We start from the raw sequence: 144,179 nt of genomic DNA, 5'->3' as shown, positions 1-144,179 counted from the left end.
TTCGAAAGTAAAGTTCTATGTACTGACTTGGCAGAAAATCCTAAGAAATTTTGGTCTTTCGTCAAAGCGGTAGGTGGATCAAAACAAAATGTCCAGACACTCTGTGACCAAAATGGTACTGAAACAGAGGATGACAGACTAAAGGCCGAAATACTAAATGTCTTTTTCCAAAGTTGTTTCACAGAGGAAGATTGCACTGTAGTTCCTTCTCTAGATTGTCGCACAGATGACAAAATGGTAGATATCGAAATAGACGACAGAGGGATAGAGAAACACTTAAAATCGCTCAAAAGAGGAAAGGCCTCTGGACCTGATGGGATACCAGTTCAATTTTACACAGAGTACGCGAAGGAACTTGCCCCCCTTCTTGCAGCGGTGTACCGTAGGTCTCTAGAAGAGCGTAGCGTTCCAAAGGATTGGAAAAGGGCACAGGTCACCCCCGTTTTCAAGAAGGGACGTCGAGCAGATGTGCAGAACTATAGACCTATATCTCTAACGTCGATCAGTTGTAGAATTTTGGAACACGTATTGTGTTCGAGTATAATGACTTTTCTGGAGACTAGAAATCTACTCTGTAGGAATCAGCTTGGGTTTCGAAAAAGACGGTCATGTGAAACCCAGCTCGCGCTATTCGTCCACGGGACTCAGAGGGCCATAGACACGGGTTCACAGGTAGATGCCGTGTTTCTTGACCTCCGCAAGGCGTTCGATACAGTTCCCCACAGTCGTTTAATGAACAAAGTAAGAGCATATGGACTATCAGACCAATTGTGTGATTGGGTTAAGGAGTTCCTAGATAACAGGACGCAGCATGTCATTCTCAATGGAGAGAAGTCTTCCGAAGTAAGAGTGATTTCAGGTGTGCCGCAGGGGAGTGTCATAGGACCGTTGCTATTCGCAATATACATAAATGACCTTGTGGATGACATCGGAAGTTCACTGAGGCTTTTTGCAGATAATGCTGTGGTGTATCGAGAGGTTGTAACAATGGAAAATTGTACTGAAATGCAGGAGGATCTGCAGCGAATTGACGCATGGTGCAGGGAATGGCAATTGAATCTCAATGTAGACAAGTGTAATGTGCTGCGAATACATAGAAAGAAAGATCCGTTATCATTTAGCTACAAAATAGCAGGTCAGCAACTGGAAGCAGTTAATACCATAAATTATCTGGGAGTACGCATTAGGAGTGATTTAAAATGGAATGATCATATAATGTCGATCGTCGGTAAAGCAGATGCCAGACTGAGATTCATTGGAAGAATCCTAAGGAAATGCAATCCGAAAACAAAGGAAGTAGGTTACAGTACGCTTGTTCGCCCACTGCTTGAATACTGCTCAGCAGTGTGGGATCCGTACCAGATATGGTTGATAGAAGATACAGAGAAGATCCAACGGAGAGCAGCGCGCTTCGTTACAGGATCATTTAGTAATCGCGAAAGCGTTACGGAGATGATAGATAAACTCCAGTGGAAGACTCTGCAGGACAGACGCTCAGTAGCTCGGTACGGGCTTTTGTCAAAGTTTCGAAAACATACCTTCACCGAAGAGTCAAGCAGTATATTGCTCCCTCCTACGAATATCTCGCGAAGAGACCATGAGGATAAAATCAGAGAGATTAGAGCCCACACAGAGGCATACCGACAATCCTTCTTTCCACGAACAATACGAGACTGGAATAGAAGGGAGAACCGATAGAGGTACTCAAGGTACCCTCCGCCACACACCGTCAGGTGGCTTGCGGAGTATGGATGTAGATGTAGATGTAGAAACAAGGCCCCGGGAGTAGACAACATTCTATTAGAACTACTGACAGCCTTGGGAGAGCCAGTCCTGATAAAACTCTACCATCTGGTGAGCAAGATGTATGAGACAGGCGAAATACGCTCAGATTTCAAGAAGAATATAATAATTAAAATCCCACAGAAAGCAGGTATTGACAGATGTGAAAATTACCGAACTATCAGTTTAATAAGGCACGGCTGCAGACTACTAACACGAATTCTTTACAGACGAATGGAATAACTGGTAGAAGCCGGTCTCGGGGAAGATCAGTTTGGAATCCGTAGAAATATTGGAACACGTGAGGCAATACTGAACCTACGACTTATCAGAAAATAGATTAAGGGAAGGTAAACCTACGTTTCTAGCATTTGTAGACTTAGAGAAAGCTTTTGACAAGGTTGACTGTAATACTCTCTTTCAGATTCTGAAAGTGGTAGGGGTAAAATACAGGGAGCGAAAGGCTATTTACAATTTGTACAGAAAACAGACGGCAGTTATAAGAGTCGAAGGACATGAAAGGGAGCAGTGGTTGGGAAGGGAGTGAGACAGGGTTGTAGCCTCTCCCTGATGTTATTCAATCTGTATATTGAGCAAGCAGTAAAGGAAATAAAAGAAAAATTTGGAGTAGGAATTAAAATCCATGGAGAAGAAATGAAAACTTTGAGGTTCACCGATGACATTGTAATTCTATCAGAGACAGCAAAGGACTTGGAAGAGCAGTTGAACGGAATGGACAGTGTCTTGAAAGGAGGATATAAGATGAACATCAACAAAAGCAAAATGAGGATAATGGAATGTGGTCGAATTAAATCGGGTGATGCTGAGGGAATTAGATTAGAAAATGAGACACTTAAAGTAGTAAAGAAATTTTGCTATTTGGGGAGCAAAATAACTGATGATGGTCGAAGTAGAGAGGATGTAAATTGTAGACTGGCAATGGCAAGGAAAGCGTTTCAGAAGAAGAGCAATTTGTTAATATCGATTATAAATTTAAGTGTTATGAAGTCGTTTCTGAAAGTATTTGTATGGAGTGTAGCCATGTATGGAAGTGAAACATGGACGATAAATAGATAGACAGGAAGAGAATAGAAGCTTTCGAAATGTGGTGCTACAGAAGAACGCTGAAGGATAGATGGGTAGATCACATAACTAATGTGGAGGTATTGGATAGAATTGGAGAGAAATTTGTGGCACAACTTGACTGGAAGAAGGGATCGGGTGGTAGGGCATATTCTGAGGCATCAATGGATCACCAATTTAGTATTGGAGGGCAGCGTTGAGGGTAAAAATCGCAGAGGGAGACCAAGATATGAATACATTAAACAGATTCAGAAGGATGTCGGTTGCAGTAGGTACATGGAGATGAAAAAAATTGCACAGGATAGAGTAGCATGGAGAGCTGCATCAAACCAGTCTCTGGACTGAAGACCACAACAACAACAACAAGTAGTGTGTAAGCTTAGGGACTGATGACCTTAGCAGTTGATTTCCATAGGATTTCACACACATTTGAACTTTTTTGCAGCACTTGTCTGGTCGCCCACTACAGTGCCGATCGTCCAAACCATCTGTGGCTTCGAGCTTCGTGATTATTTTCTTCACGGCGACACTTGTCACAGGTCCCTTACCCTTCAGAATACCCTTCAGAATACCCTTCTTAATGCGACTGCTGGCACATCTGCCTCCATCTCTCACTACACCTGATTTTATACACGATTCTCATGCAGCGTCACTGACATGTTGCTTTCATGCTCCATCTGTTGACCAGTTTTGCACTCGTTTTTGGTTTTTAATAAAACCCCACTTCAGGCATGTGTGATAATTTTTACCTCTCTACGGACTTTATTCCGTGATTTAGTGCATTTTCAATTGTTAACGAACTTTTGGGTCACCATGTACCTTCAGTAAGCCACCATAGGAATTATATTTCTCTGCTTTTATTGTTGTCGTAATTTCATCATAAGTCTGTTGGAGAAAGAAAAATTGTCCCTTGACTCTTCTTAGAACGTATTCTCTCAGAATTATAATTATAAATATCTCCTTGCTACACAACGGTTCAGTTGTAATGTCGTCTAATGGAAACTATGTCGATGAGGATCTCGAACTGACTAAAAGAACAAGTGGCCGAAAGCAGCGCATTTACCTGAATATTATCTGCTGTGTTTATTCTACCGGTAAGTGTCTCGGAGATGATAGAACTGTGATTTTCTAGTGAATTTTTGCCCTGGGGGAATTAGGTTTCCTTAAGTTTCTTTCAGCTTATGTCAGTCTGACATCTTTCTTTTCCAACAATTGGTGTTATTTATTTACTTATTAGCCTGTAGACAGATTTAAGTTTCCATAGGTCGCAGTCCACTGTTACACACATGTAATACGCTTACCTGTTTAAATATGGTTCCTATTGGTCTATATATTGTGCATGGTTAACAATATCGATACAGGGAAAACGCATTCCAATGAACCATATGGCACAGCGCATAGGCTAAATTTAATTATGTTATAGAAAGTTACTACGGACACATTTTTAGAATAATAGCGACAGAAGCTCTTTGTTTACAATTAATTTAACAATCACTTTTATCGTTATTTACAGACTTATTAATCTACAACTGCCCCATCCCAACTGGTAACTTCTTATTAAATATTTTCCTCTATTCATAAAGTTTTGTGAGTTTTGTTACCATACCGAAGGAATATTCAGAGTTCCTGCTCCTGTAAGTGGAAATACGTGACCTTGTTTCATGTTTATCCCAACTGATCTGTCATAAGAGTGTGAAATATCTATAAGCTCATAACAGTTAATAACTCACCATAAATTAAAGGTATTTTGCAAAAAGTCTTAAAACACAGACCAATACACGTATTGGAATACAGTTTCATAAAATGAAAAAATTATTTTGGTTCCAGTCGTGCTAGTCATTCAGTTTCTCCATAAGATTTGTGTCGTTATAGGACGTGATAAATGAAATATCATCAGTATACATTATTGCTTTGAAAGTGTAAGGCTAGGCACATTACTCACACATGCAATTAACAAAAATGGCCTGGACACATATACATGAGAAACTTAATAGAAGTGGTCATACCACTTTACCACAGTATATTCATTAACTGATGGTGAATAGTGTATTCATACAATAATACGTTCTTACTTCTATTTATGCGTAACCGAATGGCGCCGGTACGGTAGCTCAGCGTGTTCAGCCAGGGGACTGGTCTCCCCCTGTGCTTAAAAAACTGAATAAAGTTTCTCCGATGGTACCTGAGAGGTGTCATGCGAAATTCACATAAAACTAATGACGGCAATTAACGAAGAAAGAGAAAGATAAAACGAAAAGGGGTAGTAAAGAAAAGCTCTTAGTACCACTACTTTCTTTGTGGAAGAACCCAGCTTCGATCAGAGAACCTACTCAGTTTTGTTTATAATGAAGGTCTGCAATGGGATCCACAAAGCCTCTGACGCAAAAGGAGGAGCTGCTTAATAAAGAGGCCGCGGTGCCACCAAGATTGTTCTCCTGGCAATGACGACTGGAGAGATTGGCGACACGCTGATCGAATGTCCTACGATCATAGATCGCTCCTCTTACTGCCTTGTAGGCAGTAGCTGGCAAATGGTAGCAGGCCAAAGGCCTAATCCATGAGTGGTGTTTGTGTTCACCATACATTTGTTAAAGTTTAGAGTTTTCTGACGGATATTGCACCAAGCGACGATGCTGTACAGGTCTTCCTTCATTTCATTGTTGTAATCTGCCAGGCATAGTTAATTCCAAGTAATGACACGGAATGAAATTCTACTACCCTTGCCAGGAACGCAGTGAGATTGCACTGCAGCGTCAGACGTTCATCCATCAGCCGATACATGTATGAATATTTGTGACCAATTTGCGTAGGTCCTTCGTGGTGAATCGTCTGTCTGTCTTAGAGTGTAGTTTGGTTTATGTTCAACATTAGTGAAAGCCTAGAAAGCCTTTACCCCGACTACAACAAGGAGACCTCATGACATACATGTAGAAACCACAAAGAAAGATGGTAATATAACATTCAGTCATCTGTATGATCGCAAACTTCTGAATATTCTATCACTATCTCAGAAAATCGGTGTGTTGTTTCTCATTTTTGAAGTGGGTGATAGATCGGCTTGTGTGGCAACAACCAAGAAATATAGATATTGTTGACTGGGTACATACACACTTAAATCACATAGGAAGAGGCACAGTATGGATTCAAGACAAATAGAGAATTACGAGGAGAACAGTTCCCTGTATGTGGCCTTTGGATTTCTAATATAGGCAATTTGACTGTGTTTCTTCCTGTACCTGATGTAACCATCTTGCTCTTGGACTTTATGACTGTAGAGAGAGAGAGAGTGAGTAGAGTGTATGTGTGTATGTCTGGGATCTCCTCCCACAAAGCTATAGATCTATTTCAGCCAACTTCACACAGAAGCAGCATTCCTCATGAGCAACAGCACGTGGGGTTTACAACTTCCTAGCACTAATAGTAGCAGAGATGTGGGTGAAAATGTGTTTTCCCAGTCCTGCATGACTGGCATGTTATGTTGGGAACAGTAATGACGTGCCATATCAACCCGAATTGCAGGGTGACCTATATGTCAGGGGAAGATACATAATTTTCAAGCCCCTGCTACATAGCCTGCCCTGCATGTCGTGAGAATAGTATTGAACTGCTCTACTGAAATGTATCACCAGAGCTACAAGCGCCGAAGAGTATTGCTGGGGAGAGGTTAAGATGGCTAGAGGAAGGTATGAATAGGAGAACAGGGAGGAGGAAATGGACAGAGAGAGGGGAGGAGGGGGATACATATGGGAGGTGGAAGGTATAGAGAAGTAGTGTGCAAGTGAGAAGAGGGTCAGGGGGAGGTGGAGATGACAAGAGTGAGAAGGAGGGGGATATAGTCAGAGGGAGGGGAAAGGGAGAAGTGGTTAGAGAGAGAGGGTGGAGGAAATTGACGGGGAGGTGAGCAGGAGGATACGAAGAGAGAGAGAGAGAGAGAGAGAGAGAGAGAGAGAGAGAGAGGGGAGTAGGAGACAGACGGAGTTCGGAAGATGAGATAGACAAACAGAAGAAGGAAGATGTGCACAGAGAGAGGGGAGGAGGAGAAGGTGTGTGCAATATATGTGCCGAATGCATATGTGGGCGAAGCAATAGGGAAAAGGCTAATACACAACAATTTAAAAATTAATTAATGATGACATGACAGCTTTACTAATGATTACATTTTACTGGCGTGAAATGGGATTGTGTGATAATTCTCTTTTCTCCATCTGGATCCCAACTGTTCTACTGCTGAGGTGAAAATTAAATTTTGACTATACTAAAAATTGCATTGTCAACCTTTAAACGCCTTCTTACGAAAATCAATATCCTATGAAGTTCCAGTATGTTGTGAATTATATTGCCATCTCTAAATCATATAGTATGCGGCGGAGGGTACTAGTGTACCACTATCACGTCCTTTCTTGTTCCAGTCGCGAGTGGTGCGCGACAACTACTATTGCTGGTATGCCTCGTGGAGAACTCTAATCTCTCTAATATAGCCTTCGCGGTGTTTGCGCCAGATATACACGGGTGAAAGGAATATTCTGGTTGACTCCTCTAGGAAACTTAACAGTAAATCATGTAGTGATGCACAACGGGTCTCTAGTAACGTCCCCCTGTGGAACTGGGTAAGCACTTCGTGACGCTTTCGCACTCACTAAACGAATCTGAGATGAAAAGCGCTGATCCGCTTATAATCTTCTCTGTATCATCTATCGATTCTATTTGGTAAGGATCTCAGACTGACGATCAATACTGAAGTATCGATCGAAACAGGAATTTTTAAGCTACCCCCTTAGCTGATGGAGTGCGCTTCATAAGGATTCTTCCAAGCAATCTCAGTGTGGCCTCTGCTCTTCCTACGATCTGTTTTATGTGGTAGTTCCATTATAAATCGCTCACTTTTCAAACTCCTAGATGTTTATCGAAATGAATGCTTCCAGAGAATGTTTGGCAATCGCATAATAGCGCAATAAAGGGGTCTAATCGCCTATTTATGTGCAATGGGATTACATGTGTGTATGTTTAGGGCCAACTGTCAAGCGTCGACCATTTGCAGTTGTTCCTGGATTTCGCTGCAATTTTCTATCGCTTCGGCTTGTCTGCACGCAACAGCATCATTCGCGAAAAGCCTCGAAGACCTTCCGACGTTATTCGTTATATCTATTGTCAACGGTAATGGTCCTATAACGCCTCCTTGTGGTGCAGCTGGTGTTATTTTTATTCCTGAAGGTCCCCCTAGCTTAAGAATAAAACACTGTGTTAAATTAGTAAGGAACACTTGAGTTCACTCACACAGCTGGTCTCACATATCGTACGTAAGCTCATTAGGTGGCACTGCGGAACTGCATCGAACGCTTTCCCCAAATCAAGGAACAGGCATCAACCTAGGCGCCTGTGTCTACTGTATTCTGGCTCTCGTGAGCAAACAGAGCGAACTGAGCACCGCCCGACTGTTGTTGGCTGAATTCATGCCGATTCCTACAGAGGATATTTTTGGTCTCCTTATAGGCCACAATACGTGACCATAAGACATGCTCCTCCCGCCGGAGGTTGTTCTTAGCAAAAGTTAAAGTAGTGTGTAAGTCTAGGGACCGATGACTTCAGCAGTTTGGACCCTTAGGAGTTCACACACATTTGAACAACAAAACATGCTCCAGAACACAACAGACTAGTGTCAACGGCATAGATGTGTGTGATTGTCCTGTCACCCCTAATGGAAACGGGAATGACCTGCATATTTTGCTAATGACTTAGAAGCGAATTTCGGCAGATGACTGCTAGAGGAGATGTAATTTCTTTCGTATACTTTTTGTAGAATCGTATAGGTATCCCATCATGCTTAGCTGACTTAACTCTATTAGGGATTTTAGTTGAATGTCTAAATTTTAGTTGACTTCTTAAAGCATCAACACTTTCTTCGTTATCTTCTATTTTGGCCTCTATTCGACAACGTAAAGAAGGAACAACAGTACGATTTTCCTCAGTGAAATAGTTTTGGAATAACTAGCTTAATATTTCGGCCTTCGCGCTCTTATTCTCCGTTTCGATTCCTCTATGGATGCTGAATATCTAGACAGATGGCTTTGATTCGTATGCTGGTTTAACGTAAGACCAAAACGTCTTAGTATTTTCTGTCACATCGGCAGAGAGAATTTTACTTTCGAATACGATGAATGCTTGATCATGCTTCTACTTAAGCTAATCTTTATTCGTTCAGTTTTTTGCACCGACGATGCTTCATCTGCATTTAAATCACATTTGTTAAGCAGCAATATCATCCTGTCTCCCTTTGCATTTCTATTGACATCCATAGTCAGTGACGCTAAACGACACATGATGTCATCGTGCCCCTCTGTTCTCTTATGCCATCCCATCTTCATAAGTCACGTTTTATTTTTGAAAAAAAAAAAATAGTTCTTGTCAGAAAGCATCTAAACCAACATTGTGATTTATAACTCCCAGTCACAGCTCAGTATTTAACTGATTACTCAGCCTTTCCAATCAAATTGCTCAACTCCTCGTCAACCCATGCCCCTTCTAGGCCTAAGCCGGCATATAGATTTAGCTCAGTCACAGATCAATATTTTATTGTCCAGTTACATTTCTGAAATAATTCTCAACTCACGCCCCCCCCCCCTTTTTTTTTCTTTGGGAAATAGGCCAACAATGGGCGGGACAATGCAACATTTGCATATCCAGTGGTGCTGGCAATTGTATAGTGTATCTATGCCGTCGGACATACGAGTATTTGTGCCATTGGCAATGTTAGTTTGTTTTTTGTGACATAGGCCCTAAAACGGTGAACACTTTGATGTCTTTTTTTGTCAGCATATTTCCTGTGATATGGAGTTCTTTTAAGTTCTTATGATTCCTTAAAGAAATATGGTTTGACATTTTATTATAGCAGTAGACACAATTGTTTTCGATCAGTCTTTATGGGTTCATCCTGAGGATGTGACCATAAAAATAAATATTTCTTTTCTTCGATGTGTCTGAGGTTTTTTGGGTTCTTTGGTAAAGGGTTTGATTTCTGATGTCGATTAGTTTGTTGTTATGGAACTTGTGACCTATATTTTTCCTTATTATCGTCCTTTGTTTTATCTCCAGCCTTTCAGCTGGCCCATGGTTGGGGATGGACAGCTTATTTTTGCAGTCCTTTGTGTGTGTGTGTGGGGGGGGGGGGGGGCGGGGGGTACTCTTTGTTATGTGTTTTTGGTGAGCTGGAAAGCCAGTTCATATTTCCTCTAGACTCCATTGCCTTTCCCTTGATGGAATTACAGCTGATACAGTCTCCAGGATATTCGAATTCATTAACGCTTTACATTTTTTGTTTTCTGATTTTGAAATTTTTCAGTGTGGCTTCTTATGTTTGGGTTATTTTGGTCTTTTCGAAGGAGATTTTGAGACCAACATTTATTGTTTGATTTTGTAGTCTGAGGGTCTGTTATTTGACTTTAACCAGGTCTCAGTTAGTAGCGCAGTATCATTTGGAAAGACTAGGCAATTAATTTCATGCATTAGCGTTTTGTTACCAGTCGTAGTCCAGTGTTCCAATCTGACTACTTTTTCCAGGGCGGAGCTTAACAGCAGTGAGGAGTGTCCATTTCCTTGTCGTACTTCAGCTTTTATGTCAAAGAGTCGGAAAGTTCTTCCATGAATTTAACTTGGTACGGGTTTTTCCGATTACGTTTGTGGTTTTCTGTGTAGGTTTCGTTCTTTCCCAAATCTATCGTGTTGTGTGATTCTTGAATCAATGAAAATGATATTGCTCTTGATTTTTGTAGACCACTGGGTTTTTGAAGTTTAGGGTTAGTTCTGGGCGGAATCTGCCTTTCCTAAACCGCACTTGATATTCTCGCAACTGATGGTCTACTTGGGGTTCCCGCTTCGATCAGTAAGATTTCAGAGAATATCTCCTGCTAGTGAAGCCAGCCAATGCTTCGTGATTGCTAAATACGCATGGGAATTGAATACGCATCGTAGTCTCCTTCTCTCCCCTCTCTCTGTCGATTTTCCCTTCCCCCTCTCTCTCTGTCCATCACCTTCTACTCCCTCTCTCTGCCCATCTACTCCCCGCTCCTGTCGCTCCTTCTCCTCCTGCCCCCTCTCTCTAACCATCCTCTCCTTTCCCGTCCCAATGTTGTCCATTTCCTCCTCCCGTGTTCATCTCCCCTCGTCCCCCTTTCCTTATCTAGTAGATACATCATGGCCACCTTCCATTTCCCTGAGAGTTTTCTGTTTTCCAAGTTTTCTCAAAGATTAATTTTAGATTCCTCTCTGATGGAGTCTTCTTCACTAGTCGTATGAAGTTTTAATAACTTCTTGAATTTCTTTGATATTTGGCAGTAAATCATCTTCTAGATTTTCATGTGTGCTTGCATATTAGAGCTTATGGATATTGTCTGGAAGATTAAGAAGCTGATCAAAATATTTTGCAAGTATTTCGTAATTTTCAGTGTTGTGTAAGCCAAATCGGAGGACCTCGCTGCCCATCTGTTGTTAAATTTGTGTTTGAAGTGCATCTACCTACCCCTTTAAAAATCACTTTCGTCCGCCAAAGATCTACTGGAAATATTTCTCTTTAGTGAATCCTCTACGGATCATCAAGTGAAAACACTTTCATTCTAAATTTCCTCATATACTCCCTTTTTTTACAACTAGCTAGTATGAAGCCTTTTAACTTGCAGGGGTAGTAATCGCAGCAAAATTGAATATTTTAATTTTATGTTGCATGGGGGCTTAATTATATATAATGCAAATATTTTTAGTAGCTGTCTGTTCGGTTACGCTGTCTCGTAACCGGTTGGCCCTGTCTGGTATAGTACGCAAACTGACTGCATAGAATAACAACAAGGAACGAAAGAAAACTTCCGTTAACTCAATTAATTAATTAAGTCCCCAGCAACTATGAAAGCTACGAAACAACAAGGCACAAGTGTCGCTGTTCTGTGTGTGGAAGTGTGATTCAACGTACACATCTGGCACGGTCCTTCCTCAATACGACAAGATATTTTAAATACCATTTATACTGAAGTAATTAAAAAAATAAACAGAAATACTATAATTGCACATAGAAACCAGAAATACAGTCTAATACAAGAACACGAGCCAGATGCTTTGTTGACTGAACCTGTGACCAAGAGGCATTATTGTTTAAGACATTGAAATAATGAAAAAAAAGGGAACTTTTTTTTTACCTTCATATATACTGACGAAAGGCACACTCTGATCATTACAGCATCCCCAATCCAACAACATCTGATGTCTAGCCCATCAAAACAATACTACAAGTTCTGAACAAGCACTCTCCATGGGAACTTCTCAACAACGACTCACCACTGCTACATCTCAACAAGCACTCTCCACGACGACTTCTCGACAAGAACTTTCCACTACCACATCTCAACCAACACTGCCTACTGCTACTTCTCAATAAGCGCTGCCAGTGGAGGCGGCTGAATAATACTCTTTGGCGCAATCTCTGGCGCTGTGGCTCAGTGTAGCCACCTTTCAATGTATATAAACTGAACTGTTTGACTAGATTTAAATTTTATGAATAATAGTATAACATTGCGAGGGTACAACAAAGGAAGTTGATACCAGCAGGAATCGAACCCAAGCCCATTAATTGCCACTCTGTGCATTAGACTATTCAGCTGATGTGCCGTTATGATAGCAGATCCTCAAAAATTCCTCATATTCTATGTTTGCACAATACATTACAAGCAGATTCAAAGAAAAATACAGATCCGTTGCTGTGAGCAACATAGCAGTCGTAGTGCCGGCAGGGATGACATTGCATCAGAGCATGTGCAGTTCAAAATGTATGGTTGCGTCCCCTCTCTGATTTGATCGTAGAGTGGCTGTCCATCAATTCAGCACTCGACACTCGTTTCTTGCTATCATGGAGAGAGCGTTACAAAATGTGTTTTCGTCCATTTTATTTGCATGACAACATATATTCGAAGAGAAATGGTGTCATTTTAGTGCGATATTTACAGAATACTGTAACTCATTAGTACATCATAATCGTTATGTCTTCTTTTACATGATGTGTGGTTGCTTAATGGATACAGGAGCGAGGAAAAGGTGCCGTTCATGAATGGAGAATTCAGATATTAATTTATTCCATATCTATGTCAAATATAAAAATAATGCATAGCTTTGTGTTGAAATTGCAGCGTCAGCTGCTATAGTAGCTATGAATATAGAAATATAAATAGATACAAAAGATTTATATATAAATCTGTCACTCTTCAATACAATATCTATTCAGATGTCAATGTTTATTCAGATGTCGAGTCCTGGCCACTATGAAAGTCTAGATGTTATTCAGGTAGGGTGAGTGCATGTGTTCGAACTTCAAGGCACCCGCCGCTGAAGCTACGGAGACGGGATGCTTGCATCATATTGGCAGCAGCGTAATCGTTCGTGGCAGCACCCTCTTGCAGCGGCGGCGGCTATAGGAAACGCGGCGGCGTAACTGGCGGTGCACGTATTTCAAAGTGCGGACGACCGAGCGGCGGCCGATACCGCAATAACCAGCCGCCACTCCATCTGTTTAAAAAATATAGTCTAATTCTGCCCAAATCTTTAGTAATTCTGCCCAAAACTTCCTTGGAGTATCGTGTAAAAATTGCTAGTAAGTCGATGAAGTACATTTCGAGAAAAAACTACTTGGCTTTATACAATAGTGTGTTATTACGGCAAGGAGTAAGATCCCTCTGTAGCAGTGTATTTTGAACCCTTCCATTGGAGTTGGTGGAGACTGCCGTTTACCATTCATGTAGAATTTCCATTCATGTAGAATTCTTTAATTTTTCCAAATTTCTTCAGAGCTATTTTAGAGGGATTCTGTGGCATATTTCTTGATGTTTTTCCAAAGTTCAGCTATGATCTGGTTTCCTCTCGAGGTGTTTCTGTTTTTGAGATTCATTACGATTGTTTGAAGTTCCTCCAGGGTGGATGATACTGAGTTGGGTTTGGTTGTTGTCGAGGTACCAAGCCCGATTTTTACTATGGATTTTTCACAGCTGAGGAGGTTCCTGACATATTGTGCCAATATTTTGCATTTTCCCATTTTGTGGGCAGCATTTTTGGTTTTGTCTTGGAGTTGTAGTGTCAGCGGACTGTAATTTTTTTTTTAAATTCTTTCGAAAGTTCCTTGTGTTTGGTTTCGATGAGATATTCGTTGTTCAGAAAGAGGAGTTGGTCTTATTCTTTCTAGATTTTTTCTCACTAATTTTTTAAAGCTAAGTCCGTTATGTTCGTTTTTATTTGAATACCTCTATCGAAATGCTGTTCTTCTTAGTTCAAGGAGTCTATTTAATTGTTCCATTCCAAGGCTGTCTTTTTTATTTGGTTATGGAACCTAGTTATTTGGCTTTAGTTGTTAGGCTTTATTTGATCTCGGTTTTGGTATCCCATGTCTTCAGTCACGATGGGAAATTATTTATCTTTTATTATCTTTCCCATGACGTCCCACTCTTCTTTGTGCAATGCTGCAAACTACTCATAACCCGACTGTCTGCTTGCGCACTTTGGTGCGGTGGCTGTCCTTCTGGGGTAATTTGTTTCACAGCAGACGCTTCGATAATTATTAATATTACGTTTGGGGTTACTGTTAGAGCCACTAGTTCACAACCGTATTGTTAGGCCTAGAGTAACTTCCCAGCCACCCGTATGCTTGGACGCCGACCAAAGGCCGCCCGACTGGGGACCTCCACCTTTGGATTTTGATTTCTGTGTTGGTCAAATGGTTCAAATGTCTCTGAGCACTATGGGACTTAACATCTAAGGTCGTCAGTCCCCTAGAACTTAGAACTACTTAAACCTAACTAACCTAAGAACATCACACACATCCATGCCCGAGGCAGGATTCGAACCTACGACCGTAGCGGTCGGGCAGTTCCAGACTGAAGCGCCTAGAACCGCTCAGCCACAGCGGCCGCCTCTGTATTGGTGCTCGGGTGGTATTTCATTCCTCACTTAACTGGTAGATTTGCAGAGACTTTCCCTATACGCCACCTGGGAACGCGCCCAGTTGAGGAACAGGAACCCCACGGAGAATCGTTGTTTTATTCTGTAAATATGTATCTATTTTGATTTTTAATCTATGGCTGAAGAGCACTAGCGAGTCTAGAACAGACATGTTAGCAAAATTTTCATTTGCAGGTACAGTCTTTGTTCAATTGTTTCCTGTTATTAACAATTCTTACTCTGGGAATGGTGTTGCTTAGGAGAGGCATCAATTCGGTGATGTATTAATCGAGACATGTCAAAGGGTCCATAATTGACATAATTCAATACGGCAGTGCCGTGCAGAAGGCTCGTAGTGGGAGCGACTTGACATTAACTTGATTTTTGCCGGACACCGGTGTAATTCGTAACCGCATTTGCTTCTGTCACTCAGTAATAGGCAGGCCGGCGCCGCTTCACTGCGCTGCGTTCGATGGCGACTCCCCAGCTATTTTGGCATCATTCACGGCCTACTCAATGTCAAACAGCAAGTTTCAAACAACCCAGATCGTCGCCGATAGCCTCAGGCACGCACGCAGGGGCAGTAACTTCTGCTGGTAGGCTAATTAATTAGGACCGTCGTCAGCAAGTGACTAGCAGCCTCTGAGTGTGCCTTCAGAGTCTACCGAAGCCTACCTGCGGCCTTATTGGCAATTCCACAGCTGCTTTCGTAGCGCAGCTGTTCCTCGCCACTGATGCTCAACGCACAGCCTGTGTCACAGTCGATATTGGCATTTTACTCTACATTAATATCTCATGCTTCGTGAAGTGAAGCAGTGCGGAAACTCGTCTTTGCGGGCGAAGGGGAAATTCTCGTTTAATAAAGATCTCGGTTCCGAGGGTGTCAGACAACCGTAGACTCAGAAAACAGAAAGAGAAACAACAGACAGTACATAATATGTGAAGAAATATTTAAGACGTACTCTCTGTAGACATAAGCGAGTGAGGTGCCGCAATGTTAAGTCAGTGGAATCATATTCGGAAGAACAGCTGTTGAAATATCCTTACCGACATCCTTATTTAACCTGTCTGTGGTTTTCCTAAACCATATCAGGTAAACGACGGAGAGGTTCCATTCAGAAGGATCCCCGTCGTTCCCCAGTTCGTCTCTAGTGACCTTGTTGTGACGAGACATTATATTCTGATCTTTTTTCTCCGTAGGCATGAATTCCATTTTTTGGCTTTTTACCTTACCCGGAAGAAATGGAACCCTTGTAGGATTACTTTTTGTTTGTCCCTCTGTCTGTCCGTCTCTTAGGAGCCCCTTTCCTCAGGGACAGGTAGAGATATCACAATGAAATTTGTCAAATACTAACTTTACGGTCTGCTGGCGGTATGAAAAACTTAAGCTTATGAAGCTTTGTAATCGAAAGATACGACCATTTATGTCACATATTTCGATACTTGCAAACTGACTCACCGAAACCTATGGGGTACTTCCCGGTGACCTAGAATCACGCAATTTAACAAGAAGCAAGGCTACATAGTCAAAGTAAAGGAAAAACCTGAAAACAGTTAATTTGTAATTGTATCAGATAAATTTTTTTTGCCATTTGTTGTCTGTCTGTTTGTCCGACTGTTAAGGCGAAGTTTTCTGCGGAACGGATAGAGGCATCAAGTTGAAATTTGTGAATTACTAAGGTCCCTTGGCGGTCTAAATAATTTAAGATTCTAAGTGAATGCAATCAAAGGATATAGCCAAATACGTCACATATTTTGGCAGTCGCAAGTCACTCAGTAAAACGATGCGTGAACTATATTCTGTAAATAAATGTCACTTCTGGTTGTCCTACGGTAAAATTTGGTGCATGGGAACCGAGAAGTCGCGGGATCATATCTCGGGCGCACAACGGATTATTCAGTCTTTGTTTGAAACTAGACTTCAACTCTCAACGATGTGAGAAGTCGCCAAGAGCACATTCTCCAGATTCCACGCTAAGCTGCAGGTCCTCCTTCCCAAGGTTGATAACAGGCTTAGATTAGGGACACACAACTCGCTGAAATTGCGTCCAGTAGAAAGACTTGCTCCAGACCACTAAGCCACACGAAATATAATCTATAGACATAATTACGTTTGTACGGAACCCTCGGAGCGCGTATGCTACTTGCATGTGTCCGGTTTTTGATATATTACCTCGATTTTCTAGGTTAATAAACTAAGATATACAGCTGCTATATATTTCTACTTTTTATAATGAATTATTCCAGGAAAGCTGCACATAGTTTAATTAGTACTGCTTTTTCCGTACTACCGCTTGTTTCGGTCATAGAGCCATTCCCAAGTGGATTTTACATTAGGTGAGTCTACTTATGTTTATAAAACTTCTACATAAATGTCAGTTTACATATAAACTTACGTCTATTTGGAATAGAATTGCATTATTGTGGAAAATGTCAACTGTCCATTTATTGCTAGACTTATAAGCCACGTAATTTCTGTTTATGTAGAATTTCTTCGTGAAATACTTCTGACAGCCAAATGCTTCATGTTTACAGTGTAATCTTTGCCAGTCAATGATGTTAGTTATGTTTCATTGGTTGTTGTGGTCTTCAGTCCTGAGACCGGTTTGATGCAGCTCTCCATGCTGGTATTACAGTTATATTATGACTTGTATCTATTGTTATCGTTTCTTTCCCTTTACTATGTGTGATTTTATCCGTTCTCGGTTTCCAAAAGTCAATAAAATTTATTTTATTCGACATTTATTGCAATTATAGTGTCAGTACGTATGTTGTTTTTGTTTCGTTTTATTTGCTTTTATTAATTTTATGTCACTGTGTATGGTTTGGTTTCTAGATTTCGTGTGCTTTTCATACAGTTTGTGCACTATATTTGGGTAAAAATTATTTTCTTGCGCAATTTATTGGAGTATTGTAAGCTCCCTTAGTGTTCTTTGGTCTTCGAGTGGTAAATAGATTTTTATGTTGATCATTGAGTTGAAATAGGCATGATTTTACGATTTTGCGGGACAATAACTTCCATTAATTATGTTGTCTGTAGTAGCTGGTTTTCTGTAGATTTTAAACATGAGATTTTTGCTAATGCTGCTGATTTTAGGGTCGAGAAAGTTTATGGATTTGTTTTTTGCTGTTCCCACTGTGGATTTAATTCCTGGATTCAAGAGATTGAGTTCTTGATGAACTGATATGATATCATCGTTTCCATCTATTATTACCAAACTGTCATTTAAATAACTATGGTAATATGTAATTTTGTGAAATAATTACCATTTGGAGTGGAAAAATTATTCTTCTAGTGTACTGAAAAATTTTTCTGGAACTGTGCTCATAATGCTGTTTCCTATTGCTTATGTGTAAATTTTATGGTTAAATTCAAAATAGTTTAGTTTCAGATTTATGATTTCATAGGTTCCTGTGAAGGAGGTTTTTCTATAGCTTGGAAGGCAGTTTTTTATTATTTCTATTGTTTGCTGTACTGACATGTTGTATATAGGTTTGTAGCATCAAACGAAACAAATATATCATTTTGTGGTATTTGTATATCTTTTGAGTCATGTGCTAAGGTTGTCGAGTTTTTTATGGTGTCCTCTACATCTACATCTATACTCCACAAGTAACCTTACAGTATGTCGTGGAGGGTACTTTGTGCACCACTGTCATGAATGATTTTTGGAAAGAATAATTGTTGGTAAGCCTCAGTATAAGCTGAAATCTCTCCAGTTTTACCTTCATAGTCTTTTCTCACGAGATACATAGGATGGGGCAATATATAGGTTGATTCTTTTAGGAAGATAGGCACTTGTAACTTCAACAGTACTCCACAATGTGATGTAGAACAGTTCTCTCGCAACGTCTGCCACTGGAGTTGGCTGAGGGGCCCCATGATGCTTTCGAACTTTCTAAATGAAACTGTAACAAAACAAATCATTCTTCTTTGGATCGTCTCCATTTCCACTATCAATCCTAGTAGTAGGTAATGTGTGAAGCTTTTTACTTATGAGATAAGTTGCGTTGTTAATACAATTAGTAATAGGGCAGATCAGAATTAATTGTTTGTTTGTCTTAAGATGCTTGTGTAGTGCTGGTGTTCGTGGGTCCACAATGATGGATGCTTTCTTTTCTTGGTCTGTTAGAGCTATGTTACAATTTTTAATGCATTTCTTTGTTTGTGAGGCACAATTGTTGGTTGAGTTGTTTGAAAATTCTGTACTGTTGTTGTCTTTGATAAAAGTCATTACTTTGTGTGCATGTTCATTGTGATTTATAATAACTACATTGCTTCCTTTTTAAGATTTTACTGTTATTGCATTTTCTGTTAGTAGTTTCTGATTTATGCTCTTGAGAGTATTGCGTTCAGTTTGCGTTTGTTGTATATTTTTCTGTTCTGTAATTCCCAGTCAATAATTTTTGTAGTTTTTACTGTCAATTCATTTTGTCTTCTTATTGGGAGTTTTGCAGTATCAAAGGTAACTTTTGTAGCTATAAACTGTTTAATGGTTGTATTGTGAAGTTTTGGTTCCATATTGTACTTACGACTTTTGTCAAGAAGATTTATTTCTTCATCTGTAAACTCAATATTTGTTAGATTTTTATAGAAAGGCAAAGATGATAGAATTTTTTGATGTGGTTCCTGTATGTGGTGTTGGGGGTGCAATAAATTATTAACTTTCGTTTATGTGTTATATGAATATGTTCATTGGACTACCATATGTATCTGTCTATAAATTTAAGGACATAAACGTATACCAGCTGCGTGCTACATAAAGTTCTTTCTTCAACTGTTCTTTATGATGTAGTTTGTTCTTGATTTCTCGTTTTATCCACATCATAGCTCCAGTATTCTTCGTGTGTCACTAAATTCGATTTTGCTGTTACCTTGATGCATACGTATGATGGAATAATATTGTGTTTTAGACAGTGTTTGCTGCAGCGGATGCTTTCAATAAGTTTTTTTTTCAATTTGATTTTCAAATGTATCGTAGAGGGTTCCCTGTGGCTTCATACAAGGTTAAAGCCAGGATTTTGTTTCCAGCTGGGCCTGCAGCATAGAATACATCATAAAATGACATTTTAAAATGAATTATTCCAGGCAAGCTGCAAACTGTTTAATTAGAATGCTTCTTCCTTACTACAAGCTTCCTTTGGTAATAGCACCATTCTTTATTCTATGCACCTGTAAAAATATCGAACAGATATAACAACATTACAGAATCGCCAAGCGACCCAAACAACAAATATGCTGCACAAACAAAGAAATGCAGTAAAATTTGTTATATAGTTCTAACAGACTAAGAAAAGGGCTTCCATCCTTGTGGACCCACGCACACCAACTCTATACGCGCAACCTAATACAAACGAACAATTAACTTATATCACTTATGTGATAAGTAAAAAGCTTAAAACATTACTAACCAAGCTGTATACCTACTACAGAAAGTATACCATAAAAACTCGAGAACCTTAGCACATGCCACAAAAGATATACAAATACCACAGAATGGTATATTTGTTTCCTTTGATGTTACAAACCTATATACAACATACAAGTACAGCAAACAATAGAAATTATAGAAAAAGCTGCCTTCTAAGCTATAGGAAAACCTCTATCACAGAAATCTATGAAATCACAGATCTGCTGAAACTAATTGTAAACCAAAATTGTTTCGAATTTAACCACAAAACACACACACACACACACGCTGGCGGAGTGGCAACGGGAAACAGCATTATGGGCACAATTGCAGACTTATTTATTAATATACTGAAAGAAAAACTTTTCAACTCCAAATGGCCATTACTTAACAAAATTATATATTGCTATAGATGTGTAGAAGACACTTTGGTACTAATAGATGGATACGATGAAGACATCCTATCACTTCACGAAGAGTCAACAACTTGCAACCAAAAAGTAAATTCACAATGGAAATAGAAACAAAGAAATCCATAAAAATTCTCGACCTTATCAGCAACATTAACAAACAGCACGTGTTCGAAAACTACAGACAACGAACTACTATAGACAACATAAGTAGTGGACGTATCTGTCACCAAAAATCGCATGGGATAATCGGTTTACGACTCGAACACCAATTAATACAAAACGAGCTACCTACTCCAATATATTGCCCAACAAAATTGTTTCACCGAAATATAGTGCACAAACTGTATGAAAAACGTACGTATCTAGAAATCAACGCATGCACAACGGCATAAAATTAATAAAAGGAATTAAAATTAGACAGCGACACTATACTTGGGACAAATATCGAATGAAGTAAACCAAATCTTAATCAAAACAAACATAAAACTAGCATTCCGAACAAACAACAATCTAAATATGGAAAAGCCATCTGGCAAAACCAAAATTCCTGATTTTGCTTTCCCTGGCATATAAAAAATGTTACGTAATGACTGCGCTGATTCTGAATAGGTCAAGAGGCACGAAACTTCAGCATTAGATTTAAAGAATACACGAGAAAATGCGACAGCAATCAATCAAGCTACGAAACATAATAATCATTAAATAACATACGCACACGCGATTACACCTTTATTTTTCTTTCTCGTAAAAAATAAAAGCAAATAATTAACAACGGAACATTCTAACCCCATAGAACTAAGTCAAACAATAAACAGTACTCAAATAATTGACGTCTTTGCCTCCGACTGCTGCACTGCGCGTAGGTGTTTATTTATTTTGTCTATCTTCCCGCTCTCACAAGCTTATTATCTACGTCTAAAAGACGAAAATCACAAAGCAAAAAACATCGAAAATGCGTTACAATGTGTAGACACAAAATACAAAATGGACATGCTTTGAACATTCTGAAAGAAATGGAAATATATGCGCTCACGAAAAATCATCCAAACGATATTCTCGATGAACAAATCAATCTTAGACTTAAAATTGTCTAGAAAATTTTATTGACATTTTGGAAATCGAGAACGGATAAAAATACTCACTAAATGAAAACAAAAGATAAGAAGAGATAGAAACTGTATCAAAATTATAATGTCAATGGAACACAACCAACATCACTGACTAGCAAGGATTACACTGTAAACAGAAGAGTCAACGATAATAAATTGTGAATCTAGCTGTCAAAAGCATTTCACGAAGAAATATTACAAACGTAGAAAATACGGGACTTATTACAGTCCACCAATAAACAGTCGACAGTCTACACACTAATGCAATATGGGCGTCAATTCCAACTAGACATAATTGTTTACGTAAACTGACCTTTAAGCACAAATTTTATAAACATAAGTAGACTCAACAACTATCACTTCCACTTGGGAATGGCGATATAGCCGAAACAAGCTTGTAGTAAGTAAGGAGCACTACTAATTTAACTATCTGCTGCTTGCTTGAAATAATTCGTTAAAAATGCCATATTATGACGCATGCTATGCTACAGGCCCGGCTGAAAATAAAATACATTTCTACTTGTTATCTCATAAATCAAGGTCCACGAATTTCAAATTTTAATATAACTTAACTCCAGGTGAGACGAATTTTCATCAGTCACTATGTTCTAGGGCGTCCCTGCTATCTGATACTATAGCGTTCTAACTGAGCTAAACTAAAATAAAGTATCCTGTATAAATAGCACAGTTATATCGGTCCATATCACTACTGGTAGAGAGCAGTTATCTGAATTACTTTCTTATATTGTGGCAAAAAAATTTATTCAACAGTTAGCAATGTCTTGAAGTATACTCGATGTATTTAGGGCATTAGAATCGGAGCACATCCTCAGTTTAGCGAAGGATTGGGGAAGGAAATCGGCCGTGCCCTTTAAAAGAACCATCCCGGCATTTTCCTTAATCTATTTGCGGAAATCAGAAAACCGAAATATTGTTGGCTTGACGGGAATTTCAACCTGCATCCTCCCAATTGCGAGCGCAGTTGTGTTTAACCACTGCGTCACCTCGCTCGATACAAATTATTAGGACTACAGAACCGTCTCTTCGGCAGTTCCAACCATTAGTGCACTGCATAGCATCTGATCTGCGATACGAAGTTCACGGTCTGAGTTACAGTGAGCTTCCGTTGATTGGACGATTAAGACGGGAGCATTCCGCCTACCTTCCTCTTCCTCAGTGGCCATCAAACTGCGACCCGAGCGAGTAATCATGTGGCCCGCGGTTCACAGCCGTATGTATAATAATTTGCATCTAGCAACTAACGGGATCCAAAGACGTCAACTAACGTTTAGTACCTCCTAAAAGCGTAGTTTTCCTGCTCATTGTCAGTAAGAAGCAAAAATAATTACAGAGACAATAGCAATTTGGGCAGGAATTCATTTAAATTTACGTAGATGAATTGGACCATGAGCTAAGTGTAGTTGGTTGTTTGCCTCGGGGGTAAAGAGGCAAGTAGTGGGGCCACTGCAGGGTTAGAGGATGTAAGAGGAGGAATGTTTTATTGTTTGTCTTTCAGTACTGGTAAATCACGGGTGTGCGCGACTTGTACCGATTAGCTGCTTTGGTATAAATTTTGACACGCAGTAATGTAGATTAGTGGATGCGCATTACCAGCGCGGCAATCATAAAATGTGGTACATATTTGTGGAAAGCCCCTTACCGTTTGTTCTTGTAATTTTTTTTACTCATATTCCATTCCCTCCCGGAAAGGAGAATGCAGGACCTTGTAGAACATAGTTCTTTTGAGCCACCCTATTCTAGCTGGACCTGGGTCAGGATGATCCCAATTCGCAATAATGACTTGTCTCATGGCACATTATTTTTTAGCTTGTGCAACAACGCAGTTACGGCAACAAGAGTTGCCCATAGGTCTGCAGAGAACGACATTGTTTAGTTGTCAGTGGTTCGCGTATTGTACAGTACATACCTTGAGTCAACGAGCTTCATAATCCTACTCGAGTTCACTGAAGCTTTTGCGACGAAGGTAAGCAACAATTCTATGTACTTCTGTGAACCTGTTAGCATTTACTTCACTATCTTCGGTGATAAATAATATAATAATCGAACACAATTTAAATAAAATGAAAATGTTAAACAAATGGCGTGAATTCTTACTTTCTTTGCCTTTGTCGCTGTGGCTCTTATGTAGTCACAGTGAGAACTTTGTGACCTGCAGTACTAACAACTTTGTACACCCCTGATCTGGATGATTCTGAGCACAGCAACATCTAAAATAATCATGCAAGTTAAACTGCAGTCCTACTTTGTTTACATAGATCTCCCATAATCACAAATACTCTTTATAGATAATGAAATACTAAACACAATTTAATCAGTTTGTGCCCTAATATTGAGTTTCGTGGCATGGCTATATTCCTGGTCGTTCCGCTCGTGCCGGCCGCTGTGGCCGAGCGGTTCTAGGCGCTTCAACCTGGAACCGCGCGATCGCTACGGTCGCAGGTTCGAATCCTGCCTCGGATGTGTGTGGTGTCCTTAGGTTAGTTAGGTTTAAGTAGTTCTTAGTCTAGGGGACTGATGACCCTAGATGTTAAGTCCCATAGTGCTCAGAGTATAATATAATAAAATAATGGAATAGATGATACTAAAATGTTGAAATGCGTGGCTTTTTAAAAATATATTGAATTAATGAGATTAATTTTTCGGTATGAATGACAAGCACAATAAGCTGAGCTATGCCTGGAAATAAGTTCGTATTAGTTCATATTATTTTGCATGGCGAAGTAGTTTCTTTCTCCGCTGTAGATTTGTGCTTACCATTCTTTATAATGCTACGTTTGGTCGCCTTGTTCACCTTTGAAGTCTTGACCGTGTTCCCATTAAGCTTATCGGATCTTCGTAATTTTCCAAAGTACACAGGTGGGCTTCAGTTTTTGTAATTATCGTACTATTTGAAATAACAACTCACACGACCTTTCTTCTCATAAAACAATACTGTATTTTTCTAAACGATGCACATATGAAATACATACTCCTCACTTATTCATAGCGACCCCAAAATGGCGGTCTATAATTACTCGCTAAAAATGGCGTGCTTCTCACTCGTTCACTAGCTGAGCACGAATCCTTCCTTCCTCCTACTGGTACCAGAAAAAAATCCGCTGTTTTCTAACAACTGAAAGTCAAAAAATACATGACGGTAGGCTAGGCTCTATAATGGGCTACCGCTTCATCTTCCCTCTTTGCCTTTAAAGAAGACGAAAACATAAAGGAAATGCAAAAGGTTTATCACAAGAGCCATTTGAACATTTTGTCCTGCTCGTCGGCCCAGTGCGGGTCAGGCGTGCAAATGTCGTTAGACGGCGCGCGTGGCAGCACAGACTTAGTAAAAGTAGCTAGATCGTTCATTAGTGGGACTGTAGCATTCCCACAATGAAGCTGCCGTTTGCAGGGCAACACTGCGTGTTACACTTAGTAAATGATGTCAAATATCCGTTAGTTGCATACACAGTAACTTAACGGATACGAACAACAAAAGATTATGTATCCGTGTCAGAAACAATTTATGTTTGTATGCAGAGGAAGCGACGAACGAAAATTTGTATCGAGGCTAGGATTCGAACCCAGGTGCCTGCCTCATTAGGCAGATGCACTAACCACTACGCCACCGTGGCACAGTGGTTTTGTACGACTGTATGGACTACGCTACCATGCCTCCCTCCTCAATGCAAGTTCCCATTCACACCTCAGACCACTGGGAAATCCCCTTTAAACTCGAACAGCACTACAGAGGCTCTCCAACTGGATTGGAATAGCACCTCACAATCGCACGAAACCGAGGCATAGGTGCTTGAATCAAATGAAACTATGTGACTCATGAGACCTTTTCAAGTCTCAGACAAATGCAGACTGAAGTGACGAATGAAAATTTGTACCAAGGTCAAGCGTGCTACGGTAGTCCATGCTGTTGTGGAGAGCCACTGTAACAGGAAACAAATTTTCATTCGTCGCTTCAGTGTGCATGTATACATCGTATATGTTTGACATGGAAAGGCTTCTGGAATCATATTGGTATCAAAATGACATGGCTAGGTCAAGTTACAATAATTCAAGTCCAAGCTTGTTGAAAGAAAATATGATAAAGACTGAAAAATAAGCGCAAAAGACAGACGCAGAAGATGTGTCAATAAATAGTAAGAACAGATTATGAAAAACTTAGTGAATAATAAAATAATTTCACTATCTGCCACATCATTAGTTTTATGCAACGATCTGGAATCGATAACTTGAATTATTTTCTGTCCTACTTGTAAGAAACGTACCCTACGGTCTTGAATTGCTAATTTCCCGTCTTTTGATGTAGCCCTAATACAAATGTTCTAATGTGTGTAAACTCCTAAGGGACCAAACTGCTGAGGTCATCGGTCCCTAAATTTACACACTACTTAAACTAAATTGTGCTAAGAACAACACGGATGCCCATGCCCGAGGGAGGACTCGAACCTCCGGCGGGAGTGGCCGGCAATCCGTGACATAGCGCCTAAAATCGCGCGGCTACCCCGCGCGGCTCCCTAATACAGAAAACTGGGAAAATACATTCATTCAAGACAGACTTGTGAAGTAAACATCCTTTTATTTTGTTCTTCGGTTTACTTCTGGTGTCTCTCATGTCCTTCAAATCACTAGGCCAGTATTCATATTCGCCCATACAAATAGCAGCTTCTGTTCGGGCACTGGTGCGTCACTTCCCCGCTACGCTGTAATAGGGGCTTGGTTCGCAGAGGCAGCGTACAGCTAGGCTCGCTCTGGCGACGCGACACAGTGGCTGGCACGGAGTACAGAACAGAAGGAGAAGCAGTATGCTCATGGACGACTCTCACGATAAGAAAATTTTACAGGGAGCTTAGCTGCGGCATCCACGAATAGTTGACGCATCAAGGAGCAGTCTTCTTCTTCTTCTTTTCTACTTCTCCAGTTGCCTTGTTCTCGAAGAATATTGGCGATCAGTAAAATGATCCGTTGTTTGTCCATGGCTTTTCTGAATTATGGTTCTATGCTCGATCCAAACAACTAGCTGTGTCACACTATGGAGGGCGGTTCCTTTCATGGATACCGTTTTACTTTTTAGTCTTTTAGATTTTTTTGCTGCATTTTACAAAGTAAACCGCAAAGTCTACAGTGCTGGATTTAACTTATTTCTGTTTCCAACGTCAGGTTGAAACGGTAAGTAGGTCGGACTTCGCAAAATGGAAAGTAACTTGTTTTCAGCTTTTTGAATAGTTTAATGTTGTCTGCCCTCTTTTCCCAAGTTGTGCAAAAAGCTCTTTTTAGAAAATGAAGGACGTTCTGATTAGCCGTGACGTAATATTACACTTCGGACTCGACTACATCGGTGCTACATGTTTCATATTCCACACCGTATGGAGCTGAGTCATCGATACTAACAGCAGTATTAGGTAATAAACTGGAGGCATTTCAAAATCTGAGCGTATCGAATGATGTTAAGGATATCACGAACATACGATCACAAATGTGGCATTACTGCGGAGTATGAACAACTATTCTGAAATTCTTAATGGCATCAAGAGTATAAAGCGCAAATACTTTGGCCGTATAATGCGCAACAATAAATACAAACTGTTGCAATTAATAATTCAAGGACAAATTGATGCCGGCCGGAGTGGCTGAGGGGTTCTAGGCGCTACAGTCTGGAACCGCGCGACCGCTACGGTCGCAGATTCGAATCCTGCCTCGGGCATGGATGTGTGTGATGTCCTTCGGTTAGTTAGGTGTAAGTAGTTCTAAGTTCTAGGGGACTGATGACCACAGCAGTTAAGTCCCATAGTGCTCGGAGCCATTTTTGACAAATTAATGGGAAATGTCATTTAGGACGTAGATTACCCTGGCTAATGAACTTCTAGCTAGTTGTTTTCATTGAGCATAGAATCGCTCTTTAGAAAAGCCCCAGACAAACAACTGATCACTCTACTGATCGCCACTGTTGTTGGAAGATGAGACAAATGAAGAAGAAGACTGCTGTTGCTGCGTGAACTATTCGTGGATGCCGCAGCTGACGTCACAAAAGCGACGTCTCACGATGAGAGTCTATGATAAACGTCTTTCTCCATGTAATGTTCTTAAAAATTTTTTCACTATGTACTTTAGCTGTCCAAAACATTTTTAATGTTGTTCGCTAGCACCATATTAAAAATACTTCTAGTTTCATACTCCCAGAATCAATGGTCCACATATCACTGCCATACATTGCTAGGTTCCAGATGTACACTTACTGCAGTTTCTTCGTAACCAACGTAACTAGCCAATATCTGGCACTGAGGAATGCTTTCTTCGCCTCTACCAACCTTCAGTTGTTAATCTCCTGAAATAACACAAATCGTGTGTCGAAGATGTTTATTATTCTGGTAGTACAGCCGAATAGGGGTTCATTCAGTCTCTTCCTACTCAGTGAAAGTACTGTGACTCACAGTGCAAAATCTTTCAGTACATCGTCACTCCACTGGATTGTGTGACAACTTCGGTGCTTATTCACTCACGGTCTCACGAGGGGATTCGGTTCGCGAAGATCCCACCACAGACAACACCTAACATGAACGAAGCCGGGACCCCAGGGTGAGCATGATGCTTGTTACCACGTAGGCTTTCAACACGGTAGCACGTTCACATTTTTATTAGACTAAACCTACAAGCAACACAGGTTACTGATTTCAAACAATGTTACTTATTACGAATATATATATATATATAATGAAACAGTTTATACTCAGCGACCGGTATTGTTTTGAGATCTTAGCATCCTCATAATATGAACAAACAGAACCACATTCCGGGGAACACTGAAAGTAATGATCAAAGAGCTGTTCTGTAAAGAGTGTGTTTATGTATAATGTTATCGATGGTGAGGAGTGTAAATTTTTTAAGTATTTTAATTTCTTACCTAATATTTTTTACAGATGTGATACGAGACATAGTAACTTCCTATCACGTATCGTAAATAGTCTACGTAAGAACGTAGCATCGAAAATGGCTGAAAACGCGTGGATTAATGAGTCTGTCGGGGATTTAGCCGAGTGGCATTGGTAAAATGTCTTGACGGTTCGGCGAGTGTCATATCCATCACTTCCTGACGAATTAATTTTTTCTGCGTTACCTTCTATACAATGGGGACACGGCGGACTGTTGAGGAACTCGACACTTTTCAAATAAATCACAGCGAGAGAATTTTCCATAGTAAGCTGTTTTTTTGGCGCAACAAAGGTAGGACGGCTACGCAAGCTGCTTGCATGGTTACGCTTGGTAGCGCCTCTTTCGATGTAGAATGTAACCTTTTCCTCATTATTCCATTCCTTGAATTTCATGGTGGAAAATTTACAGGAATTTTTCAGTGTGGTACACGTTGTCAGTAAAACACAAAGAATTGTGACACAACACTTTATGTACTATAATAGACGAAAAACAGGGTTTGATATCGCCTAAATTACAATTGCCAAGTGTAATAATTAGCATATGAAGTAATAACATTTTTTCAGAAATTTTTATTTTTTCCGTCCTCATTCATACAACATGACAGAAAAATATATGTCCGTTGCTAATAGCAATAGCGAAAACGCAATCAGCCAAGATGGTGTAGAATTGCGCGATCGAACAATTGAAGTTGCCATGCAAGCCTACTGCAGAAAACTTAAGTAGGTCAGAGATGAGGGTCGCAGGTGTGACAAATGATAGCGACGCTCCACAGCAGAATTACCTTGACGGCACAATGTTTACAATTGACGAGACAATAGTAGTAAAGAAGGCTATTCAGAAGAAAGAAAATGAAATAGTGAACAAGGTAAACATTAATCTACAAGCCGCAGAAGAAAATATTACCGGATCTCGAAATATGTATGTAAATAATACATAGGCTACATTGATATATGTAAATAATAAATAGGCTACATTGAACAAACCACAACCTGTCGGTATTTATCCACAAAATGTTACGAGTCCTACAGCAGGTACCAGTGATAGTTGTAGAGTGCAAAATGTAAATTTACCCAAAATTCCAACACCTGAGCAATTACCATCCAGAATTACAGGTACCTACAATAACAACATAAATACGACCGGAAATGCCACGTGTCTATCAACTATTTTTGCAGACGAGGGTCTGCTGAGTCAACGACAGTTTCCTACATTCGCTACCGAAGGTAAAAGAATGAACCCAATAGTATTTATCAGTGCTTTTCGTCGTGTATTCCCACGCAACTGGACAGAAGCATAGAAAATCAGATTTATCGTGGGATATACGCAAGGTGACGCCCTTTTATTGACAACTGAAATGGCCGAACTTAGCAGCACTGAGATCCAATTTGAACGAGCTTTCCTCGAAGCAGTACAGGAAAGACTCAGACGCGAAGTTTTCAACCCCGCACCATTCAATGGCAACTATTGTACGAACCCAATATCATAGGTAGACTTTCTAAAAATTTTGAAAACTCGTTTACCATCGCACATTAGAGAAAAATTAGTCACAATGCCAGTGCACGACACTGAATATTTTCTCTAAGTGCTTGATTAGATCGGCTTAACCTATGAGGATAGACCTGTACCGAACAGAGCAGCAGAAAATCAGGCACAACAATAACACAGCCATGTAAATCAGTCAGTGAAACAATACCAGAGAAGGAAAGTTGCTACTCACCATATAGAGGAGATGCTGAGTCGCAATAGGCATAACAAAAAGACTCACACAATTATAGCTTTCTGCCATTAAGGCCTTTGTCAGCAGTAGACACACACACACACACACACACACACACACACACACACACACACACTCACGCAAACGCAACTTGCAGAGTTAGCGAAACGTGATCTAAACACACATCAAAGTTACATACCCACACGTAACGAGTACGGTAACGGGAACGGAAAAAGCAAACGATTTACAAGAAATTTTCAAAACAACAGGAGTAATTTCAATAGACGGTCGAATTACAGTCCACCATCACAAGGTCCTATGCCGAATATAAACAGAAATAGCCAGCCGCAGCAGTGGCCGACGCGCGACAACAATGCCATTTCTTACGCTGTACCGAAATCGACGTTTGGGCACAAAATGGCGGCACAGCAGCCAACAACATAAATTGGCGAAGTACTCACATTGTGCAACTAACTGAAATTACTTTAAGTAATGAATTAAGTCACACTACGCCGTCGGAAAACACCAACCGGTCGCAGTTAACCCACAGGCTATTGACCTCTCTGGGAGTACGGGCAAAGAAAAACTACAAACATGTTTCATAAGATTTGACGAATAAAGTGACATCAAGGATGATCTGTATCAGCATGAGTTAGATACAACGAATAATATCCAGGGAGAACAAGTACAAGCAATCATTAAGGTGTGAATATTTAATATTGAGACACAGTTAATTTTAGATACAGGTTCAGCTACCAACATAATGTCAAATGCATTTTTCTGTGAATTGAAGAAGAGAGGCCAATTTCCAACATTTCCTGTCCAAAAATGCGAGGTGCAAACTGCTACAGGCAGTAAGACTGAATTGGTTTGACATCAGGCACTTATTCCATTACAAATTGAACATTTTACAGTGAAGAGCAATTTTCTTATAATTGAGAAACTCATAGGTAATTGTCTTATTGGCAAGGACACGTTTCGAATATTCAAAACACAGATTGACATAGGTAATGGTAAATGCCACTTTTATGTAAAGAATCAGATTTTTTCTATTGATTTAATCAAAACTCCTGATGAAAGTAACAAAAACAAACCAGAGTCAAATGTAATAGTACAATATTCCTTTCCAACTGTATATTTCACAAACAAATTTGATACTGAACAAGAGGCAAACACTGAGGTTAATTACAAAATGGTAGAGCAGAAACTAAGTGAATCACAGATACTAAATAATATGCAACGACAAGAACTTCTAACTTGTTATTTAAGTACGTATGTAAATGTTTTCAGTAAGGAGCCAGGAGTAATCAAAGACTCTGAATATAAATCTGAAGTCTTGTAAATTATAGATCGCAGCGATCAGTCGTCCTTTTCAAATTTTGTTGTGCAGATCTAGATTTCGACTAGAAGCTAGCCATTCTCAATGCACTATTATTTTCGCTCAATGCATGTAATGCCTTGTGGTAAGGCTTCATCCACAGTTCTGAAGCGCAGAAACAGGCAGCGAGGCCGAAGCCAACAACATTATTGTCAGCGCGCTAAATTCAAATATGTAATGAAGTATCATATTATGTATGAAATCTTTCAATGGGGCAGTTGTGTAGGTACATGGTGAAAGATCCCCCACCCTGGATATCGTAAAGTTAAAATTTATTAAAAGAAAAGAAACAGCGATTGACCATAAGCGTCGACAAAGACATTAATTATGAATGCGTGGTAAGGCGCAGACAAAAAACATCATTCACTTTTGTTTGCACATGATTTTGTTTCACTCTCTCGTATGTAGAAGGATGGTTAAGATGTATTGCTCGAAGTATTATATTTGATTCATAATAAGAGAAGACTTAACAACAGTATTAAGTATTTTTATTGAAGTGAATTCGGGCAAGGTTGACAGGATTTTCTTCATTTTTTGACACGCACGTGTGCCCTTGGTGTCGGCTGCCTATATCTACAATTTAAATGTAAGAGAGGAAGTCCGCCGGCCGGGGTGGCCGAGCGGTTGTAGGCGCTACAGTCTGGAACCGCGCGACCGCTACGGTCGCAGGTTCGAATCCTGCCTCGGGCATGGATGTGTGTGATGTCCTTAGGTTTGTTAGGTTTAAGTAGTTATAAGTTCTAGGGGACTGATGACCTCAGAAATTAAGTCCCATAGTGCTCAGAGCCATTTGAACCATTTTTTTAGAGGAAGTCCGAATAGCACAATTTCGCACACCTAGCACATTTATTAATAATGCAATTGTCCTATAATTTAATTTTTTACATTTTAATTATAGATCATAATTTTTTATTATTATAATACACTCCACTGTCTGACGCCAACTTCCATATACCACACATCTATCTATTTTATCTCCAAGGTTATTAATCATTTACACTCACTCGCACATGTCGTTATATTCGTGCAGGTTTTAGGATTAATACCACCAAAAGTCATAGACAATCGTTGTCACTATCGACACCGGCCCATCTGCACCTTCCATACAGGGTGTTCCGGCTGCCACTGACGCTGTCGTCCTATACAACCAGCAATGCTATATCTGGCCTTCAAAAACCACGGGCGAGGATTTCATATTTTCTCGCTTGCTATGCGCAAACTATTAGTCCTACAGGAAAATGAGTACGATTTTTTTTGTCGGAAGTTTAAAGTACTGGGATACGTTTTAACTCAAGGACACGGTTTTCGCGTTACTCAAGAGAACCTTAAAAAAGTGACTTTCAAACTCTCCTCCACCCCCACACTCCTTCCTCACCATCTAGTACCATATTTCTAGTATGTTGTTCATTGCACTCCCTCTTGCCAATGTATAAAAATTTCCAATTACATGAACTTTTCCTACACTCGACCGTATTTGGTCTCCATTGATTGGGCTGTTACGGTATAAGCGTAGTCGACTATTTCGTTAACATTATTAATTTAAACGGGCCCATCAGGTTGAAGAAAGGAAAACGATTTTTAGACGTTATGTTAAAACTAACTATGTTGACAGTGCGATCCAGACCTCACCGTTGGAAGTACAATAGTTTCGTAGTCAGAAGTTTGATGTAACTATTTATTTTATGCCATTAAAATTCATAAAATCGTTAGGTACAATTTACACAAACGTCAATTTTGCAATTTTTAAATGCTCGACTAAGCCGGCGGAGTAATAAGGCCGGTCAATGAAGACCGAAAGAGGTCGAATGTGGGAAATAATTCGTGGAGTCTCAAATTTTTGTACAGTGTCGTGAACAACGTAGTCTACTAGAAACCCTGATCGGCGGGGGTATATTTTTAAGATCACTCTTGTACGTTTTTTTAATAACTCTGAAACTACGGCCTTTAGCGAAAACGTATGCGGATACAAAGTTTAACAATCTTCAATTTGCTGCAAAGAAGGTGCTGTGCATTTTTTTTCTGTGGGGATAATAATTTGCGCGTAGCTAGAGAAAGAATATGGAAATGTTGCTTGTGGTTTTTGAAGGCCAGATCTAATATTATGGGCTGCATAAAACGACAGTTGTAGAGGCAGCTTAACCACCCGGTGTATTTATATTTGATGAATAAAACTACAGTTTCAAATATTGAAATTTATTCCTGAAATTCAACTTAACTATAATAGGTCTAGATTTACTACCTAGAGCGACGTATGAAAACAACTGTTACAATTAACCTGTAATTCAGGAATAAATATCGATATTTGAAACTTAGTTCGTCGACAAATATAAACTCTTTATGTTGCAGTTTACAAATGCAGTGTAAATGAATGAAATGAATATGTTATTAAGGAAGAGGAGGAGATTTGTGTTTAATGTCCCGTCGAGAAATAAGTCATTGGAGACGGAGCACAAGCTCGGATTAGGTAAGGATGGGGAAGGAAACGTGCCGTGCGCTTTCAAAGGAACCATCCCAGCATTTACCGAAGCGATTTAGGAAATCACGGAAAACCTAAATCAGGATGGCCGGAGACGGATTTGAAGCATCGTCCTCCCAAATGCGAGTCCAGTGTGCTAACCACTGCGCCACCTCGCTCGGTATATTAAAGAAGAAGCGTGGCGCCATTTACTGAATGACCTCGCTTCTGTGCGTTATTTTGTCTGGATTGTAAAGCTGACACTGTTAATGTGAAAACATTTGCAGGAGCTGCTCTATTTTTCAGTAGGACGGCACTGGTTGTCGTGTTATACAGCAGTTCGCGCTCGTATATTAAGCGGGCGCAATGGGGTGGAGCAAGTGACCAAGTGGTGCGCGTGTGTGTTAAAAGTTGTACATTCAGAAGGTCGTAACTACGTTCTGTCAGAATAATGGCCCAAATTTTCGCGTAGGATCGATTGCTGGAACCGATATCTTGCACGTGTGCTTTTTTCTGCTTTATTCTTATTAAAATGGAAGTCGATTTGTCGTTTCCCTGTAAGGGATCCTTGATTTATGGGTGTTTTGCTTCACAGTTACGATATTTTAACAGTCTCTTTAACCTCCTTAGACAGTTTGCTGTGAAATTTTATTCTTAGTTAGAAAATTATGTTCGTGGACACAGCAGCTTGTGCAGTAGTTCTACCAGAGGAATAGGTCTGAGGAAATGCTGAGCGGAAGTTTGGAAAGAAGCTGGATGCGGCGAGAGTGGCACGTGAGAGCAGGGGAGCTGTGCGTGGCGTGCAGCAGGTGGCAGCGGAAGGCGAGAGCACTGGCGGACCATTAGCGGGCTTCCGCCGCAGCGCTGCTGCGTGTCTTGAGCTGCGTCTGAGTTGCGTCCCAGCCGCCTCTGCGTGGAGCAGTCGTTTACCGAGAACGGCAGCCGCCACATTGTACTGGCACGATCCCCAACGGTGGCCAGTTAATATCGCCCCACCAGGATTAGGCTAATTATTCAGCTCCCTGCCCGTACGCCATACGGGCGCGCTAGTGTTGGCCGTCCGAACGGCACCCGTATCCCGTACGGACGCAGCTTTTCCATTGATGAAACGTGTTTTCCCGCAGGCTAAACGACTGCCGGCTGTGGGATGGCCGTAGTAGATCATATTTTGTCCACTACATATAGCAGAAGTCGATTTACAAGTTTTCGTTTGCTGAACATGTTGTAGGGACATTAGACACTAGCAGTCGGAACTGCCGTGATCAACAAACAGAAGCGGCCTACCAACAAGCTTCAAAACAAGAAGTTGAAGCGAAACAAAATGTTAGTTTTTTAGTAAGAGTCCTAAGCGAGCGCTGAAATGGAGAAATATACCTGATGTATATTGGCTCTCCACAAATCCTCAGGCCGTCGCCAAAGAGGTTTCTATAAGTTCAAAATGAGGTTTTATAATTTCAGTAAAGCCAAACATTGTCATAGATAACAACAACAACAAGACTGGTGCAGACTGTATCAGTCAGCTTTTCACTAGTCCCATTTATAAGCAAATCAATATCGTGGTCTACTGTGAATTGCTTTATTTTGCACAAGTGTGTTACCAAGGAAAATATATGTTTAGTGGAATTCACGAAAAAAAGTCAGTGTGGACTTCATAGCTGCAGGAGGAGACAGGGAACCAACAGTAACCACTAGCCTAGACAGAAAGTTTGGTCGCCATTTTCCATAAAAGGTACCATCCACTCCCAACTAAGTAAACGCTGTGTGCTATCATTAAGTTTGCTCCGACAAAGGAAACCAAGAGATTGGCTAGGAAAGACTGCAAATGGCGGTGCAAAGACTGCAGTGCTGGAATTCGTGTATCACAATATTTTCAAAACTACCATTTGGGAGTCAGTTATGTATAAATTACCTGAATCATTTTTTGTAAATTTCTTTCTGGGGACAGTTCTTTCATATTTTTGGCAATGCTAATGCACCAATACGCTTGCGAACGTATATATAATCAAGCATATTTCGTAATCTATAAAGTGTGGGTATAAAATGATGCTAGATATGTGCCTGACTATTGTGTAATTATTGTTTAAATTTTCTGTCAATATTACTTAAATTCTCAGTTCACCTATGCAGTCGAACAGGAGAGACATCAGTGTGGAATGTGTTAACAAACCTTTGAGACTCACAAAAACAGTCGCATATGACATGACTAATTTCGAATTTTATGTATGTTGCGAGGGCGGATGAAAAATACAAAACAGGCAATAATGATAGCCCCGTATATGGTATCCATAATTTTTGCTGGTCGTAACTGCAATTAATTCACAAATTAGTAATTTTTGCCAACATGGCGTTTCCGTTGCTAGGGAGTGTTTTGTACTATGGCTGAACGACCTGTTGCGGATGGACACACCACAGGCGCCAGAGGAGGGATTCCGGTCGTTATACAGAGTCAGTGTCTGGCAACATAACAGAACTAATCAGCCTGGCCAAAACCTTGAAAATGAGCGCAATCACGTTGGTTACGATAAGTAGAGACCTCTGCGCAGTCGATCGTTTTTCTTCGAAACCTGGGTTATTAAATAATCCCGACAGCAAGAGCGCCGTCTCACTAAGATCAATGATCTTTTGCCGTCAAGACCCGTCTCCGAGGCTGGTTTAATCTGTCTCCAAATCACAGGATCCTATCGTTCAGAAGCTATGTGAAGACAGGCACCAGAAGGATTGATAAAACATTGTCGGTTAGTCAGAGAAACAATTAATGATAATTTTTCTCGTTAATTGCTACAATCACATTATCTAGAATTATGATGAAAACTCAGTATTACGACGGAATCCCGACCATCAGCGCCTCCATGCCACCGCTGGGGCTTTGTTCCACTTTTACTGCTACACGCCGTCATTAGGAACTATCACTCTTGCTGCCCGTCAGCTACATATTTTATTTCCTCATTTTCTGATTGTCCTCTGTTTGCTTATGAGTGTGGCTGCTTGTGAGTGCGGCTTTTCTTCACTAATGCTCATTATCCAGTGCGAACTATCTTTTATCCAGGCACTTAGCCCACGAATTTCATTGCCTTTGTACCTTTTTCACACCTGCATTTACATCTACATCTGCATGATATCCAGATCAAGCTGAAGCCATAAAACTGTCCAAATTCAGTCTCCCGATCTCTTTCGGTTATTTCCACATGACCGGTTTCTGGTCGGCTTTTCATCTTCAGGTCTATTACAAAAATTAAATTATAGTTGATTGAAACTACGGTTTAAGATTTATGTTTAGAAATATTTAAAATTATTAAGAAAGTAGTTACAACACCACAGGTGTGCATCATACCATTTGTTACGGTTACAGAGTAATCCGTCGAATACGGAACTGAAAATTCACTATCATAGCTAATCATACATGAGACTGCTGCGGTTTTATAAATTTCTATTAGAAAACGTGACTGGTGCAACATCTATAGCGCCGACGTGCCGTGTGTCTGTATGAAAATATTTTTAAAAATAACTTCATGATCATTTACAAGAAATTTTAAAAAGTCTTGTATAGGAATCATAACTACGTAGTACAGTCCGCCCCCGGTAACTGAGTGGTCAGCGTGAAAGAATATCAATCCTAAGGGCCCGGTTTCGATTCCCGACTGGGTCGGAGATTTTCTCCGCTCAGGGACTGGGTGTTGTGTTGTCCTAATCATTGTCATTTCATCCCCATCGACGCGCAAGTCGCCGAAGTGGCGTCAAATCGAAAGACTTGCACCAGGCGAACGGTCTACCCGAAGGGAGGCCCTGGTCACACGACATTATTATTTATAACTAGTATAAAGCCTTCAGCACTCAAAAGAGACAGCCATGGACTGATATACTTATGAGACGTTTATAAAACCAAAATTTGTAATAATATAGTGTCTGTCTCCTTAAATTCACTAATCTTTTTTGTGGGGTTTCCAAGGTAACCTTCGCATAGCTGTTGGCACCTTATAGGTTCTGTTTCATCAACATCGCATCATGGAGAGAAAGCGTTATTCATACTAATATTATAACGCGAAAGCAATTCTGTCTGTTACATTTTCATGACTAATCCGTTGAACCGATTTCGGTGAAATTTGGTATGAAGGTAGCTTGAACCCTGAGGAAGAATATAGACTGATTTAGAAAGTGCGTTGTGCCAGATACTTATTGATCTGAAAAATATTACGCGAATTAGGGAAAATATACTTCCTCTATGTTTGGCTTTTAATCTTTATGTGATTTGTGAAAATGCTATTATTGGTTGATAAGTGGTAAGTGACACGTTTCAATGAAATGAATACAATGAAACTTCCTGGCAGATTAAAACTGTGTGCCGGACCGAACCCGACACACAGTTTTAATCTGCCAGGAAGTTTCATATCAGCGCACAGTCCGCTGCAGAGTGAAAATTTCATTCTGGAAATGAATATATTGCTCATACATTCTTCACTGTGTTTAGTGCGTACTACCACACTATTTGTTGCACAATGTATACGTTGTAGAATGCATAGCTGCTTCAATACCACAACCCACAGATTCTTGCTCCTGTTGTACTCATTGCTCAGGAGCGATGCTACCGATGCCGACACATTGTGCATTGAGACAGCTTGACAGGGGGAAGAGCAGGGTGCACATCATGAGGTTATACCACGTACAGTATCTTAGTTACTCAGCATCACTCATCATAACAAAATGATGATATACGAGCACAGCTGGGGTTAACAGCTATATGAAACGAAAATAACGAGTTTATCAAAAACTCTAAATAAGCTTTGAAATATGGCAAAAATATCTTCCTCTCCTTCTGTTTGGCGATCATAGAGCCACTAGCATTCAAAAGTGCCTTCTGTGGACTGAAATAATTTATACGTAAAGTATACCTAAGTATGACATATAAAACATAAATGAGGGATTTCATATAATTAAAAACCCTAAGAAAAACTTAAGAACATTCCGAGAAATCTGTTATTCCTCTTTTTTAGCGATCGTAGAGGGAGTTTCTACAGCGTCTGGCTGAACACTGCGCCGCACTGAAATTATCGCTGCATGTCCAGTTCGCCTCCACCACTGTGCTGTGGGCCACCGCAGCTAATATTTGGTAGAGCGTCCTACTCCATCCCTAACAGGGCTATAACCTGTCTTGAAGAATTTCGTACTCATTACTATGCATGATAGTTATTTTACTCGTTAAGTAGTTTGTTTGGTTGTGGTGGGTGTAAATTTCCAGTTCCTTCAGCACATTCAAATTCCCAAATATAAATTTTAAATCCTAGTAGTTCGAATCCACTGCAATTTAATTTTCTATAAACGAAGTGAAGATGGGTTACTGGCTCGAAACCGGTCATACAACATTAAAGGAAACCGGTCTAAAACTGAATTTGGACAGTTCTATTTAATTATTTTACACGTCTAGTTCAGTAGGACCAAATTGAGGAGCAAATCTACATCTACATGGACACTCTGCAACTCACATTTAAGTGCGTGGCAGAGCGTTCATCGAACCACCTTCACAATTCTCTATTATTACAATCTCGTACAGCGCGCGGGAAGAACGAGCATCTACATCTTTCCGTGCGAGCTCTCATTTCCCTTATTTCATCATGGTGATCGTTTCGCCCTATGCAGGTCGGCGACAAAAAAATATTTTCACATTCGGCGGAGGAAGTTAGTGATTGGAATTTCGTGACAAGATTATTTCGCCACGAAAAACGCCTTTGTTTTAATTATGTCTATTCTAAATCCTTTTCATGAAACGTGTCAATACATGAAATTACAACATAAATGTAATAACAGGTAAAATAAAATTTTTATGAACTCCAAAGAGACAATCCAGTTCATGTAAACGCAATCAACGATATAAGACAGCAAGCAGCTTAATTTTTCAAGGAAACTCCTTGACAGAATAGATGGAATGACCAATGTGGAAACTCTTCAGTGCAATTCAAATGCAGATTGGATTTCTGCCTAGCATTAACTGAGTGAAAGCTCCTAATTCTTGGGAATAAGCCAATACTGTTAAAAGAAACGACAGTACAGAATATATTTATGCAATATCATCAGCCAGTTCTATTTCTTAATGATGAGGCCTCTTTGTGTCGGCGTGTAACAAAGCATCCGAGTAAGACCTTCCCTTCTTCCAATCCTGAGCTTCCCGTTGCCAATTGCGTCCCACTGTCTTCCTAATATCTCTGTCCCATCTGTCTGGTGATCTTCCACTAGGTCATTTTTAGTAAATTGGGCTCCAGCCGAGGACTTGTTTAGACCATCTACCATCTTTTGTTGGAGCAAAATGTATTCACTCTTTCCATTATGTCGGTGACCTTTGTTGTTCGTCTTATTTCAACTGCTCTCTTCTTGTCTTTTTTCGTGTAACCCAACATTGATCTTTCCATTCTTCTTTGGGCTACTAGATTAGATTAGATTAGATTAGTTTTTCGTTCCATAGATCTGTGTTGAGGAGATTCTCGTGGATGTGGAACATGTCACTTTTTTTTTAAAAAAAACTGAAATAACAATACTAACAGTATGAATATATACACTACATCATTTGTTTCTACTCAAAAATTCGTCAATGGAGTAGAAGGAGTTGGCCACTTTTAAGTCTTTCAGGCTCCTTTTAAACTGATCTTTATTTGTAACTAAATTTTTTATGTTTGCTGGCCAATTATTGAAGATGAGTGTTCCTGAGTAGTGGACCCCTTTTTTAACTAAAGTAAGTGCTTTTAAGTCCTTGTGCAGATCATTTTTGTTCCTGGTATTGTATGTATGAACTGAGCTGTTTGTTGGAAAAAGATATATATTATTTAGGACAAATTTCATTAAGGAGTAAATATACTGAGAGGCAGTACTTAGTATACCCAGTTCTTTGAAGAGGTTTCTACAGGACGTCTGTGAATTTACTCCACAAATAATACATATTACACGCTTTTGGACTCTGAAAACGTTTGTTTGACTTGAAGAGTTACCCCAAAATATTATACCATATGACATTATAGAATGAAAGTAGGCAAAGTATGCAAGCTTTTTCATTTTTATGTCGCCAATGTCTGCTAACACTCGAATTGCAAATACAGATTTGTTAAGGCATTTCTGCAGTTCTGTGGTGTGCTCCTTCCAACTGAATTTATTATCAAGTTGCAATCCCAGGAATTTAAGACTGTCAACCTCTTCTATCTGCTCTTCTTCATACTTTATGCATATGCTGGGTGGAAACCTCTTACAGGTTCTAAATTGCATATAGTGAGTCTTTTCGAAGTTTAATGTCAGTGAGTTGGCTTTAAACCATTTATTAATATCCATGAAAAATCATTAGCAGATCTTTCTAGAACTACACTCGACATACTATGTATTGCAATACTTGTGTAATCTGCAAACAAAACGAACTCTGCTTCTGGCAGTGTAACTGATGAGAGATCATTAATGTACACAAGAATAAGCAATGGCCCTAGGATGGATCCTTGTAGGACACCACATGTAATTTCTTCCCATTCTGATGATGACTGATGACGTAATTCAGTAGTCCCTTGCACTGACACCCTTTGTTTCCTGTTAGCGAGGTATGACTTGAACCATTTTGCAGCACTGCCTGTGACACCACAGAATTCTAATTTATTTAAAAGAATGGTTTACACAATCGAATGCCTTTGACGAATCACAGAAAATACCTGCTGCTTGTAACTTGTTATTTAATGAATTAAGTACACTTTCACTATAGGTGTAAGTAACCTTTTCGATATCAGAACCCTTCAGGAATCCAAACTGTGTTCTTGATAATATGTTATTTGTGGTCAGATGGTTGAGAAGCTGCCTATACATTACTTTTTCTAAAATTTTTGAGAATGCTGGCAAAAGGGAAATCGGTCTGTTACCTTCCTAACAATGAACTTATTTAATGTCTGTGTTTTGCAGCCATAAGTTATTACTGGCAATACACATTGGTCAAAAATAGATTTCGTCAGCTCAACCGACATCTTAGATTTCAGAATTGAAGAGTGCCTCCCATAAGCTTGCAGCCCAATTTAATTTGTCGTAATATTTTTGGTTTTAAATCTCCTTTCATGTTTATCAGTTGAGCCAGATAGATATATTCTATGACTCTTTGGAGTTGTGTACTTCTAACTGATATACTTCCCTCAGGTGTCCATTCATTTATCAATGTTCATTTTTAGTCCAGCTTCAGAGCATACTAATGCAAGTTCGTTAACTAGTACTTGAAGTTCTTCTACCTCATTTGGAAATCGGACAATATCATCTGCAAACATCAAGTTGTTCAGTCTTTTTCTGAGAACTTGAATTCCTTTTTCTACCCAATTCAGTCTAGACATGGCTTTTTGTAAGACTGGTGAAAATATTTTGGGAGATATAGAATCACCTTGCTTTACAGCCTTTTCAGTGGGAATTTCATCAATATCTTTGGCAACGCTCACAAAGGATGTGTAGGTTTTGTAAATGTTATGTAGGATTTTGATATAGCCCTGTTACACTCCTTGTTCTTTTAGAGCCGCAATCATAGCAGGGTGACTGATTGAATCAAAGGTCTTTTCAAAGTCTATAAAAGCAAGGCAAAGGGGTAGATGGCAGTCATTTGTTCTAGTAATTATTTTCCGTTGCGAGAAGATATGGTCAACTGTTCTAAATCCTGGTTGGAAAGCGGCTTGCTCAATGCGTTGAGCCTCATCAAGTGTAGTGCTCAATCTGGTAGTCAAGATCCTAGTGAAAACTTTGTACACTATGGAGAGTAAGCTGATAGGGCGATAGTTCTTTATATCTTTGGTACTGCGTTTCCTATGTATTAGAACAACCTCAAAATGTCTTAGCTAAATGGCTTATAGATTCCTCATCCATCAGCTTTAGAACATCGACTGGGAGGTCATCACTACCTGGAGCAGTCCCTTTTCTCTTATTGTCTATTGCATGTTTGACTTCTGGGGGGGGGGGGGGGGGAGTATTTCTGGAATTTGAGAGACAGAAGCATCCAATTCGTCTAGGCTCAAGGTATCATCAAATCAAATGGCTCTGAGTACTAGGGGACTCAACATTTGAGGTCATCAATCCCCTAGAACTTAGAAGTACTTAAACCTAACTAACCTAAGGACATCACATACATCCATGCCTGAGGCAGGATTCGAATCTGCGATCGTAGCGGTTGTGCAGTTCCAGACTGAACTACCTAGAACCGCTCGGTCACATGGGCTGGGCAGGGTATGATCTTTGATTTTACTGTGTAGGTTAGTATAGAAATTTCCAATATATTCAAGAATTGTTTTCTTGTCTGTAACTCGGCCTTGATCTGTGTCTAATGCTATTAGCTGATTCCTTCCATTCATAAGCATACGCTTAGCTTTCTTTAAAGTGGATTTATTTTCAAGACTGGCTTTTAGCATGTCTTCTTCATACTTCTTGATGTCGTCTTTCATGCTCTTTCTCAGTGCTATGTATGGCTCTGCATGTTCTATCTTATCTTTGTCTGTATCAACTTTCATTCTTCTTCTCTTATCGATCAAACCAGTTGTTTTATTTGTCAGTTTGTAGGGTTGGTTTTAAGATTTACATAAACAATCCACTTCTTCAGCTATCGTGATTAGTACCTTTGATACTTCTTCTGCTTCACATTCTTTTAATTTTCTCTGAATCCTTTCTTGAAATTCCTGTTTCTGTTCTTCAAGGTTTTTGACATTACAAAATTTTACTCTTTCGTTTAATTAGTTTTAATCTTTCAAATTTTGTATTAAATTCAAATCTTGTTCTTACTAATTGCTGATCGCTGCTTGTCTTGAATTTGTTTATCAAATTGACATTTAATGTTTTGAGGCCTATTGGTGAGAATGAGGTCTACCTCGTTTTTCACTTCAAAGTTAGGACTCATCTAAGTCCATTTGTGACTCGGGTGCTCGTATTCGTAATAGGTGTTTTCATGCATTCTGCAAACTGTATCAGACCTCTATCATTTCTTTCGTCTGTTCCATATTTGCCAACAACTGGATCACCTTCTTTGTATGTTCCAGCTTCGTCACTGAAGTCGCCAGTTATGAATTTATAAAAACAATTTCTGCCTTTCTCATAGGTTTACTTAATATATTCGTAGAAAGATTCTATCTCTTCATCTAATCGAGTAGACGTAGGTGCATAAGCTTAAACTATTGGGATCTTACACCTGTCTGATATTTTTAGGCCCAAGAGTGAAATTCTGCTTGAAATTCTTTCTAATATGGTTAACTTGCCAACAATGGTTTTGTTTACTAAAAGTCCAACTCCATTTAATTTTCCATTTGGTTCTCCACAGTAATATCACAGATTCCCTGAATTCAAACGAAGGCATTTTTCGCCTTTACGGCACACTTCACTTAGACCAATGATGTCACAGTTAATTTTCTCTAGTTCCTATTCTATTTCCCTTAATCTGTCATCTCTCACTATCGTACAACAATTGTATGTACATATTTGAAGACACTGCTTCTCTCGTATTATAGACATAGGATTTACTGATACTTTAATTTTCCATTAGGTTCTGCACAGTATTATAAGAGATTCCCTGAAGTCAAGTGAAGGTAAGTAGTTAGATTTTGTAGGTTCTGGATCACTAGACCAATCTTATAAAAAATAAAAAATTACTCGTTAACACTCGCCATTTTTTATTTTCCATAAGATTGATCTAATGATCCAGAACCTACAAAATGTAACTACTATCCCTTTTTACCTAATTATAATATAATATAATATAATATAATATAATGATAACTATAATAAAAAAAATCATTTATCTTGCGTACATTTCCCATAGGTGAATAAATTAGGTAATTAACTATTATTTTTTAAAAAAGCATATTTATAATATTTTATTTGCCCCAAAAAATGTCCTATTTTCGACTTTTGTGAAAAACGTGTTTTTTAAAAATTATATTAAAGAATAAGTATATATAATTATTTACTTTCCGCTTTAGCCACCATAAGATTATTGTGAAGTGTTGTTTGTAAATGTTTTTTGAAGGAAGATTTATTTACAATTCTACCACATTTACAAGTAACTTTAATTTTATTACGTTCCTTACCGCATTCTTTACACACATATTTATATCCACTTGTTCGATATTTATCTTTATAAAATTCGTCAATACTTTTTTTAATCATACATTCACTACACTGTCTTAATTGTGGCTTGGCACATCCTAAAGTCTGCTCTAGTTGTTGCTTTGTGTTGTCCATTTAAAGAATATACATTTTTTTTCACTATCAGAAAACTGCAAAACATCCAACACATTGTCCTACACATGTTTTCTGTGTTTTTAACTTCTCTAACCTTATGTACACAACACTACACGAAGACTAAGTTAACAGAACCGCTTCTTTTATTTGGGCTGTTAATAAGTACGTAAGTGAGAGTGTTGGATATTTTAGCCAAATCGCTAGCACTCTTCACACAAATATGTTATAATGACCTTTGATATGTGCACTCTGATTGGTCAACGATTGTGTGAAGTTTGGCTGAAGTAAAGGAGCTTGAAGAATGTATATATAGTTTGAGTTCTACTAACAAAGTATCTTCTAAAAATCAACTTCTTTTTCAGTTTATTTCAGGATCAAATTCATTATTTTCTTAACATTATTCCATTTTAAAATTGGAGAACAAGCGTGAACAATTGATGAATGCGATTTCAAACGACAAAATTAAAAATAAAAGTAGTGAAAATGACATCTAAAGTAAAGTATGTTCCCATATTAAAGTAATTGGAACTTACTTCAGTGCCATCTGTTGACAGGAGTTAGAATCCAGTTAGTTCAGACTAATGCTCGCAGATGTCTCTCTAAGTACAGTTAGATACATAAAATGAAGTAGAGTTTCATACATGCAAAATGTATCTACCATGACTCAGCACTTTTGGACTTGTGATTTTCTGTTTAATCTCAAGACTATGAAAATTCGTTTTTAATATAAATTTTTTTATTTTTAGAGATATTGGATTCTGCAATTTCGTTAGGCCCTTTTCCCCTAAAAGTCTGCTACCCGCAATACACTGAAGGAAGTCTGGTTGCATAAATAACAGGGGCAAGGGGCCAAATACTTTTTGTTAATTTCTCAGTCAAATATTAACTGATTTTAAAAATTCAAACTGCTAACATAATCTACATAAAAAGAGCTATCTAGAAAAAACACAATAATATAAATCGGAAATCGTTTAATAAGTAAGACACTAAAATTTTCAATTTTTGTTTTTTCTATCTTCCTTAAAATGTTCAGAAATGTATGTAAGCAAGAAGTTAACACTTTTATAAATTTTTTAAGTTTCTCATTCATTTATATAGAAGCAAATGTTAATAATTAAAAATTTTCAGTAAGTAATCTATGTTGAGCATCATATATAAGATTCTTTTTACCATACATAATTACATAAGCAAGTGCATCATTTGGAATTTTATCATTAAAAGTTGCATAAAGTTTCATAGTAGTTTTCTGTGTAGCTACAACATTCTTTCTGCATGTCATATTGATTACATAAATTAGATAGATATTTATAAAACTTAACAGACTAATATCAGTTTCTGATTTTAGTAAAGTAATTCTTTTAAAACCAAGAAATGCATCATATGCTTTCAGAAAATTATTTGGAGGATTAATATTCCACATTTCTTGAGGAAAAACTTCATTTCTACCATTTTTTAAATAAATATTGTGTAGTTTGACATGATCAAATAATAATGAATCAACTAATTGATAATTTCTACGATTTGTTTGAAATGTAACAAATACGAAGTATGGCATATCCAATTCTGTAGAGGTATAGTAATTTGTAATATCTAGTTCAAAATTGTTTTTACCAGATAATCCGAAAACTTCTTGTGTTTGAAGTCCATAAAAAGAAAGAAGAATTTTTGGATTTTTAAGAATAATTTTGCGTTGTTCAAGTTCGTAATTAACAACTGGTACACGAATTTCCATAGATTCTATAACTATTTTTCCTTCTTTAGGAAGTGTATCTTTTATTTCAATGCCAGCATCATTTTTATCAGACCAACGAAGAATTACGTCTCCAGAAGATGAACTGCGTCTAAAAACTACAGTTAAATATCCTTACCACATAATTTCTTTATAATCTTTAAAAAATCCACCAAGTAATGATAGTGGATAAAGAATTTCATTTCTTTTACTATTTATTTTTCCTGTATTAATTATATGTCCTTCTAAACTTTATTTTGTCAGTGACAGATGAAGTTAGATGAAGTAAAACAGACAAAGATATAAAAGGATGTTCAATTCTAGATAAAATATTATTTCCTTTCCTTATCGTTATAAAAACAAACAGTTTTGCTACATAATTATCAATTAATTTTTTGTTTGATTTTCTATCATAAGTTGGATAATCTGTGCCATCATTTCCAATAATACTAAAATTCATGTACAATTGTGCATGATTTGGATGAAGCCAACCATCAGCAATATTCATTTCAATTTCTGTATCTTTGTTAGGAACATTTAAATTATTTTTAGTTTTTTCATTCACAGGGAATGAATAGAATTGATTACTTTCAATTTTATTCATGACACAGTCTAAGATTGTTTTAGCAGTTACTTATTTATTAAGGTAAAATTTATTACCATCAGCAAAGCAGACTTCAGTCTGTGACTAATATATTTCTAAAACAACTGTTACAGTAGCACCATTAAAGTCAATTAAATTATCATTTTCATCAGTTATGGTAACTTCTAAATCTTGAATTGTATTAAAAATAGGAACATTTACATGATATTTTGGTTCATAAATTATTGGTCCACCAAATTCTGCATTATGTTTAAATGAAGCAATAATATTAGTTTCTTTATGAAAATGATCATTATGTTTTACATACATTCCATGAGCAAGATTAAAATTTATATTTATAAATTCAAAAGGCATAATTCTAGGAACTTCTTTAGCTATGGCTTTTTCATTAGGTAAAATAATTTGATTACTAAAACCAAGTAAACTTCCAATACTATCTGCTGCATCCATAAACAATTTTACATCACTTTCAATAACAAATCAGTTTAAAATTTCATCTGCTTTAATATGTATATTAGGTTTTCTCGAATGAATAAATTTTTCTAAGTTTTTAAATCCATATTGACCTACAGGAATTTCTATCGTTTCTCCATCACAATAAAGTTTATAATTTTCTTTTGTAATATTTGATGTTAAAAAAGTTGAATAACAACCAACTAGTGAAACATTAGTATAACTATCACATATTAGAACAGTTAATCTTTTTCTAAGTATTGAAGATTTATCACTAAGTTGAAGTAATCTACTCATTTACTACTGAAAAAATGATTAAATAAATGAATAAAACAGATTGGGAACCTAAAGTAAGAATTCCAGAAAATAAATTAAAAAACAAACATGGTAAACTTTTACAAAATTCTATTAGATGTATGATAATTGTACCAAGTGGTTGTGGAAAACCAACATTAATCATTGATAATTATATTTTAGCTCCAGGATGGTTAAATTAATCATTTAAATGTTTATTCAAAAAGCTTAGATCATCCGAAGTATCAAGAATTTATAAAACAGTGTAAAAAAATTGAAGATAAAATTAATGTAATTATTGTTAGTTTTATTGAAAATAACGAATAAATTATTCGTTTAGATAAATGTGAAGTTAATTCACTTGTGATATTCGATGATTTCATTTTAGAAAATCAAGATATTGTAAGAGAATATTTTACTAGAGGCAGACACGAAGGTATAGATTGCTTTTATTTAGCTCAAACGTATTCGAAAATACCTAAACAGTTAGTTAGAGAGAATCTAAATTTTTTAAATACTTTTAGACGAGATGATACAAATTTAAATCATGTTTATTATGAATTTGGTGGTGGAGATTTAAAGTTTGACTATTTTAAAGAAATGTGTAGTAAATGTTGGAATGATGAGTTTGGATTTTTCGCAATAGGTATGTCTAGAAAACCATATGAAGTTAAGTTTAGAAATAAAATACAACATTTTATAAATCTTTAATTATTTTTATCTATAATAAATGGACGCTTTAAAAATGATATTACATATCTATTACACCATGATGATGGAGTTTTACCTGAACATATAAATGAATATAAAGAAGCTCTTGGTTACTTAAAAAAATATGAAAAATCACAAAAAGTAGAATCAATTTGTAGTCAACATTATACAAATTGTTCATGGTCTAAGGATAATGCTACATGTGGGCCAGACACTTGTGGTTGTTATTATTATGATAAATGTATAAGTAAAATGCATTAACATATTGATTTTTATAAACATAAACATTAAACATAAACATAAACTTTGAAGATAAACGTTAAACATAAACATTAAAAGTTAAACATAGACATAAACATAAACATTAACATAAACATAACATAATAATGTTTTTCCTGCCTTAATAAATGTTTGCAAAGTATGATGAAAAAGTTGTTAAACAAGCTAAACAAAATATAAAGAAAGGCTGAAGATTTAAAAGAACCATTTAAGCTTTGGAAAAAGCAACCAAGAACAGAATACGAAAAATATAAAAAGGAAGATCAACCTGTTGTTGATGCAATTGAACAAGGAATCGAAGGATTAGGAGGTAATGTTCTCAGAGGAATTGAAGAAAATAGAGATGTTGAAAAACAAATGATTCCATATCGTCATCATATAGAAGATTTTGGTTGATTAAAAGGTTGGTCTGATGAAAATCCTGGAAAATACGATTATACAGTAAGTGAATCAGAAATTCAATATGTATTAAATAAATACCAAGAAGAAAAAGAATCAAGTAGTCAACAACATGAAACTAAAAAGATAAATGAAACTAAAAAGATAAATGTTAGTGAAAGAACGTTAAAGTAGATTAATCATAGTGAAGATAAAGTTTTTGGTTTGAAACCTGTTGGTATGTTTAAATATGTTGGTAATTTACCTGCTGAATTCAGTGGAGATAAATTAAAAATTGGTGAAAAAGCATATAACAGTATAGATGGATTAATGAGACTTCTAACTGAAAAACAAATTACTATTGATGATATGAATGACAAATTTAATTCTGTTGATTTATCAAATTATGGTGATATATTATATAATTCTGGAGCATTATATTCTGATAATAATCCAAATAAAATAAAATCAAGTAAAGGTAATAAATGTCAATACTTACAAAAGAAATTGTTGATGATTATTTTCCAAACTTAAGAAGACAATCTATAGATTCTTCAGATTTTAGTTCTCCAAAACGTAAAGGTAAATGTTTAATTAAAAAAGATACACATAAATCAATATGTTTTGATGAATGATGTTAGACAATTAATTGATAGATTAGCAGTTATTCATGGAAAAGAACTAGCTGGAAATAAGAATTATCATAATGAAAAAGTTAGTATTGCACAAATGTTAACATATAAATTTAGTGATTTTGTAATTGATAATCCAAAAGGAATTCCATATTTAATTAGATTTTTGAATAATCTTGGAAAAGTGATAAATATGGAAAAGGATTAGTAAATACTTCAATTAACAAACTGCCATTTGAAATGCATCTTCCTTATAATTATTGTGGTCCAGGTACAAAATTAGAAGAAGGATTAGCTTAAGGTGATAACTGTACAAATAAAATATATGACGCTTGTAAAAAGCATGATATTGCTTATAGAAATAATGAAGATATGAAAAAAAGACATATATCTGATAAAGATCTTCAGTTTGCTGCAAAAGAAAGAATGTATGCAAATGATGCTTCATTTGGTGAAAAAGTTGCAGCAACAGCAGTTAGAGGAATAATGTATGGAAAATGAAAATTAGGTAGGGGAATTAATGTTGATGAAAATGGTTGAGGATTATAAATTTAAAAAATCTTTATTAAATTTTAAACTATAAAAATAAATAACTTTACAATTGATTATACTTTGCTACCTAGTGACAAAACTAAACCAAAGTCAATTAAATTAAAGTTAAGCCAATTTTAGCAGATGTTCAAAAAACAAAGAAAGTTGGTGGAAATTTGCTTGTAACATTAGCTATTCCTGTTGTTAAAAAATTATTGAATGCTTAACAAAAAAGAAAGATGGTCAAGGACTAGCACAACATGAAGGCGGATTTTTACCATCATTATTAGTTGCATTACCATAATTAGCACTAATTGGTTCTTTAGTTGGTGGATCTGCAGCAATTGCAAATGCAGTTATAAACAAAAAGAAAGCTGATAAGGAATTAGAAGAACAAAAGACATAACTTAGAAATGGAAAAGAAAGCTGGAACTACAATAAGGAAAACAAAAATGTAATTAATAAATATCCTAATGCATTAAGTAATTCTGATATAGAACAACTTACTATACAATTAAAAATTAAACATTTTCGTGGTGTATACATGATTGATGAATTACCAAATAAGCCATTTAAAATTGAATGTGGTATAGTAAATTTAGATACATCTGATAATCCTGGTACACATTGGATTTGTTATTATAAAAATAAAGATAAAAATTTGTTTTTGATGCATTTGGTGGTAATATACCAAAACAATTAGTTAACTATTTAGGAAAAAATGAACTATATTACCATACAGAAAGAATACAAAATTTTGATGAAGTAATAAGTGGTCATTTATGTTTATTCGTTTTAAAACTGTTATGTGAAAATTATAATTTTAATGATATTTTAGATATAATTAATGGACATTTTTGGAAATAAGATACATCTAATTAAACAAAATGAACAAGTAGTTAATACAACTTTGTTAAATTTAGAAAATATTGAAAATATCGAAAATAGTATTAAACAACTACAATCATCAAGAGATCCAAAGATAACTAATGCAATTAAACAATTTCATAAAGAATTTAGTGTTATTTTTAAAGTAACTAAAGGATATGTTGGTTTTAAGGGGACACAGTCGCGAGGGAACTCCCATAAGGAATCAATGCTAAAACAAGCAAATGTCAGGTACACTTTCTGAAGTAACTAATGGAGATAAAGACCTGAAACTTTTACAGTGTTCAGCTGAAACATCATTCTCAAATCACATAAAAATGGACAATGTATTTTATATATTTCATGAGTAATCATTTTTTTGTTCTTTAAGACTAAAAGTTAAAACTTTTCTAGACACCTTGGAGCTTGTAAATCTGTTCTTTTTATCACTACTGGTCTTTTTTTTATCTAATTAATCATCGTTGTATTAACAAGAGATACTGTAAGTCTGATGTCTGTAGCAGCCATAGTTTTTGAGAAAAGTGTACCAGAAGCTCAAAAAATGTAGTTTTGAGAAAAATGGTATTAAAGTTTTACATGCAAGAAAGTAATGTACAGTGTCATACAGACAGACTTTTAAAACATTCCGGGGCTATACTGGACTCAGCTTCTTGATCTTTATCTTCTTTTCTTCTTTTGTTTGATCTTCTAGCTACCCTGGCCTCCTTGGTAGCATTTCCTGCAGAAATATCAGCATAACAGATACGGTCCATGTCAATGGTTTTTAAGTCCCCTTTCAGTATTGATACCATCCTTTGTTCCCAAGAGTCTTAATACATCAGTCTTCTTTGACACACCAGAATTGAAGCACATCACTGCGTCATGAACACCAAATTTTAGTGTTTCTTTTCCAACAAAAACAGTTTTTGGTAACCTTGTCCAAATGACAGAATTCAAACTTTCATTTGGGTTATAAGTTTTTCCATGGAGAAACTTTTTCAAGAGCTCTTGTTGGCTAAGGTATCTGAAAATGGGTTTCACAGCTAGCAGTATTTTTCCGGAATTGAATGTTTGTACTTATAGGTGGAAGATGTAGCTAGGTTGTTGAATTTGCACCAACTGTCAGGTCCCCGTAGGCAAAGGTTATGTTGTGGTTCCTCATCTGTTGAAATTTTATAAAAGAATATGGCCCAGATGGTTCTCCTCATTGCTTCTATATTGTTGCAGTTATTTCTAATGGCCATACCATAATAAGTCTGGATCCTGTCTATTTCAGCCTTTGTCAGGCCCCCTTTACCACCCACCTTTTTTTCCTTACATATGTTTAGAAGTCGCGATCCCATTCTTTTCTGTACATGTCCTATACATTTCAGTTTATTAATTTTGACTCTAGGCCATAAGGTTTATCTTCTACCACTTTCTGATAATCCTTACTGTCCCTGTCCCCAAGATAGTCTGTATAGAGGATACCTCTTGACTGCACAGACCTTTTGAAAATGTTAGCAACACCAGCCACTTCCATGCCTCCACTAGAACCATCATAGTCCTTTTTGCACACATGTTGTATAGTGGGATTTTTGCTACACATGTCACACAACTTAATAATAATTTCAATATCCAGAACCTTCCCAGTACCAAAAGAATTTGGTGACACAGTGTCGTTTAGGGATGTATACACACGTTTCTGCCCACTTCCATCAAAACCAGCATAAATTTGCCTTGGGTCAGATTTCGTATCATTCAACTGAACTGCTTCTTTGGGTGCTTTCAACACTGTAGATTCACTTACCTCAGCTACAACTGGACCAATAGTCTTGTTTTAAACATCAAACTTTCTTGGAGGTGGACGAATGTTCATCATTGCACAAAGAACAGCACCTGCACTTCGCCCTTTTCCAATAGATCTAAGTGCATACACTGATCTTATATTGCTTTCATACAATCTGCTTCTTGTTACGTGGGATGACATTGTATTGGCAGTAAAGCTACATTCCAAACATGTCAAAACTAAATACCAAACAATTCCCTTGGTTTTCACCACATCTTCATGCAAAGTAATGTTTCCACCACAGTTTTTACAATTTGTGTGTTTTTCAATAAGTTCATGCAATAACCTCATGGAGATCAGAATGTTTTTGTCAGTAACAACAGAAGCACTGTTCACACCATATATTGCATTGTCATGCACTTGAGAGGCAGTAGGGAAAACGGCAGCACCTAGAAGCTTCTTGCTCGAAGCACTGACTCTCGCACTGACTTCACTTTCAATAATATTTTCTGCCCTTTGTTCGAAACTAGCAGTTTCGCGGTTTATTTTTACATATTTATTTCCACGAAACTTAGGCTTATATCCAAACTTCCTTATTCTACCCACTGTGTTATAACATTTCACAAAATCATTACTTTAGTATCACCAAAACGTAAACAACTAGGATGAAGAAACTGACAAACCATAGTTGACAATACAGACAGGATAGCAAACATCAGAATAACAATTCTCTCTTGCAACCCAAATAAGAGTATTTATATCCGTGGAACATAAATGATTGTTTTACTATAGTGAATGCTGACTACTGCACAAGACACAATAAAAATGGACTTGGCGCTAGTTACCATCCTTCATGAACAAATTAATGACTCCAAATCCAATAATCAGATTTGTGTGAAAGAAATGGAATTTTGTAGCCAAATAATTGGGGCACAGATTAAGACAAAAAAAATTCGATTTTTTTATCCTGTCTGCGACTGTGTCCCCTTTAAGGTAGAAGACTTACTAATGTAAATGACTCAATTCATGCAAAAGATGTAGTTAACAACCATTATTTCGTTAATGAACTATTAAATTTTGTTTCAAAACCAGAATACACAAGTATTTTAACGAAATTTAATAACTATGTTAATAAAGAAGACTTAAAGAAAAGAAATGGTATTATAGATGGTATTATGGCGCATAATAATAAAGAAATAAACGATATGAAAAAAATGTTATTAGTGTTTCAAATAAAATTGATTCAGTAGAAAGTTATGTTAAATCATTAGAATCTGAAATTAAAAAAAGCTTGGATAAAAAAGTAGGTAATGATCTAGAAGTATTGGAAAAATTAGATTAAGTTAAACTTTAATAATTTTTTTATCTATATAAATGGAAAATCATACTGCACATGACTATCATATTTATTGTTCAAAGTGTAAAAAGTTTACTGATACACATAATCCACATAGAGTAACAACTAAAATGATAGACAAAGAATTGAAGGTCTTTGTACAGTTTGTAAATCTAAAAAGAGCAAATTTGTTAAAAAAAATTGTAAATGGTGAAGGTCTAAATAATAATTTTCGTGAAGAAATAATTATCGAATTACATAAACCAATGAGAAAGAATTTTAAAAGAAGAAATGTTGTTTCTTTTGGTATAGACGATTTATGGCAAGCTCACTTAGTTGAAATGGATTCTGATAATGAAAAGGGAATTTCTAAAATAAACAAAGGATATAAATATCTATTGACTGTTATTGATGTCTTTTCGAAATTTGCATGGGCTGTTACTATTAAAAATAAAACAAATAAGAATGTAGTTGATTTTCAAAACATTTTTATAGATAGACGACCAATTAATTATCAAACAGATGATGGTAAAGAATTCTACAACAAAGAATTTAAGGAATTAATGGAGAAATATAACATTAATCATTACTCAACTTTTTCAAAAATAAATGAATCTGTTGTTGAACGACTGAACAGAACACTTAAAGAAAAAATGTGGAAGACATTAGCTTTACAAGGAAATTATAAAAGGATAAATTTAGTTAAAGATCTAATTGATGAATACAATAACACAAAATAATAAAAATGAAGCAAATAGAAGTAAATGAAAAAATTTGAAAATAACTAATATTGTCTCTAATGAAGCTGATGCTAAATTTAAAAAAAGGTGATAAAGTGAGAATTAGTAAACTTAAAGGTGTTTTTGAAAAAGGATATACAGCTAATTGGTCAACAGAAATATTTGACAATGAAAATGTTATTTAGTCTAATCCAGTTACATATAAATTAAAAGATATAAAAGGAAATCTTTATGAACAAGTACTACAGAAAACGAAATATCCAGATGTATACTTAGTTGAAAAAGTTTTAAAAAAGAAAGATAATATAGTTTATGTTAAATGGTTAGGTTTTGATAATTCACACAATAGTTGGGTAAATAAAGATAAAGATATTTAATAGTAGTTCAGTTTGATTAGCGACTGCTAAAGCAGTCTTCGACTGCATCAAGACTAATTATATCATGAATCAATTGTTCTTGAGTATAGTTATTCAAAATATTGAAATAGTCCATATGAGAGTCAATCCTTAAATTTCTTTCATTCTTTGATACAGATTTATTGAATTAGAATTATAGTTCAATCTTAACATTTCTTCACAATTTGGATGTCTATCTTCGATTTTATATAGTTGTTTCTGTAAATGTTTTCGTTATGTTCTAATGACATAATATCATGTTCACATTGATCATCAAATCATTTCCCTTACCTATTATTTCCGAAGCCATATGAACTGTTTCTCTTAAATTTTTGATTTGTTTTTTATCCAATTTACGTATTTCATATAAAGATTCAATTTGATATTTATAAGCATCACTCATCTCTTTTCTAATCTTATATTCACCATGTTTTCTAATTGATGGTAAAACTTCTTCATAAACCCAAACTTGAATATTTTCTGCAAAAGGCATTTTCGATTTCATAACTAGAGAATAAAGACCAGGTTCATTGATAAATTTTGTTGAATTTTGTATATATTTAGGTAGGACTATTGAAGTGCTACCGAATACTCTTATGTTTTACAGTATTTTTGTTTACATTCTCTTTAATAGCATTCCTAGGTCTAACTCATACTAACAGATTCGCCACTGGATTAGCGTAAAACCATGGATTATTTTTTCATCAATAATCATTAAAACTTGCTTATTGTTGTAAGTAAGCTTATTGTTGATGATATTTACAATTGATTTCATTTAAGAGAAATTTTTTTATTAGTTTTGCAAAAAATAATCAATATGTGAAATTTGTAGTTTGTATTTAAGATTCAATTAAATTAGAAAATTTAACTTTTTTATAAATCTAATAAAAACTATTTCTTGTAAATGGAGAACCAAAACGAAATACAATCTAAAGAAAAACAAACTTATCTACTAATTGATGTACGTGAAAAAGATTGTGATTGTCCTATTTGTTTAAGTGATGAAAATAATAATCAATTTTTTAAAACATATTGCAAACATATTTTTCATAAAGAATGTATTGATGAATGGTTAAAGGAAATAGAAAGTTGTCCACTTTGTGGAACTATTATTAAAACTAAAGTGCTAGAAAAATCTGAAATAATTGATATTAACACTGTTTGACGCTCAAGATGAAGCAGCTTATTATGGTGACTATGATGATGATGGTTATTGGTGATCATTATTTTAAAAATAATTCATTTGAATAATTTAAAATTAAAAAGATTTACTTTTTTACAATTCTAATAAATTTTTTTTATATTATTCAAGTTCAACGAGATTGTTCCCCAAAAACAAAGTTTTGTAAATATTGTGATACAGAGAAATCAATTGGTAATTTCCTTCACAAAAGTATACAAAAGATGGTTATAGAACTACATGTAGACCATTTTTAAATTAATATCATGTAGAAAATGATAATAAAAATCGAATTCCTTGCGTATGTGGAAAAAATGTTGCTAAATATTATTTTAATGAACACTTAAGACGAAATCCAAGTGAAGAACATACAAAAATGGAAAATGAAGAAAAATTTAAATGTATGATGAATAATGAAGAAGTTATAAGTGAAGAAAAAAGAAATGTAAAATTTGTCAAGTAATTAAAGATTTAAATTGTTTTTATATAAATCCATCAGATAAAGATAAGCATAATAATAACTCTAAGAAATGTACTTTAGAATATATAAGGAATAAGAAAGCTTTAACTTCAAATAAGAATACTTTATGATAAATTAGCTATCGATCTATTAAATAATTATCATTTTATTAAAAAAATAATTTTTACAAATCTAATTAATTTTTTGTATTAAAAAGATTGTCAAACTAATTGATTCTTAAATTAAATAATAAACTACTCATATAAAAACTTATTGATTAAACTAAATAATAAACAAATTATTTAAAAACTACTTGTTTGTTAAACTAAATAATATACTCATTCAGTTTTCGTAATTTTTTATTAAATAATCATCCTTATCAATCTATTAAATAATTATCATTTTATTAAAAAATATTTTTTGCTAATCTAATATATTTTTTGAAATAAATAGAAGAGCAAAATGGAAAGTACCATTGCTGCTCAACTAGAACAACTTTCTAATCAACTACAACAATTTCTTGTTGTAAGACTTCAAGAATTTTTTAGAATAAATGCTTTATGAGGACATTCAAATTTATGTAAAACTGTTTTAATTAGATTTATTATTAGTAATCGTTAAAGTATTATTAGCAATAATCCTAATATTTTTAGAAATAATATATCCGAAAATAATACAAATTTTGCTCAAAATAATACATCTGTTAAATGATACAAATAATGTTGCTGCAGTAAGTAAAAATTATGTTACAGAAGTAAGTAATAATTATAAAAATGTTGTTAATATTTATATACCTGAACATAGTTCTAAGACTCTGACAGCTGTCACTAAAGAAGTAAATGATAATCATGCAAATATTAAAAATAATAAAGCTGAATTTAGTGAAAATCTTTGGACAAAGTTACCATATTATGATATTTATGTTGTTTTCCTCACTAAAGAAGATAAACCACGAAAAGGAATATTTCCATTTTCTACAAATATATTTGTAAAACCAAAAGATAGAAAAACAATTAATGGTTACTTAGTTGAAAAGGCATTTGGAAACAGATTACAAACTTTAAATTTAGAAAATAATACAGATGTACTTGCTCCTAATCATTTCTTAAATGCTGCAAAAACAAATTTTTTTTAAAATCTTAAAGACTATTTGAAAGTAAATCACGGTGTAAAGATAAATTTTAATTTATATTGTGAATATAAACAAATGAAAAAGTTCATGAATTTGGACAACAAACACCAAACTATACTATTTTACCAGAAAAAGGTTTTAATAAAAAATTGAAATATGGTAAAAGAGATATTTTAGAAAATATATTTAATCTTCAAGCACAGGGATCTGGATGGTCATTAAATAGAATAATTGGCTTACAATTAGCAATTAATTAATATGTTCCATTAAGAGGGTCACCTTATATGGAGTTACCAGATAAAATTAAAAATAAGAAAGCATTTGTTAATGTAAAAAATAATGATCAAAAGTGTTTTCTGTGGGTTATAAAATCAGCTTTGTTTCCTGTAGATGATCATTCTGTTAGATTTTTTTTTTTGGTCATCAGTCTACTGACTGGTTTGATGCGGCCCGCCACGAATTCCTTTCCTGTGCTAACCTCTTCATCTCAGAGTAGCACTTGCAACCTACGTCCTCAATTATTTGCTTGATGTATTCCAATCTCTGTCTTCCTCTACAGTTTTTGCCCTCTACAGCTCCCTCAAGTACCATGGAAGTCATTCCCTCATGTCTTAGCAGATGTCCTATCATTCTGTCCCTTCTCCTTATCAGTGTTTTCCACATATTCCTTTCCTCTCCGATTCTGCTTAGAACCTCCTCATTCCTTACCTTATCAGTCCACCTAATTTTCAACATTCGTCTATAGCACCACATCTCAAATGCTTAGATTCTCTTCTGTTCCGATTTTCCCACAGTCCATGTTTCACTACCATACAATGCTGTACTCCAGACGTACATCCTCAGAAATTTCTTCCTCAAATTAAGGCCGGTATTTGATATTAGTAGACTTCTCTTGCCGAGAAATGTCTTCCTTGCTATAGCGAGTCTGCTTTTAATGTCCTCCTTGCTCTGTCAGTCATTGGTTATTTTACTGCCTAGGTAGCAGAATTCCTTAATTTGATTGACTTCGTGACCATCAATCCTGATGTTAAGTTTTTCGCTGTTCTCATTTCTACCACTTCTCATTACCTTCGGCTTTCTCCAATTTACTCTCGAACCATACTGTGTACTCATTAGACTGTTCATTCCGTTCAGCAGATCATTTAATTCTTCTTCACTTTCACCCAGGATAGTAATGTCATCAGTGAACCGTATCATTGTTATCCTATCACCTTGTATTTTATTCCACTCCTGAACCTTTCTTTTATTTCCATCACTGCTTCCTCGATGTACAGATTGAAGAGTAAGGGCGAAACGCTACAGCCTTGTCTTACACCCTTCTTAATACGAGCACTTCATTCTTGATCGTCCACTCTTATTATTCCCTCTTGGTTGTTGTACATATTGTATATGACCCGTCTCTCCCTATAGCTAACCCCTACTTTTTCAGAATCTCGAACAGCTTGCACCATTTTATATTGTCGAACACTTGTTCCAGGTCGACAAATCATATGAAAGTGTCTTGATTTCTCTTTAGCCTTGCTTCCATTATTAGCTGTAACGTCTGAATTGCCTCTCTCGTCCCTTTACTTTTCCTAAAGCCAAACTGATCGTCACCTAGTGCATTCTCAATTTTCTTTTCCATTCTTCTGTGTATTATTCATGTAAGCAGCTTCGATGCATGAGCTGTTAAGCTGATTGTGCGATAATTCTCGCACCTGTCAGCTCTTCCCATCTTCGGAATTGTGTGGATGATGCTTTGCCGAAAGTCAGATGGTATGTCGCCAGACACATATAGTCTACACACCAACGTGAATAGTCGTTTTGTTGCCACTTCCCCCAATGATTTTAGAAATTCTGATGGAATGTTATCTATCCCTTCTGCCTTATTTGACTGTAAGTCCTCCAAAGCTCTTTTAAAATTCGATTCTAATACTGGATCCTCTATCTCTTCTAATTCGACTCCTGCTTCTTCTTCTGTCACACCAGACAAATCTTCACCCTCATAGAGGCTTTCAATGTGTTCTTTCCACCTATCTGCTCTCTCCTCTGCATTTAACAGTGGAATTCCCATTGCACTCTTAATGTTACCACTGTTGCTTTTAACGTCACCAAAGTTTGTTTTGACTTTCCTGTATGCTGAGTCTGTCCTTCCGACAATCATATGTTTTACGATGTCTTCACATTTTTCCTGCAGCCATTTCGTCTTAGCTTCCCTGCACTTCCTATTTATTTCATTCCTCAGCGACTTGTATTTCTGTATTCCTGATTTTCCCGGAACATGTTTGTACTTCCTCCTTTCATCAATCAACTGATGTATTTCTTCTGTTACCCATGGTTTCTTCGCAGCTACCTTCTTTGTACCTATGTTTTCCTTCCCAACTTCTGTGATGGCCCTTTTTAGAGATGTCCATTCCTCTTCAACTGTACTGCCTACTGCGCTATTCCTTATTGCTGTATCTATGGCGTTAGAGAACTTCAAACGTATCTTGTCATTCCTTAGTACTTCTGTATCCCACTTCTTTGCGTATTGATTCTTCCTGACTAATGTCTTGAACTTCAGCCTACTCTTCATCACTACTACATTGTGATCTGAGTCTATATCTGCTCCTGGGTACGCCTTACAATCCAGTATCTGATATCGGAATCTCTGTCTGACCATGATGTAATCTAATTGAAATCTTCCCGTATCTCCCGGCCTTTTCCAAGTATATATCCTCCTCTTGTGATTCTTGAACAGGGTATTCGCTATTACTAGCTGAAACTAGTTACAGAACTCAATTAGTCTTTCTCCTCTTTCATTCCTTGTCCCAAGCCCATATTCTCCTGTACCCTTTTCTTCTACTCCTTCCCCTAAAACTGCATTCCAGTCCCCCATGACTATTAGATTTTCGTCCCCCTTTACATACTGCATTACCCTTTCAATATCCTCATATGGTTGCTCTATCTGCTCATCTTCAGCTTGCGACATCAGCATGTATACCTGAACTATCATTGTCAGTGTTGGTCTGCTGTCGATTCTGATTAGAACAACCCGGTCACTGAACTGTTCACAGTAACACACCCTCTGCCCTACCTTCCTATTCATAACGACCCCTACACCTGTTATACCATTTTCTGTTCCTGTTGATATTACCCGATACTCATATGACCAGAAATCCTTGTTTTCCTTCCACTTCACTTCACTGACCCCTACTATATTTAGATTGAGCCTTTGCATTTCCCTTTTCAGATTTTCTAGTTTCCCTACCACGTTCAAGCTTCTGACATTCCATGCCCCGACTTGTAAAATGTTATCCTTTCATTGATTATTCAGTCTTTTTCTCATGGTAACCTCCCCCTTGGCAGTCCCCTCCCGGAGATCCGAATGGGGGACTATTCCGGAATCTTTTGCCAATGGAGAGATCATCATGACACTTCTTCAATTACAGGCCACATGTCCTGTGGATACACGTTACATGTCTTTAATGCAGTGGTTTCCATTGCCTTCTGCATCCTCATGTCATTGATCATTGCTGATTCTTCCACCTTTAGGGGCAATTTCCCACCCCTCGGACAAGAGAGTGCCCTGAACCTCTATCCGCTCCTCTGTCCTCTTTGACCAGGCCGTTGGCAGAATGAAGCTGACTTCTTATGCCGGAAGTCTTTGGCCGCCAATGCTGATTATTTATAAAAATTTAGGCACTGGCGGGGATCGAACCCACGACCGAAGACGTTTTGATTATGAATCAAAGACGCTACCCCTAGACCACGGGTACAAATCTTTTAGATTAACAAAATATAAAAAGGTTGGTCTTGATCTTGATAAAAAACCTGAAAATATTGAATTTCCTGTACTACTTGTTCATATTGCAAAAACAGAAAAAATAATTGATGTCCTATTAATGTTCATGCATTTTATGATGAAGATGAAAATTATCAAATGTATCCATTAAAAATAACAAGATCTATAAAAGAAAAACATGTAAATCTACTTTATTTTAAGAAAGATAATAATTCACATTATTGTTATACAAAAAATTTATTTAGACTTGTATCAAGTCAAATTACCAAACATGAAACAATAAAATTTATTTGTTATTTATGTTTCTACAATTTAATAGTAAAGAAAAATTAGATAATCATACAACAAACTGTTTAACTAATAAACCATTAAAAGTTGAAGTGCCAGGTGAAGGAGAAGGTGTATATTTTAAAAAGTTATCAATTTACACAAAAAGTACCATTTGTTATTTATGCTGATTTTGAAAGTTTACTTCTGAAAATGGATAATAGTGAACCAAATCCAGAAACACAATATACAATGAAATATCAAATACATGAACCAGTTGGATTTTGTTATTATGTTAAATATGTATATGGAAATTATAAACATCGTGTTGTTTATAGAGGAACAAATTGTCTTAAAAAATATTTAGAATGTATAAAACAAGAAGTTGAAGAAATTGGAAGAATTTAATCTGAAATTGAAGAAATGAAACCACTTACACTTGATGAATACGAAATGTTTCCTAAATCTACAATTTGTACACTATGTAAATGTTGTTATACAAAAATGTTTAAAAAAGTACATCATCATGATCATTTAACTGGAATACATATTGCTCCATTATGTAATAATTGTAATTTAAAACTAAAACAACCTGATTTTCTACCTATTTATTTACATATTTATTTGGTTATGGTTCACATTTTTTTGTAAAAGAACTTGGTTATTATGATAAAGAAATAGAACTAATACCAAATAATGAAAATAAATTTATTAGTTTTGGTAAACATACAAAAAATTAAAAATGAGATTTGTTGATACATTTAGATTTATGGCTTCTTCACTTTATAAACTTTCATCAAATTTAAACAAAAATCAATTAAAAATATTAAAAAGTATGTTTCTCCTGAATTGTTTAACTTAGTAATTAGAAAAGGTGTTCAATATGATTACATGGATTCTTGGAAGAAATGTGAAGAAACACAATTACCAACAAAAGATTAATTTTATAGTGAATTAAATGATTGTGACATAAGTGATGAAGATTATGAACATGCAAAATTAGTTTGGGAAAAATTTAATATTAAAAATCTTGGTGAATATCAAGATTTATATCTTAAAACTTATGTATTATTGTTAAGTGATGTTTTGACAATTTTAGAAAAACATGTATAAATCATATAATTTAGATCCATCTTTGTATTTTACTGCACCAGGTTTATCTTGGGATGCAACGTAAAAAATTACTAATAAAAAACTTGAATTATTTTATGACTATGATATGCTTCTAATGGTTGAAAAAGGAATAAGAGGTGGAATTTCACAATGTTGTAAAAGATGTGTAAAAGCAAATATTAAATGTTTAAAAGATTATAATAATAAAGAAGTATCAAATTATATAATGTATCTAGATGCAAATAATTTATATGGTTATGCTATGAACCAAATAATTTTAATTCTCCAAAAATAAGTGAAATGTCAAACAATAGTCAAGATGGGTATATATTTGAAGTAGATCTACAATATCCAAAAGAATTACATGATTTACGTAAAGATTTACCGCTAGCTCCTGAATCAGAACTTGTTCCAGGTACAAATGAAAGTAAATAAATAACTACTTTAGATAAAAAAACATAAGTATCGAGTATGTTATAGAAATCTTAAACAATATTTATCTTTGGGAATGAAACTTTCAAAAATACATAAAATGTTAAAATTTATACAATCTAATTGGTTAAAGAAGTATATAGATCTAAACACACAGTTAAGAACAAAAGCCACAAATGATTTTGAAAAATATTTCTATAAATTAATGAATAATTCTGTATTTGGTAAGACAATGGAAAATATAGGACATAGACAAGATATTAAATTTGTTTCAGATAGTAAAGTATGTGACAAACTTGTAGCTAAGCCAAACTTTAAACACAGAACAATATTTACTGAAAATCTATCTGCTATTCATATGAATAAAACTAAAATAATATTTAATAGACCCATTTATGTTGGATTAATTATATTTATTTATTTTATTTATTTAAGCATTTATTTTACCTGGCAAGATTAGGGCCTTCAGGCCCTCTCTTACACCTAACCAGGCATACTCAGATTCAACAAATTCAGTTTCTACAGAACATTAAGGACAAATAACATGTTATACAGTATAATGTTAAAGAAAAAAATAGAAATTATAAAAGTAGTACAATGATAATTATAACAAACAAAAAATAATTATAACAATCAGGAATAATAATAATAATAATAATGACTATGTATATGAAAGTAAACACATTTTTCTTTTATGAATGTCAGTCCTATTGCTAGTTGGGAATTTTCTCGTTATATTCTTGCAGCTTGTGAGTTATTCGCATCAAGCAGAGACGTAAGACGATGGGATGGGGTGAAAGAGATATAGAAGAGGTAGATAGGTTAGAGGAAGAGAAATAGAATGGTAAAATTCGAAGCTATGAAGGAGAGGAGAAAGAAAAAGATGAGAGGGGCACAACAATGGTGGCTATACCGTCCCTAATATGTAAGTCTTGAGTTCCCTCTTGAATGTTGAGTGGTTCTGGATAAGACGCAGATCACAGGGGAGTGCGTTCCATAGTCGTATGGCTGAGATTGAGAATGACATGGAGAAAGATTTTGTGTTATGTAAAGGTACAGCCAAGATGCTAGACGTATCTGATCTGGTATTGCGGTTGTGGAATGATGATAGGTGTTTAGTGTGAGAAGATAAGTATTGGGGGCACCAATGGCTAAGAAATCGATGAAGTAAGCACATCCTGTGGAGATTGCGTGCCTTATGTGGGCGTATCCAACCTAGCTGGGAGTATGAAGGACTGATATGATCATACAACCATAAATTGCATACATATCTAATGCAAGCATTCATCACTAGCTCGAGGCATCTCGAATTTTCACTATTTGTGCCGTGTTGAACTACATCACAGTAGCAAAGATTAGGCAAGACTAGTGTTTGGACTAATTTTTGTTTAACATGGGTGGGAAATATTTTTCTAAATTTTTGAATTGCATGTAGGGAGGAGAGCGATTTCCAGCAAGCTGTGACTGTTTGTTCTTCCCAGTTTAGATGTTCATCCAAGATTATTCCAAGGTCTTTTACTGTTTTTTGGTATGGCAGTTGGGTACCATTGAGGAGTATTTGAGGGACTGTTTCGCGAAAGTACCGACTGATTAACTTTGGATGAGATATAAGTATGACCTGGGATTTCTTGGGGTTTAGTTTCAGACCTAGGTTCTGTGCCCATCAAGAAACAGGGCAAAGATCTGTGTTCATACTCGCTACTGCGTCAGCAATGTTCTTGGGGCTTGCACTTATGTACAGTTGGATGTCGTCGGCATATAGATGGTAGTTGCAGGAGTGAATCACTGAAGAAATATCATTAATGTACAGTGAGAAGAGTAATGGACCAAGGACGGAGCCTTGGGGAACTCCAGAGTGCACGTTTTTCCATGATGACTTTTTCGACCCACAAATGACTTGTTGACTTCTGGTTTTGAGGTAGCTGTCGAACCAGTGTATTGCGCTGTTTGAGAAATTCAGTTTCTTCATTTTAATTAGTAATATATCAAAGTCAACATCAAAAGACTTGCTAAGTCAAGCAGTGTTAGGATGGTAGCTTCACGTCTGTCCATAGAATGTTTAATGTCATCAGTTACTTTGATTAATGCAGTTGCTGTACTATGGTGCTTTCGAAAGCCTGACTGATATTTGTTGTGGATGTTATGAGTTTTGAGGTAATCCGACAGCTGTTCATGGACGATGTATTCTAGGGCTTTAGATATTGCAGGAAGTATGCTGCTCGGCCTGTAGTCACCTGGCGACTTAGGGTTGTCAGTCTTGGGTATAGGTTGAATTAAACTTTGCTTCCTCTCAGTAGGATATGTACTACTGACAAGAGACAGGTTGAAGATGTCTGTGATAACTGGAGTAATAGTGTTTACGACGTTCTTAATCATGCCAATGCTCACTCCATCATTTCCTACTGCCTCGGAAGAGATTCTCATAATTGCCTTGTGTACTGTGCCGGTAGTGACATGTTTTAGGAAAAACTTGTCTCTCGAGAGATTGATATCTTGGGGCTGGTAATTTGTCGCTGCGTGGCAGTTTACAGCTGTTGAGAAGAAATCGTTTAATTCTTCTGCAGACGCTTAATAAAGAGCGTCAGATCTTCGCTTCCCTATACTGAAACTGCGCAGCTTTTTCCACAGTGCAGCAGGTTTTGATATGCCGCATAGGACAGAGCAGGCATGTCTGATTTTGGCATTCCTTACGCTTTGCTTGGTTCTATTTCGGAGTTTCCTATAAGCTTCGTACGCCTTGGGAGTTGGGTTACGCTTGAAGGCCCTATGTGCAGCATCACGTTTATTCATTAACTGGCGTAATGCAGTGGTGAGCCACGGAGTGGGAGCTCTCTTTACCTTGACAGTGCGTTGAGGAGCATGTTTATCATACAGTGCAATAATTTTGCGACATAATTCCCGAATTTTTCCGTCTAAAGTCGGTTCATTGCTTATATCATGCCAAGGGATGTCTGAGCAATCCTTTTGAAGAGCGTCATGGTTAACATTTTTTAGGTTTCTGTAGGTTACCAGGTGAGATTTTTCTTTGGTAGTATGTACTGAGTAATTTAAGAATATCACGTCATGAGCAGAGAGTCCTGGAGCGGATGTCTGATTGGCGCGAATTATTTTATCTGGTGGCTTTGTTGCTATTATATCTATGAGTGTATGGCTGTGTGGCGTGTGATGAGTTGGGTCCAGCAGTCTTAAACTCATATCACTGGAGTGGAACAGTCTCCTTAGTTTTTCTGCAGAGGGAGATTTCAACTGTAAGTCGATGTTTGTGTCGCCCATAATGATTATATGTTCATACAGTGTCACGATCGAGGACAGGGCAGACTGAATGGAGGACATAGCACCAACGTTTAGAGGTTTATAGATTACTCCACTTAGCAGTTTCTGATTTGATGTATTTATTTCGAAAAACAAGAACTCTGCATCTCCTTCGCCCTTTGCATCCAATGTGCATAGTATAGTAGGTCTCAGATCAGAGCGAACATAGGCACCCACACCACCCCCGCGTCGTATTTCACGATCTGCCCTTAGGAGAGAGTAACCAGTGATTCGGATGGCGTCGGAAGAAATGTTTGGTTTCAACCAAGTTTCAGAGACGATGATAATATGGAACAGCGATTGGCAGAACAGGTCACAGAACTCGTCGAAATGAGCCGTTAGCGACTGAGCGTTCGCGTGGGCTACAAAGAGCCCGCCGCCGGAACCGGTCCGTCCCATTGTGGCCGCCTGTAGGACCAAGCGCGCTCCGTCTACCTGCTGGCCGGAAGAGGGACAAAAGCTAGATTTTGCGGGAGAAGACATATTTACAGGTGTGTCCAAGGTCGTGACTGACTCAAGCGTCTGTGGGCTAAAGGTGAAAGACAAGCTGGAGGTATCGGAGAAGGGAGCGAAAAGAAAGATGGAAAGTGGCAGTAGTGGTTACGAAAAAGATAATAGTAGTAGCAGCGGTAGTGACGAGGATGAAAATAACAAATATAGAAAGGCGGTTTTAAGGAGATTCCTGTTAATGGAGAATGTTAATTCCCATTTGACTGACAATATGAATATACATGAGCACTTATGATAGACAAATAAAGAAGCAATATTTATGTGAAACAATTGACTGATTTTAAATAGAGTACTTATGGTACATATAGAAATAACGAAGCAATATTTACGTAAAAAAATGAAAAGATAGAATAAAAATTAACTTATATTAGACAGAGTACAATATGAGACTTTGTGTCTCGCGAGATTTCGCTCAGTCTTTCAGTTCGGACATGTTCGTCACCGTTTTCCTCCCTCCTTCCGTCTTGACTACGATCCTGCCATCCTGGGTCCATACATTTTGAAGGCCGAACTGTGTGATCGCAGTGTTCAAAACTTTTAGTCTTTCGCGCATCAGATCTTCCCTCAGGGTAACCCCACTCTTGGCGAGTTTTCTTTTCTGAGCAAACACTTCAGCTCTTTTCCGGTATGACACAAATTTAATTATTATGGGCGTGGGTTTCATCGCACCTGGTATCCTGCGCCCAATACGGTGGCTTCTGTCAATATCGGCCACGTCGATCTGCACGCCAAGTTTCTCACGCACAAGGCTAATGGCCAGGTCGTCAGTGTTTTCACGATCGTTTTCAGCTACCCCGAACAAGCGCAAGCTGTTCCTTCGCTGATACTGCTCAATTTCATCGGTGGTCGCAGACAGTTTAGCTGCTAGGTCGGCGGCTTTTTTCTCTTGTGCGGCCAGGGACTTTTTGAGAGACTGGATTTCGGTGCTGTTGCGCCCGACAAACTCTTGCAGTTTGTCCATGACTGCGGCCATCACAGAGTCCGTGATGGATTGCACTATTACTTCTAGCATGTCTTTACTGTGCAGCGCCGCACTCACCTGGGACCGGACGAGCTTACCAATGTCGGGAAGCGAGGCCTCACCTGCTGCCGGAGACCGGGCGCCCGCGCTGCCTGCGCCCCTGTAGCCTCGCCTGCCGCCGCTTACTCGTGCTCTTCCCATTTTTCACTCACTTATCACTAATCACTTGTGGTAATCAACGGAGAACAACACACCACGGCAAGTAACACTTGTTTAGTCGGATGCATACGTTGTGGACTGCCGCACTTCTCTGTAACACCTTCAATGAGCGGAAAAACTCGCGAGCCAAAGAAACGTGCGTCACACAGTGGCCGCCATCTTATTTAGAATTATACTTGATTTATCTATAGAATTAGTGTACGATTTTCACTATAGAGTTACGAAACCTAAATATGGAGAAAATATTGAATTATGTTATCAAGATACAGATAGTCATATTTATAATATTAAAACTGAAGATTTCTACGAAGATATGAAATCAATGATTGATTATTTTGATACAAGTGATTATCCAACAGATAATATATATAATATTCCACTAGTAAACAAGAAAGTTGTTGGTAAAATGAAAGATGAATGTAATGGAAAAATAATGGAAGAATTTTGTGGCTTAAGAGCAAAGGTGTATGTTTATAAAGTTGGTGACAAAATAGAAAATAAATCTCAAGGAATTAAGAAATGTGTTGTTAAAAAAAATAAGCTTAGAAGATTATAAAGATTGCTTGTTGTACAATATAGAACAATATAGAAAACCTACTTTAGTTAAAAGTGAAAAACATGAAATATATACAATTCAAGTAAACAAAAAAGCTCTAAGTCCTCATGATAATAAAAGAAATGTTTTAGAAAATAGAATATATACATTACCATATGGTGATTACTCATTATTGAAAATATAATAAATAATTATTATATATAAATCTAATAAAATTTTTTCTATATAAATAGAGACTACTTTAATCATGAAGCTAAATAATTTAAGTATTTCTAAAGAAATTAGAAAAGTAAATGAGCTAGAGATAAATGTATTGTATAGTATTATGGACTGTGAATATTTAAATACTAGATTTGGAGAAAAACTTTGTCTAGAACTTAATAATGATTTTAAAGTTATTTTACCAAATAGATTTTCTAAATTAATTGAAAATTTTGATTTTGATAAAATTAAAAGAGGACAAATGAAATTAAAATAAAAGGAATGAAGAAACTAGAAAACAGAAATAATGAATTCCATGATATAGAGTTCACAATGTGAAAAATTTACTTCTGTTAACTAATACATTTACTTATGTTCACAATGTACAATTATTTTTCTCATTAATTTTATTTTATTTAAATGGACAACCCAAAGCGACAGCTAAAGCAGACTTTAGGCTGTGCCAAGCCACAATTAAGACAGTGTAGCAAACGTATAATTAAAAAAAGTATTGATGAATTTTATAAAGATAAATATCGAACAGGTGGATATAAATATGTATGTAAAGAATGCTGTAAGGAACGTAATAAAATTAAAGTCACTTGTAAATGGGGTAGAACTGTAAATAAATCTTCCTTCAAAAAACATTTACAAACAGCAGTTCATAATAATCTTATGGCTGCTAAAGCGCAAAGAAAATAATTATATATACTTATTCTTTAATATAATTTAAAAGAAACACGTTTTTCACAAAATTCGAAAATAGGACATTTTTTGGGGCAAAGAAAATGTTATAAATATGCTTTTTTAAAAAATAATAGTTAATTACCTAATTTATTTATTTACATTACATTCAAATATATATATATATATATATATATATATATATATATATATATATATATATATATATATATTTGAGAGGCAGTCACAATACCCAGACTAGTGAACAGAGGTCGACAACAGGTTCATGAACTTACACCACTTATTGCCTGAATCACCCATTTATGAGCCAAAAATATCCTTTGAGAATGGAAAAAGTTACTCCAAAATATAATACCATATGTCACAAGTGAATGAAAATAAGCAAAGTAGGCTACTTTTCGTGTCGAAATATCATGTACTTCAGATACCGTCCGAATAGTAAAAATGGCAACATTAACCCTTTGAACAAGATGCTGAATGTTGGCTTTCCACAACAGTTTACTATCTATCTCAACACCAAGAAATTTGAACTTTTCAGTTTCACTAATAATATATCCATTCTGTGAAATCAAAACGTCTTGTTTTGTTGAGTAGTGTGTTAGAAAATGTGAAAAATGAGTTATTGTGTGATTAAGGGTTAATTTTTTTCTACAAGCGATGAACTTATGTCATGAACTGCACTACTTGAAACAGTGCCAAAGTTGCACATAACATCCTTTCCTACCAAGCTAGTGCCACCAGCAAGCAGGAACATTTTACAGGCGCCTGTAATACTGGAAGGCATATCATTTATACAGGGTGTTTCAGAAGTGGTGATCAATATTCAGGGATATAACAGGAATGATCATTCGAAACAAAAAAGTTAAGTAAACATGGGGTCTAAATGCATACCTTAAGAGCTATGAGCAATTCTTGATCTTCGATACTGTGAAACAAATCTCTTGTACTGCAAGCTCTTTGCTTTCCATATTTTGGGAAGTGGTAGTATGGATCAATACAAGAAGAAAAGTCCACGAAACATGTGCTCGAAAATTATATGTTAAAAAGTTATGAGCACTTGTTCATTAGAAGAATTGTGTTTCAAAATAGCGAAGATGAATAAGTGCTCATAGCTCTTAAGTTATGCATTTTAGAGCACATGTTTACAGGTTTTTTTTCCTGTTTTAGTCCACACTGCTATTTCCAAAAATATGAAAAGCAAAGAGCTTGCAACAGAAGAGATTTTATTCACAATATCAAAGACCAAGAATTGTTCATAGCTCTTAAGGTATGTGTTTTAGATCCCATGTTTACTTGACTTTTTTGTTACGAATAATTATGCCTGTCATATCCCTGAATATTAACCATCAAATAAGGAACAAGATAGGTCCCAGCGCTGATCTCTGGGGCACTTTCCCATTTGCCTGTGCCCCACTCAGACCTCACATCATAGCCATTCTCAACACTGTGGATAGTGACCTTTTGCTATCTGTTGTTAAAGCAAGAGGTGAACGAACTGTGAGCTGCTCCCTGTATTCCATATGAGTCCAACATCTAGAGCAATATTTTATAATCAACACGATCAAACGCCTTAGTTAAATAAAAAATGATGCCTAGCGTTCGAAACCTTTTGTTTAATCCATCCAGTACCTCAGATAGAAAAGAGAATGTAGCATTTTCAGTTGTTAAACCAGTTCTAAAACCGAACTGTGCGTTTGGCAGCAAATTATGTGAAATATAATGGTCAATTATCTTTTCAATAACTTCAGTTAACACTGATGGCATTGAAATACGTCTAAAATGGTCTACATTATCCCTTTCTCCTATTTTATAAAGCAGCTTTAGTACTATTTTAATCGTTCAGGAAACTTGCCATTCTTAAAGAAAAAATTACAAATATGGCTAAGTACAGGGCTAAAATGTGCAGTGCAGTTCTTTAATATTCTGCTAGGTAGTCCATCATATCCATGCGAGTCCATAGCCTTCAGTGATTTAATTATTGACTCAATTTCCCACTTGTCAGTACCACAGAGGAGTATTTCAGACATCAGTGTCGGAAAAGCATTTTCCAAGAGAGTTATATGGTTTCCTGTAGAAACTAAGTTTTTAATTAATTCATCAGAAATTCTCAGAAAGTGATAGTTAAATACTATACGTATATCTGACTTACCAGTAACAGAAATATTCTTAATCCGAACTGACTTTTTATCTTCGGCCTGGTGCTGCTGACAAAACACTTCCTTCACGACTGACCCTATGGTTTTAACTTTATCCACCGCCGGGGTGTCCGAGCGGTTCTGGGCACTACAGTCTGGCACCGCGCGACCGCTACGGTCACAGGATCGAATCCTGCCTCTGGCCTGGATGTGTGTGATGTCCTCAGGTTTGATAGGTTTAAGTTGTTCTAAGTTCTAGGGGACTGATGACGTTAGAAGTTAAATCCCATAGTGCCCACAGACATTTGAACCATTTTTTTTAACTTTTTCCTGTGAATTAGCTATTCTATTTGCGTACCACATACTCTTTGCCTTCCTAATAACGTTTTAAGCACCTTACAGTACTGCTCGTAATGGACGACCGTAGCTCGATTGTGAGTACTTCTAACATTTTGACACAATTCCACCCTACATGAAATCCTTATCCCTCTATTGAGCCATCCAGGTAGTTAGCGATCACGGACACTAGCTGATGATGGATGTGTCTAAGTTTGACAGCTGAAGCTATTCCTTGATGATTAGATCCGATAAAGTTAGAAAGTTTTGGAGATCATAATTCCTCCGTTTCTCCCACTTCTCCCAATTGTAGCAGATATGTACTGTAGAACTAAGATGGGATGATTTAGCGGACGAGTCTAGAGGCTGTAGGATGCCTGAGTGTAGGTCAAGCCAGGGACGTACGCGGGCGACCTTGTGAACAAGGGTGTAGCCATCTTGCAAGACCGGAGCTTCCACAGGGTACTCGCCACAAAGATGTAGAAGGAAGGATGGTACTCGGGTGCGGACACGCAGTACACCTGGAAATGCATCTCTTCCAGATTTTCTGGGATGGAGAATGGTATAAACATCCAAGGCTTACCGGAGACCAGTAAGCGAGGAAAGTGCGTCGTCCTACGACACAGAGTGTGTTTAGCTATGGGATTCTCCAAATGTAAGGTGCCTAATTCATTCGTACGCAACGGATATGTTGTCACATTAGGTAGGGTCGGTCACGAATGCGTGCCCCTTTGATGTTGTACACGCAGGCAATTAAGACAGCCGGCAGCGGCTGTCAGGAGAACTGGACGAGGCAGGCGGGGACAGGCGTTGTGGTGCGGCGGTGCGGTGCGGCAGTCGCTGAGGCCATGTGCCGCAAGCCGGCGCATTTGCACAGTAAATAATGATTACGCGGCCGGCGGGCGTGTAACGCGCAACCGGCGCGGTCAGAGGCCTAATGTGGCGCCGTGTTACGGCCACACCGTTAATTGCTGAATTTAAACGCTGTTTCCCTGTCCACTAGCAGGAAGCGCCATTGCAAAGCGGCGGCTAAGCGCGCCTCGGGACGCGTGAGTAGTAGTAGGCGACCTGTATGTTCGCCGGCGGCCGTAGCACGCAAGTTGTCACTCCACAACGGTTCAGTTTCCTTCAGTTTGTGTCTGATTACTGTAACATCAGTAGATTAGGTGCGATGTCAACAGTTTTAATCTCAATGCAACAATAAGTTTTCAATTGAAGAGGTTGAAAAATTCAGCCAACCAGTTGCCAAACAAAGGTTTACTAGCCCGTGACCTAGATTTCCATATTTTTAAAAATATCTTCTTCAGAAGGAATGGACCTTGTTACATCACATGATGGTACACTAGATTAGCTGTAGCCGAGCGGCCCTTGTCATATATAAAATTGACAAACGGGAATGACCACAGCCATGGCTTTATATAGCAGCCGGATTACATTCCTAAGCCATTGCTGTGATATTCTCGTTTTGTCAATTTCATATATTTCAAGAGACGCTCGGATTCAGCTAAACTAATTTACCGTCATGTGATGTAAAAATGTCCACTCCTTCTGAAGAAGATATTTTTAGAAATATCGAAATTCCCTGTATGACTGCGCGGGAAACTTTTGACAACAGAAGAACTTGTGACATGCCACCGCCACGTAGACCTGAGAGTGAAAATAATCCGGTAGGCTAGAAGTCAGCACCACATAGGAGAGAGAAAGAGGTTCTGCATTGGGATGCAACTATTGCAGAAGGTGATAAACTTCCAGGCCCACATAGGCAAGAAAAAAGGCGCGACACTGAACGTCACCAGTGACATCATGAGCAATAAAGTGTTTTTCCAGGGGAGCCCTTTAATTGCCCCAAAGCTCAAAAGATTTTTCGAACTGGGGAAAGTCAGGTGGTGCGGCACAGAGCCCCAAAAGTGGGGAAGTTGGGTGGGACCCCTGCACAGGCACCCCAAAGGGGGTGGGGGGTGGGGGTGGACATCGCCTGTAAACGCTGAATAATGGGCTCGTTCGTTTGTTGCATACTTTTCAACATACTGTGACTTGCGTTGAGGGTTCATCAGTACCTAAAATATGGTGTGCCATAGCGGACAACAACCGAGAAAATTCGGGAAACTCTTAAACCAACTCGTCACCACTTAAGTATCTGCGCTATCAGAATAGAAATGTGGAAAACAAAAGTCCTAAAACAATTTATAGGACTCACCAAAACGAAACAATGATACAATTTCCAAAAGAACAACAGCCTCGATCCCAACTACGGATCGTTATAAATATAAAATATCAGATAATAGAAAAGACTCGTCTCTTCACGGGGAGGGATCACAATAAAACAATTCTAAAGTGTCAATATGTTCGCTGCCTATGCCAAGTCCATCTGCAAGAGATTGGCCAACTAGAAGAGGCGTCTGGCTGTGGCTGCTGGGTGGCAGCTCTGTATACTTCCATGCTGTGCATCGAAATGCCCTTTTCCAGCAGTGCACCGCCCTATAAAGCCCCCGTTTGACGGATGTGTATGCCAGAACTATTTGCGATCACCTGCCTGGCGTATCAAAGTAGTTCCTGGGCTAGCTGCGACCTCTGGTGAAGCTGTTCTGCAGGCTCCGCGAACGAGTAGCGGTCCCTAGTGACTGTTGGCGGAAACCTGGTGTTGTGTTGTGTTGCAGTCCCTGGTGAATATTTGTGTTGACAACACAGATGACGTAGGTTTTCCTGGTGCATATACGCCCTGTAATGCAGGCATCCCATGTTAGTTGGACGTGAAGTGGGATGCCGTTGCAGTAGGCGCTACGACGTATGAAGTGGGCGGCCACAGCAGTTACCTTTCCCGTCACATCTCAGGTGGGGATGGGGAGGGGGGGGGGGGGACGTCGCGGTTGGGCCTCGGTTTTGCGACCCCTATCTGCTTCGCCCGCATGCCCTCTCTGACTCCGCTTGAGGACTGAGTGTTATGTTGTCCTCATCATTACTGTATCATCATCGACACGTACGTCGCCCTGTGTGGCGTCAACTGAAAAGACTTGCAACTTGGCCCTGCCGAGGTTCCCAGGGGAGGGGGGTTGGGGGGGAAGGGGGGCAGGGGCACGCCTGGCCATCAACGCCATTAGATAATGTCATTCTTTTCAATTCGAAACAGCATGTGGCAGTCCATGGACAGGATAATTATTGATAGATTCTTGCACTTTTTCCATAAAGCCATGCCAAAACCTAAACACAAAAGCACGTTCAACAAATGTTTGTACAGATGGTGTGCATCTAGATTTCCCTATCACCAAGGCAGGTCTGACCAACATCCCCTAAACTACAATAACACACCATTATCTATTGAACTCTATGATGAGCCACGCAAGAGTGCAAACAGTAGTCCAAACACTAGCTGCGAGTGGCAAGTCACAAGGCCGTCCTAAACATGACAAAATCTGAACGATGATAGCTGACAAGGTAATCTAGCAGCATGTACGAGTACCTCCAATAAGCAGCGAAACTATAACCAGAGCCTCATAATTAATACCCAGCCAACATCACGAGAATTCTATAGTTCCCATATGGCTAGTACTGAAATTTAATATCGCAGTGTCCCAGTGGAACGCTCCTTTAAGGAGGACGTATACAGAACTTATCTGAAATGAATCTGGAAAATGAGAGGGTTGGTAGAATGGATCATGCATATTTCACATAGCAACCCGTGTCCGCATCCCTTAGCGTACGGCCCCGGGAATCGTTGAACACCGTCGCGCGCCACCAAGAGGGCACGCACATAACATGCCATGTGAACTGTCATCGTAGAAGATCTTCATGGCAACGTTTTCAATGTTTTTGTGGCATCAAGGTAAATGCGAAGTCTGGGTTGGGTTTCATAGCCTTTTGTTTGAAAACAATTACAAGAAATGCTCGCAATTACGCCCTTCTGCTTGAATGCATGGCCAGTGGTTAGCACACTGGACTCGCATTCGGGAGGACGACGGTTCAATCCCGTCTCCGGCCATCCTGATTTAGGTTCTCCGTGATTTCCCTAAATCGCTTCAGGCAAATGCCGGGATGGTTCCTTTGAAAGGGCACGGCCGATTTCCTTCCTCATCCTTCCCTTACCCGAGCTTGCGCTCCGTCTCTAATGACCTCGTTGTTGACGGGACGTTAAACACTAATCTCCTCCTCCTCCTTGAATGCATGCCGTGCGATAACGGTGAAGTGACTGTCTCACCCTTTCAAAAATTCCTGGAAAAGTGGAAATTGCATTGGAGGCTACCATAACGCGTGCTAACAGCTCTTCACCAGTCTCAATGGGTGTGTCATAGACGACACATTTCAGGTGGCCCCAGAAGAAAAAAATCAATGGGCGTCAGGTGGGGAAAACATGCAGGCCGTGCCAATGGTCCACCTTGCCCTATCCAGCTCTGTGGTGTGCGTACTTTAGTGGGAAAGTTGTGGACGCGCTGACTACGCGGAACCATGTACACTACAAGTTATCATCATAGGTTTCATCCAAATGCATTAGCACTGCATGTGAGAAGTGCGCATGTGCACCATCGTATTGGCGCAACATTCACTGTCGCACTTTGAGTAGAACTTCTTCCAACAACTCTAGCGGAGTTTTTAGAGAAGAGATTAAGTATCTCTTTGGATCACTCGCCTCGTGAACATCTGTGGATTCTGGTCGATTATCGCCTACCAAGCCACCCAAATGTTACAGCGAAGCGATTACAGCGAAGCGATCTTGTTGACCACGAACAAACGTGGCGGGCGGATTTTCCCGTAGCCACAAGTGTTGATTGTACCTGTTGAACGTATCCGTTCGTGTAAAGGATTCATCAACGGTAAAAGTAAACGGTTCGGAAAGTCAGGTCGAACCGCACATCTTTACAAAAACCATTGGCAGACTTCAGTTCGACGTGGAAAATCGTTTGGGTTAAGGGTGTGAATCTTCTGAAGGTGATAGAGTGCAAATCATCTTCATACTTCACATAGCAAATTGTGAAATGGCTTACACGCACTTCCCGTGCAACACGCCGCAAACTTGTTGAGGGTGTGCTTTCCAGCAGGGCAAATGCTTCCTCTTCAAGCAATTGTGTACGCGCTGTCCGTTGTCGACCGCGTCTGCCAGGCCTTCGCACCTGTAACACAAAACGAGTACACCTGATTTCGAAGTAGGCCTTAAATGTACATATGTCATTACTATAACGTGCCAGTGGCAAACGCACAACAAGTGAACCTATCTCCCGTAGGAACCTGTGGATGGCAATAAATGTGTGTGGATCTGGCACTCGACGTTTCGGAAACTGTCGAACGTACGCACGTTGGGAAGCGTAAGCATTTCCATCCGCCGCCTCGTAAGCCCAGTGCGTGCCTACCATTTCCTCCAAAGAACAGCTCCTGTCCGCTCCACGTTTCCACAACCAAAAGCAACACGTTCACGTCCCAGTAAGAGGCGGAAAATCCGTAGTGTTGTCCCGTCTGAAATACAGCCACTACTTCGACTACAGCGTTTGCATAAAACTTCTACCCGACGTCTCTTGTTTCTTGATGTCACTAATACATTGAAGTTGTTGCCGTGCAGACCTGCACAACCGCTCGGATGGCATGTTGTGTGTCTATCCTCTTGGCAGCGCGACACTTTTTAAAGACGCCTAGCGCCGTACACTAAGGGATGCGGACATGGATTGCTGTGTGAAATATGCTTGTTATGATCCACTCTACTAGCTCACTAGACCTATCATTTTCTATATTCATTTCAGATACACTCTCTATGTACAAGAATCTAATAATTGCTATTATTAAAATAAACATTATACATTAATGCGGACCTGGATAAACTGAAAACACCAAAGATTATAGAGAATTTCAGAGGGAGCATTAGGGAACGACTGACAAGAACAGGGGAAGAAATACAGCAGAAGAAGAATGGATAGCTTTGAGAGACGAAGTAATGAAGGCAGCAGAGGACCAAGTAGATAAATAGATAAGGGCTAGTTGAAATCCTTGGATAACACAAGAGATATTGCATTTAATGGATGAAAGGAGGAATTATAAAAATGCAATAAATGAGACAGGGGAAAGGGGATACAAACGTCTAACAAAATGAGTTCGACATGAAGTGCAAAATGATAACCTCAGAAGTAAAGTCGCATAGTGTTCAGAGCCATTTGAACCATTTGAACCAGGAGCACCTGCAGCACAGGAACTGACTGCCTGCGAATCGTAACACTTGTGCCGCAAGAAGACGCAACGTCCATGTGCTTGAGTTCTGCGTCAGTACGCAATCCGCGTAAGCGGTTGTCAATAGCCGAGGTAGTATTGGTCATTTCCGAAATTTCCGCTGAGCTGAGCAAAGGGTATGCGCCGTCTCTCTGGCACATCACAGCAGAGTGAACACGTGGACTGAACACGCGATTGCAGTGCTGCACCACACTAGACGTTGCAAACATTGCAGAGGCCAGCAGTGTGCACAGCCGTGATGCAGAGATCAGCAGCAGTTTCGCAGTAAATACTACGTATTGCCCAAGCTACTGCTGGCCGGAGTTTATACGCTGGTCCCAATTGGGGACTGAGCTTACGCGATCTGTTGTGCACTGCACTACTGCTGCCTGCATCACAGCCAATTGTCTGGCGCCTGTCCGTCGTGGAAATTCTCTGCCGTGTTTTCTCTATTGACGGACAATGTGCAGCAGGCATAAGGAAACAAATTTAGCTCTAACTCTGTCGGAATAATGTCCACAAACTTTATCACATGGGACTTAGCTTACGTTAACGCCTACGGACATGGGTCCAGAACAGTTTCCCCAAAGACGGCGAACCCTCTGCAGAACCAGACACTCTGTATCACTCCGCCGCACCGCCACGATTGCTTCTGTTCCTAAGGAGCTGCTGTAGGGATTTGGCGTATGGCGATAATATCGGTTACTCTGATGATACAAAGATGCTGCTGCCAATGATACCACTGTCCTCAGGAGGGCATCTCTCCACAAATTGCATCACTGCAAATCACTGCGTGTTCCATCATATAAGGTAGCCTCCTATCCTCCCTTTACTGCTCGTTACTTGTAGCCAAGTTGTTTTCATCGAATATTACTAGGATGGATATTTTTTAATGTCAATTTTTATTTATTTATTGGTGTTTCGCGTTAACCATCTAACTAGACACGAAAATAATTATAGATTTGGTATACATTACCATATACACAGTCAAGGTAATGAAAATTAAATTAATATTTGTTAAACTTCATGGTACACTTTGTGCATTCACACATTCAACATAGTCCATATAACTTCCACCCTATAAAGCCGTGTTACGACGTTTAGAGAGCTTGATTTGAAACAACTTTTTTTTTTCTTTTTAGGAATGTTCGGTTGTGTTGCGGCAGAATCTGTTCCTATGGATTGTTGCCAGATCTGCCACGACTGTGACTATTCTTGAAGGACTTGTTTATTTACATCGCCAGCAAAATCTCTATGTGGAAGGCAAGTGTAATAAGATTGGTCATCAGTCCCACATTGTTTCGCCACGTCGTCCGCGAAGTCATTAAGTGAGATACCTGAGTATCCCTTCATCCTTAATGACACCTTTATGTTTTCTTTCACGCTGATGGATTAACTAAATTAAATCGAGAACATGGAGGTTAGTTTTGGAGTCCCACTGTTGGATATCTAGGTTTCCCAGTGCACTTCTCGAATACCTGACAACAAGGATGTCGTCGAATCGATTTACAGTATAACGTAGGGCTTCCTTAACGGGAAGAACTTCGGCAGTAAAGACGCTGGCTTCCGTCGGAAGCTCAAACATAGCCCAAGATAGTGTATCCCCGAAAAAGCAAGCAAAGTCGTCGTCCTGTCCTTTTAGAGCCGACAATGAATATTAGGACTGATGACGGCCACGTTGATACAGACGGGAAACGCCAGTACGACAAGCGGTGGTATAAGATTTTGGGCCTTGTTCCAAGCTAAATGTAAGAGGCAGAGAGTCTTTCAGGACGAGGAGTGTCACATAGATTTGCTGTCTGAGACAATGGACTAGTAGAAGTGCTTTCCTCCTGCAATATACCATTTTCTGCTGCTGTTGATATTATTCTGGACTCATCTGACCAGAAATTCCAGTCCTCTTTCCATTTCACTTCACTGACCCCTACTATTAAGTTTTTGAATTTCCCTTTCAGATTTTCTAGATTCTCTACCACGTTCAAACTCCTTTCCCCGCACTGACCCGCAGGACGTATCCTTTCGTTTGTTATTCGTTCTTTTTCTCATGGTCACCTTTCCTTGGTAGACCCTCCCGGAGATCCGAAAGGGGGTCTAGTCAGGAACATTTTGCCAATGGAGATACCATAATGACAATTTTTGAATGACAGGTCACATGTGATACACTTTGGACATATGTCACAACTTCTCATGCTACATCCTTAACTGGAAGAATTTAGGCAGTGAAGCTTCCATCGCATCTTAAACATGGTCCAAGATAGTAGACCCCCGCAGAAGTAAGCAAAGCCTGTGTCCTGACCTGCTTCGAAGCCGTCAATGACTATTTGGATCGATGACGTCCACGTTGATGCAATCAGATGGGAGTGGTATGCAGGAGAAGTGAATGATGCAACCGACCCTCAGACTGACAAAAGATATTGGCCCGGCAGTTCAGTAATTCGTATTCCAACCTAAATGCAGGAGGCATAGAGACTTTTAGGCTTCGGATTAGTATAGTTGCCCTCCTCATTTGAATTCTATAGACGTATGGGTAGTCCTCAATGAAGCAGTTAAATTTATAAGGAAGAGAATAAACGGTGTGCGCTGCTCCACTGAGCATTAATTTCTGAGCCAAGAAAGTCCTCTATAATTGAAGGGGCAGCTCCCTTGCCTCCACGAAAAGCGCATTCACAGGTATGGAATTCATTGCCCCAAGACATATATATCTATATTTACGTGTTTATACTGAAATTAACAGGTAAGTGGCTGGCAGATGGTTCATGGAACCACCTTTAAGCTATTTCTCTACAGTTGTGCTCTCGAAAAGCTCGCGGGGAAAAGGAACACTTAAATCTTTCCATGCGAGCTCTAATTTCACTTATTTTTTTATGATGATAATTTTTCCCTATGTTGGTGGAGATCACTGACGAGAAAGTTGGTGATTAAAATTTCATGAGAAGACAAAAATGCATTTCTTTTAATGATTACCACTCCAATTTGGGTATCACATACGAGGCATTCTCTCACTTATTTAGGGGGTAATAAAAAACGAGCTGCCCTTTTTTGAACTTTTTCGATGTCATCCGTCAGTGCTATCTGATGCGGACAGATTTATTAGGTGCGGTACTGGAGAAAATCGATCTTTTTTAGCAGAGATGTCGAGGCAGTTCCATATAACTTGCACCCGTAAACCTATAAAGAACGAATCATGCCTCGGTAACATCAGCCTCTCGTCATACGCTAGTTCGCAGACGTATTCATATTTCTATTAATACTTGATTGAAAATTATTACAGACTGTCCAACAGCTGTACGAAGCCATCTTTCAGCAAGTCTAAAAGTCCACCATTGCTGGTCATTCCGCATTCTGCTAAGCGGGTCTGATACTGAGAGATCGACCGGCCACGAAAATCAAATATTCTACCTGATGTGCCCACGTCAGCCCACTGTCGACATAGATCCCAAGCCATTTGACTAAGCTCCTGGTTGGAATGGTAAAGGGCCGGAATCGTACCTCGGGCACAGTTATCGTCAGTTTCTGCCGTATAAAGAAAATCGCTGAAGATTGGTATCTGCCAGACAGTCTAGTTCTGCACGTGCACGAGAGCAGTATATCCCCCGCTCGATCCAACCACAATAGCGTCATCCTCAAGTTGAGAGAAAACGTTTACATGTAGATACCATTGCTGTACAGTACGATTTTTTCTGATGGGTCAAGGATTGTGCCAAGTTCTGACGAATACATTGCATAAAGAATAGGACATAGCGTGGAGCCTTGGGACAGTCCCCTGTAGACCAAAAGTGGTCCACGCAAGATGTTATCCTTTTGTCTGGCATAGATTAAGGGTACCGTTAGACAGACTAAAGGTTGCAAGTAATGAGAGCTGGCAGAAACATCGACTGAAACTTCAGTATCAGGACTCTGACATCGACACTATCATACGCATAGGAAACGTCGAAAAACTGTCAGGTCAAGTAGCCATAAGATGCGTAAGTACGTTTTACACAGAAGCGCCAAAGATACTGGTATAAGCTTACGTATTCCAATACAGATATGTGTAAACAGGCAGAATACTGCGCTGCGGTCGGCAACGCCTATATAAGACAAGTGTCTGGCGCAGTTGGTAGATTGGTTACTGCTGCAACAATGACAGGTTATCAAGATTAAAGTGAGTTTGAACGTGGTGTTATATTCGGTGCACGAGCGACGGGACACAATATCTCCGAGGTAGCGATGAAGTGGGGATTTTTGCGTACGACCATTTCATGAGTGTACCGTGAATATCAGGAATCCGGTAAAACATCAAATCACCGATATCGCTGCAGCCGGAAAAAGATTCTGCTAGAACGGGACCATGGACGACTGAAGAGAATCATTCAACGTGACAGAAGTGGAACCCTTCCGCAAATAGCAGCAGATTTCAATGCTGGGTGATCAACAAGTGTCAGTGTGCGAACTATTCAATGAAACCTCATTACTGGTGAAGGCTCTGTAATGGTGTGGGGACTGTGCAGTTGGAATGGTATGGCATCCCTAATGCGTCTAGATACGACTCTGACATGTGACACGTACGTAATCATCCTCTCTGGTCATGAGCATTCATTCATGTCTATTGTGCATTCCGACGGACTTGTGCAATTCCAGCAGGACAGTGCGTCCAGAATTGTTACAGAGTGCCTCCAGGAACACTCTTCTGAGTTTAAACACTTCCACTGTCCACCAGACTCCCCAGACATGAACTTTATTGAGCATATCTGGGATGTCTTGCAATGTGCTGTACAGATCTCCACCCCTCGTACTCCTGCGGATTTATGGACAGCTCTGCAGGATTCATGGTGTCAGTTCCCTCCAGCTCAACTTCAGATATTAGTCAAATCCATGCCACGTGCCGGCCGGGTGGCCGAGCGGTTCTACGTGCTACAGTCTGGAACCGCACGACCGCAACGGTCGCAGGTTCGAATCCTGCCTCGGGCATGTATGTGTGTGATGTCCTTAGGTTAGTTAGGTTTAAGTAGTTCTGAGTTCTAGGGGACTGATGACCACTGCAGTTAAGTCCCATAGCGCTCAGAGCCATTTTTGAACCATGCCACGTCGTGTTGCGGCACTTCTGCGTACTCGCGGGGGCCCTGCACGATGTTAGGCAGGTGTACCAGTTTCTTTGGCTCTTCAGTGTATATCCGTAGTTGAAAGACTTAGGCTGTCTATCGTGCCTCTTGCTTTTCGAAATCCGTTTCGAGAGCTGGACAGAAGGGAGGTCATCTCAAACTACCATTCCAATCAGCATTTCAAGACATTGTTGCTTATTTCCATATCAATATCAGATACCAGAGGAGCACCTATATAGAAGATCTCTAACGTTACGAGTGTGTAGGTGAGTTAATCGGCTGCCTAGAATAGCTACGAGGGAAGCCGAATTTTATGTACAGATGAAAGCTAGCGGGGCTGGGGCTCAGGGTGGACCACAGCGGCTGGTCCAGATCATCCAGGGATGAAGACGAGCAGTTAAGCCGGATGTGAGAAGATCCCAAAAGAGGGAATCTGGACAATGTTCACTCGCTTAGCAGAATGCGGAATGACCAGGAATAACGGACTTCGAAACACGCTGGAAGATGGTTTCATACAGCTCTTGGAGAATCTGTAATAATTTACAGTGAGATATTAATAGAAACATGAATATATCTGCGATCCCAGAAAAATAAAGCATTTCCAATAACACGATTCGGAACACTTTTACATGGAGACATGGTGGAAATGATATAGTGCTTTATTCGGTCGTGTGGACGATAGATTCTGGGCAATGAACGGACGCTATGATACTCTAACTTTTGAAACGACTTTATATTTTGATAGCTCTGAATGTGTCCAGAGCCGGACTCTTAACTGTTGCCCCTTGATTTACGGACCTGAGAGTAGAGTAACAATTCCTAGTATCACGTGTGTTAATTTGTAAATCATCATGTTGAACTCTGAACTGTTTAAAGCTGGCGAATCTTTCGTGTATTTTGATTACGAAATTCACTTATTTTCTGCATATCCTTGATTATTTAGTTTGAGGATTTTGCTACCATTCTCGTAAAGCTTTCAACGTAAATTTACTGTATTTGATAAGAGTATTTTTTTGTCTGTATTTTAAATGAATTTTGTAGGACCACATTCTGTGTAAGTGAAATGTCCTTTCTTGAATAAACGTTATTCAGCACAGTTCTCTGTCGTTTCTTGTCGTCTACATAAATTACAGACGATAGGAATGAACCCTTGTTATTAAATTATTCACTTAACTTTGTGTATTTTATTAACTCGTAACTCTCGTCAATGCGTAGACTGTTTGACTGCAGGATCACAGCTACAGGTTATTATTTGCACTGAATTAGCTTTGGGACATGAAAGCAAACGTGCATGGCTCGACCCTGTGACTACATCGAGCTATTCTTTTCAAACAGAGCCACGCATAGTCCAAATAAGTAAAGTACGGGTAACCACAGGTAGAGACGAGCTGGTTTGCTCGTGTCGGATGCTGTTAGGAAGAGGAACTACACTAGCTTCAACCGTTCGCTACAGTATCGTTCCCTATTTTTGTGTTAAGCTAGTCCCTGTTGTTCTTCTTCACGGTTCTTCATCTATCTCTTTTTCACTTCATTTATTCTTAAGTTACATTCTACATTATGTGTGCTGCCCATTCCTATCTACAGGTCTCGTAAGCCTTCCATGCACCCGGACGGCTACTGTGAGCATTAGACTACGTATCCGTTCCATTTGCAATTTTACTGATCTTCGAATTTTTATTTCGCCTAGCTAATAGCCTCTTTGACGTACACGCTGCACAACAGCAGTTATGCGCGGCAATGGAGCCTCACATCATTCTAAACAAGAACATGTCGTTCCTGAATTTCCGCTTTCTTTATTCCTGTTGTGATGTGATGCTACGTCACGTTCATTTGAAAAGTTACACAAATACAAGTACTGTGTAGAGGAGTTCAGCCGTAGTCGTCAATGAACATCAAGAGTGAGTATGGCGAACACAAAACTCAGGAAAGAGTCCGTGGGATAGGCACGAGTAGTCATCAATGGGGCGGCTACGGCGTAGAAGTGACACCGAGCGACAAACAATCCTACCTACCCCTGCTTTTCTGTACAGGCATACGTACACTGACCTGGAAAGCATCGGCTGACTTCACGCGACCCTATCACCACTGCCTGGAGCGCCACTGTCAGTATAAACCACAGAGCGAAGGCCGCTCCTGGTACCATTTGACTGACCCTATCGTCCGCGTTGCTATTACTGATCTCTGTCAGTTAGAGATACAGTGTATCTCGCGCTCTCCCCTCTTCCCTCCTTCCCCATTTCCTGAGATACCATTTGGTGGCAGAAACGGCCCAACTTGTGCTGCCCCTACGTGGAGGAAGAGATTCCGCCACGGTTGAGGAGGGACGAGGTTCCCTCCAGCTCAATGAGCTCGCAGCAGAGATAGAACGCTCAGGAGGAACAGGTGAATCCGCATTCCAGTGCGGCTGTGCCGCCACGGGGAGCGATATAATGTCGGTGTCATGATTTCTTAAGACCTGTGGATAGAGCCGCGGAGTTAGTCTGCAGTTGTCTGCTGTGGGAGTTCCGCTGTCTCTGTTGCCGAAGAACAATCAGTGGTTGTAGAAGATGAAGCACTTGCGGTCCGGGTCCAGTAACGCAACAACCAGGAAGTGCCGACGCTTTTGGTTTAAATGGTACCGCCCTTAGCAGCCATCTGGATTTCATAGTCGAGGCACGCGACCCCGGGCCCGTCACGATACTGGCCAAATGTTCGCGTCCGCACCACGACGCCTGTACAGATACAGCGATTTCTCGAGGTACTAGACCTGCGTCAAGCCGAGAACGTACTATCAGGAGTGTGCCTGCTTTAACGTAATAAGAAACGCTTTTTACAAGAAGGCGAACTACAGATCGGCAGAAATCACCTTTCTTACAACGCGGGTCACGGATTCGGTCCTGAGTTGACTTCAGGCACCAGCAGGAAGGAGAGTCGAATTTAATTTCTGTGTGGTTATTGTGGTATCGATGGCTACGATGCCACAACAGAGGTGCACTCCGCTAGGTTGGCACTACGACACCGACGACAGCGCCCTCTAGCCGGCGCTGTGCAGCTCTACGAGCGCCGCTCTGGATTCTGCCCATTTGATTCCGAGTAGACGACCAAGTAACATTGTTTCTATTTCATAGGCGGCTGGGCACTACAGATTTTGTCTGTGTAACTTTTGTTAGCGTTGATAGCTTTACGGCTTCGCACCTACGTGCTCATTGTCAGTGCAAAGTTACGTATGTCATTGACTACTATTCTCTATTAAATGTTCTGTAAAGTTAAACGCAGTACCGAGAGATTTTCACCTTTTGCTGCTCCTACTCACTTCTTACATTCGGCCTACCCTTCAGTTTACAGGAGCAGACCCACGCGCCGCCTTCCAGGCGGGATACAAAAGTTATCACTACCAGTACGGTTCAACTGATCTCCTACTCCCCCCCCTCTCCCCCTTCATTCTCTCTCTCTCTCTCTCTCTCTCTCTCTCTCTCTGTGTGTGTGTGTGTGTGTGTGTGTGTGTGTGTGTGTCTGTTTCTCTCTCTCCTCTCTGTCTCTCTCTTTCTCTCTTTCGAAGAAGAGGTCCCAGAAAAATGGTTCAAATGGCTCTGAGCACTAGAACTTAGAACTACTTAAACCTAACTAACCCAAGGACATCACACACATCCATGCCCGAGGCAGGATTCGAACCTGCGACCGTAGCAGTAGCACGGTTCCGGACTGCGCGCCTAGAACCGCGAGACCACCGCGGCCGGCGGGTCCCAGAAATTTGTTATAATGAGATTATTATTTTTTGAGTGTTGATTCCAATTTTAAGGAACTGCTTAGCTCTCTGTAGTATTTCAATTGGTTTTCTAATTTCTTTGTCAGTACTTATAAGGTAATGCCTACAGCGTAACTCAGTAAGGCGCTAGTGAGGGCGATTTCAGACGTCCTTCAGCCAAATGATAACCTGAGGCCACGTCCATTTATTTGCTGAGTGGATTTTTACCATACAAATTCTAACTGTATGAGGTTCGTGAAATTATGAGTAAGATTCCTTCTGTTCATCTGCGGGAATTGACCTTGACAGTTGCTGATAAACTAGATTTCAAACGAGAAGGGAAAAGGATGAGTCAGAAGTTGTGTAGACCTCTCGAACGAATTAAGTTTCGGTATGAGTAATTACTTCGTATATCTTTAGGAACTTGAGTAAATAGCAGAAAGAGTATGAAATTCATTTCACATTCAATAGAACAGCGCTATACAAAAGCATAGAATTTGATTTGGGACTCACTCAGGTATCCTTTTATTTATGTGCTCATATTCACTATAAGCGTTATGGTGTGGAGCGTGTGAACTGAAGAAACAAAGAAAATGTCCAGTTTTTAAAAAAATAAAATTGTGTGTTACTACAGGCTGGTGATATACATTTTTTTTGTTTAAATGACTGTTTCTATTACAAAGTCTCTCTGTCATACAGAAGGACTAGTTAAGGAGTAAAATTTTGAATTTGCATTTGGAAACAATTCTGCTAACTGTCCAATGTTTTATTCCAATGGGAACATTACCTAAGAGATTTATAGTTGCATATTGCACCCCTTCGTATGACAAATGTACATTCTTTAAAAGTAATGCAGATCATTTTTCTTTCTAGTATTGTATTTGAGTCTATCTTTGTTACTCTCAAGCTCAGATAGATGTTGATAACATATTTTCATACGTGACTAAATGTAGGCCTTCTGTGAGGCTGCGGTCAGTATTTCCAGTCACTTAAAGACATGCATGCAAGATGTAGGTTGGTGAACCTCACACATAATTTCAGTTACTTTCTTTTTTAGGATGAATACGTTTTGCCGAAATGAGGAGTTACCCAACAATACTGTCCCAAAGGTATCCTTGAATGAAAATATGCAAAACATATGAACTTACTCCCTTCTATACTGCCAATGTTCGAAATTATTCTTACGGGATAAGTAGCCGAACCCAAACGTTTCAGCAGGTCTGCGATATGGTTTTCCCAGTTTAACTTTTGATCGATATACAGGCCTATGAACTATCTGTTATTATCCTGTTCTTTATTTCTTGTTGATATACTAAGTTAATAAGCTATTTTAGTTTGCCGACATGCATAATGTTCAAATGGTTCAAATGGCTCTGAGCACTATGGGACTTAACTTCTGAGGTCATCAGTCCCCTAGAACTTAGAACTACTTAAACCTAACTAAACTAAGGACATCACACACACCCATGCCTGAGGCAGGATTCGAACCTGCAACTGTAGCAGTCGCGCGGCTCCAGACTGTAGCACCTAGAACCGCTCGGCCACCGCGGCCGGCCATGCATGATGTCCCACTACCGTTAAAGCGCTGCTTCTGACAACATGACGATGTCATCCGGATGCGCTGCCGGACGTACATGTCGAGATAATAACGTAACAACGTCGTCGCATCCAATTCCGCGCAGCACTTAATTAGCTGTGGAGTAAGTTAGCAGGAACTGTATAGAGGCTGCATAAGAACAGATAAGGCTCCCGGGCTAGCTGCGTTGAGAAGTGAGTCATCTTTGAAAGAATGACCTCTCGTAATCTCCAAGAGACACAAATGAGTTTCGTAACGATGTAAAATACTTTTCATTTAAGCATTTCTAATGATCATACCCATATGCTTACTGCAAATAGTATAGGAAGTAAACTGCAGTTATAAGTATCACGAATTAGAGGTTAAGAGAGACAATTCATTTATTGTACCTGTTATTCACATGAATAATGGGTAGCTTTGGTGTCTTGCTCCCCCCATGAACCATGGACCTTGCTGTTGGTGGGGAGGCTTGCGTGCCTCAGCGATAAAGATGGCCGTACCGTAGGTGCAACCACAACGGGGTTTATCTGTTGAGATGCCAGACAAACGTGTGGTTTCTGAAGAGGGGCAGCAGCCTTTTCAAAAAAAAAAAGTTCAAATGGCTGTGAGCACTATGGGACTTAACTGCTGAGGTCATCAGTCCCCTAGAACTTAGAACTACTTAAACCTAACTAACCTAAGGACATTACACACATCCATGCCCAAGGCAGGATTCGAACCTGCGACCGTAGCGGTCGCGCGGTTCCGGACGGCAGTCTTTTCAGTAGTTGCAGGGGCAACAGTCTGGATGATTGACTAATCTGGCCTTGTAACACTAACCAAAACGGCCTTGCTGTGATGGTACTGCGAACGGCTGAAAGCAAGGGGAAACTACAGCCGTAATTTTTCCCGAGGGCATGAAGCTTTACTGTATGGTTAAATGATGATGGTGTCCTCTTGGGTAATATATTCCGGAGGTAAAATAGTCCCCCATTCGGATCTCTGGGCGGGGACTACTCAAGAGGACATCGTTATCAGGGAAAAAGAAAACTGAAGTTCCATGGATCGGAGCGTGGAATGTCACATTCCTTAATCGTGCAGGTAGGTTAGAAATTTTAAAAAGGGAAATGTATAGGTTAAAGTTAGATATAGTGGGAATTAGTGAAATTCGGTGGCAGGAGGAACAAGACGTTTGGTCATGTGAATACAGGGTTATAAATACAAAATCAAATAGGGGTAATGCAGGAGTAGGTTTAATAATGAATAAAAAAATAGGAGTGTGGGTAAGCTACTACAAACAGCATAGTGAATGCATTATTGTGACCAAAATAGACACGAAGCCTACGGCTACTACAGTAGTACAAGTTTATAAGACAACTAGCTCTGCAGACGATTAAGAAATTGATGAAACGTATGATGAGATAAATAAAATTATTCAGTTAGTGAAGGGGGACGAAAATATAATAGTCATGGGTGACTGGAATTCGAGAGTAGGGAAAGGGAAAGAAGGAAACATAGTAGGTGAATATGGACTGGGGGTAAGAAATGAAAGAGGAAGCCGCCTGGTAGAATTTTGCACAAAGCATAACTTAATCATAGCTAACACTTGGTTCAAGAATCATAAAAGAAGGTTGTATACATGGAAGAATCCTGGAGATACTAGAAGGTATCAAATAGATTACATAATGGTAAGACTGAGGTTTAGGGACCAGGTTTTAAATTGTAAAACATTTCCAGGGGCAGATGTGGACTCTGACCACAATCTATTGGTTATGAACTGTAGATTAAAACTGAAGAAACTGCAAAAAGGTGGGGATTTAGGAAGATAGGACCTGGATAAACTGACTAAACCAGAGGTTGTACAGAATTTCAGGGAGAGCATAAAGGAACAATTGACAAGAATGGGGGAGAGAAGTACAGTAGAAGAAGAATGGGTAGCTCTGAGGGATGAAGTAGTGAAGGCAGCAGAGGATAAAGTAAGTAAAAAGACGAGGGGTAGTAGAAACCCTTGGGTAACAGAACAAATATTGAATTTAATTGATGAAAGGAGAAAACATAAAAATGCAGTAAATGAAGCAGACAAAAAGGAATACAAACGTCTAAAAAATGTAATCGACAGGAAGTGCAAAATGGCTAAGCAGGGATGGCTAGAGGACAAATGTAAGGATGTAGAGGCATATCTCACTAGGGGCAAGATAGATACTGCCTACAGGAAAATTAAGGAGACCTTTGGAGAAAAGAGAACCACTTGTATGAATATCAAGATCTCAGATGGAAAACCAGTTCTAAGCAAAGAAGGGATAGTATATACAGGTTCTGTACAAGGGCGATGTACTTGAGGGCAATATTGTGGAATGGAAGAGGATGTAGATGAAGATGAAATGGGAGATACGATACTGCGTGAAGAGTTTGACAGAGCACTGAATACCTGAGTCGAAACAAGGTCCCTGGAGTAGACAACATTCCATTAGAACTACTGACAGCCTTGGGAGAACCAGTCCTGACAAAACTCTACCATCTGGTGAACAAGATGTATGAGACAGGCGAAATACCCTCAGACTTCAAGAAGAACATAATAATTACAATCCCTAAGAAAGCAGATGTTGGCAGATATGAATATTACCGAACTATCAATTTAATAAGTCACAGCTGCAAAATGCTAACGCTAATTCTTTACAGACGAATGGAAAAACTAGTAGGAGCCGACCTCGGGGAAGATCAGTTTGGATTCCGTAGAAATGTTGGAACACGTGAGGCAATACTGACCTTACGACTTATCTTAGAAGAAGGGTTAAGGAAAGGCAAACCTACGTTTCTAGCATTTGTAGACTTAGAGAAAGCTTTTGACAATGCTGACTGGAATACTCTCTTTCAAATTCTAAAGGTGGCAGGTGATAAATACGGGGAGCGAAAGGCTATTCAGAATTTGTACAGAAACCAGATGGCAGTTATAAGAGTCGAGGGGCACGAAAAGGAAGCAGTGGTTGGGAAGGGAGTGAGACAAGGTTGTAGCCTCTCCCCGATGTTATTCAATCTGTATATTGAACAAGCAATAAAGGAAACAAAAGAAAAGTTCGGAGTAGGTATTAAAATCCATGGAGAAGAAATGAAAACTTTGAGGTTCGCCGATGACATTGTAATTCTGTCAGAGACAGCAAAGGACTTGGAAGTGCAGTTGAACGGAATGGCCAGTGTCTTGAAAGGGGGATATAAGATGAACATCAACAAAAGCAAATCGAGGATAATGGAATGTAGTCGAATTAATTTGGGTGATACTGAGGGAATTAGATTAGGAAATGAGACACTTAAAGTAGTAAAGAAATTTTGCTATTTGGGAAGCAAAATAACTGATGATGGTCGAAGTAGAGAGGATGTAAATTGTAGACTGGCAATGGCAAGGAAAGCGTTTCTGAAGAAGAGAAATTTGTTAACATCGGGTATAGATTTAAGTGTCAGGAAGTCGTTTCTGAAAGTATTTGTATGGAGTGTAGCCATGTATGGAAGGGAAAAATGGACGATAAATAGTTTGGACAAGAAGAGAATAGAAGCTTTCGAAATGTGGTGCTGGAGAATAATGCTGAAGATTAGATGGGTATATCACATAACTAATGAGGTATTGAATAGAATTGGGGAGAAGAGGAGTTTGTGGCACAACTTGACAAGAAGAAGGGACCGGTTGGTAGGACATGTTCTGCGGCATCAAGGGATCACCAATTTAGTATTGGAGGGCAGCGTGGAGGGTAAAAATAGTAGAGGGAGACCAAGAGATGAATACACTAAGCAGATTCAGATCGATGTAGTTGCAGTACGTACTGGGAGATGAAGAAGCTTGCACAGGATAGAGTAGCATGGAGAGCTGCATCAAACCAGTCCCAGGACTGAAGACCACAACAGCAACAACAGTTGGTGTCTTGTTAAAAATGTGTTACTGAAAATATTACGGCGTTATTAAACAAGTACAGGGTGTCCATAATTAAAGTTTCAGTTTCAAACTGCCGAAGAAAGAACCACTACTCAGAATAACGTCAAATTTGAACAGAATATAATTGGCATTAATGGGAACGTCTTGGAACAAAATAAATTAGGCTAAATTTGCTAACAGATATCGCTGTAAGCGTCTTAACGTAAAAGGAGTCGACTACACATGACATGAATCACAATACGACTGCTATGGTTTGAACTGCACAATATACCAAGTATACCGTCCGTACTATTCAATTTACATGACTGATCTTGTTGTGTAGCGATCAGTTCTGGCACTGTTGTCCATCACGACAAGGTCGTACCATATCGGATGCGAGAAACGCATTGTAATTGTGCTGAGGCCAAAAACAGCATAAAAAGGAAAATGACGAGGGTCTTTAAATTCCCTGGTCCTAAAAACCGCATAAAAAGCGAAGTGACATCGGGTTTTAATTGTTCTTGGGCCAAAATCAGCATAATAAGGAAATTAACATGTTTCCAACAGTCGCGAGACTGGTGTAAGGCATGTTGAATATGATGTCCACCGTTTTCTGCCACATGTTAAAATCGAGAAACATGAGTTTCTTGGGGGTCACATTCAGAATGCGTTGTGCAATGCAAGCCATCAATTCAGCTACGTTCGTACTTGGACGCCATCAATTCGCATTACACAGTCGTCTTTGCAGAACGAAGTGGTACCGGTTGATGTGCGTGCGGAATTTCTATTATCCCCATTCTGCAGTTGCACTTACTGACAAGTCCCTGGAGATGGAAGTAGGCTTCATTTGTCCACAGAATGTTCCATGGCCATTCATTGCCCACTTCCATTCGAGAAAGAAATTCCATAGCGAATGCTTGTCTCTCTATCAGGTCATCAGGAAGAAACTCCAGAACATGCGTGATTTTGTATGGATAGCAATGCAAGATTTTTTCGTAGGATTTTATGCTCCGTGCTTGCACGCATGTGTAGAATTCGGGCAGTTCCCTGTGCACTGCATATGTGCATACCACCGCTCGATCCCTCCTGTGAATCCTGAGGCCACATTTTCGACAGACGTCAGATCAACTGCTTCCCTGACCGTTCCACATTGCACTTCGAAAACTACCTTTTCGAATTTTGTAATTATTTCCCCCAGACGCTTAGTAGACATCCGACCAATACCTTTCTTCATACCCTTGAGTGTCCAAAACTTGAGCAGGACTACTGCCGCCCTGTCGCCGTTCTTTTACACCAGCTAGATAGCAATGTCGAGCGTCTTGGACTCAAACTAAGGAACAACTGGAAACTGGAAGTTTGTGGTAAGTTTCTAAGGGACCAAACTGCTAAGGTCATCGATCTCTAGGCTTACACACACTACTTAATTAATTGTTTCATGAATTGCCAAATGTATCTTATAATGTGTGCAGAAAACCAGAGAAATGTTTTCTATGAAGTATTGTTGTCATGTTCTGTCAATCACAGTAAGGAAATAAAGTTGATTTAATTTTAACTTGGTGGCCGGAGCCCCATCCTGCCGCCGCAGTCGTGAGTTAACCTAAACGAAGAGAGTTGTGTGTACCATCCGTCTGTAAAGAGCGCAAATCTCGTTGCGTCTGTTATCGTATGTTAATTTTTGGTATGTCGTATTTTTTTTTAGATGGTAGTTGAGGACCAACCGAGCTTTCCGCTCAACGAACGTGGAAAACCGCCTAAAAACTACACTACATCTACATTTGCATGTACAACTTGATGCATACTGCGCAAGCCGCCGCTTAGTGCATGGCTGAGGGCACCTGGTAGCACTATTAGTCACTTTCTTTCCTGTTCCAGTCGCAAGTAGAGCGAGGGAAAAACGACTATCTATATGCCTCTGTAAGAGCCCTAATTTCTCTTCTCTCCATGGTCAAGCTCACCGGCCGCTACTCCACCATAAGGATTCGATCCGGGTCTGGCTCATATCCCAATCTCGCTTGTGAAAGCTGAGGGACATATGACGTGACAGCGCTGACCGAAATCATGGATATCGATGAGCAGAGAAAAGATGCACAGAGAAGACAACGACGATCCAGAAACGAAACATATGAAAAGACACGAAATCACGATAACAGCTTAGGCGCTGGTATCGATTTCTTTTCTGTGCGATTTCCTCTGTTCCTTTTCGCCTCTGGTCGTCCGGTGGCGCTGCCGCCGCACCGCCGCGCCGCCAGTGGGCCGAGTGTAGTTTGGACAGCACTGGGAGGAAGTTGGGGCTCCGAGCTGAAGCGGTTGGGGCTACAGTTGGCCGATTGTGCGGGAGTGGCCAAAGGCTCCGTTCGGCGAGAGGCTGATGGCCATAGGTTTACCATCGAAAGTGTGTTGGCATCACCGGTCGTTGTCTTGCCGTGCTATCGAAGCAACCTCTTCGTAACAAGCTGTCAGTTGGTGATTCACTTGCACCCTTTTCCTTAACTGTTCTTTTATCGGGAACGACCGTTGGTTGGTCGGTCGGTCGTCTCAGCGGATGACGTGTAGTTGGTATTTTGGGAGCTTCTAGGTTCTGTGCGCCCCTGATTACTTGCATCTCGTCCCTGTTGCTTCACATTGATTGTCTTTAATATTGTCTCAGTTGCTTGTGGTACTGTTTTTTTCATGGATATGTGAAGGGTTATAGGAGTCCTACTGCGATAGACAGGGCATTTATTGCGCCGAGTTGTTAAACTACTTTTTTAAAAATTGTATTTTAGAATTAAATTAGTCGTACAATGGGGAGTCCGTTAGCCCTAACAGCACAGGAAGACGGCTGCCATATACAGACACTGTAGATTGTTGATGAATGCGCTATACTGGTAAGGTGCAGTATTTGTATCTAGCGAAATTTTTGAATGATCAGTCAATCTTAACGGTGACCGAGTACAGGATCTGTGGAGGTAACTTGTTGTAATTACCTTGGTTTAACCTTGTGTTTAAATATTACCCTCTGGTTTGAATGTTTGTCACTGGTGTAGGCATGCGTCTTCAAAAACACAGATATGTAAATAGACAAAATACGGAGCTGCAGTCGGCAACGCCAATATAAGACAACAAGTGCGTGACGCAGATGTTAGATCGGTCACTGCTGCTACAATGGCAGGTTATCGAGGTTTGAGTGAGTTTGACAGTGGTGTCGTAGGTGGCACACGAGCGATGGGACACAGCATCTCCGAGGTAATGACGAAGTGGGGTTTCTCCCGTACGACCATTTCACGGGTCTACCGTGAATCTGGTAAAACATCAAATCTCCGACATCGATGCAGTTGGAAAAAGATTCTGCAAAACGGGGCCAACGACTGAGAGAATCGTTCAACGTGACAGAAGTACAACCCTTCGGCAAATACCTGCAATTTCAATGCTGGGCCATCAGAAAGTGTCAGCGTGCGAACCATTCAACGAAACATCATCATTATGGGCTTTCGGAACCGAAGGTCCACTCGTTTACCCTTGATGACTGCACGACACAAAGCTTTACGGCTCGCCTGGACCCGTCAACATCGACATCGGACTGTCGAGGACTGGAAAAATGTTGCCTGGTCGGACGAGTCTCGTTTCAAATAGTATCGAGAGGATGGACGCATAAGGGTATGGAGACAACCTCCTGAATCCATGGACCCTTCATGTCAGCAGGGGATTGTTCAAGCTGGTAGAGACTCTGTAATGGTGTGGGGCGTGTGCAGTTGGAGTGATTGGGACCCCTGATACGTCTACCTCTGACAGGTAACACGTACGTGTGCATCCTATCTGATCACTTGCATCCCTTCATGTCCATTGTGCTTTCCGAAGGATTTGGGCAATTCCAGCAGGACAACGCGACACCCCACACGTCCTAAATTGCTACAGAGTGGCTCTAGAAGCACCAATCTGAGTTTAAACATTTCCGCTGGCCACCAATCTCCCCAGCCACGTACATTATTGAACATATCTGGGATCCCTTGCTACATGCTGTCTAGAAGAGATCTCCACCACCTCGTACTCTTACGGATTTATGGACAGCCCTGCAGGATTCATTGTGTCAATTCCCTCCAGCACTACTTCAGACATTAGTCGAAACCATGCCACGTCTTACTGCGTCACTTCTGCGTGCTCGCGGGGGCGCTACAAGCTATTAGGCAGATGTACCAGTTTCTTTTGCTGTTCGGTGTATGTATTGAGTTCTGGGGAGAAAAAATAGTTTTATTGTAGTTATCTTCGAGTATTTCTTGGGCTTGACGGTTATAGTCTTATTTAAGCGTTTGTATATTTTTTAAAAAGAAGGATGACTTGCAGAAATTTCGAGTGGTGAATTATACTTGCGTTTCACGTGTTTACTGTCTATGTTTGTCTAACACCAATATCTGGTTGTCAGTTTTGCAGAGTGGACTAATTAGCCGTTGGTATGCTGACCCAGCTACTGGTTATCCGGCCGGCCAACAAATTGTTCCAGTGTGTTTCACCAGTCGGCCGCTTCCTCTCGAAGCGATCGCAGTTCTGGTGGAGGCCGGTACTAGGACTTCATTGGGACCGTTATTACGTGCTGCGTTACGGTTGCGAATCGTCGGTCACTTAAGTACGTATGCGTAGTGTGATGCTCTGTCCCGGGGTCTTCTTAATTTCCTGTTCCTCGTTAAATATACGTTTGCCGGCCTTCCCCTCCCGGAATCAAGCGTCAAAATTGTGAAAATAGAAAGGTTTCAAGCCATTAGACAGTTACTAAATTTCACCAAGTTAAACTCTATTGCAAGTGTATATATATAGGACATTCAAATAAAACCCGGTCACTAGTGTAAAGTAACGGTAACGATTTTATTAACTCAAAAATGTAGTTATACACAGTACACGTACTCGAAAATAGTCGCCAAAACTGTTGGCACATTTATCCCACTGCGACACTAGCCGGTCGATTCTATCCTTGAAGAAGCTAGTAGGCTGCTGTTCGGTCCAGGCCTGGACCCAGTCACACACGTCGTTCATTATGATGTGGGCGGTGACGACGCTAATTCTCAGTAACCGATGGATCTCGTCCACGGTGATTCTGCGGTTGTCCAAGACGGAAGCATTCACTTCCGCAACCATTTCCGGTGTGATGACACGATGAGCCTGTCCAGGACGGGCATCGCCTTCTACTGACTCGCGCCCCTCCAGGGATCGTTTGCGCCGTTCCACAAAACTTGAACGACTCTGACTGTACTCACCGTACACAGCCTTCATCCGTCGATACATTTCACGGCCTCTAACTCTCTCCGCCGCCAAAAATCGAGTCACTCCTCGTTGTTCCTGCTTACTCGCCTGCATGTTCGGTAGTGGACGATAACTTGTGTGACTACCTTCACCTCGGCGTGAAACCACACAGGTGCTACGCAACGTCAGACGGTGTGCACGCGTCGCTCTCTCTGCCAATATATGGCGTCACATACCCGCCGTACGTGTAAGGCATAGGTAGACGCACTTACCAGGTTTCATTTGAATGAACCTCATATTTGGAATTGATGCCATTTACCAAATATGCTTGCTTGCTGTCACTGTTTTTATATCTATTATGTTCCTGGTAGCCACCACTGTGGCATAGTTGTTTTGGAGCGGGCCATTTTGGAAGAATTGTAAAATATGTTGGCCTATTTCTGTTAAAGAGTTTTTTCAATTTTTAAATGGGGATATTTCTAAACCTTCTTGGGCTCTGTATTGATCTTGGACTTTTTTTAATACTTAAAACTGTCAAGAAATTTATAAACCTTCTATCTCTTGGTGATTATTGATTTTGAACTTATAAATTTTTTTCAAGGCATAATCGTAAATCCTAAGCCTTCTGGCACTCCGTGATTATTGGTTGTTGTTAACTGACGTTTCGCTTCATTCCATTGTGAAGGAAAATTTTAAATGTTTTCAAGAAATAAATCAAGATTTTGTCAACCACAATTGATGCTCAACCTGGAGTTTGGCTCTTACATGAATTCCTGCCGCCACCAATGAAAGACCATTTCACGGTTTTCTAACAGCAAAACGTGCAATAACCTCGTATGAGATCCGAAACGTGGAAAAAGAAATGCTGCGTTCTGAATTCAATAAAATGCCTTGTAATCTGTAACATGTAACATAAAATTAAAAGTAACAAACTAAGACGCTAAAGATGACGTGAAACGCGTTTGATCAGCAGAAAATGCGTAGAAGAGAGACAAAATTTCTGTATGCACTGATATTAAATTACTGCTTCGTTCTATGGGATTTTTTCCTGACAGTGAACTTCAGTTTGAGCTAATTTCTTGCAGAACGGCAGTTTCTTCTAAGAGAAATCCTAGGCAGGGTATTTCGGGTGGAAAAGACTTACATTGCTGCATGAAAGAATAAACTATTTCGAATCAGAAAATCATTTAAACAAAAAAAAAGACGTTTGTTTTAATACGTAGCACCTTATCTCTGACAACAACCAATTCATGTAACCAAACGTATTTCTGTGCTGTTTCGTAAAGTAAGATACTAATTTTGTAAATCCATAAACACCATTTCATTTTCTCTGTCCAGTGCCCTACGTTTAATCTGAAATACCTTCTTTAGGTTACCTTAGGAGCAATAAAAGCCTCATTTTCCTGCAGTGCCCTATATTTCTGCTGTATTACAGTATCGCAGCATCTTTGACTTTCATATACTTTGTAATTGCTCTGTATTTGTAGTGTGTCGAGAGAATATGTATTTTTCTAACACGAGCCTGAATAACAATGACGGCCACCATGAGTGTGAATGAAAACATGAAGAACAACATTAGAGTTATTCAAGAAAATAAATGAGAAACATGTTCCAGGCTGTAAGTTGCATTCTAACACGAGTTTGTAGAAGAACCATGATTTTAATACCTTTAAAATTATGCATTTTTTTCGGTAACCGTGTTTGTCCAATAAAGTGAAGCAAAACGACACTGTTTCTAGTGGCTGCTGTATACTATCAACATTCTGTATCAAGTGACAGCTACTGTTCTCCAATAATGTCATTTTTTTGTAAAAATAAAACTGAGATATTGTATTTCCTGTTTTTAATTATCAGTTTCTCTGTAAAACTCATCTTCTAAGACTTCACTATCAATTTTGCAAAATATGGTGTGAAATAGGCTTTAAAGAGCGTGCAGTCATTTAAAAGTGACCTAATACTTCTTTCATTGTTTGCGGTTTTCTTGTGCATCTGTGTGCTTTTCCCGCGTCACGAATGAGAAGCAAGTGGCCCGTTTATACGGTAGGGGGAACTGGGTGTCGCCGTGCTCTATGATTCGTCTATAATGACAGTATAGCCTTAAACCCTGGCGGCTGCGCTCTTCTAGCAATTCGACGTATATATTGGCGAGCCATTACAGAAAGACGTCAGTAAGCACCTGAAGACGACGAGCTGCTGTCGAAATATTGTGCAGCTTCCACAACATTATCCGACGCGACGCCCGTGAACCACTGAAGCAGTTACTAGGTCGGGAAAGTCTGAAACAGCACAAGACGGTTTGTGTACAGTTTCCATGGTTTCCGGCCGCGCCACACCCTTTGGCGGCAGAGTTTGATGGCACAGATATGTGCGACATGGTCAGAGAACGCAACAGGCCAGACGTCAGCAGCCTGACAATATCGCAGAAGATATAAACACTTCTGAGGCGACTGGAAGAATGGATAGTGAAATGATTACATTTTGGACAATCACCTTGAACGTGCTCCAAGAGTATATAAGGTTGAGGTGCTGGACAAATGCTATGCACGGAGAATGATGTAACAATTGGTCTTTTGGCACCTGAATGGAGTTGAAGTTGCCTTCCATGATTAAGTAATCCTGCCAGCCCAAAAGGAGAGACCTGACCACCTCAACCTGACCACCTCAGAGTTGAAAGTGGAACGCTCGAGGCGACGAATATACGTTGATGACCCTGACGCAACCAAATGTGAGAGCCACACCTCTTGCATCCGGGAGACAGGTAACTGTTTCGGCTTGGAGGATCGTCACCCCACTACCAGTAGGGGAAGAATGGGAGATGTGTGCCATAAATCCATGGGGAGCACAAAAGGTTGCAACGTGCCCTTCCTGAAGAAGGGCAACGTCAACGTCCACAGCACACAGTATTTCATGGAGTAATGCCAGCTTATGGCGCGCGTGAATGGTGTTGACACTGACTGTGCGATAAGTTTGAAAGGCTGCCAACACCAGGAGGGTGGGTGATGCAAATATGGAGTAAGCACAGGGGGCTTCCCATTAGGTTCCTGTGGATGGGAGTGGGGTCCATTGCTTTGTACACCAGAACATCCATCCTCAGCATCGATCTCATCTTTCCGGGAGACAGACGTCTCATCGGGCCAGTTATGTGGAACACTAGCAGAGGTACGCCCACAGGTAGCGTCAGATACAGAAAGGGGGACAGCCGCATCAGACGCGGGTGGGGAAATGTCAGTGCCCTCAGGTAGACGTTCACCAGAGATGGCTGCTTGTACTTCACGTAGTCTGGTGCCAGGGCGTCGGAGGACAGCGCATCGTCAATCAGAGGGTCGTCATCCTGTGCGCACATCCGATGGAGGTTGCCATCAGAGGGGCTTTGGCGTCCTCTGTCTCATTTCCTCGGCGACTGTTGCTACCTAACATGGTGTTCCGTGTCGGATGGCGGACGGCTGTCGTACAACATGTGACCAGACGGTGAAATGCTGAGGTCGCTATAGCTCCATGATCAACAACCGTGGGGATGTAACAGACGTCTTGTGGCTGCTGATGGCCATTGTCAGTTAGTACTGCTGCCGGCGGCAGTGTAGGAGGGATACGTAAAACGCCAATCACGTCATCGAGGCAAGGCGACGGCGGTGCCGGCTGATTCAGAGGGGCGCAGCAGGCAGCCCCGTTGCGGACAAGGTAACATAGTGGGCACTGAGGGAGAGAGATGTCTCCAATTGGTGTCTGAACCAATTTACGCCGGAGACATTTAGAACGGACTTCCTGGCCGCGACCTGAACAAATGGGCGGCTGGCCATCGCACATGACGACAGCCCTGCAGCCCGCAGAAACCAAGTAAGAAGACCAAACGCCATTCAGCAGCCAAGTTCGATTAAAATATTTCTTTATTTGAGACAACAGCCAACCACAGTTGAGCTGTTACGGCGTGAATTAACGGGGAACGAATACACTGTATCCGTTTTGCAGATGATATAGTAGTACTTGCTGACTCAGTAAAGAAAACTGAGCATAGGTTGCTAAAATTTGTCAAAATACTAAGAGAATTTAATCTAAAAATAAATAAGAAGAAAACAAAAACTATGGTAGTAGGGAAGACAAAAGAAAATGGTAAAATTAATATTAAACTAGAAGATGACGTTCTAGAGCAGCTTGAGAACTTCTGTTATTTGGGGAGCCAAATCACTGACGACAATAAATGTATCACAGATATAAAGAGAAGAATAGCCTTGGTAAAGCAAGTTTTCCAAAATGAAAGGGATTTACTTATAGACAATCATATAAGCCTAGAAAGTAGGAAAATGTTTGTCTGGAGTGTTTTAACAAACGGATGTGAAGCGTGGACTCTGGGAAATCCAGAGAAAAAGAGACTGGAAGCAATGGAAATGTGGATATGGAGAAGAATGACGAAAACAAGCTGGGTAGATATAAAAAGTAATGAACAGGTCTTAAGAGAAGTGAATGAGAACAGGACGCTTCTAATTTATATTGGAAGATGAAAATCAGAAATGATAGGCCACATAATGACACACAACCAGTTCCTAAAGAATGTATTTGAAGGAAAAGTTTTAGGGGAAAAAACCAAGAGGCAGGGGAAGAGAAACGTATTTTAATAACATCAAAGAAGATATGGGGATAAAATCGTATGAAGAAGAGGATGACAATGGAGAGAGGGAAGTGGCTAAATCGACAAGGCATAGCCTTTAGTTTATGATGATGATGATGACGCGTGAATACAGGAGTGGGTAGAGAGGAGAGTACCTCGAGGGGGTCGCTTGCTAGCCGGCGGCCTACGGATAACACCATGTTAGATCGCTCTTTAAAAATATTCTGTAAGATGAGGAAACAGTGAGCTAATTTCGGTTCGAACATATCGTGACTGAAGCGACTGGAGTTACGAATATTTTAACGAAAGTTTGGTGTTTCCAAGTTGAATAGTTTGAGAGATATGAGGGTGTGAAATTTCTGGTCGTAGTAACAACTCTGGTGGCGTGTATAGTGCTCGGTAAGGAATATTTTGGCGAGCACTTCTTACGAAGGAGACCACTGAAACGACCGAATGTTTAACTCGCGAATAGTTGTGGGTCTGTGACTGGTAGAACGTGAAAATTGGTCTGGTCGGATTTGCTAAAATTCTGGCTGCTTTTCAAGTGAATATTTGTTATATAATGAACTTTCAATGATAACGTTTCAGCGTATTAGCTACGGACTTGATAGCCATTTCAAGTGTTTCAATATAAATAAAAAACAGAGTTAATCTAATTTTAAACGCTTTTCTGCAAGTGGGCTGAATATCCCGAACGCTTGATTTTTTAACCGCAAACTTTGATGAACTGACTTCCAACTAGAGTTACGCGGCCTCTATGTGGTAGGTATTAGATGGTGGTTTCATCAACGCTGCTTTACACTGCCTAGCACGTATCTGCTACCACAGAGTGAAGGGATATCAGCAAGAATCCTATCGATGCAGGTGAACTGAACGACTGTGTTAAAAACAACACAGACGACCGATCCCACCCCGCCGCTCCCTGTCTCAGCTGGTCAAAAATTACTGCATTTCGCAATGCTTCTGTGCACCTTACGACTAATTCTGCTTATCCTGACAAAAGTATCCTAGCTATCTGCAACAACTGTTTATCTGACAAATCCCCTATATCAGCTAATGTCTTAAGATCGTCTATAAATGCCAACACATCCTCAGACGCTCTACCAGAAAAGGCGAAACAAGATTCACCACAGGGGGATCCACACCTAGAGTCTGAGACTTCAACATTTCTATCTCGCGAGTCTTTCCTACTAGTTGATTAAACGTAACCACATTATCCTCTCACAAATGAGCCATCTGATCCACAAATGACTGCACCGCTTCTTCACTGGTGTCACTTCTTGTCTCTGGTTTTGCCTTAATACTTTTACCTAAAGCAGTGGGAAACGCCACTACAGCTGATACTGAGGCTTAGCGATAATTCGTGAATGGAAGGGTTTGGGGGGGAATGGTGGGGGTAGAATTAAGGCGTTTTGCGGCGTATATAGGCAGATGTAGATATGTAGAATAGGTTGATGTAGCTGGGTGCCGCCAACCGTGGACTGGTATCTCGGTTCAAGATGGAAAACTTTTTTCTTGATAGTGTCAAGAATATGACGGACGATCTTGGAAGTCAGTTTAATAACTATAACGACAATATATGATGATTGCACAGATCTAGTCCATTTACGTAGCAAGGGCATTTTGAATATGTTTAGACTTCATATGAGCCATTCCGCAGATGCTAGTATCTTTTTTGTGATGGATCATGGCATGGGAAAGACCGCTGGTATATGGTTGTATTTTGATTGGATGCATGTGTCCATCTATTGTGCCCTTTGGAATCGGTCTAAATTTCGCAGATGTTGCTCTCTTAAGGTGGCTTTATGGAATTGCAACTTTCCGTTCTGATGGTGTCTTACCATACTAAGACATGTGGTCACACCTGGTTGGTCTCTATACCCTACTAACGGTCTACTACTCTGACGGTAAGTCTTTCTGTTCAATTCCAAACCAACGCGACTGTGATATGTCTTACCAAATACCGTCCATCCTAAAAGATCTGGAACCGATTTTATTTCATGTGTATAACCGACGTCGGTTCAGTAATTTCTGTGGCAACTTGAACTAACAACTGTAAACAACAGATGTGCATTCGAATGGGTAATATGTGCTGCGTCACTGACGCTGTTCATTTTTCCTTCGGTTAGGTTTGATACAAAGTTGTACTAATCAAACATAGTGGCAAGACAGATGTAGTAAGAAGTTTAAATGACAAATAAGTCACTTGTTTCACGAAGAAGTAGAGATTAATGTAGCCCATTCGAGATTTCTATTGTCGTTTACCTGATGAAGATGTAATCCATAGTTGTTTCTTCTTTGTGAAATTTCTTCATGGCTTCGACTTAGTTTATTAATTCAGAAACTTTGACCCGAACTTTAGGAAACCCTTGTTTCACAATAGAGCAAAGATCTTTTACAAGATAGTTTCTTACACTCTGTTTTCATGAATAGTAGGGAATTCTACGTCAAAGCACAATGCTATGTTATTTCTCGGCTAGCGCTAGATAGTAAAGACCCCCACGAGATGTAACTGATATTCAATAGGTATTAGGCTTTCCTATTTCACGTTTTGCTGCTAGAAAACACAATGATTTATCGATCTTTTGGCATTTAAGTGCAGTACATCATGCAGAGTACATCTGTACATCTAAAAGAACATTTAGACTCCAGAGCCATCGCAAACTGTTCCAACATCTTTTTATGTTTTATTCGACTTTCATAGCATCTGACATTTTTCATACTAGTCTGCGTCATATAGCCGTTAATACGTATTCCCAACACTCAGAAAGTTGTGGATTCATAGCCCCCCAGGTGCATTTCCATTTCCATTTTTTTGTCTTTATCGAAATACCTTCGATCATTATTGTTAGTTAATGATTTGTTTTCAATGTAGTTCTTTATTTCTGTTTTTCTTTTTGCCATAATATGTTCATAATCGAATTAAGATTTTCAGTTGCCCTTGTTTCGTTCGGAATGCCCGTATGATTTTAATTGGTTTTTGCACTGAGTTACGTTTATCTTCCTCCATTTTAACATTTTATATTTTCGTCCATGTTACTGAATTCATTTGGCTATTCCTCATGTTGCTTCAATTTCATTTTATTAGCAATCCCTTCTTTCGTTTAAATCTTCATCTGTGTTTTCTGTCTATAATGCAAAGAAGAATTTATCTTTTAAATGTCTACATGACATCATAAAAATATATTTTTAACAACTTCGCAGCCATTATAAATAAATTATTTTGTCTTTTTTCGGTAACCACTAGATCGACATTTCAAACTTTTAAATATTATAAAAGACAAACAAAAATAATTAAAATCACATCAATAAAGATTCGAAATGAAAAAAGAATGACACAAAGAAAAACAGAGGACAAATAAAAAAGTCAAATGGTGATTACGATGCTGCAGCAAAGGATTAGAAATAAAAAAAAAATTTAAACTAATTAATTGAATACAAAAATGGTAAAAGTTACTTCAATAATAAGATCCCCTGTGAGCCTCAAATCTAAAAACCTTCGCATAACATAAATGCACCTCAAACATTACAGTACGCCATCAATTTGGAAAACAGCAATATTTTTAAGAGTCTAGCCTATCCACGCGTTGGCTTCGAACAGTTCACTGACTTTGCAGCTGTATCTTTTGGAAAATTATGATAACTAATGTTTTTCATTTTTGGAGAATATTAATGCGTTGTGCCACGGCACAATTACAATAACCCTTACCACGACAGGAAACGAGTTATTTTCCTTGGTTACATACCACGATTTCCGTGTTCTGCTGCACGCACAGGTTCTCTATGTGACGTCACAGCGTTCAAGGGCGTCTGGGAGTTTTTGCTCGCTAGGGACCAGGAATGCCTACCTTCTTATCTAGCTTAGTTCGGTCGTAGTGTATCAACATTGAGTCGCGAATCGCAATGGGGCAACGAATTGAACATTTTTGAATCAAGTGTCTACACATTCTCCAGAATGTTCTGAGGAAGAGAAAAGTGTGTACAAAGTTTGTCCCTCACACATTGTTCTGATATTTTTCTTGTAGCACCCGTATTTGTGAACCATTCATCAGTGTTCACCGTGTCGTATCCAAATATTCCTTTATGGCTTACATAAATTGGTCTTGCTACTAGTATCATGTACCGATATCTGCCTGGAAAAACTCTGTAAGCTGCTCCTGAGCCATGTGGTGCGTTGTTTGAACCCTAGCTATACCAACAGGTGTGAGGGGGGGTGGGGGTGGGGGTGAACTTTATGACCATCTTTTGTAAATATTGTGATCTATAGTTTAAATTTTAAAATTTGAAAATAACATTTATTGTTTTTAATGAATTCTTCCACCAGATTCTGCAGCTGTTTCAAATTTTCAGTGGAACTTATTAAAAAAATTAGTGTAATTGAGGATCCACTACGAGCGTCTTAGTCAATAAACAATAACACTGACAGATAGTATCATGCTCGACACACCTTACACATCAGCATCTATTTAAAAAGTATGTTATTAGTCAAAGTCAACTACAATGAGCGAAATTTCTGTTTTTCAGATTTTTTGTGATGGACATAAAACATCTCCGCCTCCTCTCGTAGCAAACGTTATTGAGAAGGCACCGGTACTGCTAAGAGAGGGTTAAAACATATTTTGTCGCTTTGGTTCCTATTTATATCCCTTTGAAAATTATGTTGTTATAAAATTGGAGAAATTTGTATTTTTTTTCTTACTTCTTTTGTGCTGGGCATAAAGTACCACCCCACTCCCCACTTCCCCTTCCTTCACTCCTTTGTTGGTAGTGTGTTGCCATATGCGTGTAAAATCTGGCTATAGGACGCTGTACCCGTTATTCATTGTCTGGAAGTCCGCCTCAATAGCTGAGTGGTCAGCGCGACGGATTGTCATGCAAAGGGGCCCGGGTTCGATTCCCTGCAACGTCGGAGATTTTCCCCGCTCAGGGACTGGGTGCTGTGTTGTCTTTATCACCACCATCTCATCCCCATCGACACGCAAGTCGCCGAAGTGACGTCAATTCAAAAAGACTTGCCCCAGGTGACCGGTCTGCCCGACGGGAGGCCCTAGTCACACGACATTTCATTGTCTAGTAAGGCAAAACATCCTTTCCTCTATGTAATGTTTTCAGGCGGTGTTGATGCCTCGCTGTATAGTTGGTGCAACGCCGCAGGCCGTAATTCTAAAGAGTGCCACTGCCAGCATGCTTTGTCTGTAGCATATGCTTTCAAACACGGCTTGAGCCTGGGCTCGGAGCGTCGCAACCACCAGTCTTTACATGAGACACATTGCACTTTCGTTAGTAGCAAATGGTGCCACACTTGCTCATAGTGTCTTGTCATGTCCGGTCCGGTAGAATGCTAATTAATTGCACCTTGGCTCGATCCCTGAAGCCAGTTTGTGGTTTGTGAACAAAGGCTACTGGCTACTGGTAGGTAGAGTCTTAAAATACGACCAGTATTCTGCCTTGTGAATATTATCAACCAGTGACTGCTGTAATCCGGAGATGTTGACTATCGCTCTAGAGAATAGAGCACAGCTAAGCCTGATATATACGTATATATCTAGGTATAAATCATAAAGAACCAGCAAATCTAACAAATGACAACATACTTAAAGAAAACAAATACCTAGTTGCATCGTGCGCTAAAACAGTGCGTTCCACCAACCGTGTTGGTGCGTCTTGCTGAATCTCGGTGCAAGCCATTGCCATCTCCACTTCTTCGGGCTACATCACACTTATTTGCAAGTTCGAACCGTGTTCCTCTTTTGCGCCACCAGGCTGCCTGGCCGCATATGTAACTATATCCTCATTGTAGATAACAGTTGTCTACTCTCCGTCTTCCCTTTCATTGCCTTACCATATTTCCAAGCCTTACCGTTTAAGGTATCTATGTGCATTGTGCAGTTTTCTTGTCCTTTGGGCACGTCAGACGTTGTCTCTATACTCGCTGCCTTATTAATGTATGTCAAGATAATTAACATACTAGCGAAACGGTTTTTCTGTTTAATCGATAGCTGCACATGGCGCGATGTCAGTTAAGGCTGCAACACAACAATTCTGCGGGCTACCAAATTTTTCCCTGCAATTTCCATTTTCGCTGTATTTTTTTCGATGAATCAAAATTTGTAAATAAGTGCACTAATTTCTGTATGATTAAATGGAACGTTTCCTCATTGAAAAAGTTAAACAAATGTTAGTTGCAAGCTAGTTTTAAGCAGACACCCTGGCTTAGTCAGGGCGATGCAATATCGTCAAAGAGTACAGTGAAGTGGCAGTTGGATTATCGCTGGGCGCGCAAGCCTGCCACCAGTTCAGTGGAGCGCAGAGAGAATGTTGGAGAGTGTTCCAAGAGACTGTCGAGTCGGGCAGCGGCTCTTTTGTTCAGAAATGGACATAACGTACTGGCGGTAAAGTATTTAATAGCTCCCCGTATATTTGTTATGGACGGGCGGAGTATATGGCATTAAATGGTCGCAGTATAATTATCTCAGCAGGATGCAAATGAACATGAAGAGTACCTTCATTTGTTATGGAGCCACAACGAAAAGAGCCTGTGCCACACATTGTCAACGAACAATGCCTTACATTGCACCGACGACATCTCAGCTTGAAGTAAGCTCCAACAAGTTACTTCGTCGGACTTCTATATTGCTTGCTAGTATCGTAGTTCATTTTGTGTTTGAATAATACCGAGATGACCTAAAATGTTAACCTTCAATTTTACCTAAGATAAAATACCTAAGTAGGATCCATCATCTCCATTATTGATTATCCAAGAGAGTCGCGATGATTGAAAAAAATACTGCAGTGTTTATTAAAGAAATGATAATAATTAAAATTTCAATAATTTTCGGTACTACAGTTAACAGAAGAACTCAAGTCTGGTAAACAGTAATTTGAAAGACAGTACTTGACAGAGCATGATTAAGTAAAAGATAATTTTGCGCGTTTTTCGTGGATACATAAACTATCAATTTTACGCAGTTGCAATCAGTCAGAAATGTTTTTAACGTCTTGAGCAAATAATAAAAAGTATTGCACAAAGTGATTAGTTCTAATCGTTAATGAAAGATGAATTTGCACGAAACCATTTTTTATAATCGAAATTCTGACTTCGCAAATTACGTAACTGTAACTCAAAGGTCCAGTAATGAATAAACATAAATAACTTTTTGAGTAATGACAGCAGGCATTGTAGTGAGTGACACGACGAAATTGTAGAACTTACGCAACTGTTTACTACTGAAGACATTTTTTTTTGGTTATTACTAGTTAATTTTCATGAGTTGCTACTTAACTGAAAGGTATTTGTTCACTGTGACCTATCCATCTGACATTACGCCAGGACAATATTTAGCAATTCTATGCTGTTTTCGCCTTGTAACAAGATCAAGTAAGTTTCTCGGTATTATTATTATTGTTATTATTATTATACATTAATTATAGAGATAGGAAATTTGCTTATGTCCTGAGCTGGTGACAGCTATTTTTGATTGATTCATTAATTAAAATTCTAACATTTTCCAAATTTAAGTAACCGCTGTAATTCCATCCATCCCAATTTTACGTTCGTTTACTTTAATCGAGATTTCCTTTCTTGTCATTGCTGCAGGTACTGAGCAATGGCGATTCGGTTATAGCTGCACCTGCGTTTTAAGGATTACATTTATTTCTTCGGAGTAGACGCCTTTACCACACACCAAGGTATTTTAGGTACATGGTTCATTTACGTCCTAACTAACCAGAGGTATATAGGGTGGTTAGAAGGGCAGTAGGCACACAAACTATCCTTTGGTTCACATGTAGCACAGATCCGAGGTTGTATATTGTATATGACTTTTACTCTTGCATGTTTAAATAAAATGGAATGTGGTTCAATAAATCTATTAGAACTACATGCACACTAATGTCCACATTGAAAGATCCTTGTTTTGTCATTTTTAATGAAGAATTTGCAATAATGATTAGCTGATGATGCCTGAAGTAGAGAGGATGTAAACTACAGATTGACTACGGCAAGAAAGAAATTTCTGTGAAATACAAATTTGTTAACATCTAATATAAAATTTAGGGAGTCTCTTCTGAGGGTATTTGTCTAGAGTGTAGCCTTGTACGGAAAAGAAACGTGGACGATAAGGAGTTCAGACAACAAGAGAATATAAGCTTTCGAAATGTGGTGCTGCAGAAGAATGCTGAAGATTATATGGCTAGATCGAGTAACTTAAGAGAAGATATTGAATAGAAATGGACAAAATTTACCGTATGGCACAAGGGATCAGTTGATAGGACAAATTCTGAAGTATCGAGGAATCGTCAGTTTGCCAATGAAGGGCAATATGTGTGTGTTTGTGTGTGTGTGTGTGTGTGTGTGTGTGTGTGTGTGTGTGTGTGTAGGGGGTGGGGGGCGGATATTGGAGGTGCTGGAGTTGGCAATCATGTGTGCATGAGGTGTGCTTGCTTGTGTATGACTGGTGCGTGCGCCTCTCTTTTGCTGATGAAAGCTGTGGCCGAAAGCTTTATGTAAGTGTCGTTTAATTGTGCCACTCTGTGACTTAACGTGCCTTCTTTACAGTAAGCAGCAATAAATCTTTTCCTACATTGTTGTATTTCTACCTGTAGACATGTTTCTAGATAACAAAATTCTCCATAAAATGATAGTGTGGGTGAACTGAGTTGTGTTGCACGTCAGTAACCTTCATGCTATCGTATCGTCTCTAATGATAAACGGATGGAAGGTGGCCAAAGGAATCTGGACAGGCAAGCAGGAGATTAATAGACACAAATGCAGTGTTAATGAATACGCCGTACTTAACTGATTCAGAAGAAATTCTACACTGCTGACAGCCTGTTACAGCCATGGCTAGCAATAAGCAGAGGCCTGACACTGGGCCCGCATCTGTATACACTGAGTGTTTGCTGGTAGAGCTAACTACCAACAACTATGTTCGGCACCAACTAGCAACACGGAGCTCTCACGGGAAGCACGGAACTACGAGCAGAAGTCTCCTCGTGCCCAGGTGGTCGCTGCTTATAACGTCGTCCTGGCTGTCTTCATTGGTTGGCAGTCTCGACGTTCTTCAGTGGTGGCGATATTCAAAGTGTCTCTCGCGATGCCCGCAGGAATACTCGAGGCGCTGGCTCTGGCAGTATCGATAACCTACGATACCACAAATTGAATGTTTCCTTACATTTCCTCGAGGTCACAATCGTTTATAGAAGTTGGAGGTAGGTATGATCTCCGAACAAGACAAGCGGCTCTCATTAACAGATGTCAGTAGCATCTCGCTTATGCTTTTACGGTTTGAAATTGACGCGACCTAGCAATCACTCTTACTTATAGTTCGTCACTGATCCAAATTCGACTGTCTTTCCGAAATTACAATGCAGAGATTTTTAAAATTCATGCAGTCTATATTGTTGGAAGGAACGTGATGTTAGAATAATCAACAGAAATCCCATATAATGAGGTAAGATTTATTATTAACATTTACTAGAAGGCATCTAATGGTTCTTAGCTTGAGAGTGGAGGAAGCTGAACAGGCCCGATGAGTAAAGAAGATGACTATTGGAGCAAGTAGAAAAGGGAGCAGTTGTGATCTAGAGTGTAATAATGTGTGGGAGACGTAAATAAATACTTAGAAAGTAAAGAATAATCCATTGTGATTATCTTGTTTAAGACAATATTAATGTGAACAGGAAAAGGAAAACCAGTCGAAGGATGCGCTGTGTTATGCTCGTTGTCTCCAGCGGTAATGGAGCTACTGAGAACTTGCTGTCGTTCTTCGTTTCGTTTCCGTCGTAAAGCCCGCAGTTATTACTATCCCTCGTCCCTCCGCCGTCGTTCGGTATATTTTTCATGAGGATTGTCGTTTTTCGTACCTCGAGCAGAATTTGATTAAAGCGACAAAAAGTTGGCGGCTGGCGAGGAGGCGCTCCATTTGGCGTAATTAGAGACAGACACCTGCGGCCAGGCGGCTCGCAGGGGTTGCCAGCCAGCCGAATACTGCCGTACAGCACTTGTTTTGTACCAAAAACTGACGCTGTAATTTTAACTTTGAATACGATACGTAATTTTTATCTTTGTAGGTTTGTAGCTTTCAGACTTGTTGACTTGGTCATCTAAATGTACCACACATAGATGGCACGTCCAAATATCTTCAAAATGCGCATCCTCCTACTCCCTTATAAATCCTGCCATTTTATTGCGCATATCTTACTGACTTATGTACGCTGTGTATTGTACAGGAAAGTGAATGGTTGCTGTGCGACTAATGATGACATATAAATTGTTTTGTTTTACCACGAGCGTGTTAAAATTGTTAGATACAATCATACTTAACATACATTTTCTTTATTTATTTTTTGTTCCTGTAGGGGATCCGCGTTGAGAAAACCACAGTTTCTTCTTTTTGTTCTGTACACATGTTTCGCTGACGTTTCAGCATCGTCAGTGGGCTTTTATTTTCTTTCTGTTAAGGAGGATAAATGCTCTTTAACAACTTGTGCAATATAAATGTGAGTTTTTAAGAAAGTGGTTATAATTTTGAAAAACAGGCGAAGTTTTGTACATGTATGTCCTGCAAGCGCATGCTTGTTTTTCCTTTTTTTACGTTTCGTGTTGCTTTCTTTTCATAGTTTGTCATCTGCAGCCGTATAGAAATTTATATAGAAAAATTATTTTCTTTGATACTTCACGACTGGGAATGTTTGTTTAGGCCTGATATTAATTAATTCTGTGTGGAAGATTCTGTGTTTGTTTGTTTGTGTGTGTGTGTGTGTGTGTGTGTGTGTGTGTGTGTGTGTGTGTGTGTGTGTGTGTGTGGGTATGTGTGTGTGTGTGTACAAGTAGTTAAAGGTTTGTAGGTTTTGTTAACAGACACGAAGATATTCAGTAAGTCAGCAGTTATGATAACAAGTGCGGTAGTTGATTGTAAAGAAAGAAAAAAAAAACATTAATTGTTTTACAATACTGTATAGTTTATTGTGTGTCATGTGAACTGGGAAAATTTTGAATCTTGGAGAATTCTTGGGCTTTGCCCGGGTGACGTAGTAAGTTCTACACGATATTTCGGCAAACAGACTTGTTGGCTGAAGACGACAACAAGTCTGTTTGTCGAAATATTGTGCAGATCTCAGGCGTGCCCCGTGCGAACACTCGAGAATTCTACAAGTTATAAATACACTGGGAAATCATCAGGCCGGAAATTTGTAATACATTGACTTTGTCAGTTTCGTATGTTCAATCAATAGTCCTGAAGATGACTGCATAAAAAGGAGGAAATTGGTCACCTCGTAATCATTGTAACGATGAAGATACGATAAAAATGGAAGGTAAAACGTCTCGGTTGTAATGCAGCGTCATATTCCTCTTCAGTTTATTCTACAGAATTGAATCTGTTTTTAGATAACCGGGAACATCAAACCTGAAGAAGATCCTAGCAGAGGGGTCGAACCGTCGATTATTTAAGAGGAAATTGAAGAGGAACAAGACTTGGCCTATAATCTTGAAGTTTTACCTTCAATTACAGCGGCCGTGTAAGCCTGCAGATTTACATGTATTAAGAAGTTTAGTGTATTGTCGGAGATCGCGTGGCTTTCAGTAAACAATATTAATGAATTAGTACACAGCGTTTTTTTTTTATGGGCAAGGCAATATGGAAGCACATGATATTCGCTGTCCTACAACCTATTTTCTGGTACCGCGCGCCGCGGAATTTGAATCCGCGCCAGACGTCATGGACGTCGAAGACCCCTAGAGATCTCTACACAATCGTGCCATAAGCTGTGGCGGCGGACGCCTCCTGGCCCGCTTTTAGTGTGAGGGCGCCACAGTGGAACACGTGGTCCCAGCGGCCAATAGCGGCGCCCCCGATAGAGTACTTAAGCGCTGCCTCTCGATCAGCCAGCGTCCCCCTCCCGGCTGACGAACTTCGCCGTGACATATGACATATACCCTTCCTTCCAACTATAACCCGGCCTTGTTCCCCCCCCCCCTCCCCAGGGCCCCCTTCTCCTCTTTCCTCCTCCTCCCAGAGCGCATTTTCCTCCATCCCCCCCTCCCCTGAGACCCTGCACCCCATACTTGCCTCTGTCCTTCCCACATCCCTCCCTACCTGGCCCTCTTTTGAGCGCCCCCCATTCCCCTCCCCCATCTCTTCCCCTCCCTCCCTTCTTCAGGTCTCCCTCATCTCCTTGAACCTGGCAGATCCTCTGTATTGATCATCATCAGTGTGCCACGTCAGTGTTGTGTTTCGTGCTGTTTCTCGTGTGCGTCAAGAGGTGTGATTTTAATTGTGTACTGCCTTGAGGTTCGCCGTCAGTGTTATGTTGTGTGCTATGCCATCCGTCAACACCTTTATGCTCCAGTCATACTGTGCCTTGTGTTCTTTTAATCGTCGCAGTGTGTGGCTTTTTGTGTGTGCTACTTTTAAACAGTTTTTTATCTCCATTTTACAGTCACCCCGTTTTTTTGTATATTGCCTTCCATGATGTTCTCCCTTTTTTATATCTATGTTCGCCTTCTTCTCTCCTTTGCTGTTTTTAAATGTCTTCTATTGTTTTGTTCTATGTCTTTCGGCTGAAGAGCAGCGCATATGCTGCTGCCAGCCCGCCCCGATGGGGAATTGAAATACAATAAAGAAAAAAAAAAAAAAAAAAAAAAATCAGCCAGCGATGGCCTCCTTCCTCTCCTGCCGCCCCTCCTATGTTACCATCCATAACGCCAATTCCCACACCTGCTACCCCTCTGCAGGTGTGCCCCAGGGCTCTGTCCTCTCCACTCTCCTCTACCTCCCGTACACGGCAGATATGCCCCCCCCCCCCCCTCCAGTACACCTCTTGCAATATGCCGATGACACCGCCTTCCTCGCCTTCGCTCCTATCCTCCAACAGTCCCAACGCCTTCTCCAGAATCACCTTGACCTTTTTGCTGCATGGTGTAACCAGTGGCTCCTGAAACCAATCCTTCCAAGACCCAGGCAATCATCGTAGGTCGTACCAATCGCTCCTTCCGGCTCCTGGATTTCTGCCTTACCATCTGCACCCGTCCCGTCCGCCTCTCCCCTACCCTCACCTACTTTGGCCTCACCATTGACCGTCACCTCACCTGGATCCCTCATCTCCTCTCAATCCAATCCAAAGCCGACAACTACCTCCGACTCCTCAAACTCCTCTCTGGCCAGACATGGGGGTTGCACCCCTCTACCATCCTCCACATCTACAAATCCTTAATCTGTCCCATCCTCTGTTATGCCAGTCCCGCCTGGATCTCGGCCCCCCCCCCCCCCCAAATTCTATAAATCCCTCCAGATCCTTGAGCGTCATCCACTCCGCTTCGCCCTCTGTATACACCTCCCGTCCCCCACGTAGATCCTCTATGACCTCATTCCCATCTCCCATCTGCTCCTATTCCTCGAACATATCCGCATACTCTACACCTCCCGCCGCCTTGATCCCCCTCACACCCTGGTTGCTCGTCTCCTCTCCCATCCCCGCCTCCTGCCACGCCTTCACTGTTGTGTCCCTCCTACCCTCCATCTCTACACCCTTCATCTCCTGTCCCAAGGTGGCTTCCATCAACTCCCCCTCCCAGATGATGCCCTCTCTCCCTCCACCTATCCCTCCTATCAACTCTGATCCTCACCCCCCTCCTTTCCTCCGTCCATTCCATGGACTCCCTCCATCACTTCCATCCTGTTTTCTCCCGGCCAAACCTCTCCCTATCTCCCTTCTCCCCCCGATTCCTTTTGTATTTCCCTCCTCTGCCTTCCCCACCCCCTGTAGCTCTGCCCAGCAACCCCCCCCCCCCTCTTATGGGTCTTCATCCTCCAACGGCTCCTTTCACCTCTCCCCCCCCTTCGCTTTTCCTCTCCTTCTACACTTTTTTATTTTCCCATCATCTGTCCAGTTTCCCCCCACCTGCTCTTGGATGTGGTATGTCACATTTGCCAACTATGTAGTGCAGTGTTCCAGTGAATGTTTAGTGTTGTTCGTCTTTCTAGTGTTGCGAACGGAAACCATGCTGTCGCTGGGTGTGAATTTTATGTCTTTTGCGAACAGAAACCAGACTGTAGCCGTGTTTTTTAATTGTCTGTCTACTAGTTTACCTGCCTGCTTCGTATGTATTTTATTGGCATCATCATCCCTTTGTTCTATATTTTAAGTTCCACGATTTTTTCGCCATGTTACTATTTAAGTCTCCGATTTTATCGCCTGTTTTTATTATTTATTCTCTTTATCTTTTTAAAACAAAGTCTGTAGGCTGAAGAGCGGCATACTAAGATGCTGCCAGCCCGCCCCCTTCGGGGGGAATCGCAATTCAATAAAGAAAAAAAAAAAGATCAGCCAGCCAGTCTAATCTCTCGTACGTCTGTGGACACATCGCCTCGCGTTACACAGCTTACTTACTTTCTTGTTCTGTGTACGAGTGGACGTGTTTGTTAGGTTTCCTTGCGATTCCGTCGTTCGATCTTGTCGTTGTTTCTTCTGTTCTTCATTGGTCGTGTCCGTCCTCTCCCGTTGTGTTGTTGTTCACGGGCCTCTCCGCGGGACCCGCCGCGCTTTCCGTCATTTCAACCGCACTACCGTTCAAATGGTTCTGAGCACAATGGGACTCAACTGCTGTGGTCATCAGTCCCCTAGAACTTAGAAATACTTAAACCTAACTAACCTAAGGACATCACACACACCCATGCCCGAGGCAGGATTCGAACCTGCGACCGTAGCAGCAGCGCGGCTCCGGACTGGAGCGCCTAGAACCGCACGGCCACCGTGGCCGGCTCCCGCTACCGTCCTGGTCACAGTTACAATATATTAATGCTGCGATGAGCGACATGAGTTGTTCATTGGCCTGAAGAAGAGAGCTAATGGAACGGTGATGATGTGTGTGAAAGCAACTGCGGTGATAACTGTGTGGTCAACAGTGAAGACTACAACTTCATCACATCAATGTTGCTGTATTCGCCCACTTTGTGTTATTTACAGGACACCGATGAGATCTGTATTGTGATATTTATCACTTCCATCATTTGTACTGAATTTTGAGTAAATTACTATTCCCAGTAACAGACGGCTAATCCTACTGGCGACCAGTCCGATACTCGCCCACTGCAATCGGTAGACCTATTATGGCATAGAACTATCGGCGATGTTTATCATTTTCCGTTAAAACTTTATTACGACAAAGAAGCTGGAAAGACGCTTCACCATGGACCTACTTCAGCCCAGTATTGTGTAAAATATTCAAGGTCATTTTCTAATTCATCACTCACATCAGCCAGAGATTCTCAGCTATGTTATTGCTGCAGACCTTAGTATTCATAACCTCTCGCCTGCGGTGGCGTAGGTTTACTACATCTTACAAGAACAGCAGGGCTCTCTGAACTCCGCAAGCCACCGCACGGAGCGTTGCGAGAGTACCCTGAACCATTAATTGTCATTTCCATTTCTGTTCTACTCGCATATAGAGCGAGGGAAAAAAGACTATATATATACGTCCGTATGAGCCTTAATATCTAATATCTCATCTTCGCGCTCCATAAGCGTAATGTATGTTGGCGACAGTAGAATCGTTCGGCAATCAGCTTCAAATGCCGGTTCTCTAAACTTTCTCAACAGTGTTTCTCGAAAAGAACGTCGCCTTCCCTCCAGTGATTCCCGTTTGAGTTTCCGAAGCATCTCCGTAACACTTATATGTTGTTCAAATCCATCGGTAACAAATCTAGCCGCCCGACTCCGTATTGCCTCGAGGTCTTCCTCCAATCCGACCTGCTGTGAATCCCAAACACTCGAGTAGTACTCAAGAATAGGTCACACCAGGGTCCTATATGCGGTCTCCTTTGCAGGTGAACCACTCTTTCCTAAAATTCTCGAATGCCACGCCTCCAATGTCATCTTCGCTTCATCCAATTTCATTGGGCGCACCTCCGCACATGTTCTCAAACCGGGTGGAAGTGATCGCAACGCCACCCTCTTCACAGTCCTCCACACCACTCCCAACTGACGCAGCCAATAAACTAACGTTTCCACAAATTCATATATGAAAACTCCTACGTCAGCTGAGATACCTGCAAGGACTTCATCCCGTGCACCATCATGATGAAGAAAGCCTCATCGCATTCATCCTTCACCACATTTTGCCTCAAGTAAGATTCATTCATACTGCTCCCCGCCAAGTTATCCTTACTAGTACACCTTCCACCACGTATTCTACTAACGCTAATAGTAACCTGTCGACTCTATTCATCCATCATTCACGCCAGAGGCGGGGACACTCTCACACGTCACTGGCTAATAATATGGCTAGTGGCACATCAAATCTACGTATAAAGGAGCTTCGAAACTGGCGATAGACGTGCAGAATACTAAACGAAGTATCAGCAACCATTATGCCGCCCGCAGTGCAAATCCGTCGTCACGTTATCTTAGAGTTTCTGCAGCGATGTTCATTATTATGAACTTAACTTAAAATGGGTTCACAGCTTGTTTTATTGCCGGATGAACGTCATATTTTGCTTATGACTGTTAAAGGTTCTATTTTTACTACTGAAATATCGGCGCTTACGCCATCATTAAGCAAAAATAATTAGCGTTACGTGGCACCAATTATTTCAGCAGGATGGCGGCTCTAATCATGCTGTGCTTCACTCGGAACGTCGAAAGGCAGCCCCGAAATGAGTTCGTTATTTGTACATTGATTTCACGCTTGGGGCAAATCCGATTGCTAGACAGAGACTTTCATCCTGTCTGGACTGTTTCCAGTTACGTTCGACGTACAAATCCCACATAACAGATCACAATCCCGATATTGCCATGGGATCATCCATAATTCTACGAATATTACTTTTTTTTTTTTTTTTTTTTTTTTTTTTTTTTTTTTTTTTTTTTTTTTGCCCAGGCGCACATATTTCAAGCAACTTCAAATTTTGCAGTTTAACTGTCACAAAAGTTTTTCGCTGGTCTAGTAATCGAATCAAAGACTATAACATCCTGGCTTACCGATGCTATTAGTGAATTTGGAAACGTTCCGGCGACAAGTCTAAAGCGCCATGTAATGAACTATGACAAAATCCAAACCTTAAATGAGACAATATTTTGGACACACTCAGCACGTCTTACCTCGATGCTTTATTATGTCGCCGCAATCAACAGATCTGCTGATTTCAGCGACCTAATAAAACATTAATACAATTTTATTTCTTTACAAAATTTCAAGGATGATGGAGAAAGGTAAAGGTATCATCTGAGGTAAGAGCCCTAGTCTGGAAACAGCTGAGACGACAATTATAAGCGCAAATCGTTCTGATACTCCTGACAGAGAAATAAATATATCGGTATTGTTGTTGCTAAAATTGTAGTGTAGGCAATCCCGACGGGTACTTAAGCGTAGACGGTGGTATAACAACTCAACTAGTCAAATGCAGGTGGTGTCCTGTATACTGATATGAGAAGACTGGTGTACAATGTCTGTAGTGTAGTAGACTCCAGTTCGTGTTTGCAAGCTGAAGTACTAACGTTGATCAGCCCAAACCAAATGGAGTTGTACCTCGTGACAGAACTCGCATACGTGATTTTCGTCTATGGGAAAGCGAATGGAAGCAGCAAAAAAGCGGAAAAGTTGCACATAACCAAATATCTGCGAACACGACGTCTGGTTCAACCGTGTTCGGAAGGCTGCTCCAATCGTTAAGTGAAACAGGGCAACAGGTACCACAGTGCTATGATCGAGGAGGACGAACTACACTGACTTTGTAGAAGATGCAGTGCTTGCTCGTGTAGATGAGATGCCTGCAGTCATGGATCAGTTGCAGGTGAAATGAATGTTTCGCATAGTGCTGTGGGACGAGTATTGCGGGAAATACAGCTACGCCACTACCATCCACAAAAAGCGCATGCTTTGGCTCCAGCTGATTTCGGATGTCGTGTCGTTTTCAGCCAATGCTTCTTACAGTGCCTTAATAGTCGATCCTCACTTTCTTAAGTATGCACTTTTCACGAGTGAAGCCTGTTTAGCTAGAGACGGAATGCTAAATAGTCGCAGTAGTCGTGTTTGGGCCAATAAGACTCGCTATGCTACAGTTGTGAAGAGCCATCAGCTCAGATTATCAGTCGACATTTGGGCAGGCATAGTTAAAGAATATGTATTAGGCCCCATTTTTCTTCCTCCTCGCTTAAATTCTCCAGAGCACGTAGTGTTTATCATTCTGCCCAAGTTCCTGGAATATATCCCATTTAATTACTATTAAAAACAGTCTTGATCACGATTTATTTTATAAGGAGACCGGTTTCGACCACTACTGTGGTCATCTTCAGACCATTGAGTGGGAACCCCTTTCTGTTGGAGAATCACAACTAGTTTAGTTATAAAATAAATCGTGATCAAGACTGTTTTTAATAGTAATTATTTACAAGACATTGATCACTGCTGATTCCCATAATGCATTCAAAAGTATATCCCATTTGTTATTTGTCGGCTGATGTGATTCCAACATGATGGAGACCCACTTTATTTCGGGCTGAGGGTTCGTGAACAGCTGTAACAGATAGACCCTAAAAAGTGGGTAGGCAGACGAGGTCATGTTCCACTGTCAGCGCTTTCACCTAATCCCACCCCACTTGATTTCTTCTTGTGGTGCCATGTGAAAAGTGTACGTGACGACTGCCGAGACTGGAGAGGATCTCCTGGCAAACAAAGTCGCTGCTTTCAACACCGTTCAAACGACACCGGGGATGTTACAACCGGTACGACAGAACAACGTATGACGGTGCCACGCCTGCATAGACACTGCGTGACGCCAATTTGAATAAGTGTTACAAGTGAATCAACATACGAAACTTGTGCAGGAAAATATAATTCGTTATTACTGTACCGTGAACGTAGCGTTTTCGGTCTCTGACATCATCTTGTTACGTGCGCCACTACTAGTCCATCAACAGGGCGAATTATCTGAAGGTATCGGGGAGTATCCAGGGGGAATTTTCGACATCATGATTAGGGTTGGGAAGTTTGGGCCCTTAGTTTGAGCGCTGCGAGAGGTTAAGGCAGAACTTGAGTGGATTTCCGCTTATGCCTTTCTACTTGTTTGTTCCCGGCCTAGGGTCTCTTACCTCAAACTGGTACATTTGGCCTTCTGCATCATCCTTGAAAGTTAGTAATATGATTACGGAATCACATTGTATAAGACTGCTTAGAGCTTACGTAATCGTCACAATCTCCTGCGCAACTTCGTATAGCAACTTAAATTAAAACATTTGGAACAACAAACATTTTACAAAAAAGGTAGGAATATTGGAGTATGCCGTATCGCTGATGAAGACGCCATTGGAGACGGAGCACAAGATCGGATTAGGGAAATGGCGAAGGAAATAGGCGGTGCCCTTTCAAAGAAACTGTCTCTCGGAATTCGCCATAAAAAATTTAACCAAGTCAAGAGGAACCTAAATGTGGATGGTCGGACGGAGTTTCAATAACTGTCTTCCCGAATACCAGTACTGCGCCTCCTCGCTCGGATGCACCTTACTGTCTACGCCAGTGGAGTTAAGGCTTCTTTGTACAAGGTAGCTAATGAGAAAATGGCAACAAAGGAAAAACTAAATGAAATACACTCCTGGAAATGGAAAAAAGAACACATTGACACCAGTGTGTCAGACCCACCATACTTGCTCCGGACACTGCGAGAGGGCTGTACAAGCAATGATCACACGCACGGCACAGCGGACACACCAGGAACCGCGGTGTTGGCCGTCGAATGGCGCTAGATGCGCAGCATTTGTGCACCGCCGCCGTCAGTTTCAGCCAGTTTGCCGTGGCATACGGAGCTCCATCGCAGTCTTTAACACTGGTAGCAGGCCGCGACAGCGTGGACGTGAACCGTATGTGCAGTTGACGGACTTTGAGCGAGGGCGTATAGTGGGCATGCGGGAGGCCGGGTGGACGTACCGCCGAATTGCTCAACACGTGGGGCGTGAGGTCTCCACAGTACATCGATGTTGTCGCCAGTGGTCGGCGGAAGGTGCACGTGCCCGTCGACCTGGGACCGGACCGCAGCGATGCACGGATGCACGCCAAGACCGTAGGATCCTACGCAGTGCCGTAGGGGACCGCACCGCCACTTCCTAGCAAATTAGGGACACTGTTGCTCCTGCGGTATCGGAGAGGACCATTCGCAACCGTCTCCATGAAGCTGGGCTACGGTCCTGCACACCGTTAGGCCGTCTTCCGCTCACGCCCCAACATCGTGCAGCCCGCCTCCAGTGGTGTCGCGACAGGCGTGAATGGAGGGACGAATGGAGACGTGTCGTCTTCAGCGATGAGAGTCGCTTCTGCCTTGGTGCCATTGATGGTCGTATGCGTGTTTGGCGCCGTGCAGGTGAGCGCCACAATCAGGACTGCATACGACCGAGGCACACAGGGCCAACACCCGGCATCATGGTGTGGGGAGCGATCTCCTACACTGGCCGTACACCACTGGTGATCGTCGAGGGGACACTGAATAGTGCACGGTACATCCAAACCGTCATCGAACCCATCGTTCTACCATTCCTAGACCGGCAAGGGAACTTGCTGTTCCAACAGGACAATGCACGTCCGCATGTATCCCGTGCCACCCAACGTGCTCTAGAAGGTGTAAGTCAACTACCCTGGCCAGCAAGATCTCCGGATCTGTCCCCCATTGAGCATGTTTGGGACTGGATGAAGCGCCATCTCACGCGGTCTGCACGTCCAGCACGAACGCTGGTCCAACTGAAGCGCCAGGTGGAAATGGCATGGCAAGCCGTTCCACAGGACTACATCCAGCATCTCTACGATCGCCTCCATGGGAGAATAGCAGCCTGCATTGCTGCGAAAGGTGGATATACACTGTACTAGTGCCGACATTGTGCATGCTCTGTTGCCTGTGTCTATGTGCCTGTGGTTCTGTCAGTGTGATCATGTGATGTATCTGACCCCAGGAATGTGTCAATAAAGTTTCCCCTTCCTGGGACAATGAATTCACGGTGTTCTTATTTCAATTTCCAGGAGTGTATATTTCGCGTCCAGTAACCAAATCACAAAAAACTATTTGCTGACTACATCTACTTACATAGTCTGCAACATGTCGCGTGGCACGTGTTGGAGGGTAGCTAGTACCATTACTAGTCATTTCCTTCCTCGCTCCACTCCTAAATAGAACGAGGGAAAAACGACCGTCGGTATGCTTCCTTAGGAGCCTTAATCCCTCTAATCTTACCATCTGGTCCTTACGTGAAATGTACGTTGATGGTAGTAGAATCGTTCTGCTGTCAGCCTCAAATGCCGCTTCTCTAAATTTTCTCATTAGCGCTCCTCGAAGAGAACGTTGCCATCACTCTAGTGATTACCCTTTGGGTGCGCGAAATGTGTTTTTACAACCTATCGGTGACACACAAAGGCCGAGAAAATACAGAGAATAAACTCATCCAACATAAAGATACACATGGTGTTAGAGCCAGAAGAAACGTTTTATCCTAGCTAAAAACTGTAATTTGTAAATGGCTAATAGACTGTATGGTACGTTTCACAGTTATCAATGTTATGATACGATTCGATAACCATTATGTTCCGAGGTGCCAAATCTTATGCCTTCGTTGGTAATGATAACTGGGTGGAAGGTGGCCAAAGGGATTTGTCGTCCCGTAGGATTTTGGACAGGCAAGAAAAAATTTAGTCCACACATGTGCACTTCAAATAAATATATTTTGCCCAACTAGTTGCTGAAGAACTGCTGCTTTGTTGACAAACCGAGCGATGTGGCCAATGGTTAGCACACTGGACTCGCATTCGGGTGGACGACGGTTCAATCCCGCGTCCGACCATCCTGATTTAGATTTTCCGTGATTTCCCTAAATCACTCCAGGCAAATGCAGGGATGGTTCCTTTGCAAGGGCACGGCTGACTTCCTTCCCTATCCTTCCCTAATCCGATGAGACCGATGACCTCGCTGTTTGGTCTCCTCCCCCAAAACAACCCAACCCAATTGTTGACAAGTTGTGGCAGCCGTGGATAGCTATAAGCAGAGGTCCAACAGGGGCGTGCGTCTATGTACACTGAATATTTGCTGGCAGAACTATCTATCCATTGCTCCATGTAACGAAACTTCTTGGCAGATTAAAACTGTATTCCGGTTCTAGACTCGAACTAGATGGCTTTGCCTTTCGCGGTCGAGTGCTCTATAAAGCTCTCTAAAGCTGTGAAGACGATCGTGAGTCGTGCTTGCGTAGCTCAGCTGGTAGAGCACTTTCCCGTGAGGGGCCAAGGGCATAAGTTCGAGTCTCGGTCGCCGGCAGTTGTGGCCGAGAGGTTCTAGGCGCTTCAGTCCGAAACCGTGCTGCTGCTACGGTCGCAGGTTCGAATCCTGCCTCGGGCATGGGTGTGTGTGATGTCCTTAGGTTAGTTAGGTTTAAGTAGTTCTAAGTCTAGGGGACTGATGACCGCAGATGCTAAGTCCGATAGTGCTTAGAGCTATTTGAACCATTTGAACGAGTCTCGGTCCGGCACACAGTTTCAACCAACCAGGAAGGTTCATATCACTGCACACTCCGCTGCAGAGAGAAAATTTCATTCCAACTCCGTGTACCATTCGGCACCAACTAGCAACACGGAACTAATCTCGAACTAGAAGAAGGTGCCCAGGTGCCCGCCGCTTATAACACCGTCTTGGCGGTCTTCATTAGTCGGCGGTCTGGATGTTGTTCATTGATCAGGTTATCCTAATGGTGGTTCAAATCGTCGCTCGCGTCGCCCGCAGAAATATTCATTGAGCCGCCGGCTCCGGCAGTATCGATAACCACGACACTACAGTCAAGGACAAAGAAATCCTCATCAAACATTATAAATCAAAGGGGAATATGCAGGATTACGCCGTTGTTGAAAATATAGAATAAAATAAACGAATTATTTAAACATTGATGATTAGAATCCTTTCAAATATTCAGGGCGATAATAGTTGCTGAGGCTCAGCAGCCCCTTAAACAAATTTAAGAAAAAACAAAGTCGGGAAATTGGACCCAAAATTCAACTTTATTTCCAAAACCTTTCAGCGTTTTCAATTCCTCAGGTCATATATGATTTACGCAAACAATCTTAAGATTTAGAACCACAAACATACAATAAAACCAGTTAATAAAAAACCAAGAAATATGTGAAACGGGCGTTCAGGTTAAATTTCCAACAAGAGGAAGTTCTTAACATAATTCTAAATTTTACATATTCCAAAAATGAATAATCATCGCGGACAAAAGTTAAACTGTGAGAAACTAGGGAATGGGTCACCAGGTTAAATTTATGGCACAAAGTTTCTTACACATTTCCGAATCTGTTAAATTCAGTTTTACAGAAATTTTAAAATAATGAGTAAATAGGCCGACCAATAATCAGAATCTGTAGAGCGGGCCACCAGTTTAAATTTTCAGCACAAACTTCCTTACACAATTCCTATCTTGTTAAATTCAATTTTAAAGACATTTTAAGATAATGAATAATCAGCCAATTTAATACTAAATACTCTTAATAACTTTACTTATGTCTTGACGACACTTTTATTTTTCATCAACCACACTCTTTTTCAAAGGCTACAAAAATACAACACAAAACTGGTATCATACTATAAGAAAATATGATACATTTCACCATTGATAAGAGACATATTACAACGACTTGAATATGGATTCCTAGCTTACCAATGCTATGTCAGTCGTATAAAAACATTAGATACTTCATATCGTGTCAATATTCTCGAGCACGAGACAAGTGAAACTGCTACCAAGTGAAAATTTTGGAAGCCAAGTGGACTACACCGCTAGGAAGCGCTGGGTACGTGGTACACGCTGCGATTTGTTTCTGTTTACAGTTTTCATGTTTACAACGAAGGAAATGATTTCATCAGTCAGTATTGGAATAATTTACAACGTTTTATAAAAGATATTAATTTACAATACAATGTGTCACAGATTTAATACACTGGAAGAAAGCGCTGATTGGCGCTAGGCCAACTGTCTGTTGACAAACAAATCCTTTGTTTTATTTACAACTGACAGCACATAAATTACTAGTGTCAGTAAACGTTCGTAAATATTTAATAATAGTTAAAATTATATAGATTACTAGAGGGTCATACAACCATATGAGAGCTTATGTACGTTATCTTAAGTACGCCTACAGGGTATTCATATGCGGCTACTCAGTGTCTCGCGCTGTATGGCACAAGTTGAAAAACTGTTGACAACAACGCTAATACAGATGTTTCACAACGCTTTCGCATTATTTTAATTAAGCTGTCATTTTATAAACATTTGTAGTCACAATATTACAAACTGTTTTACAGGAGGTTTTAATATGTTAAGATTAATATTGTGTACCTTTGACCACTCCCCCTTCCCTTAATTGCGATAATACAATATTTTTTGTTCACAGAAAACAATTTTATGGTCATACAACCACAGAAGATCTTATGTATGGTATCTTAAGTGTGCCAACTTTAATCAATTCCCTTACAACCCACTAGTGATCTATATAATTTTAACTTATATTAAATTTTTATGAACTTCTACTCGTGGTTGTAACTTATGTGTGTAAGTTGTAAATAAAACAAAGGATTTGTTTGTTAACACACAACTGGACAATCAGCGCGCTCTTCGATTGTAGTAGACGAATAAAACTGTAACACGCTGTTTTGTAAAGTAATATCTTTTGTAAATCATTGTGAGTAATTCCCATATTGACTGATGAAATCATTTTATACGTTGTAACGATGAAAATTGTCACTATGAACGGAAACAAACTGCAGCTTGTACCACGTACCCAGCGCCGCCTAGGGGTGTACTCCACTTGGCTTCCCAAATTTTCACTTGGTAGTAGTTTGCACTTGTCTCGTGCTCGAGAATGTTGACGTGATACAATGTATCTAATGTTTTTATTCGACTGGCGTAGCACTGGTAAGCTAGGAATCCGTGTTCTAAACGTTATAATGTGCCTCTGATCAATGGTGAAATGATCATGTTTTCTTCTTATCGTATGATACCAGTTTTGTGTTGTATTTTTGTAGCCTTTGAAAATGCGTATGGTTGATGAAAAATAAATGTGTGGTCAAGACATAAGTTAAGTTACTAAAGGTGCATGCAGACGGCTGCGTCGTCTCACAGAATTTTCATGCAAATTGCAGCTAATATTAAATAGTAAGAATTCACAGGGCGGGCATTTAATTTAAATTCCTAGAAACTAACAACTCCCTAAGCTAAGCAAAATGCAATGTTTACAACGTTTTCAACCCTGAATAATCAGACGCAGACGCCTTCAGCCATGAAATTACGAAACCGTCTATATGGATTGGAGCCCCATCGGAATAGTTCAAAGCAGATAAAGTTAAACCAAGCCTACTGGAGTGAGACAGCTCTAAAACACAAATAACATTTAATAACGGCACTCAAGTACCAAGAATGATCTAAATAAAGGAAGACTAAGTAGCCTCCAAGGGAAAGGCAATATAATTTTGTAGTAGTGCCTATTGGTTAGAGAAACACAAGGTAACTCAGGTATGAATGCGGCGAGCAGGAAACAGGAGTATCACAGGAACAAGCTGTCACGCCACATACCAATCCCATACGGCTGGACTGCCACGAGGAAACCGTACCGCCGAAACATTGGCCGAGGAGCGGTCCCAGCGTTTGGCCAACTCTGAACGTACTTACCACAGCGCAAACATAAATGGACGGCGGTGGCATGCCCGTGGTACCGACCGCTACAGCAACCAATCTATCACATACAACTAAATTGCCAACTGGCGTGTAACACACCCATTACACAGGCCCACTATAACTGCCATATAAGGTCACAACATACCTTCTTGGGGGAATTTTTTTTCCTTATTGTCATTTTCATACCTTACAAACAAGGGAGGGTGGCAACGGCCTATTTATGCCGCTCTTCGGCCATAGAAAAGACATACAGTACAACAGGAATACAGAAAAACAAACATATACGGAGGACAAAAACGGGAGACAAACATAGTAAAACAAACGAAGTCAAGCACTGACGCACTGTTCGGATAAAAAAATGTTCAACACTGCACACAACGGGGAATACAGAATGCCACACGTGAATGGAGGAGCTCGGACGGAGAGATACAGATCCACTGACAGAACGATAAACACGAGCACTGCGCGCAACGATCGCTGGCGCACGAAGACGCACTCTTCACACAAAAAAGCCGGGGGCCTGCCAGAGGGAAGAGATGAGGTTAGGAGGGAGAAGGGGAGGAGGTTGATGCCAGTGGGAGAGAAAAAGGAAGGGGAGGGGAGAGGGTAGGGGGTGTGTGGAAGCCCGATAAGGGGGGAGGGGGGGAGGGGAGGGACAGAGGAAGTGAGGAGGGAGAGAAGAGAAAGAGGGTGCCGTGGAAGAAAACAGAGGAGGAAGAAGGGGAGGATCAAAGTTGGTAGGAGGGGTAGATAGAGGGGACGAGGGCATCATCAGGGAGGGGGAGTTGGCAGAAGCCACCTTGGACAAGGGTATGGAATGTGGCAAGATGGAGAGCAGGTGGGATGCAGGAGTACAGGCATGGCACCAGACGGGGGTGGGAAAGGATGGGAGAGACAATTGGGTAAGGGTGATCAAGTTTGCAGGAGGTGTTAAGGATCCGTATTAGTCCAAGGAAAAGGAGGAGGTGTGGGAAAGGAATTAAGTCGTAGAGGATCCGTGTGGGGGAAGGGAGGCGGATGCGATAGGCGAGGTGGAGTGCATAGTGTTCCAGGATTTGAAGGGTTTTGTAGAAGGTGGGAGGGGTGGAGATCCAGGCAGGGTAGGCATAGCAGAGGATAGGGCGGATGAGGGATTTGTAGGTGTGGAGGATGGTGGAGGGTTCCAGACCGCATGTGTGGCCTGAAAGGAGCTTGAGACAGCAGAGTGGTGGAGCGTGCCTTGGCTTGGATCATCTGGAGATAGGGGGGGGGGGGGTCCAGGAGAGGCGACGGTCAAGGGTGACGCCAAGGTACTTGAGGGTGGATGTAAGGTTGATAGGACGGCCATAGACAGTACGATAGAAATAGAGGAGACGGAAGGAAGGGGTGATGTTGCCTACAATGATCGCCTGGGTCTTGGAAGGATTGACCTTGAGCAGCCACTGGTTACACCAAGTGGTGAACCGGTCAAGATGGGATTGGAGAAGGTGCTCGGAGCGTTGCAGTGTGGGAGTGAGGGCAAGAAAGGCAGTGTCACCAGCTTACTGGGTTGAAGGTGGAGGCATGCCCTCCGTGTAAAGAAGGGCGAGAAGAGGGGAGAGGATGGAATCCTGGGGCACACTGGTGGAGGGGTGGAAGGCGTAGGAATCTGTTTTGTGGATGTTGACATAAGAAGGATGGTGGGAAAGGAAGGAGGCGATTAGAGCTTGAAGAGGAGACCGGATTGCCATACAAGCCAAGTTCAAGGTCGAGGGAGAGGAAGATGGCGCAGCAACGGGAGTTGAGTTGATCAGAGAGGAGGAGAGTGAGGTAAAGTAGAAGGTCATCAGCAGAGAAGGATGGCCACATTGGGTAGAGGGAAGGAGGCGGTGCTGGTGGAGATTCTGGTGGATGCGTCGGGTGAGGGTGGACTTGGGGGAAAAGGTTTGATAATAACTTCAATCCTCACCCACAACACAAATGCAGCAATAGTTGAACTTTCCGCCGTCAAGGAGGACCCGCGTCACCGGTTCTTCACCTCAGACACGTTCCTTGGAGACAAAAACAGCAGCAGAATCTACTACAGCATGCCTCCCAAGCGACAAATCACTTGCCGAGCAAATCAACACACAAGAGCTCGCCGTCGATCGCCACAACGCTACTGTGGGCACGCCACAGCAGGTCGCCCTCGTGGCTGGCGCCACCTGTCCTGCGGTTGCGGAAAGCGTACGTCGAGCCGCCACAGCTCTGTAGTGTCTGAGTGGCGCGATACATCGTCGTCGTACCTCACCATTCCATCACCTGGTCGTGATTTACTGAGCTGTTGTGCGAGCTTTTCTTCCCTTCGTCGAAGAAATATCGCTCGAGTCAGACACGCCCATCCATTGAAATACCGGAAATATTCAGATCATCATCATAGCGCCAGAAGAATATGATGTTATGCCTAGATGTAATTTCTGAAGAATAAATTCTGATATAGAGATGATAAGATTGTGCTCAGCTTTGCATATGGAACGTCATGGTTTCGTATCCCAGCCTCAAAACGTTTTTCAAAATGCAGCACCTATTAAGTTTTTTAAAAAAATGTGTTATTTGTATAGAAATTTCATTTCTTCAATAGAAACTTGTAATCTAACAATTGTAGCAAAACAAGAAAATCATTCCCCAATAAGTCTAAAACTAGTTAGAAATAAACAAAATCAATAGAACAAAAACAGTTTACCTGTTATTGAACCATAAGAAGTCAGAGGGTAACAGATTTCTATTAATGGAAGTTTTAAGATAAAAAAAATTCTTATACGAAACTTTATCGTGTCTAGCGTTGTTAGTGGCAGCTTCACCTGAGGCTCAGAACATGTTTGGATCAGACGTCTGGTTTTTGGTTTTTCAGTAAAGATAGCAGAGGCTATTTAATTTCAAGCTTTAGAATACTTATTTAGAGAACATTCACTTACATCGAACTTAGGTAGGGCTTCGTCGACGGGAGCATGGCTTGAGTGTCACTCTTTCAATCGAAGGTAAAGGGTCTGATGAACCCTTAGACCATGCTACTAAGACAGTCACCCTTTTCAGACCATTCACCCAGGTAAGTGCTAAAAAAAATTGTGTTTCGTGTGAAATTTATTTTCTCCATGGACCATAAAGCCCTTAAAGAAATCCTGATGTCTATGCTGAATTACGAGAAAACCAGTTCGACGGCTCTCGAGTAGTATCAACTATTATACAAACCGACGACTTAACTTACAGTCCGTGAAGCGCTTTGCGAATTTATTATTGGATGCGACCATTAACTACACTCGTTACGTCTTTACTTCTGTAGTCTGCCCCGATACTTTTCTGTAGCTCTTATCCACCAAACGGCTCATCACAGTGTGTCCACAGTACAGTTAAGAGTGAAGCTTTAAAAACGCCCGCTAACGCAAGATCTAGATTCATTAAGTTCAAAATTTATTTCAGCAAAAGAATTTCACAAACTTCTTGATTAGTGAAACTCACTAATTTGCATTTACTACGCGTAAATGGCTAACAATGGAAATACAGGTTCCTCGAAATAGTTTAAGTTCCCAAGTGACATGAAAATATGTAACAATAACTTGTAAAAAGAGTTAAAGTTTCCAAGTAAGTTCGCAGGATTATGCGGACATAATTAGACTTCACAATCGAAAATTCTTAATGCCAGGATTTACACTATAGGAAGCGTTCCCTCGAAATGGGGTCCAGGTGTCTATCACAATTGAAAATTTCTCAAAGTTTTATTGTTCATTACACTTTCTCCTTTTGATTAAACTGGTAACAAACATGTAAGTAAACTAGTCACTATTTATTTCGAAGCAACGTAATTAGATTTAAACCCCATTTCCTCATGATTCAACACAACGACCGAGCGAGGTGGCGCAGTGGTTAGCACACTGGACTCGCATTCGGGAGGACGACGGTTCAATCCCGTCTCCGACCATCCTGATTTAGGTTTTCCGTGATTTCCCTAAATCGCTTCAGGCAAATGCCGGGATGGTTCCTTTGAAAGGGCACGGCCGATTTCCTTCCCCATCCTTCCCTCACCAGAACTTGCACTTCGTCTCTAATGACCTCGTTGTCGACGGGTCGTTAAACACTAATCTCCTCCTCCTCCAACACAACGAGACTACCCAGAAAAAATACATTTTCACAAACTGTAGCACAAACTGTTATATTTTACTTGATGATTCTTAAATTATTGTATCACGTACACATTACACTGAAAATATGTAATTACGCTAATTAATAGAGAAAGAACTTTGTCGGTAACCACTGTATAGAAAACGTGGAATGTGTATTTGTTTTACTTTTAACACGTGCTCGTGTATTGTAGCGTGCACACGGTTAATTACACACAGTGTAATTAATTGCAGCAAATTTATAATGTTACGTAGTTCACCGGCAATAGTAAATTATTATTTCAGTGACAAAGATGTGGTATGACAGCATTCCGAAGTGGCTATTACTCTGTCTGTTCAAAAGTATCCCGGCACCCTCACGCCAGTAGAACAGGGGGCGAGGAGTGTTGAGTTCTTACTAGAAGAGGTCCCAAGCGCTGTGATCGATTTTTTGAAACCATCTATATGTTTATGTAGGTTAAGATTCTAGATATCACACACCATAGCTATTCAGCCTGGTGGGTCCTCGTTTGTGAGTGATTGACGAAATAAAATTTCAGAATTTTGTGTATCACTCAGTAATGTTTAAGACGTTCCATCGAGTAGTCTGACTGCGTGGTGCAATAGGATGATAGCACCTCAAGCGGGTGGCTGCGAGTTCGAATCTCGCCAGCTCCAATTAATACTTACTGATTTTTAAATCTTTATCGAAATGATTTTCAGCATTATTTTTATTCAATTAATTTATTTAAATGTAATTTTTTATTTCCGTTCCTTTTTCACATCATTTTAATAATATCAATTTATTCATTCACTCGCACCTATTATTCTTTTCCACTTGAAATCTTTGTTCATGAGTTATTAATTAAGTTTACATATTAATTTCAATTTAATTTCTTTTGTTTTATCACCTGTTATTTCATCCACATTACTGCATACATTATATCTGTTTCTCATTTTATTTTAATTTCGTTATGCTTACAAACTATTCTTTCATTTAAATCTTCCTCTGCGTTACTTTTTCCATAGTGTAATAAGATTTAGGTTATACTTTAAATTTATGTATGAGATTACCAAGCAAAAAATTGCACATCTGATAACGAAAAATACATTTTCACACCACTGCACAGTCAATGTAAAGAGATTATTTGGATTTGTCTTTTGCTTTTTAAATGATAGAGTGGAATTTTTAAATAACTGAATATTATAATAGATAAATATAATGAAATTCATATTCACAAAAATTCCGATTGGAAAAATTATGATATAAATAAAAAATGAAACAAATAAAAATATATTATATGGTGATTAAAATAATGTGATAAAGGTGTAGAAATAAAATTTGAATAAAAGTAATGTTCAACATCATTTCGGTAAAGATTTGAAGACAATAAAAAAAAAAACAATTTACTAGACGTGATATTCGAGCCCACAACCTTTTCTATGTGGAGCTATTATCTTATCCATTACATCATGTAACCACATTTTGCAATATGACATTTTTAGCGTTATTGAGCTCAGTGTCGAGTAGACCATCAGTGCCAAGCTGTTCGAGTTCCTGCTGCTAATAAGGCGAGTACACCATTTCATTTATTACATATTTTTACGAGCTTCAAACAGCAGCGACTTATTTTCGGTTACCTTTGTAGTTAATAATATATTTTTGTAACTTCTTGCGTGTTTGAGTGCTTACTAGGAACAAACTTTTATTTTAATAACAGTGTAGCGTACTGTACCGCCGTAAGTATCGACTCTTGTATCGACTCTCGTATCGCAAAGGCTGTTGTTTGTTTTGCTTAGAACAGCTCAATGTCGGTTAGACAGTCAGTGACAGAGCCGCTCGAGTTCCTGCTGCTAACAAGGTGAGTACACCGTTCGTTTATTACATATTTTTAAGGGTTTCAAACAGGAGCGACTTCAGAAATGGAGACGCACTGTGATTGCTGTGTACAGATGCGAGATGAGTTAGTTACCCTTTGCTCACAGCTCCAGGAAATGTCGACTTCCGTCACACAGCTTGAGGCTGCTGCCAAGGGGCATCACTATGGGGGGTCGGACGCGGAGATGCGAGAGACGTCGAGCACGACCCACTTGTCCCCCGATCGGTCCACTGCTGCGGCCGCCCCGGGTACTGCCTGCAGTGAGGTTGACCCCTCACCCGTGGTCGATTGGGAGATCATTCTAACATCTGGCAGGCAGAGAAAGACTTTCCAACTGGCCCAGTTCATTTGACGTAAAGGTTTCCGGCGTTATCTGCGTCTGACGAAGTTTCTGAGCTGGATGCAGTCGTCCACCCTGTGCCAAAAGAAGCTTATCGGCCCGCAAGGTCTGGGCATTCACAGAGGGTGTGTTTACTGGTAGTTGGGAACACCAACGTTAGGCGCGTAATGGGGCCCCTGCCAAGGACGGGAAGGAAGCCAGTGTGCACTCCGTGTGCATTCCGGGGGGAGTCATTTCGGATGTGGAAAGGGTGCTTCCGGATGCCAGGAAAAGTACAGGGTGCAGCCAACTGCAGGTGGTGGCCCATGTCAGTACCAATGACATGCGTCACTTTGGATCGGAGGAGATCCTCTCTGGTTTCAGGCGACTAGCGGAATTGGCAAAGACTGCCAGTTTGCTGGCGGGATTAAGGCGGAGCTCACCATCTGCAGAATCATCGACGGAACCGACTGTGGTCCTTTGGTGCAGAGTCAAGAGTCTGACTCAGAGGCTCAGGCGGTTTTGTGACCATGTAGGCTGCAGATTCCTTGATATGCGCCATCGGGTGGTGGGTTTCCGGGTTCCGCTTAATAGGTAAGGAGTCCATTAGACACAGGAAGCGGCTAACGGGTAGCGGGTGCTGTGTGGAAGGAACTGGGCGCTTTTTTTTTAGATTAGAGGGTCTCAGGAAACCACAGAAAGGGCGTCCATCTAAAAGGGGCAGATAAAACTCAGTAAGGTATTTGTAGAAACGATCGCTATTGTAGTTGTAAATTGTCGTAGCTGTGTTGGGAAAGAACCAGAGTTCCAAGCCCTAAAGAAAAACTCTGAAGCTAAAGTAGTTGTAGATACGGAAAGCTGGCTAAAGCCGGAAATAAGTTCAGCCGAAATTTTTTCAAACGATCTAACGGTGTTCAGAAAGAATAGATTAAATACAGTTGGTGATGGAGTATTTATTGCTGTCAGAGGTAGTTTGCCTTGTAGCGAAATTGAATTAGATAATTCCTGCGGAATAGTATGGGTAGAGGTTATACTTGAAAATCGGACTAAACTATTAATTGGATCATTTTACCGACCCCCGACTCAGATGATATAGTTGCTGAACATAAAGAAAACCTGAGTCTCATTACAAGTAGGGACCCTACTCATACAATTATAGTCGGTGGCGACATAAATCTACCCTCTATATGCTGGAAAAATTATACGTTTAAGCCGGCGGCAGGCATAAAACGTCATCCGAAATCGTACTGAATGCTTTCACAGAAAATTATCTTGAACAATTAGTTCATGAGCCCATTCGAAGCGTAAATGGTTGCGAAAGCATACTTAACCTCTTAGCAACAAATAATCCTGAACAAATAGGGAATATCGTGACGAATACATGGATTAGCGACCACAAGGCAGCTGCTGCTAGGCTGAATACCGTAACACCCACAACCATCAAAAAGAAACGCAAAGTACATTTATTTTAAAAAATCTGATAAAAATGCTCTTAACGCCATTTTAAGAGGCAATCTCCACTCTTTCCGATCTGATCACGTAAACGATGTGAAATGGTTTCAAAGAGATAGTATCGACGGCAATTGAGAGACATATACCACATAAATTAATAAATGATAGTACTGATTCCCCATGGTACACAAAACGGGTGAGATCGCTGTTGCAGAAGCAACGAAAAAAGCATACCAAATTTAAAAGAACATAAAATCCCTAAGATGGGCAATGTTTTGCAGAAGTTCGAAATATAACGCGTGCTTTAATGCCAAAGGCTTTTAATAGTTTCCACAATGAAACTCTGTCTCGTATTCTGGCAGAAAACCCAAAGAGATTCTGGTCATACAAAAAGCACCCCAGTGGCAAGACGCAATCAATACCTTCACTGCGCGATAACGATGAAGTCACTGATGACAGTGCCACTAAAGCAGAGTTATTAAACACGGTTTTCCAAAACTCCTTCGTCCGCAGCTCGTGGCCGTGCGGTAGCGTTCTCGCTAGCCACGCCCGGGTTCCCGGGTTCGATTCCCGGCGGGGTCAGGGATTTTCTCTGCCTCGTGATGACTGGGTGTTGTGTGATGTCCTTAGGTTAGTTAGGTTTAAGTAGTTCTAAGTTCTAGGGAAGTGATGACCATAGATGTTAAGTCCCATAGTGCTCAGAGCCATTTGAACCATTTTTGAACCGAAACTCCTTCACCAAAGAAGATGAAGTAAATATTCCTGAATTCCAATCAAGAACAATTACCAAGATCAGAAACTTAGAGGTAGATATTCTTGGCGTAGCAAAGCCGCTTAAATCACTTAATAAAGGCAAAGCCTCCGGTTCAAATTGTATACCAGTCAGGGTCCTCTCAGAGTGTGCTGATACAATATCTCCATATTTAGCAATTATATATAACCGCTTGCTCACAGAAAGACCCGTACCCAAAGACTGGAAATTTGCTCAAATCACACCAATACCCAAAAAGGGAAGTAGGAGTAATCAGCTGAATTACAGGCCCATATCACTAACGTCGAGCCGGCCGGAGTGGCCGAGCGGTTCTAGGCGCTACAGTCTGGAACCGCGCTGCTGCAATGGTCGCAGGTTCGAATCCTGCCTCGGGCGTGGATGTGTGTAATGTCCTTAGGTTAGTTAGGTTTAAGTTGTTCTACGTTCTAGGGGACTGATGACCTCAGAAGTTAAGTCCCATAGTACTCAGATCCATTTGAGCCATTTGAACTAACATCGATTTGCAGTAGGGTTTTGGAACATATACTATATTTGAACATTATGAAGTAATTCGGAGAAAACGATTTATTAACACATAGTACGGATTCAGAAAATATCGTTCTTGTGAAACACAACTAGTTCTTTATACTCATAAAGTAATGAGTGCTATCGGCGGGGGATGTCAAATTGATTCCATATTTTTAGATTTCCACAGGGCTTTCGACACCGTTCCTCACAAGCATCTTCTAACAAAACTGCGTGCCTATGGAATATCAGCTCAGTTGTGTTACTGGATTCGTGATTTCCTGTCAGAAAGGTCACAGTCCGTAGTAGCAGACGGAAAGTCATCGGGCAAAACAGAAGTAATATACGGCGTTCCCCAAGGAAGTGTTATAGGCCCTCTGTTGTTCCTGATATATATTAACGACATAGGAGACAATCTGAGTAGCCCTCTTAGATTATTGGCAGATGATGCTGTCATTTACCGTCTTGTAAGGTCGTCATATGACCAAAACTAATTGCAAAACGATTTAGTTAAGATATCTGTATGGTGCGAAAAGTGGCACACTGACTCTGAATAAAGAAAATGTGAAGTTATTCACATGAGTACTAAACGAAATCCACTAAAGATCGATTACGTGATAATTAACACAAATCTGAAGGCTCTAAATTCAACTAAATACTTAAGTATTACAATTAACCTAAATTGGAATTAGCACGTAGCTGATGTTATGGATAGAGCAAACCAAAGACTACGATTCATTGGCAGAACACATAGGAGGTGCAACAGATCTGCTAAGGAGACTGCTTACTCTACACTTGTCCGCCCTATTTTGGAGTATTGCTGTGCGGTGTGGGACCCGCAGCAGGTGGGACTGACGGACGACATCGAAAAAGTTCAAAGAAGGGCGTTTCGTTTTGTATTATCGCGAAATAGGGGAGATAGTGCTATAGACGTGATACGTGAATTGGAGTGGCAATAATTAAAACAAAGGCGTTTTTCGTTGCGACGGGATCTTCTCATCAATTTTAAATCACCAGTTTTCTCCTCCGATTGCGAAAACATTCTGTTGGCACCCACCTACACAGGGAGAAATGATCATCACGATAAAATAAGAGAAATCAGGGCTCGTACAGAAAAAAATAAGTGCTCGCTTTTCCCGCGCGCCTTTCGAGAGTGGAACGGTAGAGAGAGAGCTTGAAGGTGGTTCATTGAACCCTCGGTCAGGCACATAATTGTGTATGGCAGAGTAATAACGTAGATGGAGATGTAAACTTAAAATTCAAAATTTTTCTCGTAAGTTACTCACAAACGAGGTCCCACCAGGATGAATGGCTGCAGGGTGTGACACAAGGGAGCTTAACCTACATCCCCGTAAATTTGGTTTCAAAAAGTCGATCCCACCACTGGGACCTCCCCTTGTTAGTAGAGAAGCAGTAACAGCAGAATGGGTAAGGAGAGTTCAGTGACCTCAAATCTGCACTTGTCGTTGGACGTCAACTGAGTAACAAATTCATCAGGGACATTTCAAATCTTCTGAAACTGCTCAGATCGAGTGTTGGTGATGTGATGTGAAGGAGAAACGCGAATGTACCACCACAGGTAAACCGAGACCAGCCTGACCTCATGTAATGACGGAAGGGACCGTCTAGCATTGCAGAGTGCGCTTGTAAAAAATCACATGAAATCAGCGGAAGGACTCACTCGTGAGGTCCAAAGCGCTATCAGCAATCCAACTGGCACAGTGGCCGTGTGTAAGGAGTTAAAAAGAATGACGTACACTGGACGACCAACCACACATTTCTGCATTCAGTGCTATGTGGCGATTTAGAATTTAAAGAGCGACGCCGTTGAAATCGACTGATTTGGAGTGATAAATCTGGTTCTATTTTGTGCCAATCCGATGGAAGGGTAAGGGACTGGCGAATGTCTGGAGAATGTTGCCTGCCACATGTGTAGTGCCAACAATGAAGCACGGAGGAACTGGCTGACGGTATGGGGGTGTTTTCAGTGGTTAGGAAGGGTTCTCCTTATTGCGCTTAAGGAAACGCTAAATGCGGAAAGACTTGAACACATGGCACAGCACTGTGTACTGCCTACTGTAGAAGAACAGTTCGGATGCGATGACTTTTTGTATCAGCATGACAGTGGCAGCCAATGCTTTGTGAACAATTAAATTTTTGAAATGGACTGGCTTGCACAGAGACTTGAACTTAAATCAGTGAAACTCCTCTGGGATGAGTCTGAACGTTGACGTCGCTCCAGACCTCAGCGGTCAGTATCACACCACCTCTGGTTTCGGCTATTAGGCTATTATGGGAGAATGGGCTACCACTTCTCCACATATATTCAGACACCTCAATGAAAGCATCCCTGGCAGGGTTCAAGCTGTCATAAAGGCGAAGAGCGGACACAACCAGTATTAAAATCTGCTAATAGGTGTCCGGATACTTTTGATCAGACAGTGGATATGACACAACCAGTTGATATTTTTCCCATTGGCATTTCCAGGTAATTTTGATGTAATATGTGTGTGAATTCCCGAGGGACCAAACTGCTGTGTTCATCGGTCCCTAGACTCACACACTACTTAAACTAACTGATGTTAAGAACAACGCACATACCCAGGCCTGGGTGAGGACTCGCCCCCGGAGGGAGAGGCAGCGGAATCCGTGACAAGGCGCCTCTAACCGCGCGGCGATAATTTTGAAATTTATGTACTACATGGTCATCAATCTTCAATTGACTGAACTGCTTTTATTAGTCATTAGTCTACTCAGTCATTTTATAGGTAATCACAAATGATTTTTACTAGCTTTAGAATTATGAGATTTTGTTAATTGTACTACATGTCGATCGATGGTTTTCCTTCTGTCCTACATTTACATCTATTCTCCGAAAGCCACCTTACGCTGTGTAGTGGAGAATACTTTGCGTATCATAGTCACGTTCCCCTTTCCTTTTTCAATAGCTAATGGTGCTCTGTGTCAGCTCGAATCTTAATTTTCCTTACGGGTCTTTTCACGAAATATTCGTAGGAAAAAGCGATGTATTGGTTGACTCTTACTATGCTCTCAAAATTTTTGCAGTAAACCACAATGTGATGCACAACGTCTCGCTTGTTGCCTCTGCTACTGGATTTGGATGAGAGTCTTTATGACACTTACTAAATGAATGTGTGAAGAAGCCTGTTGCTCTTCTTATATGCAGCTATTGAGTAGTTTCTCGACATTCCGTAGCACACGTGTTTGCCTGCATTATCAACCCTACGACCTGTTCGGGTGCCTGAAGCACTGCGTGACGCCAAAGTTCTTTACGTGAGTCTCATCTGTCCCAGGTTTTAGCTCTCCAAGAGTTCCTGTCTGCACTCCAAGTCACTTGGCAGAGCCGATGGCTCGCAATGTCACAGCGTTCAGCTTCAAAGGGGCAATGTGTCAAAAAGTTTCCGCCTGTGTGAACAGTTATTTTACTCTGTATCACCTGCGTCCGGTCGGTTAGCCCGACCGCGTTTTATGAGTTATCTAGTGGATCTGATAAGGAGTGAAGTCAAAAGAAAAGCTGAGTGAGAGCTTTAGGCTACTTTTTGTCACCATTTCCTAGACTTGGTCACATTCAAGATGTCAGTGGTCATGCTGCTATGAAAGTAGTGATATCGTTAAAGCAGTTCGTCATATATATCGTACTGCAACAGATTAAAATAAAGAAAAATTGGCGTGCAGTACCGTAATCACTTCCGAAAAGCAAGCAGATACAGTACTGCAAGTCCATGATGAGGAATGTCATGAATTTGTCTTGAATATGACTCGTTGAAACATGGACCGTAATAAGACCTACCTACAATTTACAACTCAAGTGCCATAAGCCTTTCATCAGCGACTGTCCATGAAACTGGCACACCCGCTCACAATAAAAAAAAAAAAACCAACATAATTATCATATAATTTTATCCTTCCAGACGTAATGTTTACCTACAAGAATCTCACTAGTGCATTATTCCAAGCAACAACGACAGGAAGACAGGTACAAAGCAGGTTATCATCAGTTCAAAACTGACGAAACCGGACAAAAATAGAACAGATGCTCACATACAAACATAACCCGTAAAGTTTTTGTAAGTGGCGGTACTTTGAAATAAGTTAACTTTACAAGAGAAAGCTCACTATCTTTCACACAATTTTCAGCTTTCAGTAGTGCCTTTTGCTGTCTATGTACGCTATCTTATTTTGATATACTTAAGTCTTTGTGAGGAAACTATTTAACTACGTTCGGTTTCAAAAAGATATTGAATTTTTTTATCAGAAAAGTGTCACGACTGACCTGTTCGAATAGCTCAGTGCGATCCACATAAGCTTTCGAGAAGGGAAGATGCTCTAGCCATAGGTCGATCTGCTTGCCTAGCCTGAAGTGTGATTTTTCGGCTGTTTTCCTGGTCCGGTCATGCAAATTCTGAATTGTTTCCAATCTTCACTTCAGGAAATAAAAACTGAAATAGTTAAAATGCGATAACACACGAAAGTTCCCACGAGTCAAGCCAGATGGTGCACACGGCTTCCCTCATTCATGTTAACTGACGACTGAGGCGACAAATAAGCATCTGGTCGCGAAGTTGTACAAATTAGATTTCCCTAATAATGAAAACAGCAAAACTCTTTCGAGAGGATAGACAATAGCAGAGAGAATAATAGAGTCAAGTATCACGTTTAACAATATTCATGAATAATTTTCTGAGCAGAAAGTATGGCTAAGTTATTAAGAAAAAAAAGCATAACTTTTACTGTTTAAACGAAGTATTATGTTTCGTCTTTCTTACGGTACTCGGGTGGCTTACTGGATAGCGATAGGATACTGCCATACAAGCATTGGGTAAATGACTGCCCAAAACACATGGGAATTTACCTTTGCGCTAACTACTATGTAGTGCGTACATGCACAGACAAACAAATTATTACAGTTTCAGAAAAACTGGATGATTTATTCAAGAGAAGGACGTTTACAAATTGAGCAAGGCAGTAACGTATTGGTCCACCTCTGGCCCTTACGCAAGAAATTATTGGACTTGGCATTGACTGGAAGTTCTCCTGAGGGATATCGTGCCGAATTCTGTCCAAATGGCTCGTTAGACAGTTAAAATGTCGAGCTGGTTGGGGAGAGATCCGACGACCTGGCTGGCCGAGGTAGGGTTTGTCAAGCACGAAGACAAGCAATAGAAACCCACGCCACGTGTGAGTGGTCATTATCTTGCTGAAATGTAAGCCCGGAAGGACTTGGCACGGGAAGCAACAAAACGGGTCATAGAATGTCAGTGACGTCCCACGTTGCTGTAAGGGTGCCGCTGATGATAACCCAAGGGGTCCTTCTATGTAATGAAATGGCACCCGAGACCATCACTCCTAGATGTTGGGCCGTATTGCGGGCGACAATCGGGTCGGTATTCCACTGCTGTCGGGGCTGTCTCCAAGCCATGTCTTCGCTGGTCATCCACAGTGTAGGTTTCAGTGATTTAAAGCAGGCGTGAGAACACACCAGACAAGTGGGTAAAGTCTGTCTGTACCAGCGATTCAGCCACATTGCCCTTCGTACAACCAAGGAAAGGCAGGATCATACAGAGGAATACAGATATTCTCGTCCCTGTGAGGCGCTATAGAAGGATGATGGTCCCAGGATGTGGACGCCATTAATTGATAACCACACAATGAGGTACAGTTCGGAGCGAGACTCATGACTGAAGGAAATTCTACTCCATTCAGTGGGATTCTGGGCCGAATATGCCCGACAC

The sequence above is a fragment of the Schistocerca piceifrons genome, chromosome 2 (assembly GCF_021461385.2).
Source record: "Schistocerca piceifrons isolate TAMUIC-IGC-003096 chromosome 2, iqSchPice1.1, whole genome shotgun sequence".
Taxonomy (NCBI): domain Eukaryota; kingdom Metazoa; phylum Arthropoda; class Insecta; order Orthoptera; family Acrididae; genus Schistocerca; species Schistocerca piceifrons.
This window is presented reverse-complemented; position numbering follows the sequence as displayed.